A 135,509-nucleotide genomic window follows, 5' to 3' on the forward strand; every position below is an offset into this window, starting at 1 on the left:
TCGACCCCAGGACCCCGAGATCATGACCCGAGCCGAAGGCAGCGGCTCAACCCACTGAGCCACCCAGGTGCCCCAGGAGACCCATTTCTGTCCCTGTCAGCTTGAGGATGTCGCCTGACCTCTCTGAGCCTCGTTTGTCTTGTCGATGACATGGGGATAATGGAGGGCTGCTGGAGATTTAGAAAATGTAACACACACCATCTAGAACACAGCAGAAGCTCTCACTGGACAGCCTGACCTTTGGTTCAGGCACTAACCATGTGAACCAGAGCTAAACCATTGAAAATAACAAAAACACTTTCACTGGGGCTTGGTTTCCTCTTCTGAGTGTACACTGACCCTATTACCTCACCAGAATATAGCAAGGATCAGAGAAGACAAGAGGTTTCTCTATTGTCTTCTCTACAATGTTTTTGTACGTAGTAAAAATACAAGCCAGGTGGGCTGTTATTTGCTGAATGGCAAGAAATTTATACTCTCTCATAGAGGATGGTGTGTGGGGGGTGTGTATGGAGAGGGCAGCAGGCGGGGGGTGGGGGGGGTGAGCGCAGAAATGGTGCTTGAGGACCCCGATGCCTGAGGATGGGCTCTAGGGAACACTGACACCCCTCTGTCCCTCACAGTCCCTCTGTCCCCAGCTGTCCCTCACAGTCAAACCACAGGCCCTCACATTCCTGGCAAGCACTAGAGAGTTGAATGAGCCAAGTTCTGGAGGCTTTGAGAAGAGTCCAGCCCCTGATCTGCTCTCTGCTCTTTAAGGCCTTGGTCCCTAGAGTCCCTGCCAAGCTCCACACCTCATCCCCTACCATCCCCCCAGTCACCCCGAGGTACTAATGGCTTAAAGGGGCTAGCGGCTCTCCTGCTAAGATCCACTCCCCCTGAGGGGGCCAGAGGTTCCCTGAAACCCTTTGTCACAGGAAGTCTCAGGGCTCGGGATGGTGCTCATGGAGGAAGGGCCTAGTAGATCCAGGGGATGGGGCAAGATAAGGACCTCAGACTGTAGTTACCCCCTTGGTACCATTTTTCTTTTTTTTACTTTTATTTTTAAACTAAGCTTTACACCCAACGTGGGGTTTGAACTCAGGACCCTGAGATCCAGAGTGGCACAGTCTACTGACTGAGCCAGCCAGGTGTCCCAGACAACAGTCCCCCCACCCCTGTAGTAGTTAGTATTAGGATGTCCCTGCCTCCCTCTTGCTTCCTCTACCCAGGACTTTAAAACAAAGAGGATGAGGAGAACTCTCCCAGATTCACTCTGAATTTGACAAAGGACTTAGTACCTGCTTTTCTCTCCTTGCCCTTCAAGCATCCGGACATGCCCTCTGCCCACGGCCTCCAAGCTCCAGATGAACTCCCCCCAAATCCTGCCGCATGCACACCCAGGGGTCACAGTGAAGTTAGCCTTGGCAGTGTCCCTGAAACATCCCAGAGTCTGCATTCAGTCCCCTCCTGAGCCCTCCTCTTTCTTCCTCCCCTTCTAGGTAGGGTCCCTGCCCCCCTACCATCAGGTCTCTCTGGAGGAGAGAATCTTTGTGTTTCTGGTCAGAGACAGGCCTCTGAGGAACCGTGAGGCAGGGAGCCCTTCTGGGGGTGCCTACCCCCTCAATGCAGTGCTCGGGGCAATCACAGTCTGACAAGGGACTGTGCTACTAGTTTTTGCTGCCTCTTGGCGGGGGCCCTGGGTGCAGGAGGGAGCAGGCTCCGCCTCCACGTACTGAGGCCACAGCTGCTGCCCTCCTTGGCTTCCACTCCACAGAATCCATTCTCCCTAGATCTGCCCCTCTGGGCACGGCGCCCCAGCTGACCGACTGCCCCATTCCAGGGATCTAGGAATCACTGCCCCAAATCACCTCTGATCTGCTTGGCCCTTCCACCCTCTCCTGACCACGACCCAGCTCTGGGCTGTCTTCCTCTTTCCTCTTCCTGCCCTCTCCAGTCCCAGAAAGAAGGCCCCTGGCTGCCTCCAGCTGGTCAGGAAGGGCTGGTTCAGACACACCAGGGGCCATCCACACCCTGCCTGAGGCTGCCTGGTGGCCCTAAGGGGCACCACTTGTGTGTGGGGGGTGTCTCCCAGGGAAGAGTCCAGCTTTGTTTTCTTGTTTCTGGCTCTGCTGTCACCCCCTTTCCTTCTGTGCCTCTCCCTGAGCCCCCTTCCTCATCTCCTCATGACTGGAGGCTGCGGCCGCAGCCCATGGGCGGGGAGCACAGGGGAACAGAAGGAAATGTCTTCTTCCTCACCTGGCCTCACCTTCCTAGGTGTCTGGAGGCCCGGCCCTGCCCACTCAGGCCCCAGGGGGACTTGCTCCTTGCTCCTCTAGGGAGGTGTGCAACTCAGTGCTCCAAGTGTGGGCTCTTTGCCTCTAGGTCCTTCCATGGGCTGTTTAAAGGGCGCCTCCTCCATGAAGCCCTCCCCAGGGGCCTCACCTGTGCCTGTATAGCCAACCACAGGACACATTTTCAATTGCTCTTGTGCATGTTCATCTTCCCCTCTGGATCGTGAGCCCCTCCAGGGTGGCAAGGACTCATTACTCATTTCTGTATCTCCAGGACTGAGCACAGGGCTCTTGGTGTGTCTGTGACCTCTCGACGTTGGGGTGAACCCTCTGCTGAGCCCGGCGGTCAAGGCCTCCTCAGCTGCTCCCAAGACTCACTTTCAGGACAGCTGACAAACTCCTTCCTAGCCCCGTCTCCAAGCTGGGATGCAGTCCCCTCTGTGCCACCTGTTACTTTCTCTTCTCCACCCTAGCTGCCCAGGCCAGTTCTGTTCCCCCGCAGGCTGCCTGGGGGGCCGCCATGCCACTGAGCTTCCCAGAGCTCGGGCCCTGAGATGGCCACCACAGCCGCTTCTCTCCCAGGTCTTCTCCGGCCCAAATGGGTCCCCCTTTCCGCCTGCGCCCTCTCCACCGGTCTTGCTAACCCGGCTCATCTCCTCGTCCATTTTGGCAACGACCTCTGGCCCTGGCCTTACTCTGCCCGAGGAGTTTTTCCCTAACTTGCCTCGCTAGGGATCCCCACCCCTCCTGGGGACATTGAGTCTGCTAGATTCTCCTTCACCCATTGTGATTATGGAGGGTCAGTCAGGGCGAGGCAACGGGGAAGGAAGTTGAGAGTTGGGCGTTCAGGCCTCCCTACCTCCAACCCTGCCACTGGCCACACTCCAGGCATTGTCTCTGGGGGACTGAGCTGCCCACAAGGCAGCATTTGTAGTCATTGGTGTAAAGTGGTGGGAAAGGGGAGGGTAGGAGGCATAAATTTTTCTTTTAAGCAAAAAAAAAAAAAAAATAAATAAACCCACAAAACAAAACAAAACAAAAAAACCTAACAGAGATTCCTCCCAGTGGGCCAAGTGTAGCACCTGAAATTAGATGGACTCCGCCTGGGAACTTGGTCCCAGAAGGCCGGCAGGCCTGTGAGCACTAGCTTGAAGCCTGCTCCGTGCACTGCAACAGTGCAGGAGTGGCCCAGGGAGCCGGCTCTTTATCACAGGGAGCACCCAGCCAGACTGACTCAGGCAGGTGTTAGAATCTCTGGTCTAAGGTTCCAAGCATCTGTTAATGTAAGTCAATTTATATAGCAGGAAATAAGGGGTTAGGCCCTGCATCTGAGATTTCAAGGGCCTAAAGAATTCCAGATCCTCTGGCCTTGGCTTCGGGACCCTGCTGGGAGTGTGGGGATCAGATACCTTCTTTAAACTTCTCCATTAAGTGTATCCCCTCCTGGGAAAGGCAGACAGAGCCCAGTGCCTGTGCCACAATTCCATGCCCTATTTTTCTCAAGTGGGAAGTCTGCATGGTTAGCAACCCCTTAATCCCGGTGGCTCTTTCAAATTCCCCAACCACCCAACTGGGGATACCGGTGATGCGAGGGCAAAGAGGGAAAAGGTGGACGGGGGCTACAGTGTGGCCTGTGTCTTTCCTCTCAGCCACGAGGGGAGGCCTCGATGATGGGACCTGGCAGCTACCCATTAAGGAAAAGAGCCCCCTTCCTAGACTTCTCGGTCACTGGTGGATTCGGAGGGAAGGGCTAGGAAGGCCAGAGGCTGCTGTCTCCCACTGGGAGCTAAGAGCAGGGAGAGGAAAACTTGAGAGGGTGTGAGAGTGGGACTGAGAGTTGCTGCCTGCCCTCGAAAGACCAAAAGAACTAAAGGGAGCAGAATCGTGTTAGGTAGAGCAGAGCAATGGAGTTAATAAAGGACATTTTACTCTTCAATCCTGTCTAATATCTTTGCACGCCAGAGGATTAATGCTGGTTCCCTTCTAAGTTGAGCTTCTGTTTGCAAAGGATCATGACCACATGACTCGGACCAGCTTCAGCAGAGGTGGGGAAAATGAATTGAGAAATGAAGACTGGAAAGACCATTCGCCCATGGGGAGTCACCCTTGCAACCCTGGCATTTTTGCCCAGATCCCTTCTGAAATTTCCCATCCCCACCCCATCTTCTCAGCCCTGGATGAGCTGCCAGGCCCCATTTTCCTAGCTCACCCTACTAGATGGTCACCCTCTCCTTTCAAAGTCTGCCACAATATGGCTCCACTCCACTCCCCAGCCCATCACTTCCACATTAATGCCAACTTCTTGCTCCCGTTTTCTGCATATCTGCCTGTGACACTGCCCCCCCCCCCCAACCTATTGAAGTTATACCCTTTAAGGCCTAGTTCAAACTCCCCTCCCTGAAGCATTTCAGCTCTCCCACAACAGAAAGCATCGGTCCCTTCTGTCTCCTACTTCTTTGTGTAACACTTCTTTATGGTACTTTTTATAAGTTCTTTGTGACCTCCCAGTCTCTGGCTGCCCACGCCCCTGTCCGGCTCAGCCCCTTTACTTGTATGCTAGATTCCGTCCATGTGGCCCTACTCAGTTTGCCTCCTCTGTGGGCTACGCCCATTAGGGCACCAACATGTGCTGTTACAGTCCACACCTGGTATCTCCAATGACCTTCACGTTCTCCTTGGCCAACCCCTCCTCATCTCCTGACCTCGTGATGGAGTCCCTGAACTTCTCTATCTACAATCAATGCTAGGGTCCTAACGCTAGGTCCGTGTTCCTAAACATTCAACGTTGAATCTCTTGTCCAGGCCTCTTCATCTGAATTCCAGACACTGATCCAACTGCCAACGGTGCAACTCCAGGACCTGGACCCATTCCTAACACTTAGTCTATTCAAAACTGGAAATCCCAAACCTGCTCCTGCCACAATCTTCACTATCTTGATTACTAGCAAGAAATCTGGGGGGTCATCCTTCACTCCTCTCTCACACTGCACTTGAGTCAAGAGGTCTTGGTGGCTCCACTTTCTCCTAACTGCTCTTCACAAGCTATTGTCAACTCAGCAGCCAGAGTATCCTGATGAGAGGCTGAGTCAGATCATGCTCTTTATACCTATTACTAAAGTCCCTTCTGTGGTCCCCACGCAGCCAACGCTAGTACTTCAACACGTAGGCACACGTCCACCTCATGGCATATGAAGACCCTTCCCGACGCACGAAGGCCATTCTTTCCCCCCAGCAGCTGTGTGGCCTGCACATTTCACACATTTACACAAAGAGGAGCTTCAGCAAGGATAGAAACCTTCGACCCACCACAACATTCTCTCTGCCCAGCACTTTGAAGCTCCTACCCCTTTAACTCTTCTCCACAGCACCCTTCATTGCGCGTACACACGCACGCATATGCATGCACGTGTTCTGTCTCCTGCCAAAGATTCCACGAGGGAAAAGGTTGTGTTTTCGACATGCAAATCAGCACCTAGCATAGAGTGGAAGCACCTAACTATTTGCTGATAGGCCCCTAAGGATCATCTGCTTTGTATGTCCTACAAGAATTTTTACATGGTTAAAAGTAAGCACAAGAACTTGCACATGGTTAAGCTTTAAAAAAAACCAAAAAGACAAACAACACATTGAAAACAACAGCTCAAAATAAGAGTCATATCACTGCTTAAAACGGGAAGGTTTATTAAGGTTTTTCCTCAAGAGGAACAGCCAAGCCCATGCTTCTTAAGAGAAGCAATTAGCAGGAAATGTATGTCACACCTTGAGCCCAGAACCACAGGAGGCTTCTTCTTAAAAAGCCAGAGCTATATCCCCCAATTCCCTTTTAAAGCTCTTCTTAATGTCTGCAAAACAGAATCCATGTCGCCTTCCCAGAAAACAGAACTAGGCATCTAGTTCAAAGTCTCCAACTGTTCTCAACAAGAATATTTAAGTTAAGACACGGCATTAAATAAATGGACTGTGCATTCAGCGAACCCAAGATGAAACTGCAGTAAAAAAAAATTTCATATTCAATGTAATGTCTGTACTACATTTTCAAGAATACCTTGCATTTTTTACATTTTGGGGGAATAGAAGTACTAAAAGCTTGGTGGTTTACTACCTCAAAGCTCACATTCATTTCCTTCCCTGCACAAGATGGGCTTTTTCCAGATCCTGGACAAGTACCCAAACCACTCTGCCCTTTAAAGTTTGGAGCCGAGCCAAGAGGGGCTATTTTAATACATATTTAAGTAGCACCTTAAATGAAGTACAAGACCCAAATAAAACAAAAGGTTATTTTACAAGCTATATTCTTCCTCCACATACCAATCTCTTCACACGCTGGTTTCATTACACACATACAATTTATAAGAGCATATTTTAGGTCTTCTAGCTTTCTACTGCGATTGCTTAACAAGGAAAATACTGAGGTAATCTTTCTGTTTCTCAGTCCTAAAAACAAAAATCAGATATACGAACTGACAAATACGTGTACCTAATGAGAAAAAAGAGGCAAAAATATTTAAACCTGGGCAGGTCCAGGTAATGGAGAACTTTCCTATATAGAGAAAAATAGCTCCAGACCAAGTAACCTGTCTGAATAATGCTGGTAATAAGGTAAAGATCAGTGCCTTCCCAAAGATTAATTTTTCCCAAGTACGTTTAACTGCAAAGAAGCAGACTGTTTCACTGAGGGGTAAAAGGTGGTCAGTTATGATGGCAGATCAAGATGCCAAAGAGAGATTACTTCAAAGCTGTGGGGGAAAGAGAGTAACATACCAACACCCATATTTCTCCAAACGTTCCTAAGAGAACTCTGTGACCACAGTTTAATAAATTACAGTATTTTTGTATCTTTGATGAATTTCTTACCTATCTTTCCTGTCCAGTAGATTGCAAATTCTTGAGGAAAGGCCTTTACGCCTTTTTGCAAAGCAAGCAGCGTTTTATATATAAGAATAAATGGACTGAATTCATACTACTCATTCAAGGCTTGTAGAAGGATTTAGCTGATACCCAAGCTCCCCCTGGTGGAGGGTAGAATGATAGATTACGTATTTACTTTTTAAAACTAGATTGTTTGGGGGCACTAGTTAAGCCATTAGTCGTTTGTTTTAATGGGGGAAAAATTATCAACTATGATATCAAGCTTCCTTTAAATTATATGTTACTCATCTGCCAAATCCCTACTTTAAAGAGTCACAAATACAAATGTTGTATCAGTTCTTGGATACTTATCATATGAGATTATCATATGAGATACTTATTTTACTTATCATATGAGATAATATCCTTGAGGGCTTTTTGACTTTTCAGCTATAAAAAATACATCAACTACATCTTATTTTGGGGCCCCTTCCCCTCTGGAACGAAGACTACAGAGTCCACAGGGACAAGATGAAAGCACACGCATCTCCCTTTCTGACAGGCTACCCTTGTGCCTCACTCAGCAGCGGCAGGTTCCCTGGCGATAGTTAACGCATGTCCCTGACTTCAGCAGGTCCTGCCGTGCGCAGTGCTGCCAGGACATCTCCTCATGGTCCTATCGCATCCCGAGTGGACTGTGTAAGATGTGAACAAGGAATCCAGCACTGTCTTTCTCTCCCACGTTCTAAAACTGAGGACAAACTGATGCTTTAGTCCAGCAGATTCTAACTTGGAAGCTACTTTTACTTAATGATTTTGTACCTATCTGGCAAATAACACCACAACCTATGGAACAGGTAATATTTAGCGATTTTTACTGATGTGTGAGATGTTTGTCTGTGATTTTAAGTCCAAAGGAATGTCTGAGAGGTGAGTCTTCAAGCAGAATGGCTCCAAAGGACCTTAAAATATGCTACCTTGACCTGGACAAACTGGCCCTAATGCTTCACTTATTTATTTTTAATTTATTGCATTTATTAGATTTTTGGCCCCTTAATCCCAGACATACGTGTAACTGGATCAGTAGATGGAAAGTATTAGTTAACTAAATTTATTAGAAACTCAAAAGAATACAATTTCCAAAAAAATTTTTTTTTTTTTTACAATATTTTAACATTTTCTCAGGTTGGTCAGAGTTTACATTTGAAATCTTATTCCTAAATCTGAATTTAGTAACTGATGGCCTGACCACATTCCTGGAAAGTCTCAGCAAGGTCTGAACACTACTTCATACCTGGTTGCAGCGAGACAGTATCTAGATCCCTGAGCAGTGATGTAGACTTTCTAGGACTAGTCTTCTCCTCAGTATTCAGGGACAAGGCACAGGGTTTTCTCAGCTTGTTTCTTTCCTTCGCCAGCACTAAACTGGCCGACAAGCTGTTCTGCTCTACCTCTATGGAGAACACATAAATCATACTGATACCCTAGATCCACATCCTCATCGAGCGCCATCTTTATAAAAACAGAAACAACTGGGAAGGAAAAGAAAAGCACCACTATATAGCCAGCTAAAATTTTAACTTAGCGATCTTTACCATACTACGACTACTATACTACCTCATATATAGTCGAAGCAATAGCAACTGACACACTCTTTGTACGCTTTTTCACTTTTTCCCACTTTTCTCAAATTTTTCAATCTTTTATAAAGCAAATTTGAAAATTTTTACATAACATTTCATTGGTGGGCTTATGCCCAACAAATTAACAATGACAAAAGGATTCCCTTGATGAAATTACAAGCTGTGGAAGATTTTAAATAGTAAAGTTAACCCCTGATACAGTATTAAACTTATTTTTACATATAAAAATAATACACAGTGGGATATCTTATTCAATAAGATACAATCTTTAAGATCAAGAGAGAATATACAAAACTATTCTATGTAGTCTGATGTAGTTTGCTGTATAGGAGGAATAAATACATCTAGAACAGAAAGTGTGAGGTCTGTTCTTAGAGAAATTACTAATGACTTAGGGGTTTAAAGCCAAGTGTTCTGTAGGTACAGGCAGAAAGGAACTACTGTATTTAAAACAATGTGGCCATTATAAAATAAAAGTCTTAAATCTATAAACAATAACAAAAACACACAAACCAAATGAAAATGTACTAAAATTTAATCATCCATAAAAGCTGTAATTTAATCTGACAGTAAAACACAAGAAGCAATATTAGAGTTGGTTTAGTATATTATATATTTTAGCTTTGAAAGCCATAGAAATCAGTTATCCCAGTTTTTTTCCTATAAAAGACCCATTTTTCCAAAGCATTATGCACAATTTTAATTAGAATATAATGACAGAATGATATTTCATAATTTTTAAATATAAAATGAAGTCAATGACTCAAAAAGTTATCTGCTGCAATGAGTTTGAGGGGAAATTTCATAATCTATATCATTACAGATATAAAGTATAATGGTTCAACTTTTAGTGCTTGACAGGGAAGAATCATGATAAAAAGGTCAATATGAAATCATCTGATTATAGTAGCAATATCTAACATTTGAAATGCATCCATGCTCTTTTGTATAATCATATTAGAGTCAAGTATATTTATTTTCACATCTGTTATAACTGCTATTGCAAAGGAGAAATACTATTGTCTTATTTTCCAAGAGATATACACAGAGCAATTTTTTTTTCTCCAGGGAATTTGTGCAAACCAATATAAGATTTAAATTCTTCACATAATATATAAAACAGGAGAAGCCTCTTCAGATTTAATTTTTGAAGTCTGGAATGCTGGCACTTCCCAATTAGGCAACAGTTCTTCATTCCTGTAATCTAGAACATTGAACAGATATATATTTATATATATACACACATATGGTTAACCTCTTGATGTCAGAAGATGGTAGTGAACAAGCAGATAATCATACAAAAAGAAACAGATATCGGCTGATTGTTACTAGACAACTAAATTACACTAAACAGCTACAGTAACAGGGCCATTTTAGTTTTATTAATTTCACCATCTGACAGTCCTGTGTGTAAAAAAGAAAACAGTCATTATTTTATTTCTATCCCATTATCATCTTTTTTTTTTTCCAAAAAGGAAATGACACCTGTGTATAAAATTTCTTTACACAATCATTTCAGGACTATAGAGTATTAGGACTACCACTTTTTTTTTTTTTTAAGATTTTATTTATTTTAGAGAGTGAGTGAGCCAGTGTGCACACAAGTGGGAGGAGGGTTGGGGAGGGAGAGAGAGAATCCCTTAAGCACACTCCATGCTGAGCATGGTGCCTGATGCTAGGACTCGTCAGAGGTTCTCAATTTCATGACCCTGAGATCATGACCTGAGCTGAAACCAAGAGTCAGACACTTAACTGACTGAGCCATGCAGGTGTCCCTAGGATTACCACTTCTAATATAGGTTAGGACCAGAAGAGATGACACAGAAAGAGCTGACCCCCATATGCAAGGGCAGAAGGCTCCACATTAGTTGTATTGCTCAGCAGAAAAGAATTAGGTTAAAGGAAGAATTTCCTCTTCAAGTCTTTAGAAGTGGGACATACTAAAAAGAGATTAACATGTTTCAATACGATCTTGCTTAAAGGGCAAGGTCAGATAGACTGCCCTTATGGTTCATGTACTCTTACTAAAAACATACATAGCTACTTAAATTTACCCCTCATCTTGGTACTTTTCATGTGGAATCAACATGGCACTTCCAGTCTATAATCACTCTGTGATTTCTTTGCTCTGCCAAGTATTCTGACTGCTAACTGACCCATCATTTGGTATTTTCAAACACTCATGGAGATCTCTGTTAGGCCGAGTTACATATCAGAGCCTAAGAATTTATACAACCAGGATGAAAATCTTCTTTCTAGATGTAGGCCAAGATTTCTCTCCTCTCAGGTAAAACACACTATACTGCAGGGTGTATATGAATGAATTTCCCTAACAGGCCAGGAGATGGCACCTCTTCCTTTAAACATAAGCTAGAACATTTTCTAGAGAACTGGAAATTAAACTAGGGTCAGCTAAGGTAATGGCATCAGCAAGACAATCAACAATAGTTGACTTAAGTAAGAGAGTTAGGTGATATAGCTCAGAATAGGAACTGGAGTCCTATTTTCCTTACCTTTGCACCCTCACCTAAACAAACTCCAGCAAATTTTAAAATAATCACCTTCAGGGAGCTAATGATTTATAGTTATTGAGTCAAGATTTCACTAAAAGCGTAAAGCAAACATCTGACCAGAATCTGTCTTTCTTAAATCCAACCAGAAGCAACCCCATGCTGTTCCCTCCTTTCTCCCCATTTTCCTTGACCTTCATTTAGGAGGGGGAGGGTACCAAGAAAATTAAATTAAACTAAATTAAAGGAGGGTACAATTACATAGTTGTTTTCCTGAAGAGAGAGATTCATCTAAGTCTCTAAGGAAGCACATATTCGTTAATTTGGTGCTCTGGAACAGGTAATCTTTTTGATGGACCCAAGAGACTTACAAGACTAAGTGTAACCAACTCTCAAGTGGGAACAGTAGATGTTCCTCTAACTGGACCAAGATTAATAATATGCACATAACCAGCATCAAATGACCTCATAAAATCAGTTCATGAAAATATTCCATTATGGTATAGTTTGTAGAGTTCGTGAAGATAAGTAGACACGGTTCACGGGATTTCATATACATAATTAGAGAAAAACACATGGTTCCTGCAGGGCGTGGTTTTTCACTTGACAGGCAGCTTCAATGCTGCCAGTAATTTCTCTCCAATGGGTTCACTTTAATGAAAACTTAAATGGTACTAAAGTCAACTATACTTAGAAGTCTACAGACAAAACATTTCAAAGAAGTCAACCTAGACCCGAGAGGAAATGACTACCAAAACATAGCATCAGACAGCCAGCAGAATGCTTTGATTTAAAAAGACTGACAATACCAACTCTGGGGAGGATATGGAACTCATCAGCTGCTAGCAGGTGTATAAAATGGTCCAATTGCCTTGAAAAACCTTTCAGCAGTATCTACTAAAGCTGGCCCTATATATAAGTGTATAGTCTGGGCATTTTGTTCCTAGGTACACACCAAATAGTAATGATGCATGTGTGCATAAAGACTCATGCAAGACTGCACAGAATTATCCATATAGTTCTCAAAAATATAAATGTCCATCAATAGCAAAATACATAAACAGACTGCTAGTACAGTCACACAATAAAAATGAACTACTGCCATATGGTACTGCAGTTGCATCTTTATTAAGATAATGCTCGAAAACATATCTTTGAGTAAAAGCAGCCAGACATAATACCTGTTTTTGTTAATGTTAAGCTCAAAGAGAGGCAAAATCAATGATGGTGTTGGGAATCAGGGCAGGGGTTACACTGGGGGAGGAATGACTATTACTGATACACAAAGGTGTGTTCACTTTGAAATAACACATCAAATGTGCACTTAAGCATTTTGTTTCAGATGAACCACATTCGACTTTAATTTGCCAGGAACTCAGGAGGGACCCTGGAAGGAATTCTATTTTTGGAATACTCGTTCTGTAGCCGGCACTGGGGACACAGCAGTGAACAAAATATCTGTGGTCCTCACCCTCAGTCAGCTTACAATCTCATAGGGAGAGAGACAAATTAGCAATAGATGAACACATCTACAAACTATATATCACATTTACAAGATGCAGAAACCTGGAAATACCCTAACAAGTGAAATGGGAAGTGGTTAGGGTTGGGGAAAGCCCAAAGTAAGAGCATGAGCAAGGCATTTGTTCTGTTTTCAGTATCTTACCTGGCTCAGAGCTGCTGCTTACTGTGGGTCTAAAGCAGCAGACATGATTTCTTTTTAGGCTTCTTCTTTTCCACTGGTGTTTTCCTATTTATCTGTCTGACCAGGTCATAAAATATCTAAAAAAAAAAAAAAAAAGAAAAAAAAAAAGAAAAGAAAAGAAAAAAAAAGTCTTATTCAACAAACACTTGAGCTCTTGCTCCACAAAACCACCTTGGTTCTGTTAAATGTTATTCTGCTCTTGGATCTGTATTTTGCTGCTTTAACAGCAGGTTTCTTAAAATGTGGCTCTTGGTTAGGGTAAAGCAGGACTTATCAACTTACCATGAGGGAAAAAACATGCTCTTAGATATTCAATATCGACTTAAGAAAAAAAATTAGTAGTGAAAAACAAGGTAGTGAAAAACAAGGTAAAAACTTGCTCTTAAATATTCAATATTAACAAGAAAAAAATTAGTAGTGAAAAACAAGGTAGTGACGTTTTATTCCTCATGGAATCTTATATGCTTCAAAACATAATGATTAAGGGAATAGTTGATGCTCAACTTGAATATTAACACATTTATTTTATTTTTTAAAAACTTCAAACTTGGGGTGCCTCGGTGGCTCAGCTGGTTAAGTGTCTGACTCTTGATTTCAGCTCAGGACAGGATCTCAATGTCCTGGGATCAAGCCCCATGACTGGCTTCCTGCTCAGCATGGAGTCTGCTTGTCTCCCTCTCCCTCTCCCTCTGCTCCTCCCCTCGCTCTCATGTGTGCTTTCTTTCTCTCTCTTAAATAAATCTTTAAATGAAAACAAAAAACTTCAAACTTACAGAGAAGTTGCAAGAATACTAAGGACTGGTTTATATTCTTTACCCAAATTCACCAATTAGTAACATTTAGCCATGTGTACATTATCATCTCTCTAAATACATTCTTATTTTCTAAACCATCGGAGAGTAGTCTGCATACAACAGGGCCCTTAGTGGCTGAGTGTGTATCTTCTAAGAGCAAGGATATTCTTCCATAACCATGTTACAGTTATACATTGAATACATTTAAGCACTGATTTGTTACTTTGTATCATCTACAGTGCAGATCCCAATATTATCAGTTACCCCAAAGATGTCCTATATAGAATTCCTGCTCCCTACCCTCAAAGGATCCATCTAGGATCACATACTGCATTTAATTTTCTGTCACTTTAATCTCTTAAAATCTGGAATAGTTCTTCAGTCTTTGTCTTTCATGACATTGTCATTTCTGAAAACAGATGGTTAGTAACTTTATATAACTTCCCTCAGTTTGGGTTTGTCTGATCTTTCCTCATGCTAAGATTTATGTATATTTTTGGCTAGAATAGGACAGAAGAGATACCATCTTCCTCTCAAGATACCACATGTAAAAGCATATGATTTCTGTTTGCTGTTTTTGGTGCTATTAATTTTGGCTAAAGTGAAAGGAGAAAAAGTGTGTGACCCCCATCTGAAGTGACAATCTCTATTAATACATCTTTTTGATTCATTTTGGATGAGAAATGCAAGGCATCAAAGACACAAATACAATAGTACTTATTTCACAGAAGCAGATTATCTTAATTCTGACAGGTTTATATGTTTCATAGTGCTAAGTATGCCCAAATATTGGAACAATTAAACAACAGATCAGATGAATTTGGTTCTTTGCTGTGAAATGCAAATACTTGCTTACTAATGACCTGAGAAGCAAATATCACAGAAACTCTTTACTATGACTCATCTGTAATAAATAGCACTTTGTAAAAGTATATCAAAAGTTATAGGGGGGCGCCTGGGTGGCTCAGTGGGTTAAAGCCACTGCCTTCAGCTCAGGTCATGATCCCAGGGTCCTGGGATCGAGCCCCATATCGGGCTCTCTGCTCAGCAGGGAGCCTGCTTCCTCCTCTCTCTCTCTGCCTGCCTCTCTGCCTACTTGTGATCTGTCTGTCAAATAAATAAATAAAATCTTTAAAAAAAAAAAAAAAAAAAGTTATAGGGACAAACAAAATCTGAATATGCACTGAACAGGGACTGTGCAAGTAACAATTTTCTTGATTTTAGTAACTGCGTTGTGGTCGCATAAGAAAATGTCTTTGATATAATGGTACATGCACTAACATATTTAGCAGTAAAGGAGTGTGATACGTAAACACGGACAGAATGTTAACTGGTGAATCTGGATGAAGAGTAAACAAATTCTTATTGTTCTTAAATACTTTCAGTAAATTTTAAAAGTAAAATAATTTTTAAAATCATTTTTTAAGATGGTCCTCAGATAAAACAATTTCATGTATTTTTTGAAATGGTCCTAAGATTAAAAGGCTAATTATTAAAAAGGAAAAAAAAAAGCCACTACTGAGTGATTTGTCTCAAAGCTTTAAGTGATTCATTTATATTCCTTTCTTTCTGCTCTATTCTCCCCACTGCCATCTTCTTCAAACCATTTAAGTTCTCTATTATGTTATTTCTAAGAAAGCTGAAAACACTGGATTTGCGAACAAAACAGCAGTTTGTTTCACAATTCTGAAACCCTCTAAGAACTTAATAAGCATAGCCACGAACAAGTTCTCATTTGTTCCCCAGCCTTAATGCATAATCTATAAGATAAAAAATTAAAAGGATAAACTATAACAGTCAAAGAATCAAAGCCACATGTTTCTTCATGCCAGCCAGTCTGGGGTTTCTGTACTACACTGACTGATTTTGCAGTGATATCCTCAATGACTTCTTTGGCAAACAAGGCCCACCTCACTGCAACAGCTGGTTCAGTGATGAAGGCAAGTTCAAGCTATAGTAAGTATTTGGTTAGACATACTCAAGAGGCCTCTGCCTACGTCCTTTCTCATCTCTCTGATCTACAGGAAAATCTAAAGGGAACAAAGAATACTTTCCCAATCCTTCTGCCATTACTCAACTGGGATGTCTTGATTCCAATTTGATTCTAGCCTCAGCAAAGAACTGTGATTCCACTTTCAGAACATAGCAAAAATGGGATGGATAAGAGTTTATCGTGTATATTCTGCTACAAGTAGCAGGAACTAGAGGGCTATTTAGTCAAGCAGTATGTCCCTGTGTGATTTGAAATTTGAATCCAACAGAAATCACATGTATATTCACAAAGCATTAGCTGTCTGAGGAACTATTAACTATCAAAGGAACTCTTAGCTGGATTATCAGGCTATAGAGAGAGAAACATTAAAAGACACTCAAATATTATACTCTAAAGTCTGTATGTCCCTCACAAGAGTAAAGAGCCTTAAATAGCTAACGTATTCCATATTGTTTTACTGTTCTCCACATTTAATAAACCCTCACATCAAGGTTTAACAACACTGCTATGAAAACAGAGCTCTGAGGCACTGGAAACTATAATCCAGGAGGCTTAGCAAGTAGCAGAGGAGTTCCCACAAACATTTAATGCTTTAAAGGTAAGGAACACCACCAGCCCATGGTGCTCAGTGGATCCTGGCCCCACCCAGCCCCAGCAGAGCCATGTCCTATGAAGCTGGTGGGCAGGTACCAGTGAGGGTGAGAACAGGGATAGTAAGGAACCAGATCCCTACGGCCAATCATCCTACAGTGGTGACCCTGCACTACTGTTTCCCTAGCCAACCTCACACATCATCCTAATGCTTTTTTCCCCCAAGATTGATTTATTTATGAGACAGCGAGCATGCAAGGATGCATAAGTCCCCTCCCAATGCTTTTTATCTCTGTTTTCCTTTTCTTTTCTTTTTCTTCCTTCCTTCCTTTTTTGAGAAAAGACTGTATGAAAACTTAAAATTTTAGGGGCTCAGTTGGTTGAGCATCTGCCTTCAGCTCAGGTCATGATCCTGGGGTCCTGGGATGGAGCCCTGTATCAGGCTCCCTGCTGAGAAGGGAGTCTGCTTCTCCCTCTCCCGCTGTCCCCCCACCTTGAATGAGCGCTCTCTCAAATAAATAAAATTAAAAAAAAAACACTTAAAATTTTATCATTAGTCACATTTTTCAAAATAACATCTATAAAACTGTAATTCCACAACAGAGAAAGCTAAAGCTAAAAGCATATCATACTTCCTTTCATTTACTTGGCAGTGAAAAAGAAATGACTGTTGAAGACCTCAGTAGGACTTGTTCCCCACTAGGATGTAAACTTCTCTAGGGCAGGAACAGTGTCTGTCTGGATCACTGTTACCCCAGTGCCTGACACACTGCCAGACACACAGGCACACAATCAATATCTGCTGAATAATGAACTTTATGAATGTTTTATGTACTTACAAAAATTGGTTTTACCTAAAAAAGTAAGCTTTATCATTCTCGGTTATTTAAAAAGAGAGGATGTGTAACAAGCTCAATTTTTTTGCTTGTCAGATGTTAAAGTAACTTAATCATTTTAAAAGTCAAACAACAGCCTACAACCATAATATTAAGTCAAGGAAAAGTGACCTACAGATCCAAAGGCCAGAGAAGAACAGCAAACAAACATAGGATGCTGATAACCTAAGGCCCTCGTAACTCTCACATATGGTTATGAGTGAGCTGAGTTGAAGGATTACCTGTGATGCCACAAATGACAAGCAAACAGGCCAGTGAAGACTTGTGAATTACAGGGAAAGGAAAGAAGCATCCTCTGATTGGTTGGTTTGTTGTTTTAAAAAGCTTATGTTAAATATGTTAAAATTAACAAAAGCAAAGAGAACCTCTTGAGGTTTTTGTCGGTGGGTGGTGCTAGTTGGAACTGCACAGATCTTCAGGGATCCAGGAGGGTACTGGACTGACACCCAGACAGTAGGCATGCTGATTAAGCACGTCCTGTCACAGCTACGTTCTCAAGATGGTTGGAAGGCTTAAGTCAGAGACGAAAAAAGCCTTGGGCACCTGCCTCATCAGGCCTCAAAGAATGGGTGAATTCTAGTTCCACGTCTATGCTCAGATTCCTCCCTATGAGTCAGAAACCAAAGGAAGGCCCGACTCAAAACACCAAATTCTGGGATACCCATGAGGTATTACCTCATATATCTTTCTGTATAACCTAAGTTCATAAGCTCAATAACTACTTTGATTTTTGTATTTTCCTACTTGACTTTACAACCTATTTACACACATGTGCATAGGTAACTCTGCAAGGGTGATAGGACCATCTGCACACACTGCCTTCCGGCATATCATTCAGAAGCTTAGCAGGACTTCAAACACATTGTTTAACTTAAACTTTCTCTCTGCCAGTAAGGTAAATATAAGTGTCTTCATCACAGCCATCAAAGTGATTTTATGTAAGTGAGGAAGTATGGTTTCTAGGAATTACTTAGTGTTCTCTATACACTGATAGATTCAAGACCAATTAGAAGAACAATTTTTTTTCTTCAAAAAATTTGGTTTTGGCTATTACCTTAAAAGAAAGATAACTAAAAAGGCACTTAATTTGTGCTGTCTAGCAGCTGTAGGTTACCTCGTTAACGTTGATCTTTGACTTTGCAGAAGATTCTAAAAAGGCACAGTTACACCACTGTCTTGCTAAGTTCTGACCCTGTTCTTTGCCAACTACTCGTTCATCTTCCAGGTCACATTTATTGCCAACCAAAATCATTGGAACCTGTGGGAAGGAAAAAACGCAATATGAGCACTAGCATACTTGTTCCTTAGCCTCTTTTAAGTAAGTAACTACCTGTCACCAATTGAAATCTATTAGTTAGGACTATAAGCTTCACCAAGTGCTTAAAAAATTCTATGTATGCATATTGGGAGAAAGAAGGTAGATAGAACAGAAAGAGACAGAAAAAATATGGAAGAGATGCTACTATGTTCATTAGCTCAATTATTTTAAGGATATAATGGTATAATTCTCATGTGGACTACTAATAATATAGCTGAATTCCAAGTACAAAAATGTGAAGGAAAAGGAACCTCCTGCAATGCAGAGAAGAATGTATTCATTGGGCCTGTGGTTTAAGTGCTTCATCTCCCAGGTCCAACAGGTTCCAAAAGTAGTTGGCAAGACCAACAAGGTAACAAGTTCTACTTCTATATTTGACATTAGATCTGAAGACCAGTTTAGGTGAGATATTAAGAAGCAATAACAATTAAAGTAGAGCCACAAAGCAGCTATGCCTTCCCTTTTCCCCCCGTATCAGAAATGCGGCCCCTACTTGCAATAAAACAAGTTGCTAACAAACTGTATAACATCCTTAGATAAAAGGTGTCCACAGAACAGTCATTTGTGAGGTGATGGGCACTATACACAAGAAAGGATTTAAGGGACATGGTGGATCTTGTACCAAAACCAGGCAATTATCACATGTTAGATGACATACTAAACATCTACAAGGCCATCTTTTTTAGTTAGGACACGTGATGAAGAGATTAACATTACCAGAGTTTAGTAGATTTGCATGTAATTGCCTATGAAAACAGAAGTCTCTTTGATAAATTACTCATAGGAAGGAAAAGAAGTATTCACTAGGTTACAGATGATCTTGAGTCATTTGATAGAAATCCCTTCCGCCTACAGTATTACCCGAAGTTAAGGTCCTGAGCAGGTACATATGTTCCCATTAATAATGAGAAAGAACACAAAAAACAGAAAGAAAGGTACAAATGAAATTTTATATCCCAATTTATACTACTGAAAAGGAACTCTCTGTAGTTCAAAAGTGAGGTAAACATGTAAAATATACATTTCATCTTTGCAAAAAAGCACAACAGCAATGACATTATTCATCAAATAAGACAAGAATTCTGCAACAAAAATAAAATTAAAAAATACAAAAACCCAGTGAATTAAAATCTTCAAAATAATTCAAAGGAAAAAAACTGTAAGTACAAACTACACCAAGAGAGTTATAGAAGTGGAAAATACCATTATGGTTCTTACGAATGTTCTTTGAACACTGTTTCTGAAACATAACTACCACCTTTCAAAGCTCAACTCAAGTCCCACTTCTACCAAGTACTCTGACTCCTCTTCCTTCCCTACTGCACTTATTAACACACAGCACAATGAACACTTTATCATACATGCCCCTATCTTAGCATATAATTTGTAGGTAAATTTAGAAAGTTGTAAAATTTTTTTTGATCACGACTTTAGATATGTGGTAGCTACCCTCCAAATCCTCTTAATAGAAAACCAGACACTTTTCATTTGGACACAGAGAGATAGCAGTATGTCTTACAGTGAGAAGAATAGGGGCACTTGGGTGGCTTCGTCAGTTGAGCATCTGCTTTTGGCTCAAGTTATAATCTTGGGGTCCTGGGATCGAACCCCATGGGCTCCCTGCTCAGCGGGGAGTCTGCTTTTCCCTTTCCCCCTCCACTCGTGCCCTGTCTCTTTCTTCCTCTCTCAAATAAATAAATAACAATCTTTAAAACAAATAGAAAAATACTTACATCTTCTGTGTCCTTAACCCGTAAAATCTGTTCCCTCAGGTCCTGTAAGTCATTAAACGTGGACTGAGCTGTAATAGAATATACTAGTGCAAACCCTTGGCCATTCTTCATATACAAATCCCTCATTGCTGTAAACTGTTCCTAGAATAAAAAATGTACAATTATAAGTATGATTTCTTGAATGTACACTGGAACAATTTAAATCTGAATAATCATATATAAGCTACTGAATTTTTTCTAACATGCTCTCATGACAAGAATATAAGATCTATTACACAGTTTTTAGAAACTTTGAGGTAGATGTTCTTGTTCCCTACTTACACAACTAGAAGCAATGACAATGAACTAAGGAATTAGAAGGGAGATCTTAACCACCTTATCATGTTATACCATGGTTTCTGTGTGGTTTAGAAAACTGTATATAATTCCTTTTTACATATAGATCCTAATTAAATTATTCGGATGCTACTAAAGATGACCTCCAAGAAAGTGCTGTTAGAAAAGAGAAGTCCAAGTACTGAATCCTGAGGCCCTCCAACATTAAGGGGTTGGACAGATGAAGACAAATCAGGAAAGGAGATTTAGAAATAACCAATGATAGAGGGAGAAAACCAAGCAAGTGTTGGTTCCTGGAAGCCAAAGGAATAAAATTTTTACAGAGGATAGTGATCAACTGAGTTGGAGGTTGCTGAAAAGTCCAAGGGAGTTGAGGATACATTCAGAGGACTGACCATAATGATCAAGCCATGGATTTGAAGCTATGTGAAGAGGGGGTTAGGATATGAGGACAATCAAAGTTGGTGGGATAAATGGACTGAAGGTTCCAGTGAAGCTTAAAGTATAAAAGGAAGTGAGATAAAACAACAAGAGGTGGAGAATAGCATGCCTAAAAGTGAGATGAAGGTAGTATTCATATAGTCTGTTATTGGTAATCATATAGTCTACGTAAGACCATGGGCAGGAAGGCTGAAGCAGTATGGAGGTCAATAAACTGGTAGGCTGAGGAAATGGATCATCTATAATATCCATACAGATTTTACTGGAATACTAAAATCACCAAGAATTCTGACTGAAGCAGTGATGAAGAGAGTGAGCAAAAATCTTCAAGGAATAAGGAGTGATCTGGGACACAATTAATGAAGATCAACTGCTTTCCAAGCTTTATGGAAGGCCCTGGGGACACAGACAACTGAACAGGCAATTATGACCCAGTACATTGAGCACTAGGATGGGAGAATGACAAGATATTTAAGGGCCCAAAGGAAAGATCTCTATGGTAGGGAAGAAATTCCTTAATTTGGACAAGAAGAACAAAGACCACCTTCACACTTGTGGAGGTGATGAATGGAAAAAGGACAAAAGCGCTCTTTAACTCTTGGCATATCTGGGAACGGAGGGGAATGACTGCTGATTCAGAAGCTAAGGAAATAGGGGGGTTGGAATGGCAAAAGGGGGAGATATTTTGAGTCAACATATATAAGAAAGATGTAGTTCTAATGATCCCAAGCTTCCTACTGGAATCAAGATCTATTTTCCCACAAAAGAATGGAAAAATACAGTATCATCATTAGCACTACAACTGCTCCAGTCTACTTATATGTCTAATGACATGAAACTTTCTCATCATTTTTATAAAATTATGTGGAAAATTTGTGCTAAATTTTAAACAACTTACAACATTAAAGAATACCATCTATTCTAAAGCTAAGAATTGCCCAATAGGTGAAGTCTACATATATGGAGAAAAAAAGAAAAATCACTTAACATGTGCATTTATGGCAGTATAACAGGAAATCATCAGTAATTAATAACAAAATTATCAAGGAGATGACAAATGAAGGCAATGAAAACACTTGGAGCTCATATAAATAACTATATATCACTTGTGCCAAGGGATTTATAATCACTGTCACATTTGATCATTAGAAGCACCCTATGACATACTAATGTCATCATACAGTAGTCATTTAAAGTTGACAAAAATGAAGCTCAAAATAATCCTAAAGATTTTTGTCAGAAAACATGTATCTGTCAACATCCCCTTGAGATGTTAAAATACTAATAAAAGGCAAAACCAATTTTGATAAAAATTAATGACTATGGTGCCAAGAGACAAAGTCTTATATAAACCCAGAGAAATACCTATTTTACCTAAAATTCTGGATTTAAAATACCCTTTTTTTCTTCAAAGCAGTGATAGGGTAATCCTTTACTTCAATATAGAAAGAAGATAAGCAATGTACACATTCTGTAGGCGAACTCGACACAATATTAAGAGTAGTATGTGGGCATGAAGTACAGCGCAGATGGTTGGAATCACATAAGAAAATTTAAGAAACCCTACTTTTAGATAATTAGTTCTTAATCAGAACAATTACTTTTACTCGGAGGAATTATTCAGATGATAAAACCTGTTCACCAACTAAAATCTATCAGAAAAAGAGAAAACATCCTTACTGTTCCTGCTGTGTCCAGGATTTCGAGCATACACTGTTGGCAATCTACTTCAACTTGCTGTTGGGGAAGGAAGGAAAAATAAAGAGTAATATCAAAATCAAAACGTCAGTCTAATTTCCTCCCACCTCTTCACTCCAAGTACCTATTAACAACTACAAAGCCTTTTCTCTAGGAGTTTGCTATACTGGCTGAGATTTAACTTGGTACTATAATAAAGAACAGGAGGTCTCAAGCATGTTCTATTAATACTACGGAAGCCAGGACTGTTAATGCTGAGTTTAGATGTTTTCTGACCACTATAACTGCGTTAATGATTTTTGCTATTATAAGGCAATGGTCACATCCTCTCATTTAAGAAAAACTGCAACAAACAGGTATAGTTCTAACAGAAATAAAAAATGGAGAAAATTATGTATATATTATCTTCAAAGAAAACAAAGCACAAATGTATTAAATAGATCAAAATGCAGACAAGATTTTAAAGAAAATTCTGCCAATTTACCACATTCCAACTGCTAAAGTTATACCAAAATATGCCCCAAATTAAATACACAGAAAAATTTTAAGAGATAAGGGGAATGCAGAGGTGCTAAAATGAGTAACACTGAACTCACACAGTCCTCAAGACTTTAAGAAAAAGGTAAATCTTTGGAAGAGTTATGTGCATTAGGTGAAATTTTATATTCTAAATTTATATTATATACTGAATTGTATCTCCCCAGTGTTTTATAAAGTAAGAGAAGGTTGGCCTAAAGAAAGTATCAACTATGAACCTTGTTGAACATTTTTAATAAAGAAGTAACCAAGAAAAGGGTCAAATCTTCAACATTCTAGGTACAGATCTGTTTGTAGTTACAGCTTTTGCCAGTAGCGTCTTGGGGAGCAATTTTAGTACTGCAACACTGCCTTCTAAAAATAAGCATATTGACATAAGGCCTATTTTCAATGCTTCTGTGTCAGCTCAGGGATTGCTGAGAAGCACCATGGGCGGTGCTACAAACCCACTGTGGCACCACTTACAGGACTCCTGTGGGGACCTGCGCAATCAATCATTAAGTGCGCATGCTCAAATGAATAATGAGTTAGGTCTGTAGTTTCTCCATGTACCTAGAACACAATTTTATTTCCAATTTGCAGATAACAAAACTGCTCTGCCAGTATGGCTGGATGAGCTTATATAATTTAACAAAACTTATGACACCACTAAAGGTAAATTCTACAACATCTAACAAAGTAATCCTTTCCTATTTGTTGAAAGGTTTAATTCTCTGCCTCCCCCCTTAACATACTTGGGAAATAAAATCATGAAAATTCCTCGTAATGCTAGACTTATAATTAAATAAAACAGTATTTTTTGGTCAAGACTAATTTTTTTCTTCTGAATAATCTTTATGTTTTAGAACTTTGGCATTAGAGTCACAATAAAACTGAGCAGAGGGGCGCCTGGGTGGCTCAGTCATTAAGCGTCTGCCTGCAGCTCGGGTCATGATCTCAGGGTCCTGGGATCGAGCCCCGCATTGGGCTCCCTGCTTGGTGGGAGGCCTGCTTCTCCCTCTCCCACTCCCCCTGCTTGTGTTCCCTCTCACTGTGCCTCTCTCTGCCAAATAAATAAATAAAATCATAAAAAAAAAAAAGAATTCATGTTATTAAAAAAAAAAACTGAGCAGAAAATACAGTGTTTCCATATACCCTTCTCCTACTCTCCACTAGCCTCTCCTACCATCAGCCTCGCACACCAGACTGGTACATGTATTAAACTTAGTGAACCTACGTAAAAATACCATTATCATGCAAAGCCCATAGTCTACTTTATGGGTTTACTTTTGGTGTTGTATATTCTATGGGTTGGGAAAATGTGTAATGACATGTATCTACCATTATAGTATCATACAGAACCCAGTATCTAATTTCTTATAGTCTAAAGATATATAGTCTAAAATCTCTTAAAGTTATTATAAAACTAAACCAAAATAAAAACTTTTGGTCACTGGTTAACTTCGAGTATAAAAACGATCTTAATTTTCACAAAAAGAGTTGTCAAAAATATACCTAGTCTACATTAAAAATACCCTCTACCAGGAGAATGTGTACACTAAGAACAGATTACTAATCAGTAACAGAACATTGAGTTCTCTGTAGCTAAATAGTATTTTATGAGAAATACTCTGTCCTGGTGAAACTTTTAAAAACAGTTAAAGAAGATTTATATCACTTTGCAAAAAAAGATTTTTAAAAAGCAATTCTGTGGATCAAGTCTTAAAGTCCTAAGGAACTATTTGCAAGCACGTGTACACAAGTTTCACATTTTACCTTTCTGTAGGAATCTTCTATCGTTGGGTCATATTTTTCAACAAAAATTCCCTGAACAAACTGAACTGTCTAGAAAAAAAAAGCAGAGAAAAGTTAAGTACTTAAAAGAAAAATCAACTTTTCCATAATGCTACTTATACCATTATTAAAATGATAAAGACTAAATGAAATTACGTGAAAATTCTGGATAAACATGCAGATGTATGGTCTCATTATTTTTCAATACAAGAATACACCCATACCTAAGAGGGCACATTGAGAAAGGAGATGGTCATGTTAAAGGCTGTGAGCAATGCTGCAGCCAACTCCCACTGTGAAATAATTACTATATTATTTCAAAACACAACGAAGATATAAATAAGGACACAGATCCCAATTAACGAAAAAAATGAAAATTTACCAGTATTTAAACTCCTAATGCCTCTTTATGTATCTACAGTAACTTTTATTTCATGCTCTTAAAGGAATGAGACAAAAGGTTCTAAATCTTCCAAAATCTTAAAACAGTCTCATTGTGGGGGAAAAGAGAAAAGGAAATTAAAAAGTACCGAATTTACTAAATTTATAGTCATATCCAAGTTCCATGTTCTCCCTAGAAGTAGTTATTTTTCCCATCTGCCAGCTGAGATTCCAAATATACAACCTTTTTGCTTCTGAAGCCTTACTTTTTTCATTGGAAACACTGCTTACTCATCTTTTCCAGATTACCTACTTCTCTCTCTAAGATTTCTAAAAACACAGACTTATCTGTATCTTATCATTTGGTAAATAAAAAGAAGTACTGAAGATGGTTGTGAAATACTGCCTGGACAGCTTTAAAATAGGGTCTGGTATACCGCCGCATAAAAGTAAGGAAGGGTAAGAATGTGGCCTGAGGTCACCTACACTTAAATTATGCACTTTCGGGGCGCCTGGGTGGCTCAGTGGGTTAAAGCCTCTGCCTTTGGCTCGGGTCATGATCTCAGGGTCTTGGGATCGAGCCCCACATCAGGCTCTCTGCTCCGCAGGGAGCCTGCTTCCTCCTCTCTCTCTGCCTGCCTCTCTGCCTAGTTGTGATTTCTCCCTGTCAAATAAATAAAATATTTTTTAAAAAAATTACGCACTATTTTAGCTTGAGCTAAACACATTAACTGCAATATAGTAAACTTCAAACTTCTTCCTCTTACTAAGCTCCTGTTCTTCAAAGGGGACTCAGGATATAATTATACCAAAAACTTTAATCATTATTTTTATCAAGGATTTAATCACCTCATCATTTTAGTACTATGTAGAATTCGATTGTGGAAAACTTCCTAATAATGCTTATACTAGAACAGAGATTCTCAAAATGTGGTCCAAAGCAGATGTTTAGGACAAAACCTACTGTCCTCATTATACCATGACATACTTGCTTTTCTCATAAATTTACAGTGTTTTTCCAAAGGGTATGTAACATATGCTATAGCTAGACACTAGATGCAGAAGCCGGTATGAGAATCTAAGTGCTTTCTATAAGCCCATTGTTAGAGACTAGCACAAATAAAAAAAATCTCCCACCTTTCACTTCCTTCTTCATAAAGCAAGCTTTCATTATTTCTCTGAATCTCATCTCAGTTCTCAGGGACATCTCATTCACTGATACCGACTTTTATTTTATAAAAGTCCTCCTCTACCTTCTTTACCTACTGTCCTTTCTGTGTTAAAATCAAAAACAGAGACAAGCCTGAAAATTCCCTGAGCAGATAAAACCAGTTTACTCATGTAAACAAAGCTTAATTTAGCTTATTTAGCAAAGCTAAATTGACCTGGAGGTCATTTCTTGCTTATGCCTCTGGAAATCAAAACCAAAACATACAACTTCCCAAGGTTGATATGAGGTAACCACTAACCAATTCTCTATAATTTAAAGAAAATTCTAACACGATAACCAGTCACTGAAGAAGAGTCACTGCTTTCTCACTCTATAAGCTGCTTTATTATAACAATATACCCCTGAGACTCATTCCATGTCCTGGTTTGAAGGTTCCTGGTTTGCAAACTGTCCTTTTGGTGTGTGCACAATGAACTTACTAATTATTACTTCAGTGATTCATTAATTTTAGTTCTGTTATTTCTTGAACTTTTGATACCTGTAACAATTACTCCTGTCCTCTCCAATATCACCATTGTCCTTTCCACGGGATTACTGCCTCCAGCACACAAACCATTTGCTCTACCATCTCCCACCCAGAAATAAAAATATCCCTTAACTCAACTATTCTTCCAGCTTCACCCCCCTCTCTCTCCTCCCTCTGATAATCAGACTTCTTCATCTGTCTACATTCGTGGTTCTGTTTCTTCAGCACTCACTCACTACACAACCTACCCCACAGCATGGTTATGGCACTATATCACCTTACTGAAGCTTGCTTTTATCAAGTCCAGCTACCTCCATGTTTCTGTATCATCTCTTTCCTCTCTCCTTTACCTGACTTCTGGGCAGTCAAGTAAAGATGCTTTCCTTACATTCAAGTATAAGATGTACTCTTCTATGCTGGATCCTTCAATCCTATCTACTCTCTAAAGGTTGAGAGGTATTCAGAGCTCAGTCCTGAGTTGTTCTTTCTCTAATCTCTCCCTAGACAACTTCACTTATTCCTATGGATTTTTTTTTTTTTTGAAAAGTTAATACCATGGGCATAGGACAAAATACAAAAGACACTAAAGAGTATGCAGTGGTAACCAACCCTACCTATCACCTTTGTTCCCAATTATCCAATTCTACCCCCAAGTAACCAGTATAGTTTATTTAACCTTGCAGAGATGGTCTCTACATTTTACACTATCTTACTTCTCACCCTCCCTTTTTCTTCGTTATCAAACGATCGTCTACACTGTGTGGTACCTTCTTGCCCCCTAAATAATACATCTTAGATATCACTATATATCAGTATATACAGAGCTGCTGCATTCTTTTTAATAGTTATATATTATTCTACTCAAAATGTGTATTAAAAACTTATTTTTAACCAACCCTTACTGGTAGACATTTAGGTTGTTTCCAAACTCTTACCACTGTAAGGAATGTTGCAATCGATAACCTTGACCAGGTTATTCTGTATATATGAACTTTTATGTGAAATTTCAAGAGACTTGCTGAATTAAAGTTATATACATTTAATTTTTTAAGTTTTTTTTTTTTTTAATTTAAGTAATCTATACACCCAGTATGGGGCTCAAACTCACAACCCTAAGATCAAGAGTCGCATGCTCTTCCAACTGAGCCAGCCAGGTGCCCCGAATATATGCATCTAAAATGACAGATATTCTCATTCACCACAGAGGTACTAATTTACAGGTACTAATTTAAAAGTAACATAATTCTCATGAAATTAAATACTGCTGATATATACATGGTGCCCCAAATCATGTAAGTCTCTTTTAAGGTTATTATCTTGAGGAACTAATTACTTATTTGATGTATTTACTTTAACATCTCACATAACCAAATTTGACATGACTTTTGATTTTTACTTTCAGATCTGCTCATTCTCCAGTGTTTCGCTTTTACTTAAATGATCATCCATAAAATTAATAGTTCAACAACTAGAACTTTGGGAATCATCCTCAACAACTCCTTCTCTCCTAGTCCTCACACCAATCCAGCACCAAGTTATTTAATTCTCAAAACATCTACTCTTCTCTCCTTCACTGCCACAGCCCCAATGTAAGATTCCACAAACAATAATCTGGGGTTCAGCATTAACTCCCAACTGGTCTCCTGTGTCCACTCAGCTTCTCTTCTAAATCACTTCACACTGAACACAGTATTCTCTTTAAAACATGTATCTAATCCTGTCAACACCGCTCCCACCTCCCAGCCCCTGAAAAAAAACAAAAACAAAAACATTTTCAATGGGTTCTCACAACATTAGGAGTTAAGTGTCAAGTTCTTATATGGCCTTCAAGTCATGATGTGGTCCCTGCTTCTCACTTCATTTCCCTCTACTTGCCTTCCAGTTCACTCATGCCACAGCACCTGGGACCCATTCTTAGTTGTTCAAATGCTAAGTGAGGTTCATTTGTCATAGCAGTCTCTCTTAACAGTCTGTACTTTTCTTTCCAAGTATCTCTTTCACAATTATAATGAGGTAGTTCTTCATTTAACTTTGTAATTATTGTATCTCTTCCACTACATGGTAAGCTCTGAGGGACTGTGACTGTTTTTGCTCACTCTTGTCACCCTAAAGTCTGACAGTACAGAAGCTCAATGAATATTTGCTAAATAAATACAGCATGTCTACAAAAAATAACTTCATTTCACTTAAGTCTAGAGTGGAAGTAGGGTAGGACTTACTCCACTAGTATCTGAAATAATCAGTATTCCCCCACTGGAATGTAAGTTCCTTAAAAAATGAGAACAATCTTACTCCTCTTTGAATTACAATCATATTAGCACATGTTAGGCAGTCAGTAAATATTTGCTTAAGTGAAAGACTGAATGAGGCACCATTGTAAGCTACACATCTGTGGTTACTGAATGAATCTTTGTCCCCTGTGGGCCAAATACTAGGCATATAAAAAATACTGCCACCTTTTCTCACTAATGACTAAAAGTCTAAGACAAGCAAATATCAATGTTCTTCTTGTATTATACTAATTAAGTTAGAGTTAGGTGGCTAACTTACCAGAGCAGACTTCCCCACGCCTCCTGAACCAAGGACCACTAGCTTGTACTCACGCATGATGTGGTCTGTTTAAATACTGACAATCTGGGGAAAAAAAAACAAAAACCTAAAGATTAATAAACCTGCCAAGAATAGCCTAAGAATATGCAACTGTTACATGAAATATATGATGTATTTTGGTTTTTGTTTGCTTTTTCCCTTAAGGCTATTAAGGGGAACAGAGGAACACAGTAAAACCATGCAGATTCTAAGCTAAGTTTATAGAACCACTGCCAGGCATTTTAATTCATTAAAGATCACCTTTGACTAGGCATCAGTCATCCTTAGGGCCTGTTCATGTTACTTGTCAGAGTGTTTGACCAGAAAATAAGGTGATTAAAACTAGTAGTTGTCTTGGGGCGCCTGGGTGGCTCAGTGGGTTAAAACTAGTAGTTATCTTATAACTACAATCACGAACCTAATTCTTTACAAAGCTGTTGTTTAAATGACTTAACACACTTTTTTGAAAAGTTCACTCATTAGCATTAATGTATATGCTATTTTATTTACTTAAAACAACATATAGTAATTATATACTATTTTGTTCATTATTCTATTATAGCTGAACCATGTAAAATGTTACTTGAAAATTATTAGGATATGAAAGGGATATTAATGAAACTGCTAAAACTCTATAAGTAGGGATTAGCAATATGCTCCATAAGGCCCAAATTGCTAGAAAGGCAAAAAAAAAAAAAAAAAAAGAAAAGAAAAAAAAAAGAAATATAAACTTTATTTTTTATCTCCATAGTTATCTTAAAAGCTAATACGGCAGGTAAGAATTTCCAAAGGCCATAAGTACGAATAATAAGTACGAATAAGTACGAATGGACTTTCTATTCCACAGTAAACAGCTAAAACACCAGAAAACATGAAACAGCTGTTTAAAGATATCCGACAATAAGCAGTATAGGAGGACTATGATCTCTGAGTGTTGCGACAAGATGAAGTGAGGCCTACACGTGCCCTGGCTTTATGTTTGGAGGAACTTTTCAGGCTGTGGTACAGGAAGGAAGAACTCAAGCAGAGACCAAAATGTGCATCAGAGAAGAGGCAGTTAAGCACAGAAAATTCCAGAAATCTGCACAGACGTTCACTTGAGTCTCTGGCCAAACATTAAGCAGAACATGCAGGATGACACTCCGTGACATAAAGGCAAAGAATAAGTAGGGATCTATAAGCTGAACAATTCTAGGGTGCTGAGAAATATTGGAAATTTTGGTCAGGAAAGTTCCCCTTGTTGAAAAACGGCAATTCTCTTGAAATCCCAGAAGATTCAGACTTCTTGAGAAGCTATGCAAGACAGAAGAAAACGGAGTATCTTTAATGCTTAAAGAAGGGGTGCCTGGGTGGTTCAGTTGGCTAAGCATCAGACTCCTGATTTCAATTAAGGTCATGATCTCAGGGTCTTAAGATTGAGCCCTGTGTCGGGCTCCGTGCTCAGTGTGGAGTCTGCTTCTTCCTCTCCCTCTGCTCCACCCCCCCCCAACTCTCATGCATGCTCGTACATGCTCTCTCTCATAAATAAAATCTTTTTAAAAAAATGCTTAAAGAAAAAAATGGTCAATCTAGAATGCTAAATACAATGAATCTATCCTTCCAAAATGAAAGTGAAATAAAGCTTTTTTTCAGATAGAAAAGAAAGGGAGGGAGGGAGGAAAAGGAAATGAAACAAAAGAAGGAAAGAAGAGAGGAAGATGGAAAAGCTGGGAAAAAAATTTCATCAGTACCATTTAAAAAAAACAAAGGAAGTTCTTCAGGTGGAAGAAAATGATAACAGATGGAAACTTAGATCTACATAAAGGAATGATGATTACAAAAGGAATAAAAAGTACCAGAAATGGTAAATGAGAGTAAATCTTCAAGAGCTTTTTGACTACTTAAAGCAAAACTAATAATAATGTACTACAAGGTTTTACACCACAAACAGCAGTAACAGCACAATAACAGCACAATAGGAAGGGGACTGGAAGCCTGTTGCTCAAGGTTCTTACAGTGTATTTAGAGTAGTATAATATTATTTGAAGATAAACCGTCATATGCTGAAGATGCATGGTGTAAAACCCAGAGCAGACAGTGAAAAAAGACTGATTCATCAAAAAAACAAAAACAAACAAATAAGCAAAAAAGCCCCCAAAACAAAAACAAACCAGCAGAAAAAATAGGAAAAAAGCAAAAAAGAAGAAAAGAGCAGGGGAGCAGAATTAAAAGGCAACCACATCATCATATTAAATGTAAACCATCTATTATAATATTCCAACATTTCAATTCAAAGTCAAGATAAGAAAGCAAGACCGAACCATGTTGTCTTCACCAAGAAACAATCTTTAAATAAAGAGACAAGGAAAGTTAAAAGTAATGTTTGGTGACAAAGTCACAGTTGCTGCTAATATCACTACTGTGATTTGTTGCCTGCATTCAAAATAGAAACAAATACTAGAGGTTAAGGAAAAATAAAGATTTTTTTTTCTATAGAAGTGTTGGGGACCCTAGATTATGAATCCCTACCTACTCCAATCAGTTAGCATTTTGGTTACTCTAATCAAACTCAAACTTCTTGGTTTCACATCTTCTTTATAACCTTTTACATTCTTTAGAGTTCACATTTACATGGATTCTCAGGAATGGATATTGGAATTTTTCCAAATACTTTTTCTGCATCTATTAGTATTACACGGTTTCTCTTTTTTCCCCACCAATATGTCTGCTTTTTCCACTTCTATATAACATTGTTCTAAGCTAGTTATAGTAGGGTCTATCCTATGCAAGAGGAAGAAGTAAAATTGTCTATATTCACAGATAACATGATCCCATATGTACAATACACAAAAAAAGCTACCAGACTAATAGGTATTACTATCCTGAATATTATCCTGAATATTTCAGGATAAAAGTTTAGAACAAAAAAATAGTAACTATTTTATTTGTATATGCTGGCAAAGAACTGAAAAGTGTAATTTAAAAAATACCATTTAATACAAAAAATATTATTTATAATAGTATCCAATAAAAAATAAAATACTTAAAAGATGAATTTAATAGAGTATGTGCAAGGCTTATATACTGAAACTACAAAACATGGTTTAGAGAAATTAAGGACATAGTAATTAGAGAGACATGCCATATTATATTAAGATATGTCTATAATATTGTTAAGATGTCAATTCTCTCCAAGCTAGGTTGAATTGAATTGAATCTACAGATTCAATGCAATCCTAATCAGGTTTCTTTTTTGTAAAAATGGACAAGATGACTTTAACATTTTTTTGAAAATGCAAATAACTTAGTATAGAGTTCTGAAAAAGAAAAAGTGTTACACTACCTGATTTTAAGACCTAAAACTACAGTAATAAAGATATCATTACACTGTCAAAAAGGCAAACAGATCAGTGACACCAAATTAAGTCCAGAAATAAAACCACATATATATCTTCAGTTCAATTTTGATAAAGGGACTGTCATACCCATCCTGGTCTCCTGGTATTCATAACTTATACTGCTCACTCTCAGTTTTCATATATCTTGTGTAGTTTCTTCCTAAGATTGGGTGTGTGACCACATATGCCAACAGAATATGGCAGAAGTGACCATATGTGACCTCCTTTAAAAGGCGCTGCAGCTTGTACCATGGTTTCTGGGATCACTCTAAGAGAAGCCACTCCCCATGTCATGAGAACATCTAACTAGCAGCCCTTCAGAGAGGCCCAGAGGAACTGAGAGGACTCCTACCAACAGTTAGCACACTTTACCAAACATGTGAATAAGCCCTCTTCAGAAGTAATTAAGCTTTTTTTTAAAAAAAGATTTTATTTATTTGAGAGAGAGAGTGAGAGACAGCATGAGAGGGGAGAAGGTCAGAGGGAGAAGTGGACTCCCCATGGAGCTGGGAGCCCAATGTGGGACCCGATCCCGGGACTCCAGGATCATGACCTGAGCCGAAGGCAGTCACTTAACCAACTGAGCCACCCAGGCGCCCATTAGTCAAGCTTTTAATTCAGAGGACTACAGTCTCCTGAGACCATGAGCCAGAACGTTCCAGTCAAGCCGCTCCCAAAAGGCTGGACCACAGAAACCGACAATAAATGATGAATGTTGCTTTATGCCCAGAAAGAGTTGTGTTAATCTGTCACATAGGAATAGACTGTTTAAGATAGGGCAAAAGTAATTCAGTATGTAAAAGACAGTTTGTTTGTTTTTTTTTAACAAGTCAAGCTAGAAGAAAAATGAACTTCAACACTTATTTTTGTTCATAATAGCCAAAATCTAGAAACAACCCAAGTATCCACCAAGAAATGAATGGATAAATTGTGGTCTACCCAATCAAGGGACTACTACTCATTAATTTAAAAAAAAAAAAAAGAATAAACTACTGACAGATTCAACAAGATGATGAATCCCCAAAAAACACTCAGCAAAATACACAAAAGAGCGAGCACTATATGATTCCACTTATATAATGTAACTCTAGAAAAGACAAAACTAAGTTACAGTGCCAGAAAGTTACTTGGGGCCAGTGGTGGGACAGGGGTGACAACTATAGAGGAGCATAAAGGAATTTTTCTGGGTGATGGAAATGATCTGTACTTTGACTATGGTGGTGGTTACATGGGTATTTCCATTTATCAAATTTTATTGAATTGTGTATTTTTTGGAAGATTTTTCATTTATTTACTTGAGAGAGAGAAAGAGAGCACACAAGCAGGGGGTGGGGAGGGGACAGACAGGGAGAAGCAGACTCCCCACTGATCAAGGAGCCAGACGTGGTACTCCATCACAGGACCCTGAGAACATGACCTGAGCGGAAGGCAGATGCTTAACTGACCAAGTCTCTCAGGAGCCCCCTTTATGAATTGTACATTTAAAATAAGTACATTTTAGGAATCCTCATGCACTGTCAGTGGGAATGAAAACTGGTGCAGCCACTCTGGAAAACAGTATGGAGGTTCTTCAAAAAAATTAAAAACAGAATTACCATAATTCCATTATTGGGTATTTACCCAAAGAATATGAAAACACTAACTCAAAAACGTATGTGCACCCTTATGTTTATTGCAGCATTATTTACAACCACCAAATTGTGGAAGCAATCGAAGTGCCCATCAATAGATGAATGGATACAGAAGATGTGGTATATGTAGAGAATGGAATATTAGTCATAAAAAAGAATGAAATCTTGCCATTTCTAACAACATGAATGGATCTAGAAAGTATAATGCTAAGTGAAATAAGTCAGTCAGAGAAAGAGAAATACCATATGATTTCACTCATATGTGGAATTTAAGAAAACAAAATAAATGAACAAAGGAAAAAAGACAAACAAACCAGACTGTTAAATATAGATAACTGATGTTTCCGAGGGGAGGTGGGTGGGAGGATGGGGGAAATAGGGAAAGGAGATTAAGAGTACACTTATCAAAATAAGCATAGAACATACAGAATTGTTGAATCATTACATTATACACCTGGAAACTAATACAGCACTGTATGTTATACTGGAATTAAAATTTAAAAATAAATAAAATTTTAAAGTTTAAGAAGGAAAAAAGGGGGGCACCTGGGTGGCTCAGTGGGTTAAAGCCTCTGCCTTCGGCTCAGGTCATGATCCCGGGGTCCTGGGATCGAGCCCCACATTGGGCTCTCTGCCCAGCAGGGAGCCTGTTTCCCCCTCTCTCTCTGTCTACTTGTGATCTCTGTCTGTCAAATAAATAATTTAAAAAAAAAGGAGGAAAAAAGGGACATTTTATTACATGTAAACTGTAGTTCAATAGAATTAATTTAAGAAAATCCAATGGGGGAAAAAGGGAAATTTCTTAGAATACCAGTTACATATATAGTCTTATAAACTGAGTGTGTCCCCTCAGTGTGATGATATTAAGAGGTGGGGCCTTTGGGAGATAATTAGGATTAGGTGAAGATTAGATGACTGGATTAGTGCCCTTGTAAGAGTTCAAGAGCTTGCTTCTCTCACTCTCCACCAAGTAAAGATACAGATCCTGTAAGTCAGGAAGCAGGTCCTCCTCAGACCCCTGATTTTCCAGTGCTTGATCTTGGACTTTCCAGCCTCTAGAACTATGAGAAATAAGTCTGTTGTTTAAGCCACCCAGTCTATGGTAATTTGTTCCAGCAGCCTTTACTGACTAAGAAACATAGTAAGGATGAATTATAGCAGACTATCCAACAGACAAGGCTGCAGGTATGATTGGCGTTCTGAATCAAAAAACAATTACAAAGTATCTCCCAGGTACCACCTCTGTATTAGGTGCAAGGGACACAAAAATGGAAAGTATGTTTCCCATCCTCCAGGAGCTCGAGTTGGAGGAAAAACTAGTAATTACAACATTATGTGAACAAAGTTTTTACAGAGCAGAGATTAAAGTGTTGGGGAAGGAAGGAGAAACAGAGGAGAGAGCAGATTTAGTTTTTCAATGGAGGTTACCTAAGAACTAAATGAAAAACTGAACAGGAATGTTCCAGGTAAGGAGGAAAGGGCATGAAGCAGAGGAAACAGCTTGAAGAAATACTCTAGATCATTAAATTCACAAGATCGAGGGAATACCACACAGCTGGGTGTGGCCAGAACACATGGTTTAAAAAGCAAGGTAAGGAAAAACGGAGCAGGGTTCGGAGACTGGGTTATGCTTGCAAAGGCACTTACCATGTAAAAGAGTCTACAATTTATCTAGTAAGCAATGGGGGAGAAAACAGTGACTTTTTAAAAAGATTTTATTTATTTATTTGACAGAGAGAGATAGCACAAGCAGGGGGAGTGGCAGGCAAGGGAGAGGGAGAAGCAGGTTCCCCACTGAGCATGGAGCCCGATGCAGGTCTCTCCTGGGATCATAACCTGAGCCGAAGGCAATCAACTAAGCCACCCAGGAGCTCTGAAAACAGTGTTCTTTTTGTTTGTTTTTGTTTTATAAGTACTACAGTCAGGTATATATTCTGGAAAGACACCTGTTCACAGTATATAAAATGGACTGGAGGAGAGACCAGAGGCAGAGAGAATAGTCAGGAAGCTACTGAAATAGCTCGGGTAGAAAATGACGCAGGCCCGTGCAGCAGCACTAGGGCTGATTAGGGGACAGTGGTTTTCTGAAGGTAAAACTGACAGGCCTCTGTAGCTAGTTACAGGTTATTATTTAGGGGAATAAAGAGGAATAAAGGATAACTCCTAAGTATCTACTCTGGGCAAATTAGGTGGCTAAAAGGAGGCTTAAAAAGAAAGTTAATCAGAGAAATACAAATCAAGACCACACTGAGATACCACCTCACACCAGTCACATTGGCTAAAATTAACAAGTCAGGAAATGACAGATGCTGGCGAGGATGCAGAGAAAGGGAAATCTCTTACACTGTTGGTGGAAATGCAAGCTGGTGCAACCACTCTGGAAAAGAGCATGGAGGTTCCTCAAAAAGTTGAAAATAGAGCTACCCTACGACCCAGCAAATTGCACTACTGGGTATTTACCCTAAAGATACAAATGTAGTGATCCGAAGGGGCACATGCACCCAAATGTTTATAGCAGCAATGTCCACAACAGCCAAACTATGGAAAGAACCTAGATGTCCATCAACAGATGAATGGATAAAGAAGATGTGGTATATACATACAATGAAATACTATGCAGCCATCAAAAGAAATGAAATCTTGCCATTTGCAACGACAAGGATGGAACTAGAGGGTATTACGCTTAGCAAAATAAGTCAATTGGAGAAAGAAAACTATTATATGATCTCCCTGATATGAGGAAGTGGAGATGCAACGTGGGGGGTTTGGGGGTAGGAAAAGAATAAATGAAACAAGATGGGATCGGGAGGGAGACAAACCATAAGAGACTCTTAATCTCACAAAACAAACTGAGGGTTGCCCGGGGGAGGGGTGTAGGGAGAGGGTGGTGGGGTTATGGACACTGGGGAAGTTATGTGCTATGGTGAATGTTGTGAAGTGTGTAAACCTGACGATTCACAGACCTTGACCCATGGGGCTAATGATACATTATATGTTAATAAAAAAATTAAAAAATAAAAAAGAAAGTTAATTTTCTTGCCCAAAATTAAGTTTGAAATTCCTATGGGAAAAGTAGGTAATATGTGGTATTTAAAACTCCTTAAGTCTGGAAGTTCAGTAGAAACCAAAGGGCTAGAGGGTACAGACTTAGGAGTTGTTTTAAGAAGTGTTAGTAGTTGAAACCACAGCAGATGAGATCAACCAAGGAGAATTTATTCAGTGAAAACAGAAGAAAGCTAAGAATCGAGCCCTGAGAAAAGACCACATTTTGCAATGTAGATGGACAGGAAACCAGAGGAAAATGTGACTTGGGAGAGATTTGTGCTGGACACTATACCTCTATCTGTATCAGGCGGAACAAAATAAAAACAAACACACACCTTGATTATGAAACACAAGAAAACACACACACACACACACACACACACACACACACACACATCCAGATATATGTTATCTGTAACCCTGTTCTCAGGTCCCTGGTGATTCTCAGCTGGGGACCACTGTCATTTTAACAAGATGTAAATACATCATCTCTCTAATCCAAAAATGTGTATCTTTCATGAGGGAATCCTAATATAGCAAGGCTCATTTATATTCCCCAAATTGCCTCTTTGGGCAACAGAATTTGGGAAAAGCACTCAGATATGGCCAAATTATTTTGGGTACTCTGCAACAACAAAATATTTGGCCCCTGTTCCTCAATTCAAGTAGTAAGATATTCAAATCTCAAAGCTATTTTTCATATATCTTATATGTACAGAAAATTATTTTCTTCATAACTAACAAATACCATTGGGTCATGAATGTGTACACATACAGACACATGCAAACATAAAAATAATATAGCTCAGATAAGAAAGCACACACACACACACACAAATACCCAATAAGGAATAATGTGGATTAATATTTTCTTTTGAAAGGAGTTAGTTCTAACTCATTACTGCCAAGTTAGAAAACCACTATGTTCTTCCAAGCAAATCCCATGCCTTTTTATGGAAATCTCTTATGCCCTGCACTCCCAACACAGCACCAGAAAATTTCTCACTCTGGTTAAGATTCCCTGACAAATAAGGAGGACAAGAATAAACATTACACTATGTTTAAATTTTAAGTCAATCTTCAGTTCCTAACATTATAGTCCGAGCTATAATACAATTTTTTCATTCTTCCTTCAAGCAAAACTACTTCTAAATTTCACAAAATAACACGATGGCCTTTATGACACAAATCAATCCCAATTTTGTTGTTTCAGTTTTTAAATATGTAAACTAATTAATTACAAGATGAATTAGTTTCTCCTACACAAGTGAACCTACAAAACAAAATTCATGCAAGGAAATTTGGTTGTGATGAGAAATTTCAGAGAAAAAATTTTTTACATTAAGGAACACTGAAGGTAGTTTCTTAACAAGCAGTTATACTGTTGATTATACTTACAGAAGCCATGAATATTTTATTTTGTCTTAAAGAGTTATTTACACATTTTAGAGAGGGAGGGAGAGACAGAGGGAGAGGGGAGGCAGACTCCCCTCTGAACTTGAAGCCCAACAGAGCTCTATTTCATGACCCCAAGATCAGGATCTAAGCTGAAACCAAAAGTCAGATGCTCAAACAACTAAGCCACCCAGCACCCCAGAAGTCATGAATATTTTGATAACTGACCACACACGCTGAGCTTGTGGTTCAGTAAATACAAAAATAATGGTAAGATTTAATCTTTTAAAATAAAGAACAAAAGGGGCGCCTGGGTGGCTCAGTGGGTTAAAGCCTCTGCCTTCGGCTCAGGTCATGATCCCAGGGTCCTGGGATGGAGCCCCCGCATAGGGCTCTCTGCTCAGCAAGGAGCCTGTTTCCTCCTCTCTCTGCCTGCCACTCTGCCTACTTGTGATCTCTGTCTGTCCAATAAATAAATAAAATCTTTAAAAATAAAATAAAATAAAATAAAGAACAATGTTCTTCATAATACATCATAATAGAAATTCAACTTTTTAAAAAGATTATTTATTTATTTATTTGACAGAGAGAGAGAGAGAGAGAGAGAGAGATCACAAGTAGGCACAGAGCCAGGCAGAAAGGTGGGGTGGAAGCAGGCTCCCTGCTGAGCAGAGAGCCAGATGTGGGGCTAGATCCCAGGACCCTGATTCAACTTTTTTTGTCACATGATATCATATTATTATCTCATTGCAAGAATCTCTTCCTTGACACTTTCTCCTCTTGTTCTTCTCAAGATTAGCACTTTGGGGGTAGGATGGATATAAAGTGATCAGACATCACATCCTTGCAAATGAAGTTTATAAATTAGTCTTCACAGTCTAAAATAAGGCACATTCTGCCCAACAGCATTCCTACCCCTTCCCATAACGAAAGGAGATAAGTTCTTATACATAAAAGAGGTCAACAGGGATTCTCAAGAAGAACAATCACAGATTTGAGGAAAACAATTTGACAGAAGCAATGAATTTAACAAACAGAAGAACAAAACCCAAAGAAAACAGTTAAGAGGACCTATAAAGCACTGTAAAATAAATTAATATCCCTAAAGAAATGTATGAAATTATCAAGTCTATGCAAAAAATACACTAGAAATTTAGAAAATAAAATATATGACCACCAGAAAAGAAATCAGTGTATGGGGTGAAGTGAAAAATGGATATAGCTGAAAAGCAAGTCAGTGAAGCAATATACTGAACCTACCCGAAGAGTGCAGAACAAAAGGACAGAGAGATGGAAATGTATGAAAGGAAGAAGAAGGATAAATCTCAGCTATCTGACAGGACATCTAGAAACAGAAAAACTGAAGAAATAATAGAAATAATAGAAAACATAAAAATAATAGAAAAATAACCAAATAACAGAAAGACATTTCCCAAGGTAAACTAAGAAAATCAGTAATCTTCAGATTTAAAGTGCTCAATGAATGCCAAACATAATAACAACAACAAAAGATATTCACGACTGGACATACAGGAGCTGACATTTCAAACCACTGAAAGTAAAGACAAAAATCCTAAAAAGCTTCTAGAGAGAAAAATATATTCCCCTCCCTTTGAATATGGGTAAGATTATTTATTTATTTTTTAAATTTAAATTCAATTAATTAACATAGTGTATTATTAGTTTCAGAGGCAGAGTTCAGTGATTCATTAGTTGCGTATTAACACCCAGTGTTCATGACATCAGGGGCAGATTTATTAAACATAATATAGCAGAAGTGATGTTGTCTGACTTCTGATGCTAGAAAGGGTGGCCAGAACCTCCTTCTGGATCTCTCTTTTGGGAGCCATGCCATGGGGCCCAGAGCTGTCAGAATGCCCTGAAGCCACCACTTTGGAGAGACCAATGGGAGAGAGAGAATTATGTGAGAAGCCCTCACAGTTTCAGTACCCACACATCTGTGAATAAAGAAGATTTTAAGATGATCACAGACAGTCACCATCTGACTGCAACACCTTGAGAAACCTCAGGCCAGATCCACCCAGCTGAGCCACTCCTTACTTCCATACTCTAGAAAATTGATGGGTGATAAACATGGTTACTGCTTTAAGCCACTATAGTTTGGAATGGTTTAATAACTAAATATAGCAGGAAGAAAATAAAATATAAAGGAATAAAGAACAGATGGAAAAACTGAAAATAAATGGAAAGATGTCAGACAATGCAAATGTATCAGTAATTACATTAATAAATACTCAATAGGGAAGAAAATTAAAACATAGGCAAAATAGATAATGTAAAAGTGACACAACTAAAGGGAAAACTAGAGAAATGCATAGACATGATTAGATTTTAACACACCTCTCAGCAACTGACAGAAAAGGAAGATAAAATCAGTAATAATACATGTAAGATTTGACTAAATAATGAATCAACTTAACCCAAGAATCATATATATAGAACACCATACCTAACAACTGCAAATGATACATTTTTTTCTTTCTTTCTTTCTTTCTTTTTTTTTTTAAGATTTTGTTTATTTATTTGACAGATCACAAGCAGGTAGTGATGCAGGCAGAGAAAGGCAGAAGCAGGCTCCTGCTGAGCAGAGAGCCCCATGTGGGGCTCGATCCCAGGACCCTGAGACCACAACCTGAGCCAAAGGCAGAGGCTTAATCCACTGAGCCACCCAGGTGCCCCGACACATTTTTTCAAATGTACATGGATCATTTATTTTTATTTTTTAATTTTTTTAAAAAAAAGACTTATTTATTTTAGAGATAGATAGAGAGTGCATGCATCCGTGAGCAGCAGGAGGGGCTGAAGGAGAGCGAGAGAATCATCAAGCAGCCTCCCTGCTGAGCCCGGAAGCAGGGCTCAATCCAGGACCCTGAGATCATGACCTGAGCCTAAACCAAGAATGAAATGCTTAACCAACTAAGCCACCCAGGCACCCCATATTTTTTATTTTTAATTTTCCTAAGATTTTATTTTTAAGTAGTCTCCACACCCAATGTGGGGCTCCAACTCATACCCCCAAGATCAAGAGTCACACACTCTACCGTCTGAGCCAGCCAGGTGTCCCTGGACCATTTACTAGTAAGGCCATGCTGGGCTCAACTAATTTCAAAGAACTGAAATCACACAGAGTATTCTACCCATAATGCAATCAAACTAGAAATCAATACAAAAATATAACTACATAAACACAGAATATTTGTAAGTTAAATACAATTCTAAATAATACACTGGTCAAAGAAGAAGTCAAAATGGCAAGTAAGCAATTAGAACTAAATGACAAAAAAATACATGTCAAAACTTACTTAGGTATGCCAACAAAAAAAGGGAAAATGATTCAAGAAAAGGTTTAAGAATAAGAAATCATGCCAAGCAGATAAATCAGTAAAAATTGTGGCTAGAAATCTAATTATTGCTGTAAAACATGTACAAAAACTTGGAAATAAAACTCTGTGATTATCTCCACATTGGTTTGAGAGGAGTTAGGAAGGAAAGTAAAGGCATGTTGAAGTCTTTCCCTTACTTAGGGGGAAAAAATAAAAGAGACCAAATCTACTTATACATTGAAAAAATGTAAATCTATACAGGTGAAAATTGCAATGTAAACAATGAGATTACATATAATTTAAAAATCACTAGAGGAAAAACAGGCAAAGAAAACTTGACCAATTCAACCAAGAGTTAGAAAATGAAAAATAAACAACAGGAAAGGTAAATAAAAGATAACAGGAATAAGACAAAACAGATTAGTAGTCCTGATACAATAAAAAGAAGTCCTCCTAAATCCTAAATCTGCAAACCACAAATGATAAAAGCTTATTTTATGATGTCTAGGATGACAAATATAAAAGACTTGTTAAACAATACACTTAACTTCCATGTAGCAAATCTTATGACATGTTGTACAAATAGCTGGTTTTGTCTTTTCTTGTTTTAAATAGTGAAGTCAGTATTCAACAACAGATACCTGAATTGTAGTAGGTGTTTCTTTTCTGGAAATTCAGTGTAAAAATATCTCTAGATATGGTCATCTAAGCCCTTTGAACTTCACCTTCACAAAATAGTCCATTCCATTTCTGGGTAACCTAATTGTTACAATGTTCTTTATACCGCTCTATTTCTTTGTAGTGGCCACTTACTGGGTCTGTCCTCTGATGCGACACAGAATAAAAAGAATTCCTCTTCGTAAGTCTATATCCCTCAAATATTTGAAGACAGTTATTCCACCCCCCCCATATCTTCTTTTTCAAATGGTAAAGTTCCAAATTCTACAATCATTTTGGTCTCTTCTGCAAAAGCTTTAGTTCTTACTCTTTCTTAAAAGTAGTATGTGCTGGGAACCTGGGTGGCTCAGGGGGTTAAAGCCTCTGCTTTCGGCTCGGGTCATGATCCCAGGGTCCTGGGATCGAGTCCCGCATGGGGCTCTCTGCTCAGCAGGGAGCTTGCTGCCTCCTCTCCCTCTGCCTGCCTCTCTGCCTACTTGTGATCTCTGTCTGTCAAATAAATAAATAAAATCTTAAAAAAAAAAAAAAGTATGTGCTAATTAGTACTATTAGCAGGCATTACTAAAGAGCTTAAAATTTTAAAAAAGCAGTCACTGTATCCTCTTTAACTTACAACAGCTATTTCAAACTTCTAGCTTGAGTGTTCTCTTCCATATTTCTTTTCTTTTTAAAAAATGACTTATTTGAGAGAGAAAAAGCGCATGATTGAGTCGGGGGTGGTGGTGGTGGTGCTGTGCAGCAGAGGGAGAAAATCTCAAGCAGACTCCCCACTGAGTGAGGAGGCCACCATGGGGCTAAACCTCAGGACCCAGGAGATCATGACCTGAGCCAAAACCACAAGTTGGAGGATTAACCAAATGAGCCACCCAGGCGCCCCAGTAACACTTTAAAAAAAAACAACACACAATTTTAAGAACACAAGGCTTCTACAGTTTCTTATGTTCTTGCATTTCCTTACTGAGTGACACTTCCCCGTTTTTTTATATATTAGAAAGGGAGACAAATTCTACTGTTTTAAAAGAAGTTCATCTGTCAAGTATCCCTAAGTAAATCTTTACCAAAATCTTAATACTGTACGACTTAAGTTTGACTGAGGCAATCATCCCATTCACTGCACCCTTGAAATTTTCCAAAAATTCAAGTGAAGGATTAAAATATTTAATCCAAACCTCTTATTCAGGAAAGCAAATTTGACAAGTGGTCTTAAAAAGCTTCATATACTCTTATAACAAGGCATGCAATAATCTATCATTTGAAATTATTCCTTAAACAAAAAGTTACTTAGGTATAATTTTTTTATAATAATCCTATAGCATCTGTGGTTGTGGCTCCTTTTTCATTCTTAGTGTTTATGTCTCTCTGTTTTTTGGGTTTTGTTTTATTTTGTTTTTTGATTGATCTTACCAGGTGTGTCTTTTTCTGGGAATCAACTTTGGCTTTGTTGATCCTTTACTATAAGCTTTATTTCTTTAATATCGGCTTTTATGTCTACTTCTTCATCCCCTTCTTTATTCTGTTCTTTTTCTAATTTAGCTTGGATGCTTGGCTCTTTAATTTTCAGCCTTTCTTCTTTTCTAGTATCTCAAACCCTCCATCAGGGATCATTTTCCTTCTACCTAAAGTATGCCTTTTTGAAGTTGTCTTAGATGTTCTATTGGTAGTAAAGTCTCTCAGTTATTATTTATCTGAAAACTTTATACTACCTATAGTCTTAAAAATATTAACTGCAGATTTTTTAAAAACAATCTGTTTTCTCTATTTTTAAGATCACTCATTGTGTGCAAATTATATTTTTATTTATCCTTTATTTGACTTCTTAAATTTGTCTTTTTGCAGTTTTAGAAATTCTCAATCATAATCTCCTCAAACATTCTTTCTACTTCATTTTTCTTCATATCTAGATTCTGCTTAGATTTGTTAGATTTTCTCATGCTCCTCTTATATTAGTTAGGACACAGACTGGGCTACTGTAATAAGAGACCCTACTGTAACAAGAGGGCTTAAACAAAATTGAAGTTTCTTCCCTCTCTCGTATGACAGTCAGAAGGGATATAGTCCAGGGGGCAGCTTAGCAGTCAGAGAGCTAAGTTCTTACATCTCATTGCTCTGTTGTCCTTGGAATACTGCCCTCTTCCACAAGCTAAAAATAGTTCACTATCATGTACACATTCCGGTCCACAGGAAGGAAAATGTATATCTCTTTCCTTTTATAGGCATAACCTTTAAGGTTAAAACCTAGGCATACATACCTTCCATTTCCATCTAAACTGCCCAAACCCTGTCATGTAGTCAAACTTCACTATCAGAAAGGCAGTGAAGTGGAAGCTATAGTGGCACAGCAAAGCATCCAACCAATCCATCCATTACTTAGAGACAGTAATTAAAGAAAACTAGAAATTTCTATTTTTTCTTTTCTTCTCTTACCTACCTCCCACCCGTCTCTTTATTATGGTTAATTTACTTTTCAGACAATCAGACTAATTCTCTAAGCTAATCTGTTGTTAAAGCTATCCATTAAGCCTACCATTTTTAAAAATTTATATTATTTCTAGAAATCTCCCCCTCCCTTTATGTACTAGTAATTTTTTGTAATCTCATTCTCATAAGCAGTACAGGGAAATGTTTAAAGCCTGAACTCGGGTTCCACATTGCCTGGCTAGAATTCTGCTCTACCTACTACTGACCTGACTACATTTTTTTTCTCCTAAACACTGGATACTGGAAATGCCTCTCATTAAGAAAGGAAGGGAGAATATCACAGTACGCAAAAACATGCCATTCTCTGTGTCTTTGGGTGCTAATATACACTGTGGAATCCAGGAGTTATCAAAAAAAAAAAAAAAAAGGTGAATGCCCTTTGTTTTAACAACAGCATAAATCATCAAAAAAAATGCATCAAAGGGAAACTCTTTTTACATGTATGACCATCTACTTAGTAAAATGAATATTCTTCAGCAACTGTTATCACCACAGGCAAATAACACAATTGCAAACCATGAAAAAAAATGTTATAGGCAGTGACTAATATTTTCTAGGTTGACAAAAAATTTTTCCTTAAAGATAAGGTTTACCAAATTAGGTTTACTAATTTATGCTAAGTATAGCTAATTATACCAACTCTGAAATATTGATACATTTGCAAAAATAGATATATTTACTCTAACATTATTCCCTTAATGGCAATGACATATAAATTATATAATCATAATTTAAAGATGTAAGACTAATATGAAAACAAGCCACACCTAATAAAAAAGTATGAATTTAGAATAATTTGTAAAGCAAAACAGCATAACTGTCACTAAATTTCTGATATCTCTATCCTTTAAAGATTATTTCACTTCTTATCATTAGCTGAAATGTTGTGACCTTTCCTAGAAAACAAAATGATGTAACAAATAGCAACTAAACTTTATACACCATTTTATTATTTACAAAGCTCTTTCTTTTTATTGTTGAGTTCACCAAAATCAAAACTGTGTATCATTATCCTCATTACGAAAATGAGGAAACCATGCAAGGTTTAACTTCGGTTAAATGACTCAGGCACAAAATAACCAAGAGATTATATTCAAACTGATGTCTCCTGATTTTAAATGCCATTCTCTTCCAATGCATTGTGCTCTGTTATAAAACAACAACACAACAATAATATAATAGCATACATTTACTGACAGCTTAGCACATGCCATGCACTGTTGTAAGAAATCCTCACAAAGAGCTTATGAGGTAGGAACTAGTACTTTGCCCAAACCATAAATCTAGGAAGAGCTGCCATGACTCAACCTTAGGCAGCCTGGTTCCAGAGTTCACATTCTCTAATCAACTTGCAAACTTCCTTCTAACTCATTTATGTACATGGAAACTTGTAAATGCACAGACTACCTTTGGAAGGAAATTGAGGAATGAGGGGACATGGAAAGAAGGGAGATTTTTCACTGCATGCCTTGCATGTTATTTCTTGAAGGTGAGGCAGAGGAAGGGGATAGGACATAAGCAGTATTGTAGACATGGAATACCATTTAAAAAGGCAGACTCAATAAAATGAAGAGCCTAATAGAAAAAACGATTAAGAAAAAAGGCTGGGTGGCTTGAATATTTTCAGTGAAAGGCAGTGGGAAAGGAATGAGTACAGACATTAAACACTAAGCTAGCAAGCTACCGAAGGCCCTGTTTGATATTCTAAGAACTTGAACCTTTCCTAACAGTGGGGGAAAGCCACCTAAGGCTTTTGAGCACAGAATCTGAGGAAAGAAAAAAAAAAGCTCTATGAGAACTGTGTAGGTTGGAACAAAGGAATGAGAAACTGGAACAGAGAGATCAGTTAGGAAAGCAGGGAACGGGGTTGGGATTTGAGACAGAAAGAGGGTTAATCTTAAAGTAAAGGACATAGCTCAGCAGTGTTGCTGTGAACACCAAATAAGATAATGCATATACAGCCCTTAGTATAATGTCTGGCAAATATTATCCACTAAAAAATAACTACCATCACTGCTTTATTACTATAACTAGAGTGTTACCGGTATTTTGACAAGAATTGTGGAAAGGTAATAGAGGCCAAGAGTGGATAGCACTATCAGATTAGGAATCCCAAATCAGGAGACAGATTAATAAAATTTATCGATTCTAAACCTTTGAATTCAGGGGCCCACGGCTCTTTCAAAACCATAAACACATAAGGGAAGTAGAGCCGAAGGAACTCAAATTAACACCCTTGATTGAAATGAAAGATCTTTCTGCTGGCATATCTGAATCCAAAACCACACTCTATAAATTGCGTGAGCCTGGACAAATTAACTGCCCTCATTAATATGCAATTTTCTTATTAACAAACAAAGCTGGATTCAGATGACTTGTTTCTGCTAATTAAACAATACAACATATTTCAGGCACATATAAAATAAAATGCCTCGCATGGGAGAAGTTAAATGTTTTTTCCCTCTTAAAAGTGAAACAAATATAGGACCAACATTTTGGTTTGATGAAAATACTGCCACATTAGAAAACTATTGTTAGGATCCTGGTTTGCTAGTTTGCTTGCTTAAAGATCTTTAAATCTATCTTAGCACAGCTAGAGTTGTCCTGAGTTTCTGATTTTCACAAGCTCTGAAGTTCTACTCAGGTTCCTGTTGCCAGAGGTGACTGGATTCGTGACAAGAAATACCATAGGCGATCATCTTAGTCTCTTAAAAATCCCGTTGAGAACAATCTTAGTCCTAATCAGCTTCTTGATTTTTGAGATGAGAGGTGGTCAGAAAAAATATAATAAAATTACTTAAAGCCTTGTTTTCATGACAGAGAAATCAATTTGATTAGGTCTAGAAATTGGCCATTAAAATAGGAATAAATAACTTAATTAGGGATCTTTGATTTTGTGCCTACCACAAAGAAATATATAAAAAGATATAAAACTATTGATTTTCTAGGATCTATTTTAAAGAGTTACAATGGGTGAACAATTTTATTTTTTCATAATGGAATCCAATGGAGCTCATGTAAACAGGAGCTCTTAATCTGCCAATCAGGAGTTATAAACTGCTGACCACATATGTTTGTAAGTGGATTCTTTCATAAGAATCAAACAATTCCAAACATTCTTTTCCATATGGCCACCAACCCTGGTCGGATGAGCCACCATCAGCTTATACCTGGATTACTGTGATAGCCTCTCATCTGCTTTCCCCACATCCAATTTTCTCCCTCCAATCTTTTCTCCACAATGAAGCCAGAATGATCATTATAAAAAGACAAATTTAATCATGTTATTGACCCTCCTCCCAATCCCTCCAGTTAAGATATTTCAGTGCTTTCCCCACTATTATTAAATAAAGATCAACAATGTTAAGATGGCCTACAAGGGTCTGCAGTTTGGTCCCTGACTCCTACTCCAGCTTCACCTCACAATCTATCTCTCTCATTCTCAGTGCTATAGCCAACTGGTTTTCTTTAATTTTCTCTAATGTGCCATGTTCTTTCCTGCCAAACACACAGGTCAGCTGGTAAAAGTGTTCTGGAAAAAAATTAGGCAGGAAAGGAAGACAGGGAGTTCATGGGGCATGGAGATTTGTAAGTTGAAAAACTGGTATTTAAATGAGCACCTAACAGCAATGGGAAGTTAGACAAGAGCTATGCACATCTCTGAGATGTATGCTGACTTCCAAAGGGCACCCTAACTGGAGTACGGTGTGATAGTCGAAGATAAGGTAAGAGACAGCTAAATACAGGCTTTCAAGCCATGGTAAGTTTTGGCTTTTACTTGGTCTGAGATGGTAAGTGACTGGGCCATTGTGAGCAAAGGATGACAGGTTCCCACTGAAATTTTAAACAGATATCCTGCTGTTCTGTGGTCAAAGGAAGGAGGAAGTGAAGGGCAGAGGTAAGGAGAACTATGTGAAAGCAAATGAAACAACTCAAAAAATGGTAACATGGACCAAACTAGTAGTGGTGGAGTGGTAAGAATTAGTTATCTTCCAGATATACCTTGAATTCAGGGCCAAAAGGAATGAGGAGTTGGGAGAAAAAAAAATAATTGGTAATTAATAAATAATAATCAAAAGAATAATAATAAACAGAAGGCACCAAACCACAGAACCATGATGTTCAGAGAACATCAAGCAGAATAATACCAAAAAATCTATACCTAGGCATATATTCAACCTGCAGAAAATCAAAAACAGAAAGAAAATGTTGAAAGAAGCCAGAGGGAAACAACATCCTACTTACAGAGGAGTAAGGAGGAGAATTACATCCAATTTCTCTTCAGAAGTTACACAAGCATAACGAGAGGGAAGCGAAATATTTAAGATGTTGAAAGAAAAAGCCCACTAAAATACAGTTCTGTATTCAGCAAAATTATCCTTCAGAAGAAAGATAAATACAGACTTTCTCACACAAAAATTCCGAGAATTTGTTGCCAGTAGACCTGCCCTGCAAGAAATGTTAGAAGTTCTTTAGAAGGAAGGAAAAAGATTTAGGGCTGGTACTTGGACCTAAATATGAACGTATAGAAGGTAAAATAAAAACTTTTATTTTTCTTATCATTAATAGATCTAACAGATAGTAGTTTGTTTGGAATAATAACAACAACAGTCTATGGCCATTCCACCCTGAATGTGCCTGATCTCATCTGGAATAATATTAACAATGTATTAGGTGACTATAGCTTATGGATAAGTGAAATGAATGACAGTAATGTGGTAAGAGACTGGTGGGAGGAACTGGGAATACTGTTATGATGTACATGTACAACCTTGTAAGGTGGTATGGTGTTGTACGAAAGTGGACTTGGGTTAGCTGTAAAGGTATATTTTAAATTCAAAGGCAACTACTAAAAAAAGTATAATTGATGAGGTAAGAGAGGAGAAAAATGAAAGTATATAAAAGTTCAGTTAAAACCAGAAGGCAGCAGAAAAAGAGCAGATGACAAAAAAGAAATAATAAGGGCAACAAATAGAAAACAGTAACAACTATGGTAGCTATTAATTCACCATATCAAAAATCATTTTAAACATCAATGGTCTAAATACACCAATTAAAAGAAAGTCTGCCAAGTGGACCAAGACCCAAAATCCAACTATATGTTGTCTATACGATACCCACTTTGAATATAAAAACAGACAGATTAAAAGTAAAGGAGCAAGTAAATGGAGCAAAATATACCATGCTAACGCTTAAAAAAAAAAATTGAAATAGCTCTATAATTTCAGATAAAGCAGATTTCAGAGCAAGGAAAATTATCAGGGATAAAGAGTGACATTACATAACAATAAAGGAGTCGATTCTCCAAGAAGACCTAACAATCCTTAATGTGTATGTGCTTGACAACAGCGCATCAAAATACATGAGACAAAAAATAGAACAGCAAGGAGAAATAGATTAATCCGCTATTATAGCTGGAGACTTCAACACCCCTTTAGCAGTAATTGATGGATCTAGTAACTGACAGATCTGAAATATCTGAGCTGAACAATACAGTCAATCAATTGGATCAAACTGGTACTTATAAAAATACTTCATCCAACAACAAAATACACATTATTTTCAAGGACACATGGAACATTTACCAAAATAGACTATAATCTATAATCTAGATGATACGTCTCAATAAATCTAAAGGAATTTAAGCCATATACAGTATGTTTTCTGACCACAATGGAATTAATCTAGAAATCAGAAAAGGACATCAAGAAAATCCCCAAATATTTGGAAACAAAATAACATGTCTCTAAATAATCCATGATTCAAAGAAACAAAAATGGAAATTAGTATTTTGAATAGAATGAAAATGGAAATACAATGTAACAAAATTCGTAGGATAGAGAGCCCAGAAATACACCCTTAAATAAATGGTCAAATAACATGAGAAGGGTGCTAGTACCATTCAATGAGGAAAGGACAGTCTTTTCAACAAAGGGTGCTGGGGAACTGGGTATTCACATGCAAAAGAATTAAGGTGGATCCTTACCTTACAGTTTATACAAAATTAATTCAAAATGAGTCAAAGACCTAAATGTAAGAACAAAAGTATAAAACTCTTAAAAGAAAATCATGACATTAGACTTGGCAATGATCTCCTGGATATGACATTAAAAGCACAAGCTTCAAAAGAAAAAATAGATAAATTAGACTACATCAAAACTGAAAACTTCTGTGAATCAAAGGACACAACCAATAATGTAAAATGGCAACTGATGGAATGGAAGAAAATATTTACAATATTAATATCCAGAATATATAAAGAACTCCTACAACTCAACCACAAGAACAACAAAAAAAACAAATAATTAAAAAATGGGCAAAGGACTTGAACAGACATTTTTTCAAAGAAGATATGAAAATCACAAATGGCCAATAAGCACATGGAAAAGATGCTCAACATCATTAATTATCAGTGAAATGCAAATCGAAGTCCTAATTAGATAACCACTTCACATCACTGCTAAAACAAAACAAACGAAACAAACAAATGAGGAAACCAGCAAATAACAAGTATTGGTAAGAATGTGGAGGAATTAGAACCCTTGTGCACAGCTAATGAGAATGTGGAAAACAGTATGGCAGTTCCTCAAAAGATTACTTACAGAATTACCGTATGATCCAGCAGGTCTACTTCTGGGTATATACCCAAGAGAACTGAAAGTGAGACCCAAATAGGTATTTGTAGTACATCTGTGTTTATAGCAGCATTATTCACAGTAGTCAAAAGTGGAAGCAACTCAAGTGTCCATCAATAGATGAACAAACAAAATGTGATATATACATAAATGGAATATTTGGCCTTAAAAGGCAGGAAATTCTTACATGCCACAACATGGATGAGTCCTGAAAATACTATAGTAACTGAAATAAGCCAGTCATAAAAAGGCAAATACTGTATGATTGCAAGGTACATGAAATACCCAGAGCAGTCAATAATCAAATTCATAGACAAGAAGTAGTATGGTGGTTGTTAGGGCCTGGGAAGAGAGGGGGAATGGAAAGTTAAATGTTTAATGGGTACAGAGTTTCAGTTGGGGAAGATGAAACAAATTCTAGACATGTATGGTGGAAAGAGTTTCACAAAAATGTAAAAGTACTTAATTCCACTGAATTACATATTTAAAAATGGTTACAATGGTAAATTTATGTGTATTTTACCACAATTTTTAAAAATATATATTTCATCATATTAACTTTAAAAAAAATCATAGGTAGAGCAGTCAGCAAAGGAGGATAAGAAGCAAGTGAGGAAGGGAGAAAACCATGTGTGTGGCTTCTTGGAAGACAGAGAAGAAAACATCTGAAATAAGTGATCAACTGCTAAATGCTCCAGATGAGCAATAACAGGAGGACTGGGAACTGACCACTGGGGGTCACTGGAGACTTGAGGAGCTCATTTCAGTGGACTAACCTAGGGACAAAAAAGCGTGACTGAATTCAGGAAAGAGAAAGTGGAAACAGAACGGTAGAAAGTTTTTTGAGGAGACTGCTTAAAGAACAGAGAAAAGAGTATTTACTACTACAAGGGAAAGAGGTTTGGGGTTCAAGAGGTATTTTGTGCTATTTATTCTAATGGGTAGACATTCAGTACATTAAACATTTAAGAGCTACTCAATAAATGTTTGTCCAGGGGCGCCTGGGTGGCTCAGTGGGTTAAAGCCTCTGCCTTCAGCTCAGGTCATGATCTCAGGGTCCTGGGATCGAGCCCTGCATCGGGCTCTCTGCTCAGTGGGGAGCCTGCTTCCTCCTCTCTCTCTGCCTGCCTCTCTGCCTACCTGTGATCTCTGTCAAATAAATAAATAAAATCTTTAAAAAAAAAGTTTGTAGAGAATGAACTACTTCTCAAGACTTCAGTTTACCACTTGACACAGATGTTAGTGCTGTAATTTTGAATCTTGCTTCCACCCCCCAAACATTATCTCATCTCTTCTCAAGGGCATTAAAATTTTTAATGAAAACTGTTCAACAAATAATACTGCAATAAATGTACAATAATTTCACTATTCTTTTGGCCAGATATGTCCAGATGTTCTCTATTATAGATAATGCTGCAATGAATCTTTGTGTATAAATTATCCAAAGTTATCATTTTTTTCTGGGTTACATTCTCTGATGGATCATTACTAGGTCTACGAGTAGGAACATTCTTAAGGTTTTTCATGGAGAGTACTAGGTTTATCAATTTATATTTTTATCAGGAATATATGGTCCTATTTCACTATATCCCTAACAGCACAGAGTTTCAACTTAAATTTTTAAATTGTAACTTAAATATCCTTGGTTTAATTGTATCATCAAAACTGTATTATCCTAAACTTAAATTTCTCTGACTAACTTGTGAAGTTAAACTGTTTTTCAGGTATTTATCAGTCATGTCTTTTCTCTTTTGCAAACTGCCTACTCTTTTCTCATTCGTCTTTGAAAAAAGTTGTTTTTCCTATCAATCAGTCTTTTCTGCTTATTTATTAAGGACAGCCACCCTTTTGATTATCCCAGGTATCTCCCCTTGGTGTTATTTGTTTTTAATTGTACATTTTATCATATTCAAGTTAATTTTTGTTAACTGTGATTAAATCTATTATTTTGCTTTGTCAATTTCCCTCCATAGCTCATAATTTGGTTTATAACAGCTAAGGACTAGATATTAGTGGATTAAAGCAAAAAACTGGGTTTAGGAATGAAAGTTCTGTGGTAAACTGGATAGAAAATCTCCTGTTATTAATATTCCGTTTATTGTCTGGTTTCCATGTAAATGGAAAGTTTAGAAAGTTTATAAATGTATGGCCAATAAATAAGTATATAATAAAATCTGGTAAAAGCAACTAAAAAACCAAACTTGGATTAAGAATACCTGTAATTAAGTGCTGGCTCTACCGCTTATTAGCTGTTAGACTTTGGACTTCTTAGTCTCACTCAATTCTTATCATCTATAAATAACAGAGAACACTGAGGGCTTACTCTATGCATCAAGCATGATTCTAAGAATTGTACTTCTATAAGTTATTTAAATAGAATTTACAATATTATAATGTTTTACATTATACAATATTTACAGTATTATATATGTTTTATATGCATAAAACATATAACCTACAGAGGTTAGAGTAACTCAAAACTCATACACAATTAGTAAATGGCAAAACCAGTATTCCCACCTAGGCATTTTGACTCCAGTGGCACCATCCTAGCTCCAAATCACTCTATCATATGGCCTCTTTCATCTTTAAAATGGCAACGATACCATCTATCTCACAGGTGTGGTGAGAGGATTAAATGAGGCAATATACAAGAAAACTTTATAAAGTGCAAAGTGGCAAGTATAATGAACCATATTATTAAGGATTTTTGTTCTGAACAACAACAAAAAAATAAGAAAGATACTTTGTATGACTTAAAATTGGTTAAATACAAAACAAAGCAAAAAAGGAGAAGCCTCTTACACTGTTGGTGGGAACGCAAACTGGTGTGGCCACTCTGGAAAACAGTATGGTGTTTCCTTAAAAAGTTAAAAATAGAACTACCCTACAACCCAGCAACTGCATCACTAGGCATTCACCCTAAGGATACAAATAACACTAATTCAAAGAGATACATGCACCTGATGTTTATATTTATAGCAGCATTATCAACAATAGCCAAAAGTATGGAAAGAGCCCAAATGTTCATTGACTGAAGGATGGGTAAAGATGTGGTGTGTATAAACAGACACAGGAATATTACTCAGCCATCAAAAAGAATGAAATCTTGCCATTTGCAATGACGGGGATAGAGCTAGAGTATTATGTAAAGGGAAACAGAGAAAAACAAAAACCATATGATTTCATTCCTATGTGGAATTTAAGAAACAAAAAGGATGAACATAAAGGAAAAAAGAAAAAAAGAGAGCAAATTAAAAAAACAGAGTCTTAACAAGAGAGAACAAACTGAATGTTGTTGGAGGGGAGGTAAGGGAGGGTAGGCTAAACGGGTGATGGGTATTAAGGAGGGCACTTGTGATGAGCACTGGGTGTTATATTTAAGTGATGAATCACTGATTTCTACATCTGAAACTAATATTATACTGTATGTTAGCTAATTGGAATTCAAGTAAAAACTTGAAAAAGAAGAAAAAAGATGGTAGCAAATTCCTCAAAGCATATACTAAGAACTAAAATCCTTACAAAAACCTGTTAAAAGTATATGGCTCTTGCTTTCTGGCTGGAATAAAAAATTCCTGCTTTGGCCTAGAATACACAATTTATTCCATAAAAGTGGTAGTGCAAAGCATGATTCCCTAGCAGGACAAATCAGTTAAATATGCCAGTTTAGATATCTCATGGAAACAAATTCAGCTTGTCTTTCTTCCTTAGTCTTGCCACTTCTTCCTCTCCTGTCAAGCACCAAAATTTTAGTTTATACCCACTCCTAAGATCTGTAATGCTATACCTACCTACTTCCTCTTTTTCTATTCAAATTCTCCATGCCCTCTGAGGTGCATTTCAAGTCCCAACTTCAAAGTCTGTATCAATCAATGCATGCCTTCTTTACCTGACCTCTCATTACTTCTTTTATAAAACTACTTAGTCTCGGGTTACATTTTCTTTTGTTGAGATATAATTCACATTCCATAAAGTTCACCATTTTAAAGTGTATAATCCAGTGGTTTAAATTATACTCACAAGGCTGTACAATCACCACCACTAATTCCAGAATATTTTCATTGCCCTAAAAAGAAATGCTACATCCAATACTAGTCACTCCCAATTTCCCCTCCCCAGCCTCTGGCAACCACTAATCTACTTTCTGTCTCTATAGACTTGCCTATTCTAGACAGACATTTTTATAAATGGAATAACAGAATTTGTGGTCCTTTGTATCTGGCTTCTTTCACACATAATGCAAGGCCCACCTATGCTGTAGCATGTATTAGTGCTTCATTTCTTTTTATGGGTAAGTAATATTCCACTGCATGGCTGTACCACATATTGGTTATTCATTTATCAGCCGATGGACTCATTGGCTATTGTGACTAATAATATTATGAACAAGTTTTTTTTTTTTTTTTTAAAGATTCTATTTATTTGACAGAGATCACAAGTAGGCAGAGAGGCAGGCAGAGAGGGAGAGGAAGGGAAGCAGGCTCCCCGCTGAGCAGAGAGCCCGATGCAGGGCTAGATCCCAGGACCCTGAGATCACGACTTGAGCCGAAGGCAGAGGCTTTAACCCACTGAGCCACCCAGGCACCCCTATAAACAAGTTTTTAATGGAACACATATGTTTCTATCTAATTCTCTTGGGTTTATACCTACACTGGAATTGCTGGGTCATATGGTAACCATGTTTAACTCTTTTGAGGAACTGCCAGACTATTTTCTACAGTGGCTTTATCATCTTACATTCCCACCAGCAGTGCATGAGAATTCCAATCTCTCCACATCCTTGTCAACACTTGTCACTGTCCATTTTTTAATTACAGCTATCCCAATGGGTATGAAATGGTATCTCATTGTGTTTTTGGCTTGCATTCCTTAATGTTTCTAGCTATACTTTATCTTATGTGATATATATGCCTTTAATTCACAGTCAGCAAACCTATTCTGTAAAGAGCCAGACAGTTAATACGTTTTTGCTTTGCAGACCATATACGGTCTATGTTACATACTCTCCTGTTTGTTTTTTTAAACAGCAAAAGCAAATACCATCTTAGCTTAATTGCCACATAAAATCAGGCCTTAGATTATAGTTTGGCGGCCTCTACTTTGTGTCAAAATTAGCTTTACCTTCTCTATCAATGCTTTAACTTTGTTAAAGCAAGGTAAGGACTATTTCACACACCTTCATAGTGATGTGCATAGAGCCCATGAATACAAGAGCAGAGGATCTAAAATACTTTACTCAAAGAATGTCCCCAGTCAAAAGAAATATGCATCTCCCCATTGGTATTTACCCAATATAAAGTGTACTACTAGTTTTTAAAATGATCGCTGAATGTAAAAAGTCATTTTTCTTTTGAAACTGGGCAACTTAAGAATATTGTAAGAATCTGAGAAAAAAAATCTTTCACAATCCCCTCTAAATCAAAATTATATTGAGAGTTAATTAACTTATTAAAATAACTTCCTAGCATCAAATGCAGTTTAAGGATATACTTCCACATCAAGTATCTCTAAATCCTACAGCTTAAATAAGATTAAAATTATAGTAATTTACTATGGCAAAACTTGATATTTATTATTCTAACTTGATATATAGCCAACAAAACAAAACAAAACAAAAGGTACATATTTCTGGCAAATGTGAAAATCCAGTAATTTCAGTAATTTCAACAATTCGAGTTTTACATTCTGTAAATTACAAGTTGATCACATAGAAGGAATTGGTTCCGCACAGAAACTCTTTGATATGGTAGAATGAAAACTAATGTAAGAAACAGCAGACATCACTATCTCTGGGCAAGTCACTGAACTTCTCTGAAGCCCAGATTTCTCATCTTTAAAAGTAGGAGTGATTCCATCTGTCCCACCTTTTCCACAAAATTGTGAAGATCAAATGAGACAAAGTTTATAAAAGTCTATAAAAAGCACTCTACTAATAACATTATTAATATATTGTTAGAAGAAATAACCAAAACCAAGCTTTCATTATTAAGGTAAGTTTGAGTAAGAGTTCTCTGGATCTTCATAGTTATAACAGGTATTCTTCCCAATGGTCCTAATGACATCATTGAACATTATGGTGATTTGTTTTTTAAGACTAACAGAGGAATGGAAATTGGCACAAACTGGTCTCACATTCTGAATGGCATAAAGGTTAACCAAGTGCGTAAAAGTATTCAGACCGGTTCTCCAGGTCTTAGGAATCTAAGACAACATTCAATCTTTTGCATCTTTAGCTTATTCCATTTAAAAGGAGAAATGTACTAAATAGTCCTTTAAACACTAAACTGCCTGGTAAAAATTCAACGGGAATCAAACAGTAACCTCAAAAATCAAGTCAGAGTCCATAGTAAAGTTTTGATCAACAGAAAAGGCATAATAAAACAATGATAATACCTAATACTCCATGCTAAGTGCTTCATATGGACCATACCATTTGATTTTCATGACCATAAAGCAGGGTTATTGTTATAATTGTCCTATTACAGTTAAAGAAGGTGAGGCTAAGAAAAGTATCTTAAACGAAGATTGCGCACAGTAATTTGCACTGCTGGAATCAGAATTCAGGTAACATGACGCCAGTGCCCACATTCTTAACCAAAACTCTATGCTCTCTTCCTAAATTGTTTATCAGATTTTATTTTCTACAGTAAAAGCAAAACAACATAAAAAAGAAAGAAAATTTCCAGCTATGTGTTTCATCCCATTTTCTTTCCTCGTCCAATTACTACAAAACTGATTAAAAGTAGTTAATGACCAGAAGCCTTTAAGACAAAATAGGGTGATGAAAGAAGGGCTGAGATAACAATTCTATATATACTTATTTAAATATTGTCTTCTATTTAGTGTTTTTTTTAATTCAAAATTAGGCCTTGTTTCAATGGGTTACATTGCTCACAGTGACTACATTCTTTTAAGAAAAACCATTCCAATGACTGTAAGTCTAAGTTACTGTGGCTGAAATGTGCTAGACTACCTGCCTCAGAGAACAGTATTCCAATACTATTTGTCGACCGAAAGAATCACCAGGAAATATTGTCATCATCCAGGTCCACCCACATTCCATCAGCATAACCAACAAATCCCACCTCCACTTTCCCTACCCCCAGTTTTACTTATGTATATATCAATGTAAGGTCTGGTACCTAATGAGTCTGCATGTTTTAAGAAACCACTACTTACAATTGAACATGCAATTCTGACCAATGCTTTAAAATACTTTCCACTCTGAAAATTACAACATTTTTGCCAGGAAAATTCTAACTAGAAGGAATATTAATCCTGCAAAATACCTGCTCAATAACAGTATCTAATTCTATTTTTTAAAGTTATGTCTGAATGAATTGTTTTTTTTTTTTTTTTAAGATTTTATTTATTTATTTGACAGACAGAGCTCACAAGTAGGCAGAGAGGCAGGCAGGTGGCGGGGCGGGGGAGCCAGGGAGAAGCAGGCTCCCTGCTGAGCAGAGGGCCCGATGCGGGGCTCGATCCCAGGACCCTGAGATCACAATCCCAGCGGAAGGCAGAGGCTCAACCCACTGAGCCACCCAGGCACGCCTGTCTGAATGAATTTTATCTTTCTTTTATCTAAAGAACATTGTATAAGGGGTAAATAATCCCAAAATCTTGTATTTGAAATCAGTATGTTAAAAAACAGTGACCAAGAGTCACAAACCCGGAAACATTTAAGGAGATTAGAAGAACTGTCAAACTCCCCCCAACATTTAATAAAATAATTAAAAATACAAAAATAAAATGTAGGGGTATGAGAACAATCTTTAAATTGTCATAAAAGAAATATTCCCATGATAGATGATAAAATTTCCAAGTAACCACACACACAAAATACCACAAATAAATTACACAACACAGGTGAGCAGTAACTTTGTTATAAGACACCTGAAAATATGATTATAGAGGAATTTCTATGTAGAATTCTTGACAACCAGCATACCAGCTATTTTCACTAAAGAATAGAATTCTCAATATAGTACAAACTAAAAGATTGATAGGTTATCTACAACATTCATACACATTCACATTGATTAGAAATTTTTCAGTTTCTAGACGTATCTCAATCCTTTGGTATGTATGAAAGTATCAAACAACAGCATATAAAAACTATGAAATCTGAACAATGCTACATACAAATAAATTATGAACTAACCTACTCTTAACACTGTGCCTTCAGTCTAATACTTTTGGACTCACATAATCCTCAAAATTCTACAAAAATGAATTACTACAATATTTTGTTGATCACAATTTACCAATTTAAATAACTTCATATAAGTTAAAAGATACCAATCAATAATAACTATTAAAATTCTCTGTAAGATTTTTTTTTTTTTTTAACTTGACAGAGAGAGCACAAGTAGGCAGAGAGGCAGGCAGAGAGAGAGGGAGAAGCAGGCTCTCCACTGAGCAGGGAACTCGATGTGGGGCTCGATCCCAGGACCCTAGGTTCATGACCTGAGCTGAAGGCAGACACTTAAACAACTGAGCCACCCAGGCACCCCAAATTCCTCCCAATTCTCTGTAAGTATAAAGAGTTTACTTTGATGCCTAGATTTGAACTAAGTTTGTTAACTGGGAAAAAGTATTTATAGTCAAACTGAAAGCCACCTGACTACAGGAAAAACTTTTTTACTAAAGCCTTGAGGGTCAGGGTTCAAAGGCCAATACTACAATTAAACATATATAATTAAATTTTCTAGAGGCTAAAATCTCAACATCTAGATCTAGTACTGTTTCTAACAATGACTTTCATTGGCTAGAAGCAAATAATTGAAATTATTAGCCCAAATCAATCTGTAAAGCATACCAAGCACCAAACATCAAATTTAACTCGGTATCTAGATTAACACAGGGGAAAAAAACAACAGCATTACAGTGGTCCCTAATGCCACAAATACCCATTATGTTGATCTACCAAGAATATAAGGCAGCGAGAGATAAAGGAAAATAAAACCAGTTGCTCATATTTCGTAAGATAAAAATATTATAATGTCTTTTCTCAAAGTGTTAATTTGATTAATTTATCAATTACATCGCTTTTAGGTAACAACACCATTGGAAAAAGCCAAACATTTTTTGAAAAAGGAAACTAGTTCTATGTTGAAAATGTACTCCCCTCTGAGGGATGCATTCATTTTGTATTCCTTTAGTCTGCATTTGCAGAACTGTATTTACAAACTGGGTACCAAGTTAAAAGGAGGGGAAAAAAGGAAAGAAAAGGAAATCTGATGGAGAACTTAAAGACAGAGAGACACATGTTGTCTCTCCAAATTAGAACAAAACATCTCTAGCTTTAACTGGCAGGGCTTCCCTAATAAGCAGCAGCAGTACAGTGGATATAAACACACTAAACTGAAAAGGCCTGCCAAATTAATGTTATGAGAGCAAAGAGAAAGAGTAGAAAAAAATCTGGTTATTTACTAAGGTTCTGTCAAAACTGGGGTGATGAAGCATACAAAAGGAAACACAGAGGTTTACTTTTACAAGAATATCTTACTATCAGCATGCAAAAACGAAGCAAAGAACTGTGCGGTCCAAATATAATTCATGAAAAAGGCTCCTGATCATTAAGAATTACTAGTAAATGTCTAAATTAATTTCCTTTTTTGCAATACCTGGCCTGGTATAAATGGTGTGTGTTTGTGTGTGTCTGTAATCTGAGGAAAACCCTAAGCACAAGTTTTCCACTGCACTAAAATTTCAGACACTGATCCCTTTACCATCTTCCCGCCTATCATCTCTCCTTCTCTCCCAAACCTGGATTCCAAGAGTGATCATCAGTGTACCTTACTAGCTAAGCATAGACTTTGGAAACTAAATTTTGGGTCTGAAGTCCAGCTCCATTACTAACTTGCTCTGTAATCCTAAGCAATGTCTTAACCTCTCTGTGTTTCAGTTTCATCTCTCCCACTAAGCATGGAGCCTGACTCAGGGATCAATCTCAGACCCTAAGATCATGACCTGAGACGAAATCAAGAGTCAGATGCTTAATCAACTGAGTCACCCACGTGCCCCAACCACGAATGGATCTTAAAAGTCCCTCTTTATTGCTGGAGAAAAGACCACTATGTAACTCAAATCACTACTACAAATTCCCTGGTCTGAAATCTCACTTGGACCTTCGGTACTGCACATCATGTTTTTACCAATCATTGCTTTACTTCCTCATTTACTTTCTCATTCCCTCCCCTCACTGGTAAACTTATCAAGTCCAGTCACTACGATCTTTTTTCCTCAAGTCCCATTCAGGGGATAAAGCCCCTCCTCACATTTAAGGTCAATCCCTCTACCTGCTTTCTCCTAATTCCCTCAGCAATTTTCTGTCATGCAAGCTAGAAACATACATGGCCACAGACAATCTGTTCCCCAAATATGATCAATAACTAAGTACTGCGAACTTTATCTCCTAAATATTTCTTAAAATTGTTTCCCTTTCATCCCCATTACTTCTTTATTAATTGAAACCCTCAACATCCCTAAACCAAATCTTTCCACGAGCAATCAGAGATTAAGGAGAATCAAAAAATTGCAACAACTGGTAGCTGAGGGAAGAAATGTAATTTTGTGATTGTTTTTCAGCCTCCACCCAACCTTATACCCCTCGAATCCACCCTCCAATTCAAGCCTGAATGATTTATTTAAAATGCAACTCTACTGTGGTTCCCATGCCTAAAATCCTTATGTAGTATATACCACCCTCTCCCTATGAGTTCTAAATCATTCAGGTTAAGAGAATGGCCCTTCTTCCCACCAACCATAGATGTACTTCAAAAGGTAGAAGAATCTTTTGAAATGCTATGCAAAACAAAAAATAGAAACAATCCCCCCCACCTTTTCTTAGAGAGAGAGAACACTTGAGCAAGTGCGGGGGAAGGGGGGACAAAGGGAGAGAGGGAGAGAGAAAATCTTGAGCAGGTTCCACACCGAGCACATAACCCAATGTGGGGCTCCATCTCACAACCCTGAGTTCATCATCGGAGCTGAAATCAAGAGTAACCAACTCAACCAACTGAGCCACCCAGGTGCTCCAAAAACAAACCTTTTTAGGGCCCAAGTATAATTTTCTGAAGAAAGGAAGATGGTCCAAAATTTGGCCCAAATATTTCAAATTCTCTCTGGAGTCTATGACTCCAGAAAAGTTCCTTCTTCTAGAGGATTAAGGCCCAAGCGGATTCCTAGGGCCTATAAAGTTTTCCATGATCTGGCCCCAGTCCATGCCAGCCTTACCAACTGTCCTTCTATGTGGGCAGACATCAAGAATTGGTGAAGTAGACATCTGTTATTTTTGCATTAGTCTAATATCCCTTCCTCCTCCTTTTGTTAACAGCATCCTGACTCTCTGTTGGGAAATAACCTCACCCCCTCACTGTAGTTTTGGTGGAAATGTCAATCAAGGTGTCCCATCCTCTACTGGGCAAAGGAGATCTCTTACCCAAACTCAAGGTAGGCCAATCAGGCAGAATCTCTTAAGAACCTGAATCTTGAGCAGAATGATACGAGGATGGGAAATGGTTAGTGCAGATTCATTCTGACTGTGCTAAACCAAAGACACTGTCTATTCCTGCTACCTAGGTCTCAACCCCTGTGAACTCTCCCAGTGCTTCTTGGGGCTTCCTTCGGCCTGAATGCTTACTTCCTTTTTTTTTTTTTTTTTTTTTTTAAGATTTTGCTTATTTATTTGACAGAGATCACAAGTAGGCAGAGAGGCAGGCACAGAGAGAGGGGGAAGCAGCCTCCCTGCTGAGCAGAGGGATGGATGCAGGGCTTGATCCCAGGACCCTGGGATCATGACCTGAGCTGAAGGCAGAGGCTTAAACCCACTGAGCCACCCAGGTGTCCCTGAATGCTTACTTCTTAAATTCTGTTATTCAACATCCTTCAAATACATGTCTTCTTCTGCTTCAATTAACCATCTTTGCCATTTGTTCATCCTTTTAATGGAAAAACATTTACTGAACTATGTGATGGTTAGTTTTATGTCACTTGGCTAGGATATAGTAGTACCCAGTTATTCAAACACAAAAATCTAGGTGTTGCTGTGAAGGTATTATGTAAATGTGGTTAACACCTATCATCAGTCCACTTTAAGTGAAGGAGATTATCAATAATGTGGGGGAGGCTCCATCCAATCAGCTGAAGGCCCTTAAGGGCAAAACTGAGGTTTCATGAAGAAGAAATTCTACACAAGGCTGCCAGAGAGTTTCCAGCAGCCCTGCCCTATCGATTTTGGACTTGGTAGGCCCCAAAACAATGTAAGCCAATTTCTTGAACTAAATCTCTCACTATACATACATACATACAAAATGTGTATGTAGAATAGTTGTGTGTGTGTATATCCTACTGATCTGTTTCTTTGGAGAACCCTAATACAAACAACTACTATGTACTGGTGCTGAGAACAATAAAAAAATCTGTTTCTGTTGCTTGCAACCCAAGAACCCTAAGTACTATTATATATGTCACTGAGGAGAGGAAAGCTCACAAAGAGGTCCCCTCTTCACACATGCACTTATCATTTAAGATCAGGGCTCAAAATAGAATTTTTCAAGTCTAAACCTGATGGCAATAAAAATTTTCTAGACTCCTCCAAAGTACAGGGAAATTAAAGAATGAAGGCATGCTTAAGAAAGAAAGGGTGTCTAAAATAGTCAGAATGTGTGGGTTCCTTTACTCTAGTTCAGGAATCAGCAAACTATGACCTATAGGCCAAAAAGGGCCCACTTCCTATTTCTGTGTGGCCTGTATACTAAAAACGGTTTTTACGATCTTAAATGTCTTTTCTTTAAATCAAAAGAAAATCAGTACTTCATGACATGTGAAAATTATATGAAATGCAAACTTTAGTGTCCCTAAATAAAGTAGACAGAGCCATGCTCGTTTGTTTACACATGGTCTATGGGCTGCTTTTGCCCTGCAGTACTGCAACAGAGACCATATGGCCCTACAAACCAAAAACATTTCTTATCTGGCCCTTTACAGAAAAAAATTTGCTGACCCCCTGCTCTAGTTTACCAAAGAAAGCATTAATTTATCTCCAGGAGGAGTGGGCAAGAAAAGGGTAACGTTGTTAGAAAAAAAGACACAAGAAAAGGAATACATTAATTGTACTCTTTATTGAGTAGTTACCATATAAAATACTGTTTTAAGCACTTTATATGTTAATATTTCTAATCTTCACAACATCCCTACGAGGTAGAAACTATTATCTTCATTTTATTGATGAGTCAGAGAGGCTAAAACAAACTCGCCTAAGCTCAGCAGATATAAATTACAGAACCGGGATTTAAACTAGCATCTGCGTACTTACCCACAACACTACACTGCTTCACCACTGACCTTGTCTACCTAATCTTTGCTGCATTAATGAGTTAATTTTCCTTAGAATTCAAGTATTACAAACTGTAGATGAACCAGTACTGGAATAAGTGAAGAAGTTCGGGGCAGTGCATTCCTCTGAAACTTAGGGGATTATAAAGATCAATGCCTATCACCCTTCTTAAAGACAGGAAACTGAAGAGGACGCTCCTTGGACTCAATCATTGCTTTCCCCGCTCCCAAACTGGAACTCAGAAACTCCAGCAAGCTTCCATATGCAGGCTAAGATAAAGCACATTCTTCTCCCATACATCTTGCCTCATCATGGCCAATTAAATAAGAATCTCTGCATAGTGGAGTCAGGATGTGGTTATTTCTCAAAGCTCCTCTTTTAATTTTAATGCACAGCCCAGCCAGAATGGAGACACACCACATCAGTATACCACTCTCCTTTCAAGAAGAAGAGTGATGATGAAAAAAGAATCCAGGTGAGGGGAAGAGCAAGGGCAGAGATGGGGAACTTGACAAAACCTGTCTCCAAAGAATGGAATTTTTATTTAGTACCACAGCATCATGGTAAAGAACATTTCTAGTCTTCATATTTCACCTCTATATCTGAAAATTTAAGAAAAAAAAAAAAGCAGATAGGAAAACAAAACAATATTCGTACATGAACATATGTTTACACAGGAATTTTAGTGAACTGGTAACTATTATTTTTGCCTTATCTATATTTTTTACTTGAGCTGTATATATTTTTAAAAATATTTTATTTATTTGACAGAGAGAAATCACAACTAGGCAGAGAGGCAGGCAGAGAGAGAGGAGGAAGCAGGCTCCCTGTGGAGCAGAGAGCCCGATGCGATGCGGGCTCTGATCCCAGGACCCTGAGATCATGACCTGAGCTGAAGGCAGAGGCTTTAACCCACTGAGCCACCCAGGCGCCCCTTGAGCTGTATATTTTTATGTGACCTGTTATTTCTTTTTATAATGTATTACTTGTTTAGTTAAAAACAATAAGTTATTTTCTTTTTAAGATTTTATTTATTTATTTGACAGAGATCACAAGTAGGCAGAGAGAGAGGAGTGGGGAGGGGGAGGAAGCAGGTTCCCCCACTGAGCAGAGAGCCTGATGTGGGGCTTGATTCCAGTACGCTGGGATCATGACCCAAGCTGAAGGCAGAGGCCTCAACCCACTGAGCCACCCAGGCGCCCCCAAAACAATGAGTTTTTTAAAAACAGCATGACTAGAAAGATAGTCAAGGATTACTTTAATTATATTTTGAATAGAAAAATAATTATATTAAAAACTAGTAAAAATTAAAAAAAAATACTAGTAAAAATTACTTAATGCTTTCCTGAAAAGCAGTTTACTTTCTGTCAGGGCACAAAACTAGAATCTCCCTACTTCTCTCTTCAGTGGAGATCTATATCCTAACAAATCTATTGACAAATCTTTTCCACCAGATGGTTATTACTAATAAAGTCTTAGTGGTACTAATTTATCACAATACTTAGTGTGAGGAGAAAATAGTTTAAATAAGAATAAAATGGAAATACTTTGAAGTTTTACAAACACAAAAGTCTATCACATTCTAATTTTTACAATCATTTATAGTAATCTCATACAACATTTAGTTAAAACAAAATATCCTTCTTAGATTAGGACTACACATTTAAATTAATTCTAAGTTTTTCATATGGCTTCAGGGTTCAGAAAACAAAGCAGTAGGCAGGGCGGGTGGTAAGGCAGTACCCAAGCAATTATAAGGCTTGACCAAAGGTCTAAAGTCATAATGAGTTAATGCTCAAACACATGTTGTCATTTGTTTGCTGCTGTGATTCTGAGTAAAGGACCCAGTTTCATGTATATTCAGAAGGTGTTTAAATTCTGCACCACAGAATAAAATTTCCAACCTGGTTAAATGGTAAGCCTCAACAGACAAAATCACATTTGAGATGCTAATTTTTTAAAACATACCATCCAACAACAACAAAAAAGGACTATTACTATGAGGGAAAGCAGATCGTTTTTCAAATCACTAAATAAAAAACCATGACCCAAAGCACGGGGAACCTCTGCAATGAGCCTAAGCTAACTGTGGTGACTACTCAATTCCAAGAGAGGCTACTCCTAGAAACAGGCCTGTCTGAATTGCCTAGGTAGAGTATCGTTTATTATATTTATTATGATTAGCCTTCACCCTAGTGGTGAGTGTAGTACTCTCAGGAGGGATTTTTCATTACAAAGGTAAATGAACTCTTCCAGAACACTTAGAGCATTTGAAAGTCTCACTCAAGAGTGTGTCTTAAAAAAGAAAACTAGCTCATATAATTATAGTAGGGTCAGAATCAACATTGAAAGACTTTAGTAATGGTGTGAGCACTTAAATTTAAAGGTGAAACTACCTGAGAAAAATAAGCCCTATTTTTTTTTTTAAGTTTATTTATCAGAGAAAGAGGCACAAGCAGAGGGAACAGCAGGCAGAGGGAGAAACAGGCTCCCTCCTAAGAAAGGAGCCCAATGCGGGATTGGATCCCAGGATCCTGGGATCATGACCTGAGGCGAAGGCAGACACTTAACAAACCGAACCTTCCAGGCATCCCAAAATTAGCTCTATTTTTAAAAAACAAAAGATTTCTACTTTGAAAACCAAAACACAATTCTTTTGCAATGTTTAATGGTTTCCCATAAGGAAACTTGCTTCAATCTAGCAAAAACACTAGATTAAGATTCTGTAAAAATCAGGTGCTAGTTCACAAATATTACCTAATATAATAACTATTCTGATATATTTTGAATTTTATGAGACTCTAAGACTCAGAAAAATGTATGAATAACTCTAAAGACAATATATAAAGGAATTCTATAAAAACAATCAGAAACAACATAGTAGAGCATACCTAAAATAAGTACTTACCAGAAATGTAAAAATGTAAAATGTAAAATGTAAAAATGTAAAAATGTAAAAAGAGAAGGAGAATATATTTCCTTTTAAAAGGAAAAAAAGTTAGATTGCAAACAGAGTGTATGTCCAAGATACTACAATCAATAAACCAAAGATTAAAAGGCGTATTTGACAGAAATGTTGCGGTTCCAAATATTCCAGAAAGCTCACATCCCAATAGCTTTTTTTCTTTACTTTGCAACTGTGAAGAGCTTTTAGAGTTCTGAATCACTCCTAGGCACTAAAAGTTCACAGGCCTAAAATTGTAACTCCTCAAAAATCTGTATTATTCCAGTCTAGTTAAAATACATATGCTTGTCTTCTAAAAAACAAAGAACAAAAAACCCAGCCAAACTTAACTATAATTTGTAATCGGAAAAATATACAGACACATTTGCTTAATGGAACATTTTATACTTCCAGATATAAAAGCACAACAGTAGAAAGTTACAGTAACCAAAATCTAGTAGCAACATCAGAATAGGCAAATAGGGAAAGCCAAAAAAAAAAAAAAAAAAAATCAAGCATGTAAAGTATTCCAATTCTTTTTTTAATTTTATTTTCCTTTAAAGATTTTATTTATTTATTTGAGAGAGAGAGTGAGAGCATGAGAGGGGAGAAGGTCAGAGGGAGAAGCAGACTCCCCATGTATAAGGGAGCCCGATGCAGGACTCAATCCCAGGACTCCAGGATCATGACCTGAGCCAAAGGCAGTTGCCTAGCCAAATGAGCCACCCAGGTGCCCGAGTATTCCAATTCTTAAATGATCCCAACAATTCTCACACAAACGGGAATTTATGATACAGAAAAATACAAGCAAACAAAGATGTATGCCAACAACAAAAAACAAAAAACCAGGAAACAAAAGGTCTTTCAATAGAGGAGTGGATAAATTACTGCATATCATTAATGGTGGCTGTCCTTGGAAAAGGGGCTTTCATACTCTAAGCTATACATACCAAAAAATATTTAAATGTACAGAGTAATATTCTACTTCTTGGAATTTATCCTAAGGAAATAACTGAGAATGCATGGAACAATTCAACTGCAATGATAGATCAGAGCTTTGGTAATTAAAAAAAAACCTTAAAAGTACAAGTAATCACTTAAAGAAATGATGCCAAATTCATATAATGGGAGACACACTAATATTTATCTTTAAATATTATTAAAGTATGCTCATTTTCACAAAAAATTTACAATATATTTTTTCAAAGGGAGATGAAATATGCATCTGATCTCATTTTTTAAAAGAAAAAATAAATATGCATTGAAAACCCCTGGGAAGGTTGTATACCAAAATATTAATAGGCTAAGAGGTTAAAAAAAATGTTTTTAAAGCTTATTGCATACATTCTCATCAGGGGCAATGTTATTACCCCCAAGGGGGTGAAAACTGACTACTGAGGGGCAAAAAAAAAGTAACCAAAAAAAAAAAAAAAAAAAAGAAAGGAAAAAAGAAAAGGAAAACTCTTAGCATATAAAGCACAAATTAACAAACAATACCTAAACATAGAGTATATCTGTGCTATTAAAATTTCACGGGGGTGCAATTAAGAAAAAATTGCTAAAGACTGGGGCAGGGTAAGCAGGCAATAATGCTAAAAAGCTTGACAAACACTTCTTCATTAGTACTCTCAATTTTTCTACAATGAACTTGATATTACTTGAGCTTTTTTTTTTAAGATTTTATTTATTTGTCAGAGAGAGAGAGAGAGCGAGAGGAAGCACGCAGGTGTGTGCACGGAGCAGGAGCACAATAAGGGGGGGAGTGCAGGCAGAGGTAGAAGAAGTAGGCTCCCTGCTGAGCAAGGAGCCAGATACGGGACTCAGGATCATGACCTGAGCTGAAAGCTGATGCTTAACCAACTGAGCCACCCAGGTGTCCCAGTATTATGTGAGTTTGGATATATATAGAACTAATTACAAAGGAATATACAATGAAAGTTAAGACACAGCATTAATTTTCATTTTTAAATACCAAATTTATTCTATAGTCTTTAAGTCTTTAAAAATACAATGCAGATTATTTGTTAAATATAATACTAAAATGAAAATATAAAGAAAATGAGAACATACTGCATCAGAATCATCTGGGATCACTTGGAGAAGTAAACTACAGATTCTGCAGTAAACTAAATCAACTGAAAAGTAAACTACCTTTACTAAAAAGTAATCTACATTACTACAGACCTAATAAAATCAAAATTTCTATGAATGGGGCTAAGTGGCTTTTATTCAATGAGGCATACTTATATCATCATACTGCTCCCATGGAGATATGTAACACCGATATGTTTTAATTTGGTCTAAGGGATTTTTAAAATTACGTACTGAAGTGATAAAATTAAAATAAACTAAGAGCCTGGAAATCTAGGAATCCCTACTAAATAAACTCTTTTCCTTTAAGGAACTTGAAGATTCACATTTCTTCACAAACTATCAAACACCCTATTACTCACTGTCTCTACTGGGTACAAAGCACTGTGAAGAATATGAAAGAAAAAAGTAATATTTGTAAATTTTGCCACTAAAATAAACTCATTTTAGTTAAATCTGCAAAAACCAGCATTAACCACTGGCTTTCTCAAGGCACTATCAGTCACAAAGAAAACAGTTTCTAATCTTATGATGCAAATTAAACCAATAAGGAACAAAAGTCACTGTTGGATAATAATAACTAGGATGCAGTCAGCTACACTCAATTCTCTAGTTAATATACTTTGTTGGCACATCAGCCTTGAAATACACAGAATTCAAAATTTTGCCTGCACCAAATTAAACATCTCCCGTGTTAAATACTATGGCTTAAAACATTAAGCCACCAATACCAAGATTTATTGTACACATAAATAATGAAACTACCTAAGTGCACACAGCTAATAGTTCTATTTAAGGAAAGGAGAATAAACAGAGAATAGTCAAAGTAGTGGATACAAAGTGTCAGTCAGATACTGCTCCAGTCCATAGCAATCTTCTCCAAATTCTTCCAGACATCAATGCCACCTTTTGGTGGTGGTAATAATCCTTATAGTGGCAGCAATAATATTTAAGCACTTTTTGTATGCCATATACACTTACTTAATCCTCAAATATGTCTAAGAAGTAGGTACCGTTCTTTTTCCATTTTACAGATGAAAAGACTGAGAAATAAGAAGAGCTGGTAGGTACTATGGGCAATCTTTCACTGAGTGTTTTGCCAAATATTCTGTGAGATTTGGCACATCATCTGTATGAATAAATTAAAATCTTGTAATTAAATAACTATCCATAAAAGAGCATATAAATGAATATAACTGAGGCAAACCTGAGTTAGAAGAATAGAACGAAAATTTTCCAAGTCATCACATCAAGTATAGTACAATGCTTTTCCAGTTTTTTTCTCACTCCTTACACCCAAAAAATGACAACTTAATTTTGCTTGTTTTGTTTTAAAGTACAGATTTTATCATTATATACAATTCCATTTCAGAATGCATCCTGTTTATTAATTCATTTGTAAAGCCTTTAAACTAATTTTATCCCTTAAGAATCTTCATCTTTAAAAATTTCATTAAATTTCTGGGCACCTGGGTGGCTCAGATGGTTGAGCGTCTGCCTTTGGCTCAGGTCATGATCCCAGGGTCCTGGGATCGAGCCCCACATTGGGCTCCCTGACAGGGAGGCTTCTCCCTCTCCCTCTGCGGCTCCCCCTGCTTGTGCTCTCTGTCTCTGTCAAGTGAATAAATAAAATCTTAAAAAATAAAAAAATAAAAAATAAAAATTTCATTTCACACTTATAATGAATTCATTTAAATTATAAAATATAAGAATGATGAATAAAAATTCAGAAAATAAAGGTTTAGAGAGAAAAATAAAGACCACCTACAATCCCAAATTCAAGATAGCAACTTTAGTCTTTTGGTATTTCCTTTTAGCCTATATATGAATAGGCATTCTGTAAAACTAAGAAGTGATATTATATAAACATTAGTAATGTTTATTTCTCTCTTAACAATATAGCATTTCTTAAAAATAGTACAGACAAATACAATTATGATTGATTTTCTACAAAACACTTGGGCTTACTGGACTTAAAAAGTAGTTTGTTATACTGAGAAAATTAACCGTGGTGGAGAAGAAATGGCTGGTCCTTGAGAGAGCTCTCTCTCTTCCAAGTATCTGATTATTTTTAAAAAATCATTTTTAAATTTTACTGATTAAATAAACATTTTCTTTTCATTACTGAAAAACTTCACACATCCATCTTCAGCACATCAAAACATCAAAAACATGGTTATGGAAGTGTTATGGCTACAAAAGATCAAAACCCAGTACCTGGAACCCAAGCAGAGCCAGCTAAGAACACCACAACCACAAAGCGATGATTCTTTATATCCAGTGTCGAAGGCCTATTGCCTACATACACATGCAAGCAGATGGTACTGAGTAGTGACACAATCTCAAGCTTGTTCTATTGATGACAGTAGTCCAAGTCTAAAGCATAATGGGAATAGCAGAATGAGTACATCATCTAAAACCCCTCTACTCAGGGTTTCAATTGCAGATTTGGTTGGTTCTTAGAATTATAATGCTGTCATATTCCAATGTGAAAATTATGACACTGGAGTACTATGAGAAGTCAACGAATATTTATTTAAAATTCAAAGGGATGTTTTACAATGGCATTTGTCCTAAGTGTGAAACTCTACTCAAAAGACACAAAATGTTGGGGCGCCTGGGTGGCTCAGTGGGTTAAGCCACTGCCTTCGGCTCAGGTCATGATCTCAGGGTCCTGGGATCAAGTGCCGCATCGGGCTCTCTGCTCAGCAGGGAGCCTGCTTTCCTCTCTCTCTGCCTGCCTCTCTGCCTACTTGTGATCTCTCTCTGTCAAATAAATAAATAAAATCTTTAAAAAAAAAAAAAGACACAAAATGTTTTCTAAAAGAGAATACTATTTGACCAATTTTGAGTTACTCAAATTTCAACCTTACCATTTGAATGTAAAAGAAACACCACCAAAATAACCTACCATCTGAAATTCTAAACAAAGGTGGGTCTGAGACATAAGATTCACCTTCTAAGCTCATTTGCCCATCGTTTTTCTTAATCTGATATTCTCAAATAATTAATAAATGTTTCACCCATAATTTTCAGATATACACATCTATAGATCTGTTACTTGACTTTATACACAAAACAACTTCCTAAAGCATGAAAATCTCAGTCCAGGAGTCATGTATGCCCTTACTAAACCGACTATATGATTAAAGAGCAGCAGAATGTACAGTAAAGCAGTCTAAAAGTTGTCATATAGGAATCTAGCAAAAAAAAATCCAAAATAACAAAAAGCATTTCAAGGATACCAAGAACCAAAATATCATACAAACTTACCTTTTATACACCTTTCATAACCTTAGTCTCAGACAACTGGAAACATATTTTAAAATATGTTCCCTCTTCACAAAAACAACCCTGTTCATTCTATCTAGATTTACTGTACTGTACTCCCAACTCAAACCAACAAGACACAGATCCCATATTCCATGAAATAATGATACTGCCACACATATTAAGATTCATCATATCCTCTCTGAAGGTCCTGTAGTCCACCATATCTAACCTAAGTGTTCTTTTTACTTGTTCAACATTAATTTATCTCATAGCCCACACTTCATCAATTTTATTTGTTTTTGTGAAAATAAGTTTCTTTTCCAGTCTATTAGAGCAACTTCCATCTATTACCCATTCTCCTACAGTTAATCCTGTATCATAATCCTTTCCCTTTTGAGACCTTCCACTAAAATAGCTTCTTTTACTCTTTAGATGACCTGCATCTGCTTTCAACCCTTAGGCTTCCATTCCTATTAGGTATGCATTTGAAAGAACTCTTAACTTAAATTTATTAGGATATTAATTCATTTGAAGGATTAGAAGAAGCTTTATAAATAAGTAGTTCAGAGATCTCATACTACTATTCTGCCTAAGTATGCCCTCCCACACCATTGAAACAGTCCGAGATTAGGTGGACAACTTATGTTGGCTACATAAACATTTTCACTACTGTTTTTCCGCCACCTCAGTTCAGTAAACCATCGTAAATTTTTAAGTTAAAAAAAAATTAAGAGACACAGAAACAAAAGATGGTATCTTGAATGTGAATACAAGAGATGGTACCTTGACTGTTTAAAAAGCTAAAAACATTACAAACTGTCAGTTAAAATCTAACTGAAAATTACACTTTCCAAGTTTGTGGTCTTTTATTTCCCTCAGGATTTGTACTCTGTGATTGATTTAAATGACTTACACCTCATGGGTGGGTAGGGGGGTGAATTTTACAGGAAAAAATAAGTGAAGCCAATTATTTCTGAGTAGTTTTCTAGACTCATTTAGAAGAAAAACGATGTGTTACATTGAAGAAATGATTATAAGGATATAGGGATTTCAGCTACTCATTCATGTTTGGATATAAGCAAGATACAAATATTTATTGACCACCTATTGTATGCTTTGTAATGCGATAGTCCCTTCTGGAAGTTTGGTGTCAGCATTATCTTTTACCATTAGAGTTTGTTAATTTTTATAAATTATATAATTACTTTGAGTTTTATTATCTATAAAAAATGAACAATATCTGTTTTTCTGATTTGCTGTACAGATTAAATGAGATGCAGTAACTTCACTTTCAAAAAAATATTACTTCCCTTCCCTCTGTAGGTCCCTCTACAGATTAGGACATTGATCAGTGGTTTTCAACCTTACTATGAAAAATCTCTTTTCTCCACAGATTCCACATCTCTATAGACTTTTGTCTATTAGTTGCACTGACATTTAATTAACTGGATAAGAAGAGCTAATCAGAAGTCTCAAAACTATCAAAGACATAGATATTAATGAAACTCAATGTTAGGTTCTTGAGGTACCAGCATGATCTCTTATTTCATTAACAGCTTGCAAATCACAATATATGATAATGATTTGTGATAATTAGCCACAAAGATTTGAGTTGATATAATTATTGGTCAAAGCAAAGATATATAATATTTTACCTGTTTAAATCTATTGTGAGAACATATGTAATTTTCATTAGGCTTTTTACAATACTAAGAATAATTAATTCCTTTCTCTGCAGATCACTGAGAGAAACATAATTTATATATCGTGTTAGTGATTTTCTATGTCTAGAGAAACTACTGGTTACCCTACTGATTTAAGCCAGTATCGCCAGTAACACCAACTTTAAATTCAAAAGTTACACGTTATTTATCCATAAAGGTAAGTATGTAGTGATATCCTGTGTCTTCCTTTTGTATTTATAAGAACAAAATCCAAATGCTTCACCAAAGACCTATGTTGATTTGTCTCGGGGCAACCCCATCTACCAGTCTCTTCTCAGCTTATCTGGATGGCTTTCTCAACTACAACGTGGGGCTTCTCACGTAAGGGCTTTTGTACTAATTGGGCCCTCTGCCTGGTTCACTCTTCCTGCAGATCATCACATCTAGCTTTTTGTCATTCAGGTCTCAAATTATGTATTAACAGCTGTGTCTTCCCTCAACGCTCAATCTAAAGCTTCTTCATGGCATTTGTGACCTCTGAAATTATCTTGTTCACTTATTTACCATTTCTCCACCACCACCAAACCCCACTTGTATAAAGAGTTTCATGACAGCAAGTCTTATTCATTGTTCTATCTCTAGTTCCTAGAACAGTATGAGGCACCCAATAACCAAGCAATAACTATTTGTTGGATCACTAACCAAAATGTTTAAGAATGTTTTGGGGAAAAACCGATTTCTTAGTCAACAACTTATATTTAGCATTCAAAATTACTAACCCAAACGAAGTAAGAAAAAATGTTTTTGACTACAAAGAATAAGAAAAATGTATACAACATTCTATTCAACAAATGAGCTTCATTTTCTTTTATTTCTATCCTTTTGGATAGACTATGAAAATCTATTAATGTTTCACACACTTCATGTGTCACCTCATATAAAAAGAAAATGAATTTTTAAATTTCAGCTTTACTGAGGTAGGTAATGTATAAAATTGTGAATATTCTTATAATTGTATGCCATGAACTAACAGCCACTCAATCTAATAACTTATTTTTCCTGCCAAGATGCAAGCAGGACAGTTTCTAAGAATGTAAAACATACAGACTGGGAAGGCCAGAGTTGCAGTAACAGTGACAGTACCAGAATGGCCCAAACCAGGGAAGCTCTTGCTCTCAGCTATAATGTGTGGAACAAGGGAACAACAGAATGATCAGACCTAGGAGAATAATTGTAGCTCTGATTCCTGTTAACAAACAGAAATGGGGGCGCCTGGGTGGCTCAGTGGGTTAAAGCCTCTGCTTTCGGCTCAGATCATGATCTCAGGGTCCTGGGATCCAGCCCCGCATCGGGCTCTCTGTTCAGCAGGGAACCTGCCTCCTCCTCTCTCTCTGCCTGCCTCTCTGCCTACTTGTGATCTCTGTCTGCCAAATAAATAAATAAAATCTTAAAACAAAAAAAAACAAACAAATGTCTTCGAACTAAATCAAAAGAGATTCAACTAGAATCTTACAGTTCAAGACATTAAATAACTGTTTTGAATAACCTGAGGTCTCTTTAGCAAATGAAATATCATTCAGTTGACAAGATATGGGCTTTTGCAGTTTCACATAAGAAAAGCACAGTATTTGTAGTAAGTAACACACACAACCCCAATACTATGTGCTACATTTGCTTACTAACTTAAAAATATTTTTTTTAAAAAGATTTTATTTATTTATTTGACAGACAGAGATCACAAGTAGGCAGAGGCAGGCAGAGAGAGAGGAAGGGAAGCAGGCTCCCTGCTGAGCAGAGAGCCGATGCGATGCGGGGCTCGATTCCAGGACCCTGAGATCATGACTGGGGCCGAAAGCAGAGGTTTTAACCCACTGAGCCACCCAGGCGTCCCTTAAAAATATTTCTAAGAATACTTTTAAAAGCAAGAGATTTAAATGAAAATAACTAATAATAAAGACTTTATTTCTGAGTTTGGAAAATATTTGAAAACTAAAAGAAACATTAAAGAAAGATAAAACAACTCACTAGTTTAAAAAATGCAAACACCTTGAAAGTATCACAAACCCATGTACACTTTTTAAAAATCGGGTGTTGCTTCTTTTCTCAACTGGTGGTATTAAAGGAAGACAGCAACCAGAAAATTCACAGCCCATGTGAGTTTACTTACCAGGCACAAAGAAACATTAATATCAGTATGTAGGCTAACCTGCTTACTTATTATTCGGCCAAGTGGAAAGTACAATTTAGCATAGAGCTAGAGCCAGGTACCAAAATGACTAAGGATGGCACGTGTAAACTTTTTTTTTTTTAATTAAGAAATTAAAGAGAAGAGAAGAGAAGTATTAAACGTAGGATTTCCTCTAAAGATCACATACTCAATTTTCTATTTTTCATTGCTCCATATTTCACTGGCAATATTCTAAGCTGTTTAACAAGAAGCCTGTATTTCACTTTTCATCACTTCTGCTCACATAACTGATGCTTCCGAAGTCCAGTGCATGGACAAATGCTCAAAAACACATGCAGAATTTAACCTTACAGTGAAGTATTTTAAGATAATACCTCCAGAAATAGAATGTCTAAAACTGAGGAGTCTTTGTTAACTAAGGACTCAAAATGCTAAATAAATAACATTTCTGCAGACTATGCATTTGTCGAAGAGCATAAGTACATATTTTTCACAGATCAAATAATAGGAATCTTTTACCCTTCAATTAAAAAAAAAAAAAGTAGCAACAACTAAAGGACAGCTAGTTCTATTCTCTCAGTGGTTCCTAACTCCATGTAGCCTATCCCTTAGGCTCAGACTATTTCTTTTGAATTTCATCTCCAAACTAAGTACACTTAAAGACCCAGAGACTTTGACAATGACTCCCAGCAACTCTCCCCAAAACCTACCCTCTTGTTTTCCATTAAACCCTCAGATTTGCTTTACCTTTGTTATTAAGCCAGCCTCCTTGCCCTCAGTCTCTTTCTTCCTCGATTCACTCAGTACTTTGTAGCCAAATTCATCTTCAAAAAGATGAATGCTCTGACGGGGTCATTTTCCTCATGTCAGAACTTCTTGTGCTCTTGAATAAAAGTCTATACTTCTCAACCTAGCATTAAATGACTTCTACAGTCTAGCCCAACAAATCTTTATAGTCTTATCACCATATTTTCTAATTATACAAGTTCAGACTTCTGTCAAATCAATCCCCTGTCCTCCAACTTGTCCTGAACTTTCTATCTTGGCTCATGCCATTCCTACCATAAAGAATGTCTACCACTCCCCTCCAGCTGCCACTGCTCATTGCCTTTTGCATCTCTGCGTTTATTCATGTAAACAAGGACACACAAATGATATCTGCCCTACCCCCCAATAAGGGCAAGCCTCCCCAAATTTACAATAACTGGCTTTTATTAAATGCCTACTATGTGCCAAGCAGTTTTACATATTATTTCTAATCCTCTCAACAAAATCGTGAAGTAGGTATTATTATTCTCCTTGTAAAGATGAGAAAGCCAAAGTTCAGAAACATCAAATATTATATTTAGTAAGTCATCTCACATTATATACTCAGTAAGTTGCCCCAAATCATAGACTTAGTAAGTGGCAAAGCAAGGATTTGAACCCAGGCTGCCTAAGTCCAGAGACATTGCTCTAAACCCTATGTTGGTTGGTTTTGTTTTGTTTTGTTTTGGTCTGAACTATGTGACCACCCCTTCATCTATATGAAAGAATTTAGTTTTACATGATATCTCCACTTACTACATACTAAACAATAAGCTTTCTCATGTTTGCCAGTTTAGTAAAGGGAGAACATTAAAATGCTACTTCTTTCCAATAAAAGAACAGTGCTCAAATTGCAACTTCAAGGAATGTCTTTTTTTGTCACAAAGATTATTTTCACCTAAAATATTTTCAAAGAAATTCATTCCAACCAACTTTTTCAAAGATGACTGCAAAATACCAATCATACACTATGATGGTTTTACAGATTATTAATAATAAGAGGATTTTGCGATTACCACCCATGTATTGTAACAGATATCTATCAAATTGGCAAAGATTGTAAAAACTGACCTACTCAATGCCATTGAAGGTGCAGTGAGACACACACTCTTATACACAGGGTAACCACCCTCTGATCCAGTTATCCCACTTCTGGGAATCTATCCTAAAGGAAGAAAAAAAAACAGAGATGCAATCAAAGATAAATGTACAAAAATGTTTGCCCCGTGTTATTTAAAATAGTAATATTATAAAGAATCAACCTAAAAGTCCCAAACTAAGAGACCAATATCCTGTTTAGAGAAAAACGCAGGCACAAAACAATATATATAAAAGTACAATTCCATTAAAAAAAAATTTGTACATGCAAGGAAACAACTAGAAAAATGTACATTAAAATGTCAGTAGTAATTATTTCTGAGTGATAGGTTTATAGATGATTTTCAATTTCTTCTTTACATTTATGTTCTTTTCAAAATTTGCCACAATGGAACATGAATTACTTTAAACAAGAAAAAAAAAAAAATGTAAGCAGCTATACTCACTGAAAATGATCCTGAACCTAAAAGAAACATTTCCCAGTGCAAAGAAAATGTCAAACCTATTTCGTTTCCACAACCTGTTAGCTCACACTTACTTTTAGACTGTGTAAAGAATGTCATCCAAAATTCAGTGGTATTCATGAAATTGCACAATGCTCACTATCTAAAAGTCAGCCAATGCTTCAACAGAAAGCACCACAGTTAAATGAATTGTTTTATTGTATGTCTACTGAGAATAATAAATATCCAATTAATCCTAACTCAAAACATGCAAAAGGGAAAAACCAGAAAAACTATTCTTGTTCTGCAAATTAACTATGTATACTGTTCTTGCCTTATAAGCCCAGCATAGTTAGGTCTGGAGTGGGGAGGAACTTGAAAATAAAGCTGGCAAGCTACCAATATTCACTAAAAATGCACATAGATGCATTTTTTTCTACATGCACATTTCTGTTCTAGGGCAGAGTTGACTTTAGTGGCAAAAGATGATTTTTATCAGCGTAGAAAAAAAGATAAAGCTGTTCTACAAAAAAACAAAAGCACAACAACAAAAAAACCTTCTTATATTAAACGCAGAATTAAAATTGCCAGCTGAACCAGGTGGTGGGGGGGAAATCCCTACCTTTGGCATATATGCAGAACAGCAATTTGCCAAAACAAAAACAAAAGCAAAAACAAGTCTCGAATTGAAGTAAAACAGGCATTAACCAAAAAATTCTTATTTTACTGTATTTTAAACCGAGAAACTTGTTTGCTTATAATACTAAAATGCTTTTAGAAAATAAAGCCGTGGGGGATTGGGGGGGGGGGAATAGTATCACAGAAATAGTCGTTGAGTAACTAAGAGAAAATTTAAAGTATTACATTGATGTTACTTAGAAAATGAGTATCATTCTATTTCCATTCTACCATGAAAATACAATATTTATTTATAAAACATATGTCAGGTTCTGGCAAACAAAATAAATTACTAGACTATAAATTCCTTATAATAGAAGCTGCAGTCTCACATCTCAGTTTCCATCAAAGAACCTAATATTGGGTCATGCGAACATCTGTTCAATGACTGAATCTGAAATCTATTAATAAAATCATGCAACATTTTTACATGCATTCAGTGGAATGGAAAAGGTAGATCAAAAGACATCAAAGATTTGGGATAGATACTGAAAACTACATAAAATCCAAAGATTAGTGTTAAATTTCAACTGCTAAAACAATAAAGTTATGGTTGCTTGCTTAATGTTTTATAATATAGCCAACTTGTCTAGAACAGAATGATCCCGTTTATAAACGAATTTTTAAATATCATTGAAAATAATGCATTTACTCTTCAGATTATACATCTGACTGATCTGAAATGTTCAGTCTGCAATAGGAGATAATTTCCTACTCCTAACTTAGAATCTTACAAGCCGCATTTGGGATTTGGCCAAAGAAACAACTGCACCCAGTTCTTTGTGCCTCTCTTACTTTTACACTTCTGTGGTTGATAACTAAACCACAGTTCTATCCTGAGCAAAGCTATTTCTCACAATCAGAATAAATGTATATAGCACAGCACTGCAAACAACCATGAATGTTATAGGTATATATACTTGTGAATTCAAACTAACTTACTTCATGCTTTACTTAATCCAACAGTATCTTTTACCAGTTACAGTGTATAGTTTAGCATATTCCTATTCTTATAAAATATGGACTAACTTAAATATATTCTAAAACCAAACACAGGGTTACATATTTAATTCCAAGTTTGGTTGACTTTATCATTCTACACTTTGAACCAATCTCTAGCAATGGAAACTACATAGGCTAGAGACAGAAAACTGGGTATGCAAGAATTTTTTTCCAGATTTATCTGGAATTAGCCTAAATAAATAAGTCATCTGTACCTTTATTTAAAAAACAACAACAACAACAACATTAACTTGTCTACTAACTGAAGTTTATTTCACAAAACACACTTCATCCTCTCTGTGCATATGCATTTCTGAAAACCATATTAAAACCATTATTTTTAGACCATTTACAAAAGTACATTATCTTTTGTTTCAACTCCACCTTAATCATCAGACACATTTTTCCTTTTCTTATTGGTGCATGCACGTACCTTCTACGACTAAAAGGCCTATTTTCTTTTTTTTTTTTTTTTTAAAGATTTTATTTATTTATTTGACAGATCACAAGTAGGCAGAGAGGCAGGCAGAGAGAGAGGGAGGAAGCAGGCTCTCCGCTGAGCAGAGAGCCCGATGCGGGGCTCGATCCCAGGACGCTGGGATCATGACCTGAGCCGAAGGCAGCGGCTTTAACCCACTGAGCCACCCAGGCGCCCCTAAAAGGCCTATTTTCAAGTGTAAACGAGAGCACGCCATAGTTCTCTGCTGAACTGCTTTGTTGATCAGTACATCACAAGCTAAGCTCATAGGTCCAATACTCTTCTGGATCATTTAACTTTGAAACAAACTGGCCTCTTAACCACTCATCTCAAAACTGTGAGAAGGGGACTGTAAAGAGTATATGAATCATTCAGTGCCCTTAACCACTATTAAAAAAAATTCATAACCTGAATGGGGCAATATTATCTTTGTACATGAAAGACTGAAAAGCACATGAAAACTACCAATTGTAATCCCCAAATTTCACGCACAGAAAAAGGGGGTGGGGGGTAGTGGATGCTTCATCTCAACAACATAAGAAAGCTTAAATATATTTATGTTTAACACCAATCACTTCCATAAGATGTGAATTTGGCATTAAATCATGCAGCAATATATGACATCAGAATGGACAGAAAATACTTGGAAATATGCCATAACTCTTTTTAAAATTAATGAGTTTAATCTGAAAAGGAACATCAGGAGGAAGTAAGATGATGTTCACAAATTTAAACTCACCACAACATTAATATATAAACGTTTTATACAAATTTTTAAATTGAATTTCTAAAATAAGAGAATTTTACAACTGGGAACTTAGAGGTTATTTGAGGTTCAGTGAACATCTGCTGGATCCCTAGCATGTGTCAGACACAGTGCTAGGTGCTTGCAGGTAACTCAATTATTCAACTTACTTACTTTAGAGATGGTGGAGTTCCCTGCTCCTGCCAAATCAAGCCATCTAAATTTCAGAACCAGAAATGCTGAGCAATGCCCTCACAGTAGTGAAATTTCTACCAAAACAGACCTGTATCATTCTCCCTTATAAACTAAATAAAATGTCAAAGATGCAATGCTAACCTTATTTAACAAAACAATAGTCCCCGTGTTTTGAATAATTATAAAGAATTACAACAAAATTCAACTAAGTACTTAGTTGCATAATTTATTCCAAAGAACAAAACATGGAGCTGTCAGTTAAAAGATTCTAAAGACATACAAAACAGAAATTAAATAAATTACAGATATCATTTAAAAATCCCTTTGTAAAAAAAGAAATTATCAATATGAAAAATTAGATGCTTCATTGGAATGTCTATTTTATATAAAAGATCATCAGTCATATAGTAACAAAGTTCATGGACCATAGTAAACTTGGGCAAGGCTTTAAAGTTATTTGACTATTAGATTCTGAATTACGACAGAATGTAAAAGTTCCTGAGGACAAAGACCCTGTCTAATTCATCTCTGTATCGCCAACAATTAATTAGCACTCTATTTTTAAATGTTGGAGAGGTGAACTAACATATGAACTCTAAATTCAAGCAACTGGAAAATTCAACCTAACAATCTAGAAGGTTCTTCTTTTATAACTCAAATGGTTTCTTCAAGTATTAAATAATACTCAACTCAAGTCACATTGCCTTAAACTAGATCAAAAACTGTGGCTATCACTTTAACTAGTACAACATACCTCATTGAAGGAATTCACAGATACATCAAGAAGACAAGTAAATTCATACACTTTGATTCAGCAGTCCTTCTTCTGGAAATCAATCCCAAGAAAATATTCCAAAAGAATATGCTGCATACACAAAAGTATTCATTTCATTGTAATTTTAATAGGGGAAACAGAAACTACCTAAAAACCCAGCAACAGGTAGATGGACTATTTTGCAACATCCGAAAAAGGCTTAACATAAAGATTAGCCTCCTAATTGGTCTTCCTGCTTACATTCTTGCCCACCCCAACTCCCCACCAAGTTGATTTCCACAGAGCAGCCAGAAGGATTCTCACAAACTCTTCTACTTAAAACCTTCCAATGATTGATTGGTAATTTCATTCGAAGTAAAATTTAAAGTTCTTACCATGACCTACAAGGTTCAGTTACTTCTCTAACCTAAAGCTCTCTCACTCCCTCTTGCTTAAGGATCTTTGCACTTGCAGTCCTCTCTGCCTATAATCTTCTTTCCCAAGAGAGCACACCTAACTCACTTTGTGCAGAGACATACACCTAACTCACCTCCTTCAGGTCCCTGCTCCAGTCACATGTCTTCCCAGTTACTGCTTCTCTCTTTCCCCTCACCCTACTTTATCATCTCTCATATTCTGCATTTATTTGGTTATGGCTTACCTCTCCTGATGAGAATATAAGCTCTCTGACAACAAAAACTTGATTTTATTCACACAATAGGCATTCAAAAAGCATTTGTTGAATTAGTATTAAATGTTGATACAATAATTATTAACTACATGAAAAATCATGCATATAAACAAGCTCAGAAGAGAAGAGGAAAAATGAATAGTTTGATTTGTGAACGTTTTCAAGCTGATCATATTACTAAAGAGTTTTTACAATAAAAATTCTAAGTCTGTTGTGATTATGATTTTAGGCTGCCAAAAGTAACTCCAACAATCTTATTTCCTTGGAAGCCATTAGTATAGTAGCTTAAAACTGGCTGGTAGTAGTTATTAGTGACAAGTTTTCCTCATAAAATTGTAGTAACAATTACTCTTAAATCTTGTTCCTAAAGACCCAGTTTAGTCTGTTAAGTATTGACACTGTCATTCTTGAGGCCACACAGAAAGTGAACAAAGGCTTTTAAACAGTTTAATATGGAACTGAATAATACTCAGGGATTCCAGTTTGCTTTTGAAACAGGTAACTATGCTTGGCTTCAGAGCGATCCTGAAACTGAATGCAAAATTTTGTGCATAAAAGTCTATTACTTTTTTTTTCCTGAGGAGAGAGACTACATATTTCATCATAATCTCAAAGGTGTCAGTGGCCTAGAAAAGGTTAAGAATTACTATTTTATATTGGAAGTAAAGTACAATATTCTAATATAAGCCATCTCTCAAAAGGACGGAAGATACATAGTATCTAGCCACATCTTCGTAATCTCAATTCATCCACAAAATATCAACTGCCTACCTTGTGCCAGGCACGGTGTGATCCTCAATAAAATACCTTACATCTAATCATATTTTGCAGTACATAATTGAAAATACCAAGGAAACAAGGTTTCCTTTAGTCCTTACCAGACTAAAAAGTAATTTCAACCAATGCAAATATAATTTCGAAACAGAAAGTGTTACAAGAAATCATAGTAAAGACAGAAAGGGGCTCCAGCCCTCATTTAGTGTTTATTATGTCAAAATACTGCAGATATCAATTACATCAAAAGGAAAGAAAAACTACACATACGCATGCCCGCCTCCACACACTGACAGGAAACCAGAAGAAAGTTTCCAAATCCTGTTTCCAGCAGCATCCCTTCTGAGACAGGGCCTGCAGAATGCTTTTGAAGGTAGGCGCCCCACGTTAAAACTATGAGCTGCTACTTTACTCTTACTGGGATAAAAACAGAAAGAATCATCATCCCACACCCAGGAAGCAGAAAACTGTGGCCACCTGTAAGGCTGTGGCCCATTAACCTCCTGCCCTGTTATTCCTTTTCTCCTCCCTTCAAAGCAGTGACAAAACCATCTTCCCTCCCCAAAAAAGGAATACATAACTCAATGTTAGTTCTTTTTTCCAAGAGGCTAAAACTCCTGGCACTTAGCCCTGTGAGAAGATCCCATTTTTCGGGCACAAGTGTCTTCCCTCACCTTCTCCCCATAGCAGTAAATTACACAATTCCGCTGAAGACACGGTCCTTAACTTCCTGAGGGGACAAGCGACACTCCTACCAGCCCCGGACTGAAGGAAGCCAAGAATCACACGGTGACCCCTTCCCTAACAAAATTCAGGGAAGCAGCAGAGACCCAAGAAGAGCAACGCTGAAAAGATGAACACATGGCAAGCTACGGAAGACGTGAGGGAAAGAGGGCGGGAAAGGGGCTGGGAGGTGGAGTGGTATGTAGAGATGTCAGCCCTCTGCACTGGGGGAATAAAGGAAGGAGAGGGAGACCCTGACCCTGACAGAAGTGAACGCAGAGAGAGCAACCCTCCCGTCTACCCGCACCTTCTCTAGCACAGAAGGGCAGAAAATTCACCCAACCCTCCAACCCCCTCTTCGCGTGACCCCCAAAGGGAGAGCAGGGTTTGCGGGAAGGTCTGACCCTAGTCTGGGGACATGCAAGAAGAGGGAAAAGGCAGCGATGTCCAGTCCTCTGCATCTCTCGGGCAGTGAGTGGCGAGGGCACTGTGTCCGAGGAGATGGCGAGGGAAACGGGCTTGTGCCATGACACCTCGGGGAGTTGGAGGGTGGGGGGACACAATGTCCTCTTTCTCTCCCACACCCGGCCCGGGCCCCTCCCGTCCGTCTCCCGCAGGCCCAGCCACAGTCGACCGGCTCGGTCCGCGGGCGTGGTTGGCTCTGGCCCTGGCGGCGGCGACAGGGCCTCCCCGAGCCCCGGCCCCTCCCGCCGGCCAGGCCCCCGGGCCGCCGCCCCGGACACCGAGGGAACGCGGAGGAGGAAGGGGGAGTCAGGGGACTGACCGGCGACATGAGCCGCCTCAACCCTGGCTCGGCCGACCCGCGCCCCCAGCTCCCTCTGGGGCCGACTCGGGCTCCCCGCCCCTCACTCACCCCCCCGGTCCGGCGCCTCCTCCACCTCCTCCTCCACCTCCTCGCTCCTCTCGGCCGTGGCTCCTGCTCCGGCTCTGCGAGGCGACGACGGCGGCGGCGGCAGCGGCGGCAGCGGCCTCGAGAGCGGCGGCGGCGGCGGCGGCGGCGCCTCCAGAACGCGCACGCACGCAGCACGCAGGCTCCGCCTCCAGTTCCGCCCCGCCCCTCCGAGTCCGCGACGTCGAGCCTTCGGCCCCGCCTTCCCCGCGGCTTTCCGGAGTCCGCTTAAAGGAGCCGCGCAAAAGAGGGTGGTGAGAGCTGAGAACCGTGTGGGAAGAGCGGGGTTTGGAGGCCTTGCGGAGGGCTGGGTGGGAGGTTGCCTAAGGCGAGAAACGAAATGAGGAAGGGTCCGAAAATTCAGGAGGAATAAAATTTTGGAGGGAATGAAATCATTCAACAAGTGCTAATTGAGCACCTAGTAAGTGCCAGACGCTGTTCTAGGTTCAGGGGATAACCCCATAGGCAATCAGAGGTTCTCCTGATGCTTCAGTTCTGGTGGGGTGGGAGAGAAGAGACAGAGAACAAACAAGTAAACAATAATTTCAGGTAGTGATAAGTTGTGTGAAGAAAAATAAAGCCAGGAATGGGGTGACTTTATAGCTGGCCAGATACTGCCTCGCAGAGGAGACCTTTGAGCACCTATCATATACATATGATACGAAGGAATGAGCCTAGCAAATACCTAGGGTGTGTGTGTTGGTGGCGGGGCAGATAGTAGGGGAGTGGTTGGCGGGGACAGCCTTTCCAAGCTGAAAGATAATCAGCTATAAACTGAGAGGTGAGAATAATACACGTGCTAGGTTGCAGGAACAGCAAGAGGCCAGTATGGCTGAATGGAACCAGCTAGCCAGACAGCGGCGGTAGTGAAGCTGAGAGGTGTGGAAGGACTAGATCCTGTGGAGCCTCGTGGGCTGTCCTAAGAGCCACTGAAAGCCGTGGGAGGGTGAGCATAGGAATGACCACATCTGATTCACATTTTTAGAAGTTATTCTTGCTAATATGTGTAAAATACACAATAGGGAAGCACAAATGTCCACAAGAAGACCACAAAGGATGTTGTTGGTGGTAATTTGGAATAGGATGGCACCAAAGGAGTGAGAAGGCTATTCAGATACATTTTGAATTGAAATGGATTTGGCAGAAAGCGTGGGAAGGAACAAACATCATGGATGATTTTTAGATTCAGGTTCTGAAGGATGGGTTGTGGTGCTATTACATAAGATGGGGAAGACTCAAACAGAAATTTGGGGATGGGGGAAATCAGGAGTTCTGTTTTGTACATGTTATACTTCCTTGTTATACATCTACATGGAACGTTCAGTACAACATTTTATATCCAACAACAGTTGTATGTAAATTTGGGATTCATCAGCCCATAGATGCTTTTTAAGCCTGAAGTCTACATAAAAGCTCTTAAGGAGGGTGAGTAGCTGGAGGAGAGGACTAAGAGGAATCCAACACTTGGAGATTTAGTAGAAAAGGAGGAGGAGCTACCAGTCAGATCAAAGGACTCCTAGGAAAGGGTGAGTGACTGAAGATAAGAGAATTGTTTCTGGATGGTGGAAGTCATCACTCTTATCAAATACTGCTGAAACAACTAAGCTGAGGACAGAGTTTGAACACTGGATTTGGCCAAATGAAGGTGACCAATGTCCTTGATGAAAGCAGTTTCAATGGTGTCCTAGGGGAGAAAGTCTGATTAGGGTGTGTTAACAAGAGCATGGGAAGTGAGGAAGACGGAGTGTTTCTAGCAAGTCTAAACATCTCTTGAGATTTGCTGTAAAGAGCAACTGAGAAAAGGGTAGTAGCCCCAGGAGTATTTGGGATCAAGGGAGAGTATTTTATTTCTTTTATTTTTTGAAGACTTTATTTATCTATTTGAGAGAGAGAAAGAGAGAGAGAGGCAATGAGAAAGAGAGCATGAGAGGGAAGAGGTCAGAGGGAGAAGCAGATTTCCCACCAAGCAGGGAGCCCAATGCAGGACTTGATCCCGGGACCCCAGGATCATGACCTGAGCTGAAGGCAGAGGCTTAACCAACTGAGCCACCCAGGTGCCCCAAGGGAGAGTATTTTAAAATGGGAGATGTTCCTCTGTTGGTATGTTGGACCAATTTAGAGTGGTAAATGTGATGGAACAGAAGGCAAGAGGAGACTAGTGGAGAAAGATTGTCCTCAAGAAGATGAGAAGCAGTGAGACCTAGCATATAAGGGAAGGGGGTGGCCTTGGATAGGAGCCAAGGACGGTATGTTCACACACTATCTGGGGGCAGAAGGCAAAGTCTGTGGGTGCAAAAGCAGGTAGTTCAGGTTGTGCATTTGGTGATGGCATGCTCAGGCCACTGTGGAGAAGGGGACAGACAGGTGGGAGCTAAAATCCAGCCCCTGATCTCCCCACCCAGCTGTGAGCTACATCTACCTGGAGGAAGGAGGGGGGGGGCTTTTGTAATTACTCCACCTGGGGGAGTGGTGCCTTTTAGCCATCCTCCCCACCCTTTTATACACACACACACACACTGTGCACATTTTCTCAGGTTGTACAGAGTACTGTATGTGCTGACTACCTCACTGGGTCTGAGGAGACAGAGCTGGGCTGCGTGCTTTCCTGTACTCTATGCATGAAGAATTGTGAATGGGGAGGGGCTGTTGGCTATTTAAGGAGCTAGAAGCAGTTGAGCAAGAATTCCCCTGAAGAGTGGAAGAGTTACTAGAGAAGTATAGTATGGACAGCACTGAGGGCCTTCTTGAGCTGGTGGTCCTATGCTAAAAGTGAGACCATTCAGCAAGGTTGTGTGGTTTTCTCCAGCCACATGCTGTTTCTTGGGGGACTGTAGGAGGGTTGGACTTGACCAGGGCTGGGTTTGCTGATGAAAGTCAATGGGGGGGGGGGTAAGGGAGTCTACACCAGGGAGTGGTTATAGTGGCACACCTTGGAATCTCAGCTGGGAGGGGAGAGAGGCAAGTAAAAAAGTGGTGGGGTCAATGGTTTGGTGTTGCCTGTGAGAAAGAATAGTTCAGGAGGAAGAAGTCAAATAAGTGGGGAAAGGGGACTTTCCAAGGAGCAAGCTTGGGGAAGGGTGAGTGAGGTGGTTGGGAAAGAGGAAGCCAAGGCATCTATGAGAAAAGTGGGTTCAGGGAGGAGCCATGGAACTGAGGAACCAGCGGGGCCTTCGGGCTCTTGCCCTTGTCACAGCATTCTTGAGCCGTTGGTCTGGGGGAGGTTGAGGGAGCTGCACGAGCTGGAGAGAAACTAAACGCAGCAGGGGATAAGCCAACTGGACCCTGCCAGGGCCTCTCTACAAGCCTTAGGAGAGCCCACTGAGGCCTTTACTTTACCTTTCTTTTTTTCCTCCCACTGAGAACACCCATGCATTTGTGTCCACACTTTATTCTACCTGGTGTTCGACAGAAACTAAGTGACATCTTTCCTCCTAAATCCTTCTCCTGATTTCCCTTTTTCTCATCATGACACTACCTTCCTCAGTTACTCAGCCACCAAGCCTCAGCTGCCTGCAATCTTCCCCATCCCTGTGCCCCGTCAGTCCCCAAAGTGTAACAGTCTGCACCATCCTACGGAACATTCTGCCATGTTCTTTATCTGTGTAGTCTGGTGCACTAGCCCCATGGCTACGGAGCCCTTGAAATGGGGCTAACACATCTGAGGAACTGGATCTTCAATCTTTTTTTTTTTTTTTTAAGATTTCATTTATTTAGTTGACAGAGAGAGATCACAAGTAGGCAGGGCTGCAGGCAGAGAGAGAGGGGGAGGCAGACTCTCCGCAGAGCAGAGAGCCCGATACGGGGCTCGATCCCAGGACCCTGGGATCATGGCCTGAGCTGAAGGCAGAGGCTTTAACCCCCTGAGCCACCCAGGTGCCCTTGGATCTTCAATCTTATTTAACTTGAACGAATTTAAATTAGACTGAAATAGGCACATATGGCTGGGGGCTCCTGTATCGGACAGACAGGTAGAGGTCCTTCCTATACAACGTCTCTTCCACCTCCCGCTCCTCTCTCCCTCTGCTGCCATGACCCCCAGTCCAGACTTTTCCTGTAGTCTCCTCTTTGGCCTCCTGCTTAGTTCCTTTCCCCTCCATCCATCCTGTGTTCTTGGCAGAACTACCTCTCTAAAGCAGTGGCCAGATCAGGACTCCACCCTATTTTTAAAATTATCCCCATTTCTCCATCAATTTCAAACTGGCGTTTGCCCAGGAATGTGGCTCCATCCCACTTTTCCGGCCTCACCTTGCTGGACACCCTTATTTAGAAAGAGCTGGTTCTCAAGCAAACTTGAACTACTGGCTGGAGTTCCTACAGACTTCTCACAAAGGAGCCAACCCCTTGGCCTATATTGTTTCTGCCTGGAGCAATGCCTTCCCCGCATCCCCTCTTGCAGACCCCAACACTGTTGAAATCCTTGGAGGCCTGTCTCATGTTGCAGTAGCTACCTGGAACCTTTTCTGTGCCCCGTCAATCCCCAAAGTGTAACAGTCTGCCCCATCCTATGGAACATTTCCTTCTCCTCTGAAATCCCATAGTTTCTGTTTTCACCTCACCTGTGACACTGACATGCTGCCTTGCCCTATGTTTCGTGCAGCCATTTTATACCCATTACTAACTATCCCTTCTTGTAGATTACTGTGTGTTAATTACATCAGTGCTCCAGTCAGCCTTGCAGCTCATACATATGAGATTCTCCTCAACCAGCCAGCGGATCGAGTTGTACACTTTCATAGAATCTGAAGAGCATTTATGCCTCTATCTCTGAGTACCATCACCAACTCTCAAAGAGAATGTCCTTAAATCCTGAGAGAAACAAAAAAAGGCAAGAAGCAGAAGAAGCCGAAAAGCAATTATTTCATGACACTCCTGTTACAATTGAGAATTTCTTAAGTTGGAACACCAGGTTTGGGGCAGCGCTCTTAGAAATTTAGAAGCAATGAATGAAAGAAGAAGAATCAACAGGGAAAAAGTGAAGTGGGGAACAGCTTTTGAAACAGATCATAATCATGACACAACTGATAGGCATTTCTTGGGGGATGCTAGAAACAGCATGGAGGTAGAGGAGTCTTTGCTCCGGAAGATGGATGTCCCTGGAGCTGCACGTAACAACGATCTCACCTACGATCCCGCTGACCCGGAGAGTGACTGGGCTGGTGAATGGAGCTTCCTGTCTACAGAGTTGGACTGCCCCGCAGGGTCTGTGGCTATGCTGTGCTGAGAGGGTGCTGATTTGCCTTTCTTTTTTTCTAAGAAAAAATCATTTTCAGGAGCATTTTTTTTTAAGATTTTATTTTATTTATTTGACAGAGAGAGATAAAGCGAGAGAGGGAACACAAGCAGAGCAGCAGAGGGAGAGGGAGAAGCAGGCTTCCCGCAGAGCAGGGAGCCGGATGTGGGGCTCCAGCCGAGGACCTTGGGATCATGACCTGAGTCAAAAGCCAACCCTGAATGGCTTAGCCACCCAGGCACCCTAGGAGCATATTCTTTTGATAGTTTTCATCATTGGGCTTAATGAACTTACTTTGAAATTCAAACAACAATATATCCATGACATTTCCTACCATGAGATTCAAACTTTTGAAGAAACAGACTAGCTATACTTCTTTTCATGCTAGGTTTGCTGAGAAGTTCTTCCAAAGGCTTCCCAGACTTAGAGCACGTTTCCAACCCTTTTCTATCTCATAATCCTAGAGAGCTCAGGCATGCTTTGAACTAGCAGGACTAACATCGCTTGCTACTCTGACAGTCAATTTATGAACAGGGCCTTTGGAAGCATTCAGGTTGTGATACAAATCCATAAAAAGAAGCTTCCATCCAATCAGTGTTTGGAAAATGTGTTTTTAAACCAGGATTCTTGGAAACGTGTAACTGAGGAGTAGGTTTACGTCTGCTATGCTCCACAATACCTAATACACTTTTCCTGTTGGTGCAGTGGTTTTAAGGATTTGAAGAGCTGGCATATTTTACACAAAACATATACCTCACACATACAGGCCCTTACACACATTTAGTCACAAATCTTAACTGAGTGCTTGCTTCTTTATGCTGTTGCAAAAGATACAAAGGACCTGGCATTGGTTTACCATTTTACAGTTTCCAGAATGACTCCACAGGACCTAACTTAATCCTACCAACAGTATCATTAAAGTAGCGGTAAGTCTCATTTTGCAGAGGGGAAAACTTGCTCAAAGGGATTAAATGAATTGCACAGAAGCACAGAGCTATTAATTGGCAAGATCTCAAACTGGAACCCAGACCTTTGGGTGTCAAAACATTGGTTGGAAAAAAAAAAACAAAACATTGGTTGGATTAGAATATAAATTCCTTGAGGGCACAGACTTGATCTGTTTTGTTCATTACTATATTCTCAGAACCTAAAATATACGAGACATATTGTAGGTTTCAATAAATATTTCAGGAATGTGTGTGTGTGTGTGTGTGTGTGTGTATGTGTTGTAGAGGGAGGGCTGGGGAGAATATAAGCCAACCATCCAATTTGTTAGCATATTTGTATATTTTAATTAATTATATGCTAAGCTGAGCTTTTCTTTACTAGTGCTATTTAAGTGTGGTTCACAAACTGGTCCACAAAATTTTTTATTACCAATTGTCTTAGTTCATTCGGGCTGTTGTCACAAGATACCACAGACTGGGTAGCTTGTCCACAACAGAAATTTATTTCTCAAGTTCCAGAGGCTGAAAGTCTTGAGATCAAAGCGTCAGCAAGGTCATATTCTGGTTAGGGCCTGCTTTCTCGTTTACAGTGGTACCTTCTTGCTGTGTCCTCACCTGGTGGAAGGGGCTAAAGATCTCTCTGGAACCTTTTTTATAAGGGCACCAGTCCCATTCATGAGAACTCTATCCTTTTGACCTAAGCCCCTCCCAAGTCCCCACCTCCTAATACCATCATCTTTGGGGCCGAGGATTTCAACATATGAATTGTAGGGGGATACAAACATTCAGATCATAGCAGCAGTTGACACTAAGTACAGAAAAAACAAGAGTAAGCATTTAGAATCCTTTGTGGCAACTTGAGATCGCTGTGACGTACAACTGAGCGAGCGATCGTAGTAGACTTGTCGAATTGCGCAGGGCAGAAACCAGTACAGGTGTTGCCTGGCTGACTCGTGCGGTGAGTCACGTGTGCTATGAGTTGGGTACTAGTCATACAGCATCCAGTTTGCTTTTTAACCTTCTGACCCTCTTCGCCTGCTTCTTCTACTCTCCCACCTCCACCTCTGGCAATCACCAATTTGTTCTCTGTATCTATGAGCTTGGGTTTTGTTTTGTTTTTTTAGATTCCAAATATGAGAGATTTTATAGTATTTGTATTTCTCTGACTTATTTCATGAGTCTGTGTGTGTGTTGTGTGTGTGCGTGTGTGTGTGTAAATTTCTTTATCCATTAATCCATCCACGGACCCTTAAGTTGCTTCTATACCTTGGCTATTGTGAATAATGCTGCAGTGACCATGGGGTTGCAGGTATCCTTCTGAAGCAGGTTTCCATTGACTTTGGATTAATACCCAGTCCTGGAATTACTGGATCATATGGTGGTTCTGTTTTCCGTTTTCGAGGAACCTCCATACTGTTTCCCATAGTGGCTGCACCAGTAGACATTCCCACCGACAGGGCACAGGGTTCCCTTTTCTCCACATCCTCATCAACACTTGTTGTTTCTTATTGTTTTTGTTCTAATAGCCATTCTGACAGGTGTGAGATGATATCTCATTGTGGTTCTAACACGTATTTTCCTGATGATGAGTGATGTTGAACATCTTTCATGTACCTGTTGGCCATCTGTCTGTCTTGTCATTGTTCTTTGGAACAATGTCTATTTAGATCTTCTGTCCATTTTTGAATCAGATTGTTTGGTTTGTTGTTGTTGTTTTGCTATTGAGTTGCTTGATTTCTTTATATAGTCTGGATAATAACCCCTTTCAGATGTAGGATTTGCAAATCTTTTCTCTGAGTAAGTAGTTTGCCTTCTTATTTTGTTGATGGTTTCCCTTTCTGTGCAGGAATATTTTAGTTCAATGTAATCCCACTTGTTTATTTTTGCTTTTGTTGCTTTTATCTTTGGTGTCAGATTTAGAAAAATCATCACCAGACCTCTGTGAAGGAGCTCACCTTCTATGTTTTCTCCTATTTGGAGGAGGAGTGCAATTGTAAATGGGACTTTTTTCTTAATTTCTCTTTCTTATAGTTTATTATTAGTATAGAGATTTTTGTGGGTGTGTATTGATTTCGTATCCTGCAACATTACTGGATTCATTTATCCTAATAATTTTTCAATTGGACTCTTTAGGGTCTTCTCTATGTAATATCATGTCATCTGCAAATACTGATGATTTTACTTCTTCCTCTTCAACTTGGATACCTTTTTTCCATTTCTTGCCTAATTGCTCTACCTAGGACTTCCAAACTGTATTAAATAAAATTGATGAAAGTGGGCATCCTTGTTTTCTTACTGATTTTAGAGGAAGAGCTTTCAGATTTTCACCACTGGGTATGATACTAGCTGTGGAATTGCCCTATGTAGCCTTTATGTTAAGATCCTTTCCCTCTCTGTTCTCTTTGTTTTTATCATAAATGGGTGCTGAATACTGTCAAGGACTTTTCCTGCATCTATTGATTTTGTCAATGTGGTGTATTATGTTGACGGATTTGCAGATGTTGAACCAGCCTTGCATCCCTAGAACAAATCCGACTTGATCATGGTGTGTGATCCTTTTAATGTGTTGTTGAATTCAGTTTGCTGATGTTTTGTTGAGAATTTTTACATCTATATTCATCAGGAATATTGGCCTGTCATTTTCTTTTCCTGTGGCTTCCTTGTCTGATCTCGGTATCAGGGTAATGCCATCCTGGTAAATGAGTTTGGAAGTGTTCCTCCCTCTTCTATTTTTTTTTTGGAAGAGTTTGAGAAGGATTGGTATTAATTCTTTGAATGTTTGGTAGAGTTCACCAGGGTAGCCCTCTGGTCTTGGACTTTTGTTCGTTGGGAGGTTTTTTATTACTGATGCAGTCTCTTTACTAGTAATTGGTCTGTTCAGATTTGCTATTTCTTCATGGTTCAGTCTTAGTAGGTTGTATGTTTCTATGGATGTAGTCACCTAATTTAATCCTAACCAGCTTGGCTACTTGCTCCGCACCTTCTTCTCCTCCTGGATATCCTTTACTTTTTCAGGAAGAGAACCTCTGGAATGAAAGAGTTAACAACAGATTTGAAATTAAAAACAAAGCCAAAACTGCTTTTTCACCACTGAAGCTATAGTTACTGATCTTATGTCATGGAGGCATTATTGCTCAGTAATTAAGCATATGGTCTCTGGAGTGAGACTTCGTCAGTTTAAATGCAGGTTCTGTCATTGACCAACTGTGCAACCTTGGGCAAATTGCTTAACCTCTTGCACCCTTTGTGTTCTCATCTGTAATATGATAAAAGTACAGAATTTCACAGGGTTTTCATAAAAATTATCTGATTGGGCATGTACAGTGCTGTCACGGAGCCTGTCGACATAATAACAAGATGTTATAATAAATGTTATCTATCAGTATTTCATCCTGGGCTCATAAAAATTCACACCATTTGAAAGATTTAAAAAACCTGGATGATCAGGGTGATTTCTGTAATTATCCAAGCTTGTAAATAAGTGGGTCACTTTTCAGTTATTCACATTATTGAAAGATTAAAAAATGAGCTAATTCCAAAGCCCTTTTTATTTTTTTTTAATGCATTTTTGATCTGTAGAACAATCCCTGTGTCTCCTAAGTGGCCATTAAAGCAATTTCTATTTCTGCAGCTCACGTCGTTTGGGTGGTAACAGGAGGCAGTCAGGTGCATGTCGTGCATTGCGGGAAACTACTCTGGAGAGGAGAGTGAACACACAGATAAGCAAGAGTTGTTTATTTGGGGATGTGTGCATTACCTATTTGCATGTTTTATACGACAGACTTAATATGCAGGGCCCCTTTCTGCTAAACTGTAGCCAGCTCCTTCTTTTCCATTACCTTCTGGGAACACTGTCATCTGGAAGGGAGCAGCTACACAGCCACGCGGCACTGTAACTCCTAGAAAGAATCAAGGATTTCTGCCGCAGGGATGTTGGATAAGGATGAGCCCAGAGAGGACACTGCTGGCCACTGGAGGAAAGCCCAATGTAGGCAGGAGGCCAGAATGCGCCAACAGTAAGCAAAGTTTTTTCTTATCAGAAGAGGAAAGCTTGCGCTGAACTGCCCTATCAAGGAAAAGGCTGTCCCCAGCCATCAGTAAATGGAGGGAAAAGGAACCCAAGAGGGCTTGCCACAGCTTTGTGGATATGAGTTAATGTTATTTATTCTGTAATAAAATTCAAGCGTATGTAAAGCTCTGAATTAAGCAACCTGGATATAGATAGAAATTTATAGAAGGCAGAAGAGTGTGCTTACATTCACTAGATTTACTGAGCAAAAAGACAAGATGTCCAGCTAAATTTGAATTTCAGATAAACAACAGATATGCTTTTAGTATAAATATGCTCCATGAAATATTTGGAGTTTGTTTATCTGAAATTCAGGACATTCTGTATTTTATCTGGCAACTCTAAGTGTGATTAAACATGTAGGCTCTGGAATCATCCTGTGTGAGTGAGTTCAAATTCTAGTCCTGCCACTTATTCAGCTCTGTGACCTTGGTCACGTTACTTAACCTCTCTGAGCCCGAGTTTCTCTGACTATAAAATGAAAATAGCATTTACCTCATTGAGTTATTGTGAAGATGAAATAATATGTAAAAATTCATAATGGTAATTACACATAGTCAATGCTAAGAAACATATTCATTTGCTACTTTTGTAGGACACATAAATGGTTATTTACTACCCCTCAGTTTTTCTTGAGTTGATGTGATGATTCCAGGTACCTTTTTAAAGGTACTATTTCAATTTTGTTTACAACCAATTAAGTGAGGATAACTGTTAGAATCTATAGCATAAAGGAGCATGCAACCAGCATCTTACTATCAGGCTTCCTGTTTCTTTGCCTGACACTTGGACCCAATCTTAAAGATGTCCTAAATGCCAAATTTCCACTAAGAAATTTGTATTAACTTTTCATGAAGTATCACTTGAGTACTAGATGAAATCCAGGAGCCAGTACCAGCTCTAGAATGGGGTTGTGTCAGAATGGTATTTGCCGTAATGGGATTTCGGTATTCTGTAGGTTCTTTAAGAGCCGCCATCTTGTACAGATTCCAGTTCTTGCATATGGGATTCTTTTTTTTTGTTTGTTTTTTAAAGATTTTATTTATTTGACAGTCTGAGATCGCAAGTAGGCAGAGAGGCAGGCAGAAAGAGAGGGGGAAGCAGGCTCCCCACTGAGCAGAAAGCCTGAGGCGGGGCTTGATCCCAGGACGCTGGGATCATGACCTGAGCCAAAGGCAGAGGCTTTAACCCACTGAGCCACCCAGGCGCCCCTGCATATAGGATTCTATTAGCATATAGTTAGGAAGCAGACAAAAGGAAACATGATGAAATGCAAAGAACAGTAGACCTTGTATCTAAAAATCCGGTTCTACCACTCAACGTAAGTCATCTTCGTAGCACTTTGAAACATTTGCTTCCTTATTTATAAAATGAAAACATCAATATTACCTGAAAGGGCAAGAATTAAGTTAAACGAGATAATATAATGGACAATACTGTACTGGGAACAACAGAAGTGCCTGATAAATATTTGTTAACACTTGCTGGGTATGGGCTTGAACTCAGGACCCTGAGATTAAGACCTGAGCTGAGATCAAGAGTCAGATGCTTAACTGACTGAGCCACCCAGGTGGCCCTTGCTACCTTATATGGCTAAGCTGAAATAGTAACTCCTTGCTTTATCCCTGTCTGCTTCTGGTTGAGAACCAATAACTTCCAAACAATGATACAACCTAAGGGGAATTCAAGCAAGGACTGCATCTTTCCCATTGCCAGTAACTCCACATTAGGGGTGGGGGTGGGGGAGTGGGGGGTGGGGGAAGTGGGCAGTGGTGAGATAGGGAAAGGCCAGGGAAGGAGTTGGAAATTTCTTTTTCATTCAATAAATAAGTTGAGGAGTGCCTGGGTGGCTCAGTAGTTAAGCATCTGCCTTTGGCTCAGGTCATGATCCCAGGGTCCTGGAATCAAGCCCCACATCCAGCTCCCTGCTCAGGGGGAAGCCTGCTTCTCCCTCCCCCACGACCCTGCTTATATTCCTTCTCTTGCTGTCTCTCTCTCTGTCAAATAAATAAATAAAATCTTTAAAAAAAAAAAAGTTGAACCAGATACCAATCTTTGTGTATAAAAAATACTAGTTTGAGGCCAGAAAGTAGGAAACATGCTTCCAGTAAATTTATAATATTAATTTTGAGTTGCAGGAGCAAATCCCAAATTCAAACCAGATTCAGAAGTTATGACCTCAGCTTTTCCAGAGTTTGTACTGATTAGGGTTGTTACAGATTAACCAGAGGTAGAAAGTATTAGGGGAAAAACCTAGGAGAGAAAAATAAAGTTCATGAGACCATCCAAGCTCAGAAAATGAAATTTCCTATTGGTGAGACTGCAGTGAAGGAGTATAGAATTTTCTAAGGAGGAGTAAAGGGGTGAGCATTAGGGTTTTGCCAAGGGGAGTACCAAGTGAGTCAATTGTTCTGGACTGGAAGGTCATTAAGGATAATACCAGGATGATGGTAAACCAGGGAGACAGAGCTGGTAGTTGTAGAATGAGCTCAATGACTATTTTGAAAGTCAACTAATCAACATTTATATGTTAAGTATCAACTATGTGTTCAACAGCTTAATAAGCTTTCAGGGGTACAGTGACATGTAAAGCACAGACAGGTGAGACCTAAAGAGGAAGAAGATAAAAGGAAGGCTCTAGAACCAGCAGGTTAAAAAATCTTGAATGAAGGACATCTGGGTGGCTCAGTCATTAAGCATCTGCCTTCAGCTCAGGTCCCGATCCTGGGGTTCTGGGATCAAGCCCCACATCAGGCTCCTTGCTCAGTGGGAAGTCTGCTTCTCCCTCTCCCCCTCCCCCGTGTGTGCTCTCTCTGTTTCTCTCTCTGTGTCCAATAAATAAATAAAATCTAAAAAAAAAAAAAAAAAGAAATATTTTACTGACTAACAATTTGCTACCAAGGAACAGGATGCCTGACAAAATTCCTTAAGTGTCAGGTGGCGGGGGGTGGGGGGGGGTGGGGGGGAGGTATGATTGGAGGCCTTGCCTGAACTTTGTACTCCTTCAATGGCTTTTCTCTATCTCAAGGCCTTCCCTTGCCTCCTGTAGAACTGAAGTGAATGGTTGCAAGGAAGGAAAAGCCAGAGCATGTGCATCTCTGGACAGGCGTCTGAAACGAATCATAATCTTGCTGGGGGGTGGGGAGTTATAGGGTCCTGCCACCCCTCTCTTCATCCCCTGAACTGTAACTGCCAAAATGAACAGATTCTCACAATCTCAGCCTACACAAACTCTCCCTAATGCGCATTTGCTGACTTTAATGAGTTCCCAAACCAATCTGTGATCTTACAATCGGCTCAGGTTCACCCCTGAGAGAAAGGGCTGTGAGTCTCATTAGGGAAGCCAGCTCTGCAGAATGCAGATACACTGACAGGAAAGTATAAATTCGAATGAATTCTCGTGGGCATTGCAAGGCCTTCCAGTTCCGTGATACCATTCAGCGCAGACATGTTAGGTGTTGGATGTCCTGAGGAGCCGTCAGGTGGCCAAAAGCTGTCTTGCGAAGTACATTCATCTCCTTTTGTTCTCTCTTCACATTTCACAGCTTCCTCTGCTCTGCCTAAAAAGGAAAACTCACATCTTCGAGCTGTTACAATAAAACTATTGGCAGTGTGTAAAGTGAGAACAGAGCCTTGCCTTAATTTATGGCACCATGTAGATTTATTACACATCAGGGTAATAATAACAACACCACGACTTGCCGCCTGATAATCTCTGATGCTCCAGTAGGGCTGCGGGGGTGTGGCGGGGGGAGCTAGCAGGCCCCGAGGAACCCCTGTATGGCGCTAGGCCCTCCGGGCATGCTCCTGGCCCAATGCCACCAGATGAGGAGGCACATCTAGATGAGTTTCAAGATGGGATGCAGAGCTGGGGAGGAGATGTAGTGTTTGGACAGAACACCCTGGAGGCCATTTGCCAGGTCTGTGAGTGGTGTTTCCATAGTAGCTCACTGCCAGCAGAGGAAGTGTCCCCAGCTACCTTCTTATATGTCAGAGGCTCCCCTACCTGAAATCTGAGGGGAACCCAGGCTGAGAACCTTTAGTGGGCATTGTACCTGCCTTTAGGTGGCCCCACACTGAGAATATGGGACCTTCCAAGTTAAATTTGTTCAGTGTCTGAAGAAGAGTTAACGATATGTGGGGTTAAAGACAATCACCCCTCAGACCCAGGGGTCTCCTTCGGGGTGTTGGCCTCGCTTCTGGGTGCGTCTCTATCTGTTCATGGCTTCTAAGTTTGGGGTGGGGAGGCGCCCAATCCATCTTGGCTGCTTCCTGGGAAACTGCTCTGAGGAGCTCCGGCCCTCAGCCTGCCCACCGCGCCAGTGACATCCTCACAGAAGACAGCATTCATCAGAGGTGCCCTCCTGCTGCTCCACTCGCTCTGGAAGCCTCTCATTAGGGTTTCTAATTTTTAAGATAATGGGAACTTAATGGGGATTATTTTGATTTTCTCTCACCAGCGGAGGCTTTTGTCCCCGAAGTCCTGCTGCCCCCAGCTGTACTGCCTGAACAAATTGCATTCTGAGCAGGCAAAAGCTGAGGCCCAGGAGACTGCTGACATGACCTCAGAAACACACAGTCCAGCACTATGGCCCAGTTTTCTTTGCTCTTAGGCCAAGACTTTTGCCCGTAACAGTATTTGGGTTTCTGGCCATCTTGGCGACCACTTTGGACCCACCTATATCTCCCCACCAATTTTTAGAGGGAAATATCTTTAAGAATCGTCAATGGACTAATCAGTTAATTAATTCTAAGCATTGGAGAGGCTCAGGCTCTTATTGCTCTTCTTCCTCTCCTTCCACATTTTCTAAAAATCGAGAATTTAGTCTGCCCACGATCTATTACCTGGCTGTTCTCTAGGACAGAGATTTACCCTCCGAGGACCATGCTGAAACTGAAAGGATTGGAAAATCACATATGATTAACCCTCAGAATAATCAAAGGACCTCAATAAATATATTTTGAGACCGTGAGGTCCTGGGGATCCGAAGACATTGTCCCTGTCCTCTGCCAAAGCTTTGGTTTTCTTTTCAGTAAACAAACTTGTTTCTTTTTGCATGGGTAGGTGGTGGCCAGTTGGGTAAACTGGCCCTTAGAGATTTTTATCCTGCCAAAACGATGGCAAAACCATAAAAATGTGCAAGCCACCATGCTTAGCAGACCAGCCGTGCCCAACACATCACAGAACAGGCTCATTTTGGGTGTCCCCTTTCCCCTGTAGGTTGCTAGCTATGACAACCACTCAGCAAATCCCAAATCCTGGAAATCACTTCTGTCCTGTGGTTACTGATTACTGGCAGGTAAGAAACCGTGTCAGCCTTCTGTCTGAGGTTTCATGGAGTATTATCCCGGCTAACTTGGACCTCTGTCAGTAGGTCTTCCTCTCACAACTAACCCCACGGCAAACCTCACAGCATGGAAACCAGAGTCAGAGAGGTTGATGAGTCACAGAACGAGATAAACATGGCCGGAGGTCTGTTCAGAGAGGCGACAGGTCAGGATGTTTCAAAGCACACTGCTCCTCACTTTTGACATAGGGCCCAAGATTGTTGCAAGTAAACTCGTTTTAAGGCTAAATTCATCAGACCAGGAACTCACTGCTCAACCATTTTGTGGAATGGTCATCCATGGGTTGGCCCAAAAGGAGGAAGAATGAAAAGGGATACCAAGGAGAGCAACAATGCAAGATGGGAAGTAGGCAGAACAGTGACGCTGTGAACAAGTCAAAAAATCAAAAGGACTTAAGGGTAGAGGCTAATCCGTGGACATCCTGGCCCCCGGGGAACTGATTTTGTGGGGAACCAGCATGTACCAGGGACCCGAAGAAGACTACGGATCCAAGCGCTGCATTGAGGGGGAATGTGGAATAGAGAACAAGGCAGAGATTTCAGACCCATGAGAACCGACTTCTGACCCCAAATGTCTGGGGACATTCTGACAGTGGTCCAGGAATGCAGACGGCGTGCAGAAATTCGGCTCATTGGCCCCTGATACTGACTGCTGTGGCAGTTTCCCTGTGGGGCACCGGCCACAGGCTTCTTGGCTGTCCTCACCCGTCTGTAGGTGCTGACTTGGCTGATAGTCTCCACCGCAGCCACCGGGCCTCTTCCCACTTCCTCCTCTTAGCGCCGCTCTTGTGAGCACAGCACCCAAGGCCTCCTCTCGCCTGCTTCCCCCTCTCTGACCCACACCCGAGTTTTGGGATGGCCGATTGCAAATGATCGTTGCCTTCTTTTCCGTTGTGCTCTTGAAGTTTGAGCGGAGAGGCAGCCAAGGGGCCCCCTAGCAAATAAACAGCCACATTTCCGAAATGAGCGTGCAAGAGAGCCCAGCTGAGAAAAGCAAAGGCAACTTTCAGGCCAAAAGCTGAGGAGAGTCTCAACCCTGCAAATTTTACTTGTTTTGTTAAAAGGAGAAGGCCAGAAAAGAAAGAAGCTAGATACTCTCCCCTTAGTAGGTAGGCATGGGATGAAGACGAATCGAGAAGATGTTCACTGTGTTTTTAAATCGCAGTCCTCAACAGTTCAACTGGGAGGAGCGGGCTTTGTATTCCAACACAGCTGTTCACGCCCCCAACTTGGAAGGAGTGAGGTGGAGGTATTTCACACAGGAAAAAATAAGATAATTGTTATCTAAAATGTTCTGCCTTGACAAAAATTTAAAGTTCAATCGACCAGATAAAGGAACAGTCTGTCAAATCTTCACAGCTCTCCAGCCAAGATCCTACGGCTCGCCTCAGCCCTACGAGGTAATTTCGTCACCTTTTATCTCAGAATACACGGTAAATACTCTTTAATCTCCACAGCATTCTGAAGTTGGTCAAGTCAGTCACACTTAAGAGTGATGACAGGTGGGTTAGTAGGTAGCAATTTTCGTTTGCTGTCATTACCCTTCCCACATGCTGGGAAATAGGCATGGAAGGCTTCCGGGTTCTGGGCCAGATCCGTGGTAGTCCAGGAACCCAGCATTGGGTACCTCTGTCCTCTCTGGGAAGTGGCTTCTGGACTCAGCAGTTGGTACTTTTCCATGTCAGGTCCTCTGTGTGTTGGCAGCTAAGATGACTCTTGCCCCGGGTTTCCCAGGTTTTTGGCCTCTGCTCCACCTCAGAAAAATTCTCCGGTGGTTGAAGAAAATGGAGCAGGTGGGAAAATAGGGTGAAGCGCTGGTGAGTTTGGTGGTTGGGTGATTGGCTGCTTGAATGGATCTGAGCAGGGACAAAGGGCTCTATGACTGTGAATTAATGCAGCTGGAGGGGACTAGTGGCCCACTCAGCTTTGTCCTTGAACTCTTGGAAGAAGCTAGCAGGCCATGTATGACCTCCTCCCTTGATAAGGAAGCATCATGATGCTGAGGCTGAGACTCACCCCTGGCCTCACCTGTCCAGGCCTCTTGGGTTTGTGCATATCCTGCAGAATTTGGGAGGGGCCATACTGGGGTAGATTTTCATGAGGCCTTATTTGTTTCCACCTTAATGGAGAGCCACAGGACACTTTTGCTGAGGTTAATCAGGATGATCTTAGAGTAGCTAGATAAATTCAGTATCAGCTGGACTTGGATTTTTTTTTAAGTACTGGAAGAGAAAGGTGGACAATTTTCACCAGGTAGAGAAGATTAGAAGCATGGGTGCTTGTTTCCTCCCATCTTCATGATCTCTTGCCGCAGAAAAGTGGGAGGAAGATAAACTGACGCATTATTTGATGACTGCCCCCTCCCCACGCAGTAGGCTGACTCCGTATCTCAGCAGGAAGTGGAGGAAGAGGAAGTGGGAACTGACATTAAATGCCAGCTCTATGCTGGTCACTTTATAGAAATCATTTCATTCTCCCTCACCGTAGCCTACTATGTAGCTATTATTAGCCCCATATTGTTAAACATTTGTTTAATTTCAATTCAATTAATTAACATATAGTATATTATTAGTTTTAGAGGTAGAATTCAGTGATTCATCAATTGCATAAAACACCCAGTGCTCATTCCATCAAGTGCCCTCCTTTTTGCTTTTTTAAAAAAAGATTTTATTTCTTTATTTGATAGAGAGATAGAGAGACCAAGTAGGCAGAGTGGCAGGCAGAGGAAGAGAGAAAAGCAGGCTCCCCACCGAGCAGGAAGACTGACTCGGGGCTCCATCCCAGGGCCTGGGATCATGACCTGAGCTGAAAAAGGCAGATGCTTAAAGGACCGAGCCACCCAGGTGCCCCTCAAATGCCCTCCTTAATGCCTATCACCCAGCTACCCCATTCCCCAGCCCTACCCCCCTATTTTTAAAGACAACCCTCTTCTGCTCTTGTTAGGAAGCCAAGAGACCAACATTTAAAACCCAGCATTTAAAACCGACTCCACATTCCTTCTGTGAGTATTGTTGTCTTGCTGATGTGCCCATTTTGAATGAAGACTGGCCTGGTCCTGAACTCAGGCTTAAGCAGGAAAAGGACAGTCATCCTATACCCTCTTCTGACACAATAGGGTTATCAGAACGTCCAATGACATGAATGGTCAGGATGTCAAACTCATTTTGAAACCCTCTTTCACTGAAGGGTCTCAATGAACACCTTTTTTTCCAGGGTGTGGGCTGCAGGTCCCTGCAAAGGTCATTGGCCTACGGAGGGAGATAGTCTACGACTCGTTTGTTGAAAAATCCTCTTAGAGTTTACCCACATCACTTGTCAATAAAGAGAGGGATACCCTAAACTAGAAGAACCTTCAAAATCATACTAGTTTTACCCTTGCCAGAAAAGTAATCTTTGCCAAATTGAATGAGGGCCTACTCTGTGCCAAGAACTGTTCTTTAGGCTTTATATGTGTTGTTTATTTCTCTAGGAATCCTATGAGGAAGGTACTATGAGTTTCTCCATTCTACAGATGAAAGTACACATGGAAGGTGTTCAGAGAGGTTAAGTAACTGGCCCTAGGTTACACAGGAAGGAAGTGACAAAACTGGGATTGAACTTCCCAACCTGGGGGTCTATCAACTACACTTTCTGCCGCCTATCATCAGGGAAGATGGACAGAGATAGGAAGGCTCATTCTGGTACCTGGAGAAGAAGATACTTTTTTTTCACATTTTCCATGTATAGAGTAATGGCAAACTTCTTGCACAAAGAGCACTAGGTCCCTTTACTCCCTAGACGTGTTAACCCAAGAGAGGCCTACTGAGACTAACTCCTCAGCCTCTCATGACAGCTTTTCTTCTCTCTTTCCTCCACCTCAGGCGGTTCTTCAGCACCTTCCTCTTGTGATGGGAATGAGGCGCACTTCAAACCTTGGGTCTTCCTTCTCAGCTGGGGGTTACCCCCTATGGTGGTCACAAAGTGGCTGCCATTCTATTCCTTTTGGACCCAGAGGATGCCACCATCATTGCTGACCTCACCAGAAACGGACAGGCAGTTTACCCACACTGAACACGGTGGTTGAGGTTAGTGAATGTGCTCCCCCCCCCCCACCCCGGTAATCTCTGCACCCAACGTGGGCTCAAACCCATGACCCTGTGGTCAAGAGTAGAATGCTCTACCAACTGAGACAGCCGGGCACCCCATTGAACGTGTTCTTTTATTGCCTAAATATAAGTACATGGACCTCACCGGGGAGAGACCAGACCTTCAAAGAAAGGTCTCGGAGATCCCACCCCCCTCCGCTATAGAGAAGGGAGGGAATGAAGCCATAGGAGCCTCTCTGCTTTTGATTTTGACTGCTGAAACTCACATCTGCTTACCCTTTCATGTGTAAACCAGGATTCGCAATTACTCACTCCACTCAGATGTGTAAAGAACACATAGTTTCTTTTCTCTCTGAATCACTCTGATATCTCTTACAGCCTGCACCTGCTGGGTAGCAAGAGGGAAAAAACTAATTTTAGTTCAATAGGTTTTAAAATGTAGTCATTCAGTGATTTAAGCAGTTTCTTTAGGCCTAACTCTGTGTCCTTGGGTTAAGGTGCAGTGTTTCCGTTTCTTCCCATCTTGTGCTTGCTTCTCTCTAAGTGGTGTTTGTGGCTGGGGGACCAGACCCCAGGCTCACTCTCGTGGCTGCTATGCTATTTTAAACATGGTGCCCTAACAAGGGATTTCACAGGGAATGGGAAAGAGCTGTCTTGCTTTGATTCTCCTAATTTATTTCATTCTCCTTCAGGCAGAGATCTGGACAGGAGAGGTCAGGAGAGGGTAAGGGGACTCCAGGCCTGGCATGCGGCCAGCCACTCCTCCTGGCATCTGGCTGGAAGAGGAGGCCTGCCAACTTCTATCACAAGCAGAGGAATCTGTCTTTGTACTAAGGGGAAACTCTGAAGTCAGAGTGCTTGGTTCTTGAGCTCCTCAAGAGTGTAGAAGACAGAGGTTGTTTTTCAAGTTTGTAGTAACAGTCCTGACCAGCCTGAGGCATGACGCCTCCAGGCAGGCCTCTGAGATGTGAGCTGTAAGAGGGATTAAGAGGGATTGAAATGCTATGTTTGCTGGATATTATCTGTAATATATCAATGTAAGCTTGGGGTGGTGAAGGGGAGAGTGGGATTCTAGAATGTGCTTAGAAGGGCTTCTCAAAGGAGGGGCAGTGTAGTCCAGTGTTTATAAATGCATAGCCTTGGGGTCCAGACTGGGTTCTGCTATTTCCTTCTAATTTGGACAAGTTTATTTGTTTGGAAACTCAGTTTCCCCATCCTTAAAATGGAGGATTAGATAATAGCAATATCTACCTCATAGGATGGTTACAAAGTTACCATTTATGAAGAACTCTGGCTTTCACCTATCTCATAATGCTAGCTATTTATTTTTTTAAAGATTTTATTTATTTGAGAGAGTGTGCACACAAGCAGAGGTGGGGGAGCTGTAGGCCAGACGGCAAAGGGTTAGGGAGCCCAACACAGGGCTCGATCCCAGGACCCTGGGATCATGTCGTTGCTGAACGTAGACCCTCAACTGACTGAGCCACCGAGGCCCCCCCGAAATGCTAGATATTTAGATGACAAACACCTATAACAGATTTTAAGCCGTAGAAGCTTCTTATGTATGATATAGGGGAAAGAGGTTGGATTTTCAAAATAACCTGAATTATATGATATCAAGCTAATCATTTGGCCACCATGATACTGGTTCTGAAAAATGAGGATGATCACATCATAAGAAAGCTGTCAGAAGGGCGCCTGGGTGGCTCAGTGGGTTAAGCCTCTGCCTTCGGCTCAGGTCATGATCTCAGGGTCCTGGGATCAAGCCCTGCATCGGGTTCTCTGCTCAGCGGGGAGACTGCTTCCCCCCTCTCTCTGCCTCCCTCTCTGCCTGCTTGCAATCTCTGTCTGTCAAATAAATAAATAAAATCTTTAAAGAAAAAGAAAAAAGAAAAAAGAAAGCTGTCAGAATTAAATGAAATAATGTGCCTGAAACACTTAGCAAAAAGTTTGAAATGGGGCACCTGGGTGGCTCAGTGGGTTAAGCCTCTGTCTTCAGCTCAGGTCATGGTCTCAGGGTCCTGGGATTGAGCCCCACATCGGGCTCTCTGCTCAGTGGGGATCCTGCTTCCTCCTCTCTCTCTGCCTGCCTCTCTGCCTACTTATGATCTCTGCCCGTCAGATAAATAAATAAAATCTTTAAAAAAAAAAAGTTTGGCACACAATTGAGGCTCAACCGAAGTTTCTTCCCCTTTCTCCTCATGTCAGTGACATGTTCTCTTATAATTGTTTACTGTTACATCCTCGATCAGGAATTTTAAGCTTTTATAATCTCCTAACTTCCAGCACAGAGAAGCTCCGTGGATTCACTGACAGATTCAAATGAGCCTTCAGATCTAGGGCTGAAGACCCAAGCCTTTTCCCCATCGAGTGTGGCCGCTCAGAGGACAGTGGCTGTCTTCTGATCTTTAACTCTTACAGGCATACATATTTTTCTCTTCTCTTTATTAAAGTGACACTGTGGTCCCTTGGAGGCATTTACGTCTGCTCCACTCACATTGCTCAACCCACACTTGGAGAGAAATGTGTTTGCATAAATACTAGCAGATGAATTTTTTAAATATCACTTTTTCTTTCCTGGCACTCTGTGAGAGAAATGAGCAAATATAAACAGAAGAGTATCACACCAGAAATACAACAGATGGATTCCTGCTGGAGATCTGGACTTTCCTGGAGTTTACACATTTGGGAGATGCAGGATTATGACAAAATCCACTTGTAATGTTCTTGCTTTTTGTTTCTTGGGCACCATATTAATTGCTTAATGAAGACACTTAATGTATACGTTCAGCCCAAATTTCCCCTCTGGGGAGTAAGCAGGATGCTGTAAGCACTCTCTGCAGGAGGGATTCTCTCCCTAAGCCTAGCATAAATCCAGTTTGATTGAGGAATCAAGGACAAGAGAAAAAGAGAATGCTTATCTTCACTCCATGCTGCAAGAGCAGAGGCGAAAGGAAACTCCTCACTTCCCAAGTCAGATAGCTACGTGCTTCCCAGCCAAGACTTTATTATGACTATTTTAAAAATAGAAGCTGATTGCACACACTCCCTGATCAATCCTGCTTTGGGCCGCCTCAATTCAGATGATACATACTAAGAAACACATCTATACCTGGGGAGTTGATCATGAAACATCCTGAACTCCAGTCAACACCTTTGACACAGACTTGGTAAGATATTATATTCATTCATCCATTTAATAAATTTTATTGAGCATCTACTGTGGTAGAAGCACTGCATTAGGAGTGAGAATATAGCAATGAAGATGACAGGTATGGTCCTTGACTTTACAAAACTCAAGTCTAGTGGGAAAACACGTTATAATCTAATCATTCTGTTATAAAGGTATTAAAAAGCACAGTAAATCAATTGTTTCCATTTCTGTGAACCATAAGAAGTCTCAAGGGCCAGCCTTGGAAAAAATATGGGAGGAAGAAGCTCCCTGTGGGCTCCCATTTTCAGAGGCCCCAGGGGTCGTTAAAACCACCTTATGGGGGCACCTGGATGGCTCAGTCAGTTAAGTGTCTGCCTTCTGCTCAGGTCACGATCTCAGGTGGTGATCTCAGGATTGAGCCCGGCATCGGCCTCCCTACTCAGTGGGAGATTTTAAGCCTTAGAAACTTCTTATGTATGATATAGGAGAAAGAGCATAGATTTTCAAAATAGGCTAAGTTATATGATGTCAAGCAATTTATTTGGCCACTATAATACTGGTTCTGAAAAACAACCATGATCATATCATAAGAAAGCTGTCAGAATTAAATGAAATAATGGGTGTAAAACAGCAGTTGTGCTCGTACTCTCTCTCTCAAATAAATACATAAAATCTTAAAAAAAAATCCCCTGATGGATGAGCTCCTAATCCACAGTTGATTTGGCTGACCCCTGGTCTTCATGGGTTGTCCTTGGGGCCTCAAGAAAATGCTAGGAAAGATCCTACCTGTCCATAATGATGACTTCCGGAACTCAGGGAAAGCCCCATCTTTAATCAATGAGTATTAACTCATCTTTCATGTTTATCTATTAGGTTTAACAAGGGAGGTGGTGTGATATAATGCAAAGGCCACAGACTTTGAAGTTAACCCTGGGTTCTAATCTTGGCTCAAACATTTATTAGCCATTTCCCCTTGGGACGATTATTTCACTTTTCTGCGGTTTATTTGCCTCATGCAAAATGGGGAAAATAGCACTTAGCTGGGGATTGTTCACATTCCTAAGTGAAATAATCACTAAGAAGAGCTTGCTATGCAGCATGTTCTCCTCCACGATGCTTGGGAACTATATTCTATATGACACAGGTCTTGCCTTTGAAAGAATACAGCATTTGCATGAAATATTTAATGACAACCATACACAAGTGTGAGCTATTTGGTAAATGGTAAATTAGGCCCATAGCTAACTCTGTCCATCCTGAATGCTGCCAACTCTTTCTGCTTCTGTCGCCCCAACTCTGGTGCTCAAACCTTACCTCTCCAGGAAGTGGCCCCACCAGGAAAGCCCCAAAGAAATCAGAATGCTCAGTAAGAAGTTAGAATAAGAGACAGACACTTTGTTTTTTTAAATGAGATCCTCAGCTTTGTCACACTAAGTGTAGCCCCCATCCTCCATTTTACTCTTCTTTCCACTCACTGGAAGTATTTTTTGTTATTGCCAAGATGCTGGAAAATATGGAGCTGGAGATGGAACCTTGGCCACATCTGACAGGGAAATACATAGCTAGATGCTAGTGACATTGCCTGAAGCAATTTCTACATCCTTCAAGACCCCTGTACCAGAAATCCATGAGCCTTACAGCTCAAGACAGGGGAGATCCCCCATGGGGTCTGACGGGCAGCTCCTACAGGTTGTCTTATCCTACAGGGACCTCCCCAAGCTCTCGGGTAACAGATCCAGATACTGGAAGAATTTACTGCATGGCTAAGTGATGGGCTGATGGGGAAATCTCTAAATTATGTACATTAATTAAATAAACACTCAGAGTCTTAAAAACAGGAAACAAATAGAATGTCCAAAACAGAGCAGGTGATTAAGTTAACTCTATGGGTTAAGTTAATTTTATATATACAAGGAAAGTTATGTAACCATGATTAATAATTTTAATAATAACAGAGTTATGTATATTACATATATAACAGTTACATATGTATATATATAATAGTAATTAATAGTAACATAATTTTCCATATGAAAGCAGGAAAAAAACCAGTAAGGTATATTCAGCAAACAGCGGTGTACAAAATTCTATATACGGAATGAGAGTGGCTGTGTTAAAAGAATAAATCTATGCCTGTAAAACAACTGGAAGGAAGCACTTTAGCATTTGAGTGTTGGAACTGTGGCTAATTTTTTGTGTCTATGTTTATTTTTATAACAAGCATATATTGTTTATAGCATCTTAAAAAAGCGTTTTGAAATGAAGACTTCTGAGGCCAAGAATATGGACTTCCTGGAGGCGATTTGCCTGCATCATTTCCAAGAAGGATATTCAGTAATACACCGCTTGCCTCAGCTGGGTGAAGGTCAAAGTGAGCAGAGATAGCACCTTTTAGGAACTTAAAGGGAACCAGAAAGTTTGCCCTGATCAAGTCTTGAGTTCTGGTCTTTCTTTACAGGGACTGTGGTTGTTTTCTCTTTGGCTGCCAAGCCTCGTTAGCTTTAAGTCTCCCTACTTCCTCTGAGATCAGGCTTTGCTCTTTCCAAGTCCTGGCATCTGGTTGTGCACTTATGCGGGATAGGGGCAGGAGTGCTGCGGGAGATGAAACCCAAGGCCCAGGCAGCCCCCCTGCAGGGTTAACTGAAGCGGAACTTAGCTGCAGGCATTAAAAAACCCAAATCAACTTAATTTGTTTTCCTCTGTTCTTCAGCTAGTCTCCAAACTTCCTGGTTTTGTCCTAAAAGGAGAACCAGACAACTTGTGAGCAAATCCTGTCATCTCCCTAATCTGAGACAGCCTATCTCAGGGGACATTTTATACATCTTTTTTTTTTCTTTTTCCAACAGATTCTTCTGGAATCTCACATTAGCGGTACTGTGTGCCTCTTGGCCCTGGTTCCTTGCGCACGTGGTTTTTCTTTCTGGCTTCTTGAGACAGTTTAAGAGTCTTCGAGAAGGATTGTGGGCTGGCCAGCCAGATCCCCGTGAAATCAGACCATAAGACATGTTCCAAGGGCTCAGCCTCCTTTCCTCTTTTTTCACTTAGACAAGTGTAAAAAAGTAGGAGTCATGTCCTAACCAGGACACATGCCCCTGTGGCTTCTCAGAGAAGCCCATCCTGGTGGAGCAGCGTCTGTGATCCCTCGGCAGAACCACCGCCAGGGTCGGCCATCGGCCATCATGTTCACCCCCATCCTGCCCGCTGCCTTAGTCAGCCTTGAGCCGGCATCCAGCTCCACTCTTACGCTTCAAGATCAGGGCTTAGGAAAATAATACATTCTAAAAAATCCCGACCGACTGAAAAGTACCAAGAAGTCATTTGGGTTACACCCTGACTCTTGTCACCCAGATACCACATGACCAGAAAGGGAATGTCCCTGGAGCAACATCATTGTGTCCCTGATTAGCAGCCTTGCAGCAACCTGAACAAAGAATTCCAAGCCCCAGGACCCAGAACTTGTAAACAGAAGAGGAGAGCAGTCAGGTGACTTATCCAGCTGAGTTATACCAGACAGCCCAGTATTAGCAGTTCCTGAGGGCCCGCTCTTAGCCTGAGTCAGCCAGGGTGTGACAAGCCACAGGGCTGATCTCACCTTTGCAAGCCAACCAAGTTCCCCGCCCCCTCCACCCACTCAGCGGCTGTCAGCCACCTCTGCCAACTTGTTCCTTCAGTTTCTATTTTTCTCCCTCTCTTTCTCTGGGCAGCCACCCCCTCTGCTATTTATCTCCTAACATACCCAGCCCATCTTCAGAGCTCTGCGGGTTCAAGTGTGGTGACTCATTTGTTACTTAAGGTATTTTGGGTTTGTTACTTCTCAGCCACTTTACCAAGAACCACACAGAGCCAAAACAGAGAAGGGAGGAAATGGGGGCGTGCAGATGGGAGGGGGGGTGGGGCAGAAATCCAAAGCTGCTATGGAAAAATTCAGCTGAGGTGCCGTGGTCAAAGCTTGGACTCAGAGAAGGAGGCCATTCCAAAAGCAACAACGGGAAGGAAACAGTGCTTTGATTAGAACTTCATTGAGAGGCCTGAACACACACCCCGTAGTTCTCCCACAACAGAGATGGTGTGGTCAGGAATCCAAAAGAATCATCATTGCTCTTTGGGAATATCTATGAACAACCACACCCAAACTGTGTCCACTTGGCCAGTGCAAGGTGGAAGGGGGCAGCTGGGGGACAGCCAAACACCACCTGCAAAATACAATCGAATCATTTGCCCCAAGCCTCGGTCTCCCCCTCCCCAATACCCATGTGCCTTTGGCTCAATCATCTAGATTTGCTTTGTGGACAATAGCCATGGGGAGTTGCTGGTGTCCTGAGTAGGCGCTGCTGATGTTGTGAACAATGGAAAAATCACGTGGGACAGGTCGGCCGGAAGATCCATGAAAGTATATGTTTGAGAGACTTCCAGAAAGTTGTTGTTTAGAAATTAATTGTCTGGCCCCAGCCCATGCGGTACACAACACTTCTGCCTGGACTGTAAGTCACTTGTGTTCTAGGCCTCATAGCTTCAGTAAGACTATTGAATTGCTCTTTGCAACATTTGCCATCCGTTTCTGGTTTGGGGCTTGCAAGAGGAGCATGCCGAGTGTTTTCATTCCTTTTTAATTATTCATTCTTGACTTTGACAAATATTTCCTAAATGCTTAATGTTGGAGGCAGGCCTTGAGGTCCAGAGTTGGGGCATGAGATAGAGCCCAAGCTTCCGAACTCTAGCTGGGAGGAGGAAGCTGATGAGCAGAGAGAGAGGACAGCTTCATAGATTTCATGACAAATCTCATGATTGTTCAGTCTGGGCTGTTGAGTCTTTCTTATGCTGCACGATAGGTTGCAACCGTACGTTGTACCACAGCTGCTACGTGCAAACCATCTTCCTGGAAACAGTGAGAAGTACAAAGAAGCTATGTGATAGAAGTGCTGTATCAGGACGACAACAGAGAAAGAAGGAAGGACGCAGGTCTCCGATGGCATCGTGAAGCCATCTATCTCAGCCCAGACGACAGCAAATCAGTATCATATAGATCACATCCTCTGAACTACAAGAAAACTTACTTTAAAAGTTACTTTTAAGGGACGCCTGGGTGGCTCAGTTGGTTGAGCAGCTGCCTTCGGCTCAGGTCATGATCCCAGCGTCCTGGGATGGAGTCCTGCATCGGGCTCCTTGCTCGGCTTCTACCTCTGCTTCTACCTCTGCCTCCATCTGCCAGTGCTCACTCTCTCTCTCTCTCTCTCTCTGACAAATAAATAAATAAATAATCTTAAAAAAAAGTTACTTTTAAAAAACCCTTACTTTCATTTTCATAAATTAGGAAATTTTACAATACTTTTAAAGGACATTAGGAATAAATCATAACTAATGGTTTAAAGAACTACATATTTATATCATCTTATATATAACTAAGATTAGGTAATATAGAAGCAAAATAAAATATATTTCAAGACTTGTTTGATGCAGGAAAAGCTACAGAGAAATTACAGAGAGAAACTACAAAAGCCTTAAAATGCTTACTTAGAAAAGAAAAAAGTCTAGAATTAATGAGCCATGGGTCCAACTCAGGACATTGGTAAAAGGAACAATAGCATACACACAAAGGAAGTAGAAAAAAGAAATAATATGAAGGAGAGATTTATTAAATAGGAAACAGGGACACCTGGGTGGCTCAGGCAGTTGAATGTCTGCCTTTGGCTCAGGTCATGATCCCAGAGTCCTGGGATAGGGTCCTGAGTCAGGTTCTCTGCTCAGTGGGGAGTCTACTTCTCCCTCTGACCCTCCCCCTTCTTGTGCTCTCTCTCTCTCTCTCTCAAATAAATAAATAAAATCTTTCAAAAAAATTAAATAGAAAACTAAGTTAAAATGGAAATGATCAAGAAAACAGAAAGCTATTGCTTTGAAGGACACCAGGGTAGTACAGTCAGTTAAACGTCTGACTTTTGGTTTTGGCAGTGCAGAGTCTGCTTAAGATTCTCTCTGGGGCACCTAGGTGGTTCAGTGGGTTAAGCCTCTGCCTTTGGCTCAGGTCATGATCTCAGGGTCCTGGGATTGAGTCCTGTATCGGGCTCCCTGCTCAGCAGTGAGCCTGCTTCCCCCTCTCCCTCTGCTGCTCCCCCTGCTTGTGCTCTCTCTCCTTCTCTCACTCTCTGTCAAATAAATAAATTCTTAAAAAAAAAAAAATTCTCTCCCTCTCCCTCTTCCCCTCCCCCAATGCTTGTGCTCTCTCTCCCTCTCTAAAACAAATAAATCTTAAAAAAAGAAAGCTAGTGCTTTGAAAGACTAATAAAATTGACAGATTAAAAGGGGGAAAATCACTACATATGTACTAGAATTTTTTTTTAAGAGAATGTTAAAACTTCACTCAACTAAATGTCCAGTTCTCTACAAAAATGAAACTGACCAGAACTGACTCAAGAGGAAATAGAAAATCTAATTAGAGAGCTATAGCTACTTTTTAAAAGTTGAATTGGTAGTTTAAAATCTACCTACAAAAGTGAAACAAAATACAAAAGGGCTAGAGCAGTTTATAAGCAAATCTGACAGAGATTTGTCACTTAAGAAAAAGAGAGACATAGAGGCGCCTGGGTGGTTCAGTGGGTTAAAGCCTCTGCCTTCGGCTCAGGTCATGATCTCAGGATCCTGGGATCGAGTCCCGCATCGGGTTCTCTGCTCAGCAGGGAGCCTGCTTCCCCCTTTCCCTCTGCCTGCCTCTCTGCCTACTTGTGATCTCTCTCTGTGTCAAATAAATAAATAAAATCTTTAAAAAAAAAGAGAGAGAGAGAGAGACATAATCCCAGGCAATCTGTTTCAGAGAACAGAAAAAGAAAAGATGACTACAACTCATTATATAATGCTGACAGAATTTTGATATCAAAACCAGACAAGGATAGATAGAAAAGGAAAATAATTGATCCATCTCTCATAAATACAGATGTAAAAATCCTAGTTATCTAGTAGAAAATTAAATTCAGCAACACACTGGAATTAATATTTTTGATCTGTTTGGATATATCCCAGAATACAATACTAGAATATTAGAAAAGTATTAATAGGGGAGCCTGGGTGGCTCAGTTTAAGCTTCTGCCTTCAGCTCAGGTTATGATCCCAGAGTCCTGGGATTAAGCCCCTCTTCTCAGGGAGCATTCTTCTCCCTCTCCTCCTGCCTGCAGCTCCCAGTGCTAGTGCTCTCTTTCTCTGTCAAATAAATAAATAAAAATCCTTAAATATAAATAAATTGCTCTAAAGGCATTAGAAGAAGGTAAAATCGCTCTCTGTGTCAAATAAATAAATAGTATATTTTAAAAAGTTCTTACTGTAATTAGCTACATTTATATATTAAAGGAGAAAACAACCAAATCATCATCATAATGGAGGCAGAGAAAACATTTGATAACATTTAATTCATGGTAGAAATTCTTAACCAATTCATTATGGAAGGAACTTCTTTAACTTGATGAAAGTTGTCCACCCAAAATTTATTGCAAACACTAATGTTTGTTAGAAGCATTCCCTTTAAAGTCAGAAATAAAACAAGCATGTCTACCATCACTACTTCTATTAAATTGAGTACTGGGGGAAAAAATTGAGTACTGGAGAGCCTAGCAAGCAACCTTAAGATAAAAAGAAATTAAATGTGTAAGGATTTGAAAAGAAAAACAAACCATTGTTACTCCCTATATATGTATTATACAGGAAATGTGAGATAATCTACAAACTATTAAAATAAGAGAATCCAGCAAAATCCATAGAAACAAAATCAAAATGCAAAAATCAACTGTATTCTTATATAGGAGAAATAAATCATTAGAAACTATAATTTAAAAATGACATTTCCTAGCAGCAAAAAAAAAAAAAAATTGACTCCAATCAAAGGATATATAAAACAATCGTGGAAACAGATATAAAATAATAGTGTTTTTTACATAAAAGAATACCTCAATAGTTACTGAAAGGTACTATATTTTGTCAAAAGAAGACACAGTAAAGATGTCACTTCTTCCCAAGGTTATTTATACATTCGGTGCAATTCCAAACAAAATCCCCAAGTGTTGTTTTGGTTTGTTTTATTTTATTTTTTTGAATGGCACTTGATAAGCTCAATCTAAATTCAGAAGGTAGTGTATTCAGAAGGTCATAAATAGGCAACACAATTTTGAAGAAAAACAAGTTTTGGAACATTTGCCTTACTACATATCAAGTTAGTGTAAATCAATACAAGATGCTGTGCCGTTTGTCACTGAGGAAAGGGGGGAAAGCAAAAAATGGACTATTGGAATTTTATCAAGACAAAAAGCTTCTGCACAGCAAAGGAAACAATCAATAAAACTAAAAGGCAGCCTATGGAATGGGAGAAGATATTAGCAAGTGACATATTTGATAAAGGGTTAGTATTCAAAATCTATAAAGAACTCACCAAACTCAACACCCAACAGGCAATTAAGCCAGTTAAGAAATGCGCAGAAGACTCGAATTGACTCTTTTCCAGAGAAGACATCCAGATGGCCAACAGACACATGAAAAGATGCTCGACATCACTCATCATCAGGGAAATACAAATCAAAACCACAATGAGATACCACCTCACACCTATCAGAATGGCTAAAATTAACAACACAGGAGACAACAGGTATTGGCAAGAATGAAGAGAAAGGGGAACCCTCTTACACTGTTGGTGGGAAGCTGGTGCAGCTACTCTGGAGAACAGTTTGGAGGTTCCTCAAAAAGTTAAAACTAGAACTACCCTATATAATTGAGCAATTGCACTACTATGTATTTACCCAAAGGATACAAAAATACAGATTTGAAGGGGTTACATGCCCCCAATGTTTATAGCAGCATTATCAACAATAGTCAAACTATGGAGAGAGCCCAAGTGTCCATCAGCTGAAGAATGGATAAAGAAGATGTGGAATACATATACAACGGAATATTACTCAGCCATCAAAAAGAATGAATCTTGCCATTTGCAATGGCATGGATAGAGCTAGAGTACATTATGCTAAGTGAAATAACTCAGAGAAAGACAAATACCATATGATCTCGTTCATATGTGGAATTTAAGAAAGAAAACAAGGTGAACATATGGTAAGGAGGAAAAGAAAAAGGGAGAGAGGGAAAAAGACATAAGTGACTCTTTTTTTTAAAAAGATTTATTTATTTATTTTAGAGAGTGAGAGTCAGGGAGGAGCAGTGGGAGAGGGAAAAGCAGACTCCTAGTTGAGCACAGAAATCGACATGGGGCTCAATCCCACGACCATGAAATCATGACCTGAGCCAAAGTCAAAAGTCAAACACAGCCTACTGAGCCACCCAGGCATCCCCACCGTAAGTGACTCCTAACGACAGAGAACAAACTAAGGGTTGATGGAGGGAGGTGGGCAAGGGATGGTATTAAGGAGGCACTTGTGATGAGCACTGGGTGTTGTATATAGGGATGAATCACTGAATTCTACTCCAGAAACCAATATTACACTACACGTTAACTAACAAAGTTAAAAAAAAATAAAATAGAGTCTTGTTTTAAAAGAAAAAAAATATTATGCCATTGACCAAAGGGTGGGCAAGCCATCAATGAAACATAATGAAAGCCCAGAAACTGTGCCAAACGTGTATGGAAATTTATTGTATGACAAATGGGTGGTGTTACATATCACTTAAGATATGGGGCTAAGACAGTTAGCGTCCACATAGAAAAATAAAATAAAATTACGCAGTTCGCACATACCATGTGCAAAAATTAATTCTAGGTGGATTAGATTCCTAAATGTCAAAGACAAACTTTAAGATTTTAAGAAGAATATATAGGAGAATATATTCATGATCCTGGGAAAGGAAATGACTTTTAAAACAAGATGCAAAATGCAGGGCGCCTGGGTGGCTCAGTGGGTTAAGCCTCTGCCTTAGACTCAGGTCATGATCTCAGGGTCCTGGGATCGAGCCCCGCATCGGGCTCTCTGCTCAGTGGGAAGCCTGCTTCCCTCTCTCTCCGCCTGCATCTCTGCTTCCTTGTGATCTCTGTCAAGTAAATAAATAAAATCTTTAAAATAAATAAATAAATAAATAAATAAATAAATAAAACAAGATACAAAATGCAGGGCGCCTGAGTGGCTCACTGGGTTAAGCCGATGCCTTCAGCTCAGATCATGATCTCGGGGTCCTGGGATTGAGTCCTGCATCGGGTTCTCTGCTCAGCGGGGAGACTGCTTCCCTTCTCTCTCTCTGCCTGCCTCTCTGCCTACTTGTGATCTCTGCCTGTCAAATAAATAAATAAATAAAATCTTTAAAAAAACAAGATACAAAAAGCACAAGTCATAAAGGTCCAGATTGGTACACTTTATTATGCTAAAATTAAAACTTCTTTACACCAAAAAGACTCAAAGTGAGAAGTCAAGCCAGCAGCTAGCAGTATATAGACAATGTATAGATGCCCCTAAAATTAGCATTATGAATAATATATATTGCAACTTAAGGAGAAGAAGACAACTCACAGGGAGAAAAATGGCCTAAAGACTTGAACAGATACAGAAAGAAACATTAAAACCATTAAAACTGGTGAGTACACATAAGGGAAAACGGCCAAGCGTTTTGTAATCAGAGATAAATTAACGCAACCAGGTGTCATTTTAAACCTGTCAAATGAGTAAAATTAAGGGGAAAAAAAAACCATCTGAGTGCTGGTGAGGATGTGGGAGTGCATTTGGGGACAGCTTGCCGTTTGTGTCCCCCTCTCCTGATTAGAACGTGAGCCCCAGAGAGCAGGGCTCTCTGAGAGAACAGAACAGAGAGAACAGAACTTCCTTCTGTTCCCAGGTGCGCTCCCAAGTGCCTAGAACAGTGGTAGAACTTCCGAGAGGCGACAGCAAGCACTGGTGGACTTGAAGATGCATGTAATGTAACTGTTTATTCTGGGATGCCTGGGTGGTTCAGTCATCCCACATCGCATCATCGGGCTCCTTGCTCAGCAGGGAGCCTGCTTCTCCCTCTGCCCTTCCCCTGCTCCTGCTCTCTCTCATAGTCAAATAAATAAAATCTAAAAACAAAGAAACAAACCTGTCCATTCAAAGAAAATGATTCACAGGAAGTCATTGTAGGAAACCTCTTTTACCTGTGCCCAGGAGATCATGGCCAAGTACACCTCTTGTTTCAAAGTAGCAACAAGTCAGAAGAGGACAGATGAATCGGTTGTGGAATGTTTATACAGCGGAATAATGTATGCCAGTAAACATGCATGAGTTAGAACAGTCATGTATCAGTGTGTCATATGAATCTCTGTATTTAAATATATTTGTTTGAAATATGTCATTAAAAGAGTTTTATTTGTACTGTCTTCGAAGGGTGGAAACATGTTAAATAAAAATTTTAACATAAAGCCACATATGATAACTTATTATAATTTTTGTTATATGAAAGTTTAAAAAGTTAAATCCAATATGCTAGCAGGTATAAAATGGTATGAGAGTCCTGAGAAAGAAGACATTAATCTCTCGGAAAGGAATCAGAGAAGCGCTCACACCTGAAGCTGCACTTAGTATTTAAGTAGTTGGAAATGGAACGAAGAGATTCTTAGTGGAAGGAACAAGGCCAAGGTGGGGGAAATACAGCGCTGAGAAAATGTGGAGCATTGAAATTTAGAAGTGCAATTTGACTGGAATATAGGCTGAGTACAGGGGAGTGGTGAGAAACAGGTTGGGAGAAGATCCTGGAGATATTTAAATCCAAGTTAAAGTGCTGGGCAAGAAAACCGAAATTGTCTTGAGGTGTCTTGTGGTGCCTGGATTTCTGCTCTGTACTTAGGCTCCACCTGGATTTATTCCCTTAGGAGATCAGGTTAAGGTATTCTCCTAATGAATTAGGTTTTTTTTTTTTTCACTTAAAAATGAGAATATCAGTAAGACATTAAAACATTAATAGCAACTGTTTTAACACACATATTTAAGGGAATAATATATTCTATTTGTTTATTTTTAAAGATTATTTATTTATTTGAGAGAGCGAGAACGAGCAGGGCAGGGGGAGGGGTAGAAGGAGAAGCAGACTCACCACTGAGCAGGGAGCCTGACTCGGACCTCGGTCCCAGGACCCCCGGGATCATGACCTAAGCCGAAGGCAGACATTTAACCAATGGAGCCACCCAGGCACCCTGGGAATGATACACCTTAGAGAAAGATGTTCAGTGTGTGAAGATCTCTAATTTAATGCATTGCTTTTTTTGTACTTCTTCCACTGTTGTCATTACTTAATTTATCCACACTCTGCCCCCGTCTTGAGTATAAAACAACTTTTTATTCACTTGGACTTGTTTTTGAAGGCTCAGTGACTCATTTGTTCATTCATTTCCTTCTACTAATATTTATAACAGCTTAAACCAAATAATACCTGGTCTTGGCTTTCTTGGAGCATATTTTCTAGGACCAGACATATGAATCCACTAGCTATGATGACAGTGGTGATAGAGGTGTGCATAGGAGGTCCTCGTGGAACAGAGGAGAGGCAGCTAATCAGGGAGGTAAGGAAGGCTTCCTAGAGGAAGGGATGTTTGAGGAGGATACTTAGCAGTTAGTCAGCTGGACCAGTGAGAGACAGCAGGAGAGCATCCGAGGAGGGGGCCCAGGGGCATGAAACAGCCCATGCATGTGGTAAGTATGATTAGAAAAAGGAAAGTGTTGGGGTGCTTAGTGGAATAAGGGCCAGACATGTAGGCAGAGACACATCATGAAGGATTAGGTGTTTAAGGGGTTTTAATTTTATCTTGAAAGCTACTGGGGAGCCATCAAAGTATTTTAAGCAGGGAAATAACATGATCTGATTTGCATTTTAGAAAGATTATTCTGGCAGTAATGTGGCAGGTAGAATGGAGAAGAAGAAATTAACAGACCACTCTAATGATCCAGGTGATGGATGACGAAGGCCTCACTAAAGTAAGAGCGGTGGAAATGGATTCATGAGAAGGTAGGAGAAGGTTCTAGAAGCCTAAGTAACTGATCAGCGGCACAGGCAAGAGAGGGATGAGAACAAGGGGATAGCCACATTTCCAGCTTGACAATTGTGTGGATGGTGATGCTCATCACTGAGGCAGGAGGAGGACCAGGTTTACGGCGGGGAAGATGATGGGTTTAATGGAGCCCCATTCTCATCTCTCCAGAGAGAAGTTTGAGTTCAACAGATTTGGAACAGATTTGGGACTGAGGTCAAAGGTGGAAGCTGAAGCTGGATGTTGGATTGAAGACCACCAAAGAGAGTTCCTATGTAGACTGGGAGAACCAAGGGCTGAAGACAGAGCTTTCTTCTGTCTGGTCAAAGAATATACAGAGAAAGATGTGCAAAAGGACACAGTGGGAAAAAGGGAAGCCGCATCAAGGAGGGAGATTCCATAGCATTGCGTGCTATCTGGAGATGAAGGGAAATGCCCACTGGCCACATGGAAGTCACTAGTGACCTTGGAGAACAATTTTCTTGGCCTGCTGAGGATGTTTGCCAGATTGCCGTAGACCTTCAGGTGAATGGGAACTAAAAGCAGAGACAACGGGAATGGGTAAACTTTACAAACTCGGCTTTGGAGAAGAGGGAAGGGGCTATTGCTAGGAGAGAGCATGCTGTGGAGGGGAGGAGCCTGTTTTTTTAAGAGAGTAGAGATGAAAATATTTACATGCTGTCAGGAAAGATCAAGTAGAGGGAAGCTTGGAGTGAAGGAGGTAGATGGGATGATTAATAGAGCAAGCGCTTCCTGAGGAGGAGGCAGAGGCCACATGGAGGGATTAGCCTTGACCTGGAGAAAAAGTCACCGTGGAACAGGCAAGGAGGGAAAGATGGAATCAGAGGTTTCCATGTTTAGGTGCTGGGAAGGGAGCCCAGGGGCTTCCAATCGGCTGGCTTTCCTTTTCTCGTGTAGAAAGAAAGTGGAGATGTTGGGGGTTGGAGGGAAGAGGGGAGGGGTGGACGGGCTGCTGGGAATGGCAGAAGAACAGGTTAGCACAGCCTGAGTGTCACCTGAACCTGGGACACGTGAATGTGTGGGATGGCTCGTAGCTACCTGGGGGCCCAAACCCAAAAGGCAGGACTGTCAAAGGTCAAGGCCGGAATGTTATAGTGACTGAACTACAAGGTCAAGGGGGAAGAGGGTTGGTGGGGGCCGCTGCAGAGAAGAGGGCCAGGCCACTGGTCTTGAGGAACCAGGGGACCATAAGATCACGCGACACGAGTCTTCCACGTGGTTATTGGCGTCACTGGTACAGGCCTAAGAGGTGGTGGGGAAGGGAAAAAGGAAGGCAGACTGGATGCCAAGTCCTCGATGACGTCTGGGAGCCTTGGGATTCCAGCCTACTCCAGTGGTCCAAGACCGCAGGTTAGGTCACCACCCAACAGGAAAGCCTGACAGAAGGCCGGGAGCTGGCCTTCCCGCCTTCCCGGTTAGCTTCTCGTTGCTTTGTTCACTCGCGCCTTCACCTCCCTTTCCTTCCGGTCGTTCAACAACCTGGAAGTACTTCCTGAACGTTCACTCTGTGCCAGACTCCCATGGCTGGAGGGGAGCGAGGCCTGTCTCCATCGATCAGTTCTGGAACGCGCACCCCACGCCAGCCCGAAATTGTTTCACGTCTCTGAACTCAGCTGGGATGCTTGTTTCTGCTGAGGTCAGCTAGGCTGCCGTCAAGGTGTGGTTGTTGTGGTCTGCCCGGGCTCAAAGGTCGTCGTAGCTCTTCATGTGGTCAGGACTTCAGTCGAGTTAAGCACACCATTCATAATAACACGTTGAGCTTTCTTGTTGTTGAAATTGCAAAACTTACACTATCATTTGGCATTGAAATGAAAAGTTATTGTACTTGTGGAAGGCGTGGAAATAGTGGGGCATGAATCTGATATTATTTTGGAGAAATCATCACAGTTCCATATATACTCGCAAACAACAACAACAAAAACACAAGAGCCAAGTGTTTTAGGGGACCCACGGACAAATAAAAATTGCTTTACGTTTTGTTACTGATATATACACAAAGTAATTGCCTAAGAAAAGCCAAGCAATGCAACTGAAGGCAAGGAGAATTGTCCCACACTTTAAAACTGTGAGAGGTTGATGTGACTAACTCCTGTGTCCCGGGATTATGGGTAAGGCATTGAGACATAATTTAGTTGGTGGGATTTTTTTCCCCTCTCTTAGTGATAAATAAAATAATGGTGTGTCTTGCAATTAAATGTGGCTTAGAATGGATGATATATGATGATTCATGTCCTAAAACTCTTTAAATAGTTTCTTTTGGAGAAACATAGATGTCAGACCCATAAGAACCAAGTCCCTCCTTTCCGAATGAGGAAACTGAGTCCCAAGAGATAGCGGCTGGCCCAGGATTGCACCCGACAGCACGTTGGAGGCAGAAGAAATTAATTTACTGCAGAAGATATTGCTGCACCTTCTGGCAAAAGGAACCAGAAAAGATAAAAATTATGTAATGGCTTAATGGCCCAGACCTCCATTAAAAATCCTATGATCACTTATTTCCCCCCATTGGAAGGACACTAAACAGATTTAGTAACTACTAATCTTTGACAACATACTTTCAATTTATGCCCACCATCGATACCCATTTCATCTCCTTAATCACGGGCCTTCCAGGCTTTATAGTTTCAATGCGTCATAGAGCATACAGTTTTGGGGTCCTCTTTATTTCTCTCAAGATGTTTTCAAGACACATGAGGTAGTTTTAAAAATGATATGGACAGCAATCTATTATTTGATGGGATATGTTTTCAATACCGAAGATGCAATGTCGCTTCACTGTTAGTCCTTCCCCGGATAGGGGATCGTTAAGGAAAGCAGGTGTCCTAACTTGAAAGGGGGGGTTAAAGCAAGGACAGTGGTGGGGTAACCAGAGAGGGGTAGCTCTTCCTACCCCTGTCCTCCCGGCTCATGATATCATAGGAGCAATCTCTTTTTTCTGCTGTCCGCAGCTCCTAATATTAGTAACCAGCTACAGCAGAGTGTGAACATAAAGATGAAGGATACTTCATTTTCTAGTTTGCAGTGGAAAGCTGCAGACTCTCATGGTGAGAATTTTATGGTGAGCAGTTCATTTTCTCAGGTCCAGTATCTCAACTGAATAAGACTCAAATTTGTTTTTTGTTTTTTTAATTTTGGTTATATTAGCTGCTACTGTTTCTATTCTTACTATATAATGGCATTCTGGTCACTAGCCACACTAGTCAATTAATGCCTTTTTAGAAATAAATTGCTCTGGGACGCCTGGGTGGCTCAGTGAGTTAAGTGTCTGCCTTACCTCAGGTCATGATCTCGGGGTCCAGGGATCAAGCCCCACATCACGCTCCTTGCTCAGCAGGAAGCCTCCTTCTCCCTTTGCCTGCCATTCTCTATGTTTGTCCCCTCTTTCCTTGCCAAATAAATAAATAAAAATCCTTTCCAAAATTTCTTTCCAATAAAACAATGAACTTTAAACAGCTGATGGCTGGTCACGGCTTCAGAAGATGTGTTTAGATTAATCCATTAATGGTGGCTTCGAGTTTTTCCCTATTAGTTCCAAAAAATTCACCCACCTCTTGTCCCTTTTTAAAACACTGGAAGGTTGACATGCATTGACTTGATACTCTGAAGCAATGTCCAGACGATCATCCACATCTCCTTCAACTTTAAGGAATTTCCAACTTTTTAGAGGGAAGGACAGAAAGCCTTGCTCCTTTGGCGGGGCAGAGAAGCCCACCGCTGAGAAGCCCACTGCTGTGAGCCTACCTTGTGCACTGCTCAAGGCTTCTCGGCAGGCAGGTGTAAGAACTGATGGAAATGGATCCAAAGCACTGCACCAAGCTTGCAGATCCCTTGTCTGTACATGCTCTTCCCAGTTAAAGTATCTGTCATATATATAATCATGTAGCTTATTTTGCTTGTTCAGCATTATCACATAAGCATTCTCTTATGATACTCCTTTTTTTTTTTTTTTTTTAAATAGGCTTCATGCCCAGTGTGGAGCCCTATGCGGGGCTTGAACTCATGATCTGAGATCAGGACCTGAGCTGAGATCAAGAGTCCAATGCTTAACTGGCTGAGCCACCCAGGTGCCGCTGTTACTGACTCTCTTAAGTGTAAGTATTTGCATAATATTTCACTGTGAATATATCACACTTTTAAAATTTGGTCCATTCTCCCGTGATTATACAGTTAGTGTGTTTTTGGGTTTTTGCTATTGCAGATAATGATGTGATGAACATCTTTTTGCATTCATCTTCTTCTGTGTGAAATGACAGTCACCTCTTTCAGGTAGGCTGGGTATTTCTTAATATACTGAAATGTTAATTTGTGAATTAGTGGCCTAAAAGTGATAAATTGTGTTTAACTTGCGTGTATTTAAAAAGAAGGTTTTTGTTTGTTTTATAAGCCTGTACATTTTCTTATCACTGTCAGAGGTGGACCCCTTGTCCCAGAGAATAATTGGGCATATGTCCAGCAGCCTGGGATGTAGTCCGCCCTTTTGCCCTTTTCTAGAACAGGGAAATACATTGGGGGTAGTTTGGAGGGGAGAGTAGAGAAAATCAGTAGTGATCTGGCCCTGGTTACCTCTGCTCTGTCACCAAGAAGAACAGGAATCTCTGCAAAATCCTTTGTGAAAATCGCTCTGTCCTGCCCGTCCAACGGAACGATCCATTCCGTGGGAGCACAGTGGACGCCAGGCCTCCAAGCACCTTCTTCCTGTAGTCATGACAGGACTGTATGGATGGAGGAGTTGGGAAACCGAACAGCCAGGATCAGGGCCAGGAGACCGGGCTCTCGCCTGGGTGGGAGTAATCCCCTCGCTTGGCACCTCGTAGCTTCAAAGGACGAGTGGATCCAAAAGCCCTTAGGTCACGCTTTCTAACACAGCTGTCAGAATACACACCCTGTAAACAGGAAATGCCTTAGGAAGCACAACTGAGTACTTCTTATTTTTATTTTTTAAGAAACCATTAAAAAGCCTGAACAGAACATGACATTTAACTGACATTACAGTTAACAAGCTAGCACCGCTCCCCGACAACCCAGGTTTTATGTTCTGGGCAATTGTGTGCCCACTGCTGTTTAACAGGTGCTTAAATATTCCCAAATTCATCTATAACTCATTTTGCCTCGTAAAATGAGTGTCTCGCTCAGGCAAGGGAGTTGTAAGTTACGAAGCTCGTGTTTGCTGTCATAGAAGAGGAAAAGATTTACTAAACCCTAAACCAATATTTAGATACCTCTGTGCTTGGAATATGGAAATTTTATTACTGGGTAGAAGGCAAACCATGAGAAACAGAGGACAAGGAGGCTCTAGTTGGCTGACTAGCTTCAGGATAGGCTAAAATTAAGGACTGCTGACTTCTAGAAAAGACCTAGCCAGATGGCGGCCACACTACCCATCTACCCCTTGTGCCAGGTTCCACGTCTGCCCGCTGCCCTGGCCATGCCCCATTTGTTTCACACACAGCCTCACCAACTAGGCCGTTTCACACCACGTGGCCTTTACATGTGCTCTACAACACCTAGAATGACCCTATTCCTCATCTCTCTGCTCTTTGGCAAATTCTTGCTCATCTTTCAAGGCTGAGACATCACTCTATTTGGTCATAGCATATAGACAGCATAGGATAGTGGAAAGAACTAGGACTTCAGAGTAAGATGAATCTGGGTTTAAATCTTAGTACCATTGTTTTCACTAGATGGGTGACCTTGGACAAGTTGGCTTGACCTTTGTGAGTCTGTTTCCTCTGTGGTTAATGGAGCTAATAATACCTTGCTCATTGGACTATGGTGAATTCACACAACTATAGACAGTGCTTGGCATAGAGTAGATATTCAATAAATATCAATTTCCTTCCACCATGCCCATTTTCCACTCATTCCTTAATTCTCCAGGCAGCATCATTTTGCCCAAAACCTGAGAGTATGTCTGTGTTTTATCTCTCAGTCTGTAGTTTCTACCTAGTATTCAAATTCTTCATGACATGCTTAAATTATAAGGTTTCCAGATGGAATTTTAATTCATTTACTTATTCAACAAATATTTATTTAATGGTATCAGATGGCAGCTAATCCTCTCACTTGTGGGTTGGTTTTTTTAAAGATTTTATTTGTTTATTTGAGAGAGTGAGAGAGGGAGCGAGAGAGAGCATAAACATGGTGAGTGGCAGGCAGAGGGAGAAGCAGGTTCCCCGCTGAGCAGGGAGCCCCATGAGGGGCTCAATCCCAGAACTCTGAGATCATGACCTGAGCCAAGGGCAGACACTTAACCGACACCTAACCTAACTGATTGAGCCACCTAGGTGCCCCTCACTTGTGTTTTTCCTTCCTTTAGAATAGGGTTTCTTTGACCCTATCGACATTGGGCCATGTCATTCTTTGTTATGGCAAGGGGGGGGGTCCCTGTGCATTATGAGATGTTGAGCAGCATTGCTGTCCCCGATCATCTCCACAAGCCCCTAACAACGCCCACAACCCGGATGTGATGACCCAAAATGTCTCCAGACACTGACTGCCCTTGGTTGGGAAGAACAACTCTAGAACTTTGCTTTCTTGGTGATTCCCTCTCTCTTGGCTCTGTGTTCAGCCTCTCCTGGCACATTTATCTCATAAAAATGTATTTTCTCCAGTCTCTCAAAACAAATGTATCAAGCCCCAAACCCTTTCCAAAAGCAGAGTCTGTGTTCATTGTCCCTTTGTATCCATTCTTCTACCTGCTGCAGCCAAGCTCCCCTCACCTCACTTCAGGAACTGCTCTGGCCATGCGCCTTCTGAGAGAAGGCTTAACCCGTGTTCTCTTTCCACCGCTCTCGTCTTGCTTGGCCTCTGTGACATCTGACACTCGATACATTCCAGCATGTCTTTCTTTCCTGGTTCTTTTCTGACTCTCTGTCATAAACTCTAGTGTGGTGTCCCTTGCTCTGCCACTTAAGGTCTGTCATTCCCCTAGGCTCTGATCTTGGTCTTCTCTCTCCTCTCTCAAGGCTTTCATTTTAAGGGCACCTGGGTGGCTCAGTGGGTTAAGCCTCTGCCTTTGGCTCAGGTCATGATCTGGGGTCGTGGGATCGAGCCCCGCATTGGCTTCCCTGCTCAGTGGGGAGTCTTCTTCTCCTTCTCCCTCTGCCTGCTGCTCCCCCCTGCTTGTGCTCTCTCTCTCTCTTTCTTGCAAATAAATAAATAAAGCCTTAAAGAAAAAAAAAAGTCTTTCATTTTAGGATAAACATCGACTCCAGAATGTTTAGTTTCAGGCCATCTCACTCTCCTGAGTCCCAAACCTTTATACCCACTTCTGTGTCTCATAAAGATCTCTTTATGAGAACTTAGTATTTATCTCCTTGTCCCAGAGTTGTTTCTCTTCCCATCTTCCCGTGCCCCATCTCATCCACCCAGTGGAGCCCAGTGGGAGCCTTACACCCTGGTGAGGCAGATACTGGGCCCTGTTGTAAAGATGTTCCTCTTAGATGACCTTGTCATGCGAGGCCGAGTCAGTTCCTCTCCCGCCCAGGCCCTGTCCAGAACCTTCTGGCTGTTGCCCAATGAACATAATTTGTTGCCCAATTAACAATACTAACCACTTTTAGTATTACATTAAATTACATAACCTCAATAGAGCATAGGTACTCAGTACCTCTTAGTTTCCTTTCCCTGATATTTTCTTCTAGAAGTCACACTCCTCAACATTAAGAGTTGGGTTGGTGTGGTGAGATTATAAGTGATTTTTCTCTTGTGTTCTCTCATTTTTTTCCCGTTGAAATTATTTTTGCAGCTTAGGAGAAAAGTCTTGCTAAAACATTCTTACGGGCAAACCTGGTCATACCACTCTTCTCTATGGCTGTTCATTGCCCTCATGGTCAGGTCCAAACCTCTCAGCATGGCTTACAGGGGTCTCTGTGATTTGGCCTTGATCTAGCAATGGCACCTTATCTCACCCTCTACCACCTCGCCTGACACCACACACGCAGGCCCCTCCAAACCTCAGCTTGGCTGTTGCTTGTCTCTGCATAGGATTCCCCCTCTGCTGGGTGTCTGACTCATGCCCCACTCCCCTTCCTTCCCATCCTGTGTCCATGTTCAAGTCCATGTTCAGACACACACTCTGGGACACCTGGACAATTATTGCTTCTCAGAGTGCGGTTCAAACACATCCGCTCTGAAACTTTTCTTTTTAAAGTATGTGCCCTTCTCCACTTTATTTTATCTGGGCACTGGAGTCATTTTGCCTGCTAGATAGGATTGTTTCTCATTTTTAATTTTTTATGGTGGCTCTCTGCCTTCTGGCCTGTGATAGTAGTTCAAATGAATGCTTGCTGAGTTCCACTCCATCAACCTCTCTGGGAGTTCTGACACTGCCGGTGGGACCCTCCAATACCTTCTGTTATCACTGTTAAAGCGAGGACTGGCCTTCAGACCCTCCTGTCCATTGGGCTACGGTAAATACTGGTGCGCGGGCTTGTCCCGGAGAGGCTGGACTGGTTTGATTCCAGTGCAGGTTGATGACAAAAAGTGCAATGGATCCATAGAGATAGTTGTGGTGGTTTCTGGAGTGAACAGACATTATTAAATTGGCCTAGATCAGTTGGTCTGGGCATGGCTGCCGCTGGAGCCCAGCCTCAGGCATGGCTAAGATTTTGGGGGCTGGTGGGGCCCCGGTAAAGGACAGAGCCAGGAGTCTAGATTACTGGTTTATTAGCAGCCCATTGGGAGAGATGGCTAGGCAGCACTCTCCCCAAATTTTGTGCTCATCAACCCAAGAAGCTCCCGAACTCCTCCTTAGCTCTTCCAAACTACAAGTAAACACCCTCTGCTTTGTCACTCTTGGCCCATTTGGACGTTTGTTCGGGCACCTAACAAACAATATTGGATTATACCTCTTTGTTGATTCATCTGTCCCCCTCTAAGGGACTGTGTATTCCTTAAGGGCAAGTGCTGGGTCTTTTACTTGGCAGGGAGGAGAAGCTCATTTCAATTTTATCTGAGAAACCTGCAGGAAACCTTAGTTAGGGTGAGAAGAGGGAGGGAGGCTTGGAGCTCGCAACTGTATCATGGAAACGAACATCATCAACTAAGGTCAGGAAAGAAGAGATTATAACAACAGCTAAACACCGTATATGCTTACTCTCTCATTTAGTGCACGATTTCCTTGGAAATATGTACCATTATTTTGTAAATATGAGAAACCAAGGCTTAAATGAGGTGACGTGACCTGACCAAGCAGCTAGTAAGCTTCCAAAATCCGAACTCCTCATTTGAATACGATTACACTTTGGATCCTGTGTTTGAATGAAGTCCTCGAAGAATTCTGTCAGGAGAAATTACCATTGGGTCCATCCTGACCGCTTACCTTGAAGGAAACCTGGATTCCTGCAGAAGCATGCCCTGCCGGTGCCTGGTCACTCCAGATTTTTAGGGGTTGACATTTCCCCTACTCCTCCACTCACCTTTGCGCAGCCAACTCTGGAGAAGCACTAAAAGCCCAAGCTTCCCTGAGTTGCTGGCTCCACATCTACCCGCCCCCAGGGAAACCCGTGGGTCTCCAGGGACGAGGAGAATCCGCCCTAGGTGTGGTAGGTACTGGGAAGGGGGTGCTGGGGGCACCATGGGCACGGCGTGTCCTGATGAGTGCCTGTCTATCTGAGATGTTCGTCGCAGGTGACCTCACCACCCAAGGTCAAGTCCGCTCTTCCTCCTCCATGCGCCCTCTTTCCAGAGCTCTGGCTGCCGGTCCCCAGGGAAGTCTACTTCCCGGTCGCTTTGTGAATGACTTTAGTGTCTGATTGACATCAGGTGGCCTCCGAGCTGGCACCAGCATCCATTATACTCACTAAAGATAAGGAAACCAAACATTAGCTGGCTGGTAGCAAACAGTGCCATAAACACACCCACGCCTTCCTCTCCTCACCCCTTCAAAGGGACAACAAAATGACACTTCTGTCCTTACTTGGGTGGGGAAATAAAGACTTGAAGATGACCTCCCTTGGGCTAGTAAAGGTTGCTTTAGCCTGGAGAGGTTCTCCTACAGAGAAGGCTTTCATCTCTCTTGCTGAATCATGGGCCTTCTTGTCTTCCTCCGGGAATTCTCCAAATAACATCACTTGCTTGAGCACCTTACCCCTATGGCTCTGAATTATACATCTCCTTAAATGGTACTGCGATCTCTCAGCATCAGATACAGATACAGGATGCCGTTGAGCAAGGGTTTTCTAGCCAATGTTTGTGTCTTGTGCTTCCAAATAGTGTATAACTCCCCTTGGGACCAAGCAGTGTATTTCTTCAGTGTTGCTCAGTGGGGTTCTCCGACCAGGAGCACGAGATCAGCTTGAAGCTTGTTAGACGTGTCCACTCGCAAGTCCCCCTCACACCCATCAGAGTCGGCATTTTGACAAGATCCTCAGGTGATTCACGTGTGCCTTAAGTTTTGAGAAAACTCTGGGGTACCGTGTTGTTTACAGACACAGACCGTCCTGTGATCCCAGCACGGTGGTCCGTCCGTACACTCTAGGGTGCATTTTCTCTGTCCCCCTCCAAGGGGTCCATTTTCTCTGTTCCCCCAAGATTGCCCTGCATGGACAATAACTCTACTTATCCTTTTGGTACATTTTTGCACTCTTTATATACTTTCCCAGAGCCCTGACCAGTATTTTTATCAGTAGTGAACAGTAACAAGAATGAGAAGTATTTACTGAGCATTCATGTGTGAGGTGACGTACATGTGTTATTTTGTTTAATTATGATTGTATTAGTTTGATCAGGCTGCCATAATGGAATCCCACAGACTGGGTGGCTGGTAAAACAGAAATTTATTTTCTCACAATTCTGGAGGCTAGAAGTCCAAGATCTAGTGTCAGCAGGTTTGGTTTCTTCTGAGACCGCTCTCCTTGGCTTGTAGGGACTTCTCAATTGTGTCTTCATGTGGTCTTTCCTCTGTGTAGGCCCGTGTCCTCTCTCTCTCTCTCTCTCTCTTTGTTGGGATTTCCTCTTCTTAGAATTCAGATCAGATTAGGGCCCACCCTGATGGCTCCAGTTTTTTTTTTTTTTTTAAGATTTTTTTTTTAATTTATTTATTTGTAAGAGAAACAGAGAGAGACAGAGTGCAAGAAGTGGGAGCGTCAGGCAGAGGGAGAGAAGCAGGAGCCTGATGTGGGGCTCGATCCCAGGACCCTGAGATCATGACCTGAGCCGAAGGCAGGTGCTTCACCGACTGGGCCACCCAGGCCTCCCTGATGCCTTCATTTTAGCTTAATGACCTCTTTAAAGTCCTTATTTCCAAATATGGTTATAGTCTGAGGTACTAGGGGTTAGGACCTCGTATAAGTTTTGGCAAGACACAGTTCAGATCATAATGACTGTAAAGTGGATAATTATTATCATCCCCATTTTACAGATGAAGAAACAGAGGCTTAAACAGTTCATTAACTGATTGATGTCACACAGTTAGTAATGACAGAGCCAGAAGGGGAATTGTTTGTTTATTAATGAGTTTGTTTACTTGTTAGTTCTGCAAATATTTACTAGATATCTACTATGTGCTGTGCAGGGTAATATGTGATAGGGATACAGAAATCATGGGTTTTGGTCTCATAAACTTTATGTTTTTGTAGATTATCTTCTATTCTAGAGTCTATGGGCTTCCCCCCTCTACTGCCGTAGAGATCCATTTTTGTGTAACTTCACACCATTATTTATCAACAAATTCAAGTGAATAATAGAGCAACCTTCCAAACAAAACTGGGCCCTGAATCTAGCCTCATCACCATCTGTCTGGGACTATAATTATTTCAAATCAGCCCTGGCCATTTCCTACCGTGACCAACTCATCTTGTTTGCCCAGGACTGGAACTTCTCTGGTTTCAGCACTGAGGGTCCTGCGCCCCCCCAGGGAACCTCTTCTGTCTCAGACAAACCATCATCTTTGGTCACCCTACTATTCCCCAACTAGTGCCCTGCTGGGACAGAGGATGAGGAAGGAGGAGACATCACATAATGGAACCCACTTTCCAGATCGAGAATGACTGGTGGGCCAATGAAGCTTCAGCTTCACCCGGGGCGGCTCCCTAGTCGCTGAAGTAGAAATAATCTGGGGCCGCCCACTGCCTCCTCCCATGGGAACTGACCCAGAAGATACATCTCAGCATGGCTATTCTTGATGTAAGCAGGAGCTCTGTGAATTAACAAAATAATTTCTTGAGATTCCTCAGCTCGGGACTTAGGAATTCCCAAGTTCCAAAAACCCTGCCACCCCTCCTTGGATAAACTCTCCATTTCAGTTAACAGCATGTGTGAAAATCGAACAGTGGGGATCTGTGGGTGCCCAGGACACCCTTCCTTGAGTCAGTCTTCTTGGGGGAGAATAGGGAACGCTGCCCTGTCTAAACGCTAGAGGCCTTAGAATGTGGGGACAGGAGCTTCTGAAAGGCAGCCAAATCCTATGGCATAATTGATTGTCTCAGCACAGCCTGCTGACCTGCTCTGCTCCTTCGATGGTGCTGGAGCATCTCTGGCTCACGGTCTCTTGGCGGCTCCCTCAGATGTGGCTTCAGGCGAGCTCCTGCAATATGGCAGTGGTGCTGA

General features: G+C 39.9%; 1 protein-coding gene across 1 annotated transcript; it reads right to left on the minus strand.

Moving 5' to 3' along the window:
* Positions 1 to 9,281: 9,281 nt before the first annotated feature.
* On the minus strand, positions 9,282 to 87,301 carry RAP1A (RAP1A, member of RAS oncogene family). The gene is made up of 8 exons (XM_080801624.1): positions 87,107 to 87,301; positions 29,718 to 29,801; positions 25,072 to 25,140; positions 22,762 to 22,818; positions 20,305 to 20,445; positions 18,368 to 18,511; positions 12,941 to 13,056; positions 9,282 to 9,968 (listed from the first exon to the last, which is right to left on the minus strand). Exons 2-7 carry the CDS (start codon positions 29,772 to 29,774, stop codon positions 12,970 to 12,972), a joined length of 555 nt encoding a protein of 184 aa, XP_080657750.1. The 5' UTR covers positions 29,775 to 29,801; positions 87,107 to 87,301; the 3' UTR covers positions 9,282 to 9,968; positions 12,941 to 12,969.
* Positions 87,302 to 135,509: the final 48,208 nt, after the last annotated feature.

This window comes from Martes martes (assembly GCF_963455335.1).
Source record: "Martes martes genome assembly, chromosome: 4".
In the NCBI taxonomy this organism is placed as follows: Eukaryota; Metazoa; Chordata; class Mammalia; order Carnivora; family Mustelidae; genus Martes; species Martes martes.

What these genes read in the sequence shown, in the direction of transcription:
- RAP1A (XM_080801624.1), bottom strand. Translation starts at nt 29,774, where the DNA reads ATGCGTGAGTACAAGCTAGTGGTCCTTGGTTCAGGAGGCGTGGGGAAG. An exon ending in GGGTTAAGGACACAGAAGAT is followed by an intron (nt 18,512 to 20,304) that starts GTAAGTATTTTT and finishes TCCTTCCCACAG; the next exon opens with GTTCCAATGATTTTGGTTGG. An exon ending in CAAAGATCAACGTTAACGAG is followed by an intron (nt 13,057 to 18,367) that starts GTAACCTACAGC and finishes TTTTTTTTTTAG; the next exon opens with ATATTTTATGACCTGGTCAG.